The sequence below is a fragment of the Homalodisca vitripennis genome, chromosome 8 (assembly GCF_021130785.1).
Source record: "Homalodisca vitripennis isolate AUS2020 chromosome 8, UT_GWSS_2.1, whole genome shotgun sequence".
Classification (NCBI taxonomy): domain Eukaryota; kingdom Metazoa; phylum Arthropoda; class Insecta; order Hemiptera; family Cicadellidae; genus Homalodisca; species Homalodisca vitripennis.
Window position 1 is genome coordinate 1,763,346 of NC_060214.1, and position 144,179 is coordinate 1,907,524.

The window sequence follows — 144,179 nt, forward strand, 5'->3', positions numbered from 1 at the left end:
TGTCTTTGAACTTGCAGTTAAAATGTTTTAAAACATGCGGAAGTTTGCAATATCCAACGGTTGTACAGGTTTTAGGATTCTTAAAACGTAGTTATTATGCATTTGCGTAAGATGTCTTAGACTTGCAGTTAAAGTGTTTTAAACATGCGGAAGTTTGCAATATCCAACGGTTTTGTACAGGTTTTTAGGATTCTTAAAAACGTAGTTATTATGCATTTGCGTAAGATGTCTTTGAACTTGCAGTTTAAAGTGTTTTAAAACATGCGGACGTTTGCAATATCCAACGGTTGTGTTGTAAATATTCTTAATACATAATTATAATGCCCCAATTTCTAAGATGTATATAAACTTACAGTCGAAGTGCTTTAAATTTAACTCGCTATTATTATGCTATTGCTTAAGATGTCTATAAACATGCAGTCGAAGTGCTTTAAATTAAATATTCTTAACTCGCTGTTATTATGCCAGTGCTTAAGATGTCTATAAATGTACAGTCCCAGGTGCTCTAAATTAAATATTCTTAACTCGCTATTATTATATCAGTGCTTAAGATGTCTATAAACTTATATTCGAAGTGCTTTAAATGTTATTATATCAGTGCTTAAGATGTCTAAAAACTTACAATAGAAGTGCTTTAAATTAAATATTCTTAACTCGCTATTATTATGCTATTGCTTAAGATGTCTATAAACATGCAGTCGAAGTGCTTTAAATTAAATTTTCTTAACTCGCTATTATTATATTAGTGCTTAAGATGTCTAAAAAACTTACAGTCGAAGTGCTTTAAATTAAATATTCTTAACTCGCTGTTACTATCCCAGTGCTTAAGATGTCTAAAAACTTACAGTAGAAGTGCTTTAAATTAAATATTTTTTAACTCGCTATTATTATATCAGTGCTTAAGATGTCTATAAAGGTACAGTCGAAGTGCTTTAAATGAAATGGTCTTAACTCGCCATTACATGTATTATGCCAGTGCTTAAGATGGCAATAAACTTACAGTCGAAGTGCTTTAAATTAAATATTCTTAACTCGCTATTATTATGCTAGCGCGTAAGATTTCTATAAACTTGCAGGCCAAGTGGCAATGTTCCCACCAATACAAACAATTAAATTTTCTCGTCCCGACAAAGACGATATTGGGCTTCATGTGCTCACTGAACACATCCTTTGTCTCCTTCAAAGGCTCAAGAATTATCTGAAAGAGGCGTCAGCTTAACACAGAAATAATGTCTTTTTGTAAGCAATACGGTTACGGCTGGTCACTTGCATGATTCGTTTGTTAAGATCGTGGTTTGTAATTGCACTGTTAGAACAACCATTTAATTAATAATATATACATATTATGGTTGATTTTAAAAATTCTGTTTTTATTTCTGTTTATACTTGCCAAAGTATACATTCTAGGATATTATCAGTGATTCGTGTTTTAATTATGTGTATCGTAGCATTGACAAGTGCACATTAAGCTATGATGTAACACACTCAATGTTTTTACTCCAATACTATCGTGGTAACAAATAAAACTAAAAACAACAGATGATTTAATTTTGAGTTAATTTCTAATTAGTAAATAATTGATATACAACTAAATGTTTTAAGATCGTATCTGCGTGACCGTTTTATGTACAACACTGTCCACAGTATTATATTTAAATTCGAAAATAGTAAAAGTTAAAATCTGAAGCTAAGACTTTGGGTAGCCTACTTGCTGTCCTGTTGATGTCCACTAGTTCACGTAATTAACTATACGTAGTTCTTGTAATTCAATTTGTGTTGTACAAATGTGTTTAGTGAATATTTATATCGTTACCTGTAGGTGACTTTGATGGATGCCAAAACAGTCCATGTTCTTTTGCCAAAATGTGTGCTGAATCATTCTGTAAAAAATCAAAGTTTTCCTTAAACTTATATATGAACAAAAACATTTTTCCATTATTCACAATATTGTAATATATTTTCATCATGCCAGGATGGTTCCTGAACACCATGAGCATTCCTATACTTGTGAATAGCCTGATTGATCCTATTATTGTCTGAATAACTTTTGATCCAAAAAATAATTTGTCTATCACTTTTATCTAGGAATCGTGGAGTGTTCTAGCTGTGATAAGGTTTCACAACTACTGCTGCAATACAAGTATGAAATAAGTTATGAACTGAACAGAAGCTATAGGCTGAGGATATGGAGAAGGTGGAGAAACCGACATCTTGTTGTCAAGTATTAGGTGTAGACTGTCTGTCACCCCGATCAAGATGAGGCTGTACTGGGAAGAAAGCCAACCCAGAAGAAGAATCAGTGTGGAAAAGTTGTCCTCTACCATCCAAATAACAGGAGACTTCATGATTTCTACCAGGCTCTGAAGGCTTCAGAATCATCAGTAGATTAAACGGAGAAGGCCTCATCTCGCCTCAATTTCTAAAAAACCTTAACATTCTTATAGCCTTTAGTCCAAGGAAGTCCTTTTCTTACCCCAGTTTTGTATTTTACTTTTGCGGTGTCTGGTAATTGTGAGACAAGTAATATTACGTTGCTTGCACCCGAAATTTTCCATTTGGAAACTTAAAAACACTGCCAAAATATTATCCAATAATAAACAATGTTACAACCCGAAACTTATAGCCATCTCTGAAGTAAGTTATGATTATTTAGAATCTTCCGTAACTCTGAACTTTGTCCCGCTGCTCCAAAACAGATATGCAAATTTTAGTATCATTACTTTTTATATTTTTTTTACTTAACTATATTCACTTTCAATCGAAACTGAAAGTAAACATCTACTGATGTGTAACCGTGAAATTTAGTGATTTATGATGACTCCGAACAAATCTTCTAATAGCAAAACCCATTTAGGCGCGTACTAGTTATATGTGTTTTAACTGTAGTTGAATTTCCGGTGACGTTTTTAAACTGTAGTTTTTACATTTTTATCGCCAAGGACCTCGGCTAGAAATTGTTTTTTGAGAAACTTGAGCCTTACATCTATTGTGTTCACTTCCCCTACTAAGTATCCAATGATCTGAGGATTTCAATGAGCCACGGAAGAGCTGTTATGATTTTACCATAAACTTCCACACGTACAATTTAAGTAAATTAAGTCTTATGCTGGAAATTAAATAAAGCAAATTGAATCAAATGCTGGAAATATTCACTTCAAATCAGTACACTTAAGTGTACTCGAAATATGTAGCCTACAATAGTTCCAGGAATATAGGAAGAAATCAAAAATCCATCAGGAATTTATAGCACAAACTCTTACTATAAAAGTATGTTTTTAAGCAACTTTGATAGTCGCTCCTCATGGGTAGTCATGTAAAAGGGGGTCTAAAAGAGGATATCTTGGGTGTTTAGATAATAGTTTTGGACATAATGCATGCATTAATGAAGCGAAGCGAAGTGAGGAGTGGCGATAAGAAGGTAAAAAGTGTTATCCTTTTCTTATAGGATTTGAACTCTTAAAAAAGTGCATTACTATGTAAAGGTTTACTCATTGAACAAACCAAAGCAATGTCAAACAACAAATCAAACAGGATATTTTCTACCCTTAAATACTATATTAAGATTTTTAAAATGTATTTTATTAGCACATAAAATGTATGGTTAGTTTCCATTTTATACTATACTACCGTTTTAAAAAACATTCTGTGTGTGGTTTTATTTTTACTAATAAATAAAACCTTAATGTCATTATAATTGAATATGAGATTCTAAATTTTGTTTTTTCTCAAACCAATTTCTGTGGTTTTGGCAATAACCCCGCTATTCCGGCCATGTTTAAGTTCATATCCTGAGGTCAAAGCTTCCGCGGAGTTATTGATGACAGTATCGACCCCAATCCGTCATCCACGTGAAGTCCACTCTTCCACCGACCTTAATTGGACATTTAGATGTCAGCAGAGTCGTCTATTTGAAGCGATACTATCAACAACCTAAGCTTTATAAAGTACACTAGAATAATTATAGTTGTCAGTATTATGTTAGTTGTATTGGCCTTAAAAAATATTTTTTATATACTCTATTCACCGCAAACCCTCTAAATGGTTTAATATTTTAAATAAATGAGCATAAGTGAATTTTTTAACTATACTGGTCGCTTTTCAAGACAATTCTATGACGTGGACATTGTTTCTAATAAATATTGATCATTATAAAGGATCGGTAAAGAATTACAGAAAAGGACGTTTTGAGGACTACCAGTCACTCTCCTATCCTCCACTCTTAGTTCAGCTACCAAGAGTTTGATAATAATAGTGTAACGCGTTTATGGTAATTGTAGTAAAGTTATTTGCCTTTTACCCAAATTTCCGTTTAAATTCTGTACGATTTAAACGCAAATAAGCTTGATCTACTAATTATTGAAAATTACTACAAAGTGAATTTTTCAACCTCACATCATTGACCCTCGGATGTCCTGCAGGATTGTGTAAATACTGTAGAATCCTTCGCTCTAGATTTTTCATCTAATTCTAGACACCCTTAACCCATAGTTTTTAACAGAGCAACGCTTATTTTACATTACTACAGCAGACAACACAATAAAACAGTAACAATATAATGATACATAATATTACGTCTGTAGCAAATTTTTATGTAATATTCACTATTGCGTCAAAAGCTGTGGAGGGGGGGAGGGTTAAAGATTTAATCAAAATGTGAAAGGCAATACATTTAAAATCCACATTGTGGATTTATTATGGTCAAATCAAAGTAAATTTTCTTATTTCAGTTAGTAAAGAGTATTCCTGGTACTTTTTTCAGGAACCAAATCGTCTGTTTCAAACAGTCTCTTAACGCTGTGTTCTTTAAAATTCACAGATATTTGGAGCCTAGAATTTATTTACTAACTGACCTTCCTGGGAAACGCTTGCTCTATGATGCAGATCGTCTACAAGAAAGTCTACCAACAATGCAGTCTGAATGTTCAGCTCTGTATCAACTGTACCCTATATTCCTGTGTTGCAGGGGTCGGCTACGCCATCTGTCTGCTGGACATCTACATGGGCATGTACTAACAACACCATTATCGGCTGGGCTGTTTACTATCTCTTCGCCTCCTTCCGCTCTGAACTGCCCTGGACAAGCTGTGACAACCCCTGGAACACCCTCGACTGTACCCTATATTCCTGTGTTGCAGGGGTCGGCTACGCCATCTGTCTGCTGGACATCTACATGGGCATGTACTACAACACCATTATCGGCTGGGCTGTTTACTATCTCTTCGCCTCCTTCCGCTCTGAGCTGCCCTGGACTAGCTGTGACAAACCCCTGGAACACCCTCGACTGTACCCTATATTTCCTGTGTTGTAGGGGTCGGCTACGCCATCTGTCTGCTGGACATCTACATGGGCATGTACTACAACACCATTATCGGCTGGGCTGTTTACTATCTCTTCGCCTCCTTCCGCTCTGAACTGCCCTGGACTAGTTGTGACCACCCCTGGAACACTCTCGACTGTACCCTATATTCCTGTGTTGCAGGGGTCGGCTACGCCATCTGTCTGCTGGACATCTACATGGGCATGAACTACAACACCATTATCGGCTGGGCTGTTTACTATCTCTTCGCCTCCTTCCGCTCTGAACTGCCCTGGACTAGTTGTGACCACCCCTGGAACACTCTCGACTGTACCCTATATTCCTGTGTTGCAGGGGTCGGCTACGCCATCTGTCTGCTGGACATCTACATGGGCATGTACTAACAACACCATTATCGGCTGGGCTGTTTACTATCTCTTCGCCTCCTTCCGCTCTGAACTGCCCTGGACTAGCTGTGACAACCTCTGGAACACCCTCAACTGTACCCTATATTCCTGTGTTGCAGGGGTCGGCTACGCCATCTGTCTGCTGGACATCTACATGGGCATGTACTAACAACACCATTATCGGCTGGGCTGTTTACTATCTCTTCGCCTCCTTCCGCTCTGAGCTGCCCTGGACTAGCTGTGACAACCTCTGGAACACCCTCAACTGTACCCTATATTACTGTGTTGCAGGGGTCGGCTACGCCATCTGTCTGCTGGACATCTACATGGACATGTACTACAACACCATTATCGGCTGGGCTGTTTACTATCTATTCGCCTCCTTCCGCTCTGAACTGCCCTGGACTAGCTGTGACAACCCCTGGAACACCCTCGACTGTACCCTATATTCCTGTGTTGCAGGGGTCGGCTACGCCATCTGTCTGCTGGACATCTACATGGGCATGTACTAACAACACCATTATCGGCTGGGCTGTTTACTATCTCTTCGCCTCCTTCCGCTCTGAGCTGCCCTGGACTAGCTGTGACAACCTCTGGAACACCCTCAACTGTACCCTATATTCCTGTGTTGCAGGGGTCGGCTACGCCATCTGTCTGCTGGACATCTACATGGGCATGTACTACAACACAATTATCGGCTGGGCTGTTTACTATCTCTTCGCCTCCTTCCGCTCTGAACTGCCCTGGACTAGCTGTGACAACCCCTGGAACACCCTCGACTGTACCCTATATTCCTGTGTTGCAGGGGTCGGCTACGCCATCTGTCTGCTGGACATCTACATGGGCATGTACTACAACACCATTATCGGCTGGGCTGTTTACTATCTCTTCGCCTCCTTCCGCTCTGAACTGCCCTGGACTAGCTGTGACAACCCCTGGAACACCCTCGACTGTACCCTATATTCCTGTGTTGCAGGGTCGGCTACGCCATCTGTCTGCTGGACATCTACATGGGCATGTACTACAACACCATTATCGGCTGGGCTGTTTACTATCTCTTCGCCTCCTTCCGCTCTGAACTGCCCTGGACCAGCTGTGACAACCCCTGGAACACCCTCAACTGCACTCCTGTCCTCGCCCTGGCCGACAACGACACCTCCTCCGTCAGCCCCGCCAAAGAGTTCTTCGAGTAAGTGGCCAGATCTGCATGTACGAGTATAAATATTATATCAATTTTCTTTGAAACCTCTGATATTATTTTGCACAAATACTTTTATTTTTGCGGAAATATTAGAGTTTACAGTAGCATTGGTATAGAGTTTTTGAAAATTGTACGAATTGTTAGTTATATATATATATATATCACTAACAATTCGTACAATTATATATATATATATATATATATAATATATATATATATATCAATATAGGCATACTTCTATCCTGTATATAAATACCACTCTAGCTGCAGTATACTATATTAATAAATTGAAAACTCATCTTAGAATTGTCAATACTCTTGCCGGAACGTTTTAAACGCCTGAGAGATCTCCCCCCTTCCCCCTGCCAATAAAGGGTCGAGTTTAGTCGCGTTTATAAAATAAAAAACTGAAAACTTTACACGAGGATCCAATGGCATTTGAGGTCCTTAAGGGTTTATCCTGTATTTTTATTTTATACATTTTTACAAAGCGAATATTCAGCTGAAATACATTTTTGGAGTGTTTATATTAGAGTTAATAATTGTTATAAACTGCTACAGTATTAATTTTATATAAAATATTTTTGATTCTTATCCAAATTCTTGGTCTTACATTCCTTTTATACAATCTTATCAAATTAGTGGAATTACAGTTTGAAAACGTCCTGACCTAAACGCAAACGTTATCAGAGGGGAAGACTTTAACATTACCCTATATGATAGAACTAACGGTACTTCGTAATCAATATTATCTATCAAGTTAAGTGTATATACGTTATTTGTTTGAGGTTACAATACTGCTACCCATCGTTGATGTAATGTGCAAACTTTAACTTTGCCTGTATGATAGAACTATACGGTACTTCGTAATCAATATTATCTATCAGTTGGTGTATATACAGGGTGAGTTTTAAGTCCCTTCCCCCCTATTTATTTTTTAAACCGTATAAGTTAGGAGGTTTAAACTCCGTACATATTCTTTAGACCGAAATATCTTGTTTTTCATGGGTTCATTGACTCTCCACCTCCAATGGGGGACGGTCCACGAGGAGTAAGCCGAGATTCTTAAATGTAAGCATAGGTTGATATGCACATCAAATTAAAGGTCTCTGTAAGTAAAATACAATGCCGCAAACCGGACCTCAAAAGGTTCATCCTAATGAAAATTACAGGGTGTTAAAATGTACAAAATAGTAATGTGCTATTATCTGCGTTTTATCGCGCAACTTTTTAAAAGTTCATTTCAAAACAATTTTTCTATTGCTGTTTATTCTTTAAAAGAAACTTTATTTTGTTGTGTTTAATGATTTTAAGGGATCACTGGAAGTCCGAGATCTAGGAGTTAACTAAAGGGTTTAATAAGAAGTCGATCATGTGTTGTGTCGCCTTGTAAGTATTTTATTTAAAGAATTGTTGACTTACAAAGGTTTTAGACCCATTTATTTTTATTTCAACAGCGATCCTGGTTCTAATATTGTACGATTCCGATACTAGTAGGTTGTTACTTACCCTTTTATTGTAGTAGATGCTCAAACTGAATTGCCTGTTACTTCCTGACAGTAGTATAGTCTGTTAACAAATTCACTCCTTACACGGGTTAGGATTTCTGGTGTTACCTTCCTGCAGGCCTCAGTAATTCTGTTCCGAAGATCTTCCACACATGCGACTGGTGTACAATAAATCACAGACTTCAAGTGTCCCCACAAAAAAAAATCCAGTGGGTTCAAGTCAGGGGACCGTGCCGGCCATTCTATTGCCCCGCGTCGTCCTATCCACTTCTCACGAAAATGTACATTTAAAGGTAACTACGAACATTAACATCGTAGTGTGGAGGAGCACCGTGCTGCTGGTACCTTACTTCTTCTCGATTAAACTCCCCACCATTAGTGCGAATTGTATTTTCTATTAATGGATGAATATTATTTTGGAGCATATGTAAATAACGTTCTCCATTTAAATTTCCGTCAATAAACAGTGGACCAATCACGTGGTTACCAAAGAGACCTGACCAAACATTTACTTTCTGGGGATACTGGGTATGATGTTCTCTGTGAACATGGGGATTAGAGTTATCCCAGTATCGGCAGTTGTGTCTATTCACTAAACCATTTACGTAAAATGTACTCTCATCACTAAAGCAGATATTATTTACGGTTGTTAGATTTGCTATAATTAGTCTATCCATAGTTTCACAGAACTGCAATCTTCTGTCCGGGTCATCTTCATTTAATGCGTGATGTAGGATAATTTTGTAGGGATGAAATTTGTGCTTCTTCAGGGTAGTTATTGCTTTGCGTTGTGATACCCCGATATTGTCTGCTATTTGTCTCGAAGAGGTTTGAGGATTTTCTACAACTGTACAAAGAACCTCAAAATCAAACTTCTTCTGACAAAGGAGGACGGCTTGAACGTTTTGCATCAGTAACGCTACCAGTCTCTCTAAGTTTTGTTATTAACTGCCTTAAATAGGTTCTGCTAACAGGTCTTTCTGGATGGTTTTCATTAAATCGTCTCATTTTTTCGTGGTAATTATTCCCAGAAGCGCCAAAAATAAACACCATAGAACCGGAAACGCTGTTGAAATAAAAATAAATGGGTCTAAAACCTTTGTAAGACAACAATTCTTTAAATAAAATACTTACAAGGCGACACAACACATGATCGACTTCTTATTAAATCCTTTAGTTAACTCCTAGATCTCGGACTTCCAGTGATCCCTTAAAATCATTAAACACAACAAAATAAAGTTTCTTTTAAAGAATAAACAGCAATAGAAAAATTGTTTTGAAATGAACTTTTAAAAAGTTGCGCGATAAAACGCAGATAATAGCACATTACTATTTTGTACATTTTAACACCCTGTAATTTTCATTAGGATGAACCTTTTGAGGTCCGGTTTGCGGCATTGTATTTTACTTACAGAGACCTTTAATTTGATGTGCATATCAACCTATGCTTACATTTAAGAATCTCGGCTTACTCCTCGTGGACCGTCCCCCATTGGAGGTGGAGAGTCAATGAACCCATGAAAAACAAGATATTTAGGTCTAAAGAATATGTACGGAGTTTAAACCTCCTAACTTATACGGTTTAAAAAAAAGATAGGGGGAAGGGACTTAAAACTCACCCTGTATGTTGCCTGTTTGAGGTTACAATACTGTTACCATCGTTGATGTAATGTGCAAACTTTAACTTTGCCTGTATGATAGAACTATACGGTACTTCGTAATCAATATTATCTATCAGTTGAGTGTATATACGTTGTTAGTTTGAGGTTACAACACTGTTACCATCACTGATGTAATGTGCAAGGTGGGGACGTTAGCAGAACAGATCGTGCGTGCCTGATTATAAACTACCTCATTTGTCCATTATGCCTACCCCCTGTGCATATTTCCGGAACCCTGTGCTTGCTAATGGCTTATTACGATATCAGTCACAATATTCAATGACGACTTCATTTACAACGGTCGATCCTACGAGATGAATAAACGTTGTGCAAATTGCGCTTTGTTTCCTATAAATCTATCACATCACGCTAAAATGTATTTGTACAGGCATGACGTTATTTTTTTGAAATAAAATTGACAACATTTTTTTAGATTAGGTTTAATTTCTTGGCCTTTTATCTTTAAATTAAAACAATTCCGATTGAATGAAATCGAGATTTCCTTCATTTGGAAAAAATACTAATCAATACGGTTTTAAATTAATTCACGATTCTTCCTTGTTTAACATTTGTTATTAACTATGGGTTGAAAGTATAACAGGATAAAAAAGTATAAGTATAAAGTATAAGTATAAGTATTAAGTATAAAGTATAAGGTTTAAGTTATAAAGGTATAACACAATGGAATCTATCCTCGAAACGATGAGTTATACCTTTTTATAAACGTATAACGATGGCAAATATCCGAAATCCTGTTATACTTTCAAGATTATTGTTTTACAATTCTTATAATAGGATTTATCTTTCGTTTATAAACTTATACTATCACTTGAAAGAAAGTACATAAATATTTAATTTTAGAAAGAAAGAAGTGTTCATCAATTTGTGTTACAAGTCTTCATTTATAGTCCGCTGATGGTAGAAATAACGGATTGCAAAAAGAAAACTCTTCTTTCTCGCTAGTGTGTATGTGTTTCACTACGCGCGCGTACTTAAGTACTTAAGGGTAATTAAGTCCCTAAAATACTCGTATTAAAATTGTGCTGACTTATTTGGGTTGGGATTATTTAGCTCTGTTTTTATTTAGAGTGTGCCAATATTAGTAAAAAGTGTTTTAATTTTCCAATAATTTATAACGTTTTTAATATGATTTAATAGTGAGTCACCAGCTTTAAAATACACTCTTTAGAACATTCTTAGTTCAAAAATCATAAAAGAGTATTTTTATTTTATGTCACAATACAAAAAAATTCGTTTAAATTACACGAATAAACTTTGGAAAATCACATAAATATTTTAATGACATTTTTCGTATATATTACATTTGCTGATATTGTAACACTAAATTAATAATTAATTCTAATGATCACAACAGGATACCAAAATGAACAAAAATTATAGATTTTAAATTTGACAAAATTGAGACATCTAATATTTCTGAATAAGTGCAAAAAAGCCCTAATAAAATGCTAATTTTAAAAACAACGGCCTAGTGTTCAATGTATTTTAAAAAAAGAATAAGAAGAAATGACGGTTGGGTAAAATAACGTGACTTATAAACAAATAAAAATATTTTGTGTTAAAATCTAAACTCAATAATTGTCCTTCAGCTTAATTAAGATATTTCTAAGTAACATGTAAGGATAAGGGGTGGGGGAGTAGAGGAAGTTACTCCTCACTGCCTCTGTTAGGCAGCTACTAGCACTGTACATACATAATATTTAAAAATAAAAGAAACGTGTACGAGCCATAGTTAAAACTGTGGTAGTATATTTATTGTTGTTTCACCGCTTCTGAAGTGACAGTAATAATACCGAGGCGCGTGACAGCTGCTCTAGGCGCAGGCACTAAGCGATATGTTGGCCTCTTAGAGCGGTTACAACTAATGACTGAAATGGACAACAAGGTGATCGTGCGCAACGCTATACTTTGTATACCTATTATTTGTATTCATAATTGTGTGGATACTTATTATTTGTATTCATACTTGTGTGCATACCTATTATTTTTATTCATACTTGTGTGCATACCTATTATTTGTATTCATACTTGTGTGCATACCTATTAGTTGAATTCATACATGTGTGCATACTTATTATTTGTATTCATACTTGTGTGCATACCTATTAGTTGAATTCATACATGTATGCATACTTATTATTTGTATTCATACTTGTGTGCATACCTATTAGTTGAATTCATACATGTGTGCATACTTATTATTTGTATTCATACTTGTGTGCATACCTATTAGTTGAATTCATACATGTGTGCATACTTATTATTTGTATTCATACTTGTGTGCATACCTATTAGTTGAATTCATACATGTGTGCATACTTATTATTTGTATTCATACTTGTGTGCATCCTTGTTTTAGTCAGTCTATTTACACAGTTTTAATCTAGCATGGCAGGCCTGAAAAAACCTCATTTCTACTACAGCCATAACAATATGATTTTAATTTATCAGTGCCTATAATTGATACTGCAATTACAACATTTGAAAATAAACGTTCCTAATTACGGCGTAGTTGATAATGATGCTTGTGATGACGTTGTTGATGATAGAGACAGTGGTTATGGCGGAAAATAATAGAAGTGGTGAAAACTATGATGATTATGATGACGACGACCATAAAGGTGGTAGCGGTGGTGTTGGATACGATAGTGGTGATGAAGATGATCACGACTAAAGTAACACTACTAGACATTAGTAATACAGTTGTTGATAATGATGCTGATGATTTGATTGTGTTTTTGACCATAAGCCATATTGTTGGTGATGATGTGCGTGGTAGTGGTGGTGATAATCATGTCTGTTGCAGACGTAGTGTGCTGGAGCAACACAGGTCAGACGGCCTCAACAGGATAGGACCCTTCAAGTGGTCCCTGGCCCTATGTGTGATGATGATGATCATGTCTGTTGCAGACGTAGCGTGCTGGAGCAACACAGGTCAGACGGCCTCAAAAGGATAGGACCCTTCAAGTGGTCCCTGGCCCTGTGTGTGATGATGATGATGATCATGTCTGTTGCAGACGTAGCGTGCTGGAGCAACACAGGTCAGACGGCCTCAACAGGATAGGACCCATCAAGTGGTCCCTGGCCCTGTGTGTGATGATGATGATCATGTCTGTTGCAGACGTAGTGTGCTGGAGCAACACAGGTCAGACGGCCTCAACAGGATAGGACCCTTCAAGTGGTCCCTGGCCCTGTGTGTTATGATGATGATCATGTCTGTTGCAGACGTAGTGAGCTGGAGCAACACAGGTCAGACGGCCTCAACAGGATAGGACCCTTCAAGTGGTCCCTGGCCCTGTGTGTGTGATGATGATGATCATGTCTGTTGCAGACGTAGCGTGCTGGAGCAACACAGGTCAGACGGCCTCAAAAGGATAGGACCCTTCAAGTGGTCCCTGGCCCTGTGTGTGATGATGATGATCATGTCTGTTGCAGACGTAGTGTGCTGGAGCAACACAGGTCAGACGGCCTCAACAGGATAGGACCCTTCAAGTGGTCCCTGGCCCTGTGTGTGATGATGATGATCATGTCTGTTGCAGACGTAGCGTGCTGGAGCAACACAGGTCAGACGGCCTCAACAGGATAGGACCCTTCAAGTGGTCGCTGGCCCTTTGTGCGATGATGATGATCATGTCTGTTGCAGACGTAGTGTGCTGGAGCAACACAGGTCAGACGGCCTCAACAGGATAGGACCCTTCAAGTGGTCCCTGGCCCTGTGTGTGATGATGATGATCATGTCTGTTGCAGACGTAGCGTGCTGGAGCAACACAGGTCAGACGGCCATAACAGGATAGGACCCTTCAAGTGGTCCCTGGCCCTGTGTGTGATGATGATGATCATGTCTGTTGCAGACGTAGCGTGCTGGAGCAACACAGGTCAGACGGCCTCAACAGGATAGGACCCTTCAAGTGGTCCCTGGCCCTGTGTGTGATGATGATGATCATGTCTGTTGCAGACGTAGTGTGCTGGAGCAACACAGGTCAGACGGCCTCAACAGGATAGGACCCTTCAAGTGGTCCCTGGCTCTGTGTGTGATGATGATGATCATGTCTGTTGCAGACGTAGTGTGCTGGAGCAACACAGGTCAGACGGCCTCAACAGGATAGGACCCTTCAAGTGGTCCCTGGCCCTGTGTGTGATGATGATGATGATCATGTCTGTTGCAGACGTAGCGTGCTGGAGCAACACAGGTCAGACGGCCTCAACAGGATAGGACCCTTCAAGTGGTCCCTGGCTCTGTGTGTGATGATGATGATCATGTCTGTTGCAGACGTAGTGTGCTGGAGCAACACAGGTCAGACGGCCTCAACAGGATAGGACCCTTCAAGTGGTCCCTGGCCCTGTGTGTGATGATGATGATCATGTCTGTTGCAGACGTAGCGTGCTGGAGCAACACAGGTCAGACGGCCTCAACAGGATAGGACCCTTCAAGTGGTCCCTGGCTCAGTGTGTAATGATGATGATCATGTCTGTTGCAGACGTAGTGTGCTGGAGCAACACAGGTCAGACGGCCTCAACAGGATAGGACCCTTCAAGTGGTCCCTGGCCCTGTGTGTGATGATGATGATCATGTCTGTTGCAGACGTAGCGTGCTGGAGCAACACAGGTCAGACGGCCTCAACAGGATAGGACCCTTCAAGTGGTCCCTGGCTCAGTGTGTGATGATGATGATCATGTCTGTTGCAGACGTAGCGTGCTGGAGCAACACAGGTCAGACGGCCTCAACAGGATAGGACCCTTCAAGTGGTCCCTGGCCCTGTGTGTGATGATGATGATGATCATGTCTGTTGCAGACGTAGCGTGCTGGAGCAACACAGGTCAGACGGCCTCAACAGGATAGGACTCTTCAAGTGGTCCCTGGCTCAGTGTGTGATGATGATGATCATGTCTGTTGCAGACGTAGTGTGCTGGAGCAACACAGGTCAGACGGCCTCAACAGGATAGGACCCATCAAGTGGTCTCTGGCCCTGTGTGTGATGATGATGATCATGTCTGTTGCAGACGTAGTGTGCTGGAGCAACACAGGTCAGACGGCCTCAACAGGATAGGACCCATCAAGTGGTCCCTGGCCCTGTGTGTGATGATGATGATGATCATGTCTGTTGCAGACGTAGCGTGCTGGAGCAACACAGGTCAGACGGCCTCAACAGGATAGGACCCTTCAAGTGGTCCCTGGCTCAGTGTGTGATGATGATGATCATGTCTGTTGCAGACGTAGTGTGCTGGAGCAACACAGGTCAGACGGCCTCAACAGGATAGGACCCATCAAGTGGTCCCTGGCCCTGTGTGTGATGATGACCATCATGTCTGTTGCAGACGTAGTGTGCTGGAGCAACACAGGTCAGACGGCCTCAACAGGATAGGACCCTTCAAGTGGTCCCTGGCTCAGTGTGTGATGATGACCATCATGTCTGTTGCAGACGTAGTGTGCTGGAGCAACACAGGTCAGACGGCCTCAACAGGATAGGACCCTTCAAGTGGTCCCTGGCTCAGTGTGTGATGATGATGATCATGTCTGTTGCAGACGTAGTGTGCTGGAGCAACACAGGTCAGACGGCCTCAACAGGATAGGACCCATCAAGTGGTCCCTGGCCCTGTGTGTGATGATGATGATGATCATGTCTGTTGCAGACGTAGTTTGCTGGAGCAACACAGGTCAGACGGCCTCAACAGGATAGGACCCATCAAGTGGTCTCTGGCCCTGTGTGATGATGATGATGATCATGTCTGTTGCAGACGTAGTGTGCTGGAGCAACACAGGTCAGACGGCCTCAACAGGATAGGACCCTTCAAGTGGTCCCTGGCCCTGTGTGTGATGATGATGATCATGTCTGTTGCAGACGTAGTGTGCTGGAGCAACACAGGTCAGGCGGCCTCAACAGGATAGGACCCATCAAGTGGTCTCTGGCCCTGTGTGATGATGATGATGATCATGTCTGTTGCAGACGTAGTGTGCTGGAGCAACACAGGTCAGACGGCCTCAACAGGATAGGACCCATCAAGTGGTCTCTGGCCCTGTGTGTGATGATGGTGATCATGTCTGTTGCAGACGTAGTGTGCTGGAGCAACACAGGTCAGACGGCCTCAACAGGATAGGACCCTTCAAGTGGTCCCTGGCCCTGTGTGTGTGATGATGATGATCATGTCTGTTGCAGACGTAGTGTGCTGGAGCAACACAGGTCAGACGGCCTCAACAGGATAGGACTCTTCAAGTGGTCCCTGGCTCAGTGTGTGATGATGATGATCATGTCTGTTGCAGACGTAGCGTGCTGGAGCAACACAGGTCAGACGGCCTCAACAGGATAGGACCCATCAAGTGGTCTCTGGCTCTGTGTGTGATGGCGGTCTTCATCCTGGTTTACTTCTCTCTGTGGAAGGGAGTCCGTAGCACAGGGAAGGTAAGTTGTCCCAATTATTTGGAAACTTTAAGCTCATTAGATGTGAAATCAATCCACACTAGTTAGATTAATATTGAGGTTTTACCTTTCGAATTTGTCATCTATTAGAAATACCTATTAAATGTATGTTTCTGTACAAATAAATTATTTTGCAGAGGTAATAATGAGCCGTGTTACTTAAATTATATGTTGAAACATTATTCACAACCATTAACACAATTTATTACAAACAAATTAAAAGCCAAGATAATCCTGTGTTTCATAATTGTTTTATACACTTTTAATTTGAAAACGGTGAGGTTTAAAATGGTGGCCCTTTCGAAAATATTTGCTTCTTATTATACTCGTAATACTCGTAAGGGCATGATTTAACATTTTTTGTCGCGCACACTATTTTCTCAGCAACAAGATATCGAGATTATCGCCTAAGAAATATAAAAAAGGTAGAGATGTTTTATTTTATCATGCGAAGTTAGGGTTAAGAAGCCCTCTCTAACATATACAGGGTAAATCAAAGGTCAGGATCTCTCTCTATACTTTTTCTAAAGTTTATACAAGAAGATATCCTTTGAATAGTGGATCAGTGTGGAAAGGAAGTTTCATTTTATGATGTCCACATTTTTTGTGTCCCCCAAAAAAGCGGGAATTGGGGGCCCATTCAAACATTTCAAATGTAAACTCATAATTTTGAGGATCATAAGCAATCTTCAAAAACGGTGGAGACCAGAGATCGTTAAATCGATCATAAATAATAGCTAGTGTTATCAGAACAATATATTTAGCAAGTCACCACGTTGCCAAGCCAAATCGAACGTCCAAATTGATTCCTACCATTTGGCAGTGAGACAAGCGTAGGCTGAGCTCCTCTCTCACGTTTTGAAAAGTCTGAATTGGCATTTGGTTGTAGCCTCAACATAACTGTTTCTTAAAATCTTCAAAGTTTTCTACAAGTTTTTTGTAAGTGTTAATGTTAAAGCATTAAACTGTTGATGGTTAATTATATTGCCACTTGAGAGGGGTTTCCATTTGAAATTTTTTATTTGCCCCCTAACTCCCGCATTAAAAAATTTATCAAATGAAACTTTTTTTCATTGCACCACTATCCAAAGGGTATCTCCCTATATAAAGTTTAGAACAAAATATAGTGGGGGGGGTCCTGACTTCTTATTCACCCTGTATAAATACCTAACGTATAATAAGAGTAACCGCAGTATGTTAAGTTACAACGACAATAAATTCAATTTCAAGTCACTGAATTGAAAGACATTATCTTAGTAAAGTAACAGCGCAGCGGTGAAGAGCAAGGAAGTAATAACTACTGAGCTTTATAAATTAAATTGCCGCCAAACACTAAGAAGAGCAGTTACTGAGCTAATGTTGGCCCTGAGTATTGACAGAGAACTGCTCCTTGAGTTGACACGGGTCGGTTATTGCTGGCCTTTCTCTCTTCTTCAACTGGGGTCCCTTCTCTTGGGACGCTTTTCAATGAACTCGCTGTAAAATTTGTTTTTTGCACATTATAAGAATAGAGACTTTAATTGTTATACTTTCTCTAGCATGCCATAATTATAAAATAAATAATAGTTGACTAAATGAATAGTAACATATAAAAAGGGACCAGAGTGAATTCCCAGGGGAAGTCAACCACTGCTCAATGAATTACTTGACCTGGACGAGATGATGATATTTATCAGGATCAATGACAAAACCAACAACATATCTTGTATCACATCTAGCTACCAATTATTGTTGTTGACGGCAATAGAACTATCCTTCAAATAAAATCCCAAATAATTTTTACCATCCCAGTATCTCTTTCTGTTACTACAAAAACATGAAACAGGAATGTTAAACACAGCCTTACCATTTTCCAGTCTTTCTAGATTCTCCTTCATAACTCAGTAAAATAAGGCAAAATAAGGATGCAACCTCGGAATGAAAGATAATAAGCTAAAAATTTGCATACGTCTTTATTTTGATGGATATAAAAATTACCTCAAAAGTCTCATATAATCACGTTACGCGACTTCAGATATTTAAGATCAAAGTTCACGAAAATCAGTTTTTTTGCAAATATCTCGTTTCCCTTACGCTAAATGACTTTGAAGGTGTTAGCAGAAATTGTAGAACGGAACATTCTCTTCAACTTTTGTCTGAAGTAATTTTATGTACGTTCAAACGCTTTTTGAGATACAGCGCAAAGAGTAGGGGACCGCTTACCTGTATATACGATAATGCGAGGTCAGCCAGTAGAATACAATAAATAAATGAGTTATATTGTTAATTATTCACTTAATATTATTATTATTACTTAATACTATTATTATTGTTATTATTGTTATTATTATTATCATTATTATTACTTTTTTTTATTATTATTTATTACTTAATATACCATATTTATAGATATTAATTATTAATTATGTATTATTCTCTAATTAATACTTATTTTATTTTTACCAAAAATACAATATTAAAAGAAATATTTCAAATGAATTTTAATTATATATTTATTTATTGATCCAATAATCAATTTATTTAAAATTATATATATATAAAATTTTTTTAATATTAATGATTAATATTTTTGTTTTAATTTTCTTCTTGTTCATCGTCTTCTTCTTCTTCTTTCGTCCTCTGGCTGTTCAATATCGGATTCATTATCATCATTCTCGTTTACTAAAGTATCAGAATAGAAAGATTCAAGAATATCAGGTGCATATTCTTTTTCTTCATTGAAATCATCTGAAGTTGATGAAGCGTTGAGGCATGATTGTCCATTACACTACACACAAATTAAAGTGCATCGAAATCCTGATTTTCAGAGTAGCAAATAGCATGATATTTAGCCTCAGCAGCTAACAAGTCATGTTTCAAAAAGTAATACAATATTTGACTAATTTTCCTAAAAAGTCGCCTCAAGAGTATTTACTTTACTGATGGTGCGTTTATACTTTTCTTTCTTTTCTACGACTTCATCAGCTAGTTGACCACAAAACAAGCAAGATGTTATGTTTTAAAACCAAATACCTCTTCTCGTTTTTTACGAGGTGGACTTTTTTGCAGTTGGAGTTTCATCGTCTCTGCACGTCGCTTCGATCCAGCAATTGAATGTTTACTTATATACACTTTTCGACAATCAACATGCATCATCACAGAAGTTCAAAAATATATAATAATTTATATGACCGTCATTTCTGTCAATACTTGCAGTTTTTAATGTTTGTAAGCCACGCACAACACGCACATAAGCACTTTCTGATATTTATTTATTACAAATAAACAACAATCAGCCATTGCAATTAAAAGATACAATCACAATCGTACGTCTGTTAATGCTAAGATGTCGTTTTCAACTAACGGATAAAATAAATTTTTATCAGTATAGAAATACTAACACAGAGAAATACCCTACCATTCCCATCATAAAGTAAAATATCTCACCACCACTACTGTACTTATACACTAGAAATTCCAAACTCATTCGTTACGGTGTGGTTTTCATATATAACAATGGAGCAGCATCTGCTACAGCTTATCGCTGAAACAGCAAACGTCGTACAAGAGATTTGTATTTCGAGATATAATATTCATAGTAATATAGTAATATGGACGAAAAGTAATTTCTTTTAATATTGTATGTTTTGGTAAAAAATAAAATAAGTATTATTTAGAGAATATATAATTTATATTTAATATCTATAAATATGGTATATTAAGTAATAAATCATAAAATAAAAAAGTAATAATAATGATAATAATAATAACATAATAATAGTATTAAGTAATAATAATAATATTAAGGAATGAATAATTAACAATACAACTCATTTATTTATTGTATTCTACTGGCTGACCTCGCATTATCGTATATACAGGTAAGCGGTCCCCTACTCTTTGCGCTGTATCTCAAAAAGCGTTGAACGTACATAAAATTACTTCAGATAAAAGTTGAAGAGAATGTTCCGTTCTACAATTTCTCTAACCACCTTCAAAGTCATTTAGCGTAAGAGAAACGAGATATTTGTAAAAAACTGATTTTCGTGAACTTTGACCTTAAATATCTGAAGTCGCGTATACGTGATTATATGAGACTTTTGAGGTAAGTTTTATACCATCAAAAATAAAGACGTATGCAAATTTTTGGCTTATTATCTTTCATTCCGAGGTTGCATCCTTATTTTAACCCGACTATCAGGATATTTTTTGCAGCGTTAAAAGATAAGTTAAATTAAGGCAAAGACATGAAACTTTTTAAAGATACTTAAAGGTCACTTTTATGTTTACGATTTAGTAGCACCCAGTTATCTTCTTGTTGACCTTGTATATTTTAAGGTTTGCATCATTACCTTATCTAATCTAATACCTTAGTCTATGAATGTAAATTAGAATTGAGTAAACTTCTCTCAAAGTAACGTCAGCGGTTCCTCAATTTATATTAAGTTTGTGCTGTGTTTATCTAAGGACATGTTATAAATACTATGTTGTTATGACTGTTCATGTATATAACACCTGTGCAGGATTGCTTACTTCCTACTTTGAGGAACTTCTCAACTTTAAGCACAATGTACAAAAAAAAATAAGTCGCTAGCACAAAAATTTCTTTTTTGGGGATTCCTCCACTAGCACTAGCTCAGCTCTATGTATAAATCGGGGATTCCTGCAAAAGAGCCTGACGTCGTGGGGATACCCTTCCCATACTCGCGACCTTTGACATTTCTGTTGTCACATTTCCCATTGTGTTGTGTTTGGTTGGCGTGAATTTTTAAACGTATATTATTATATAGTGATAGATAATAAAATGAAAAATATATTATATTCACGACCTTTATCTTATGAAATGTATTGCTTTTTACTTTCGATGGATGACACCACCAACTTCCGCACCGGGTGCTACCCAAGGTAGCTACGCCACTGCTTTGAAAGAATAAAATATACAATTCAATCGATACCATACCTTTATGTTGCCTATGATACTTTCTCCGTCATTATAGACATGTTATAATAAATAGTAAGTGCTTGGTTGGAATTAAAGTGATGGATGATGTGACATTTTTAGCAGATATTGATGAAACTATATGGCATGTTCCCTTAAGGCAAAGTGAATATAAACAGAATGTGAATCCCTTGTGGCATGCGGTCTACATTCCACCCCTTTCGTGTCGTAGCTCGCGTACTTAAAGCTTAACACGTGTTTATATAAGCTTGTTTACAGCACGGGCAAATCACTTATTGCTTACTCAATGACAGATAGCTTTCGTTATTCTTATTTACTATTTTAGTAATTATAGCATAAATTGTTGGTGCCATAATACCTCTAAAGAACCCTCTGATATGCCAGTGAGAGATGTTTTTATTTTTTTTTTTATTTTTTTTTTATTAAAGGAGAGACCGATCCCCTTATAAGCCTTATTCTGTCCGTCCTCATGGGCCACTGGCTAGTGCGAGGATCTTATCAAACAGAATAAGGAGGCGAGTCGATACAGTACAAGGTCGATGGTACTGATAAAAAGTGCAACGGTCACAGACAGGATCTGAACCTGCGCTATCTCTAACTCAGACCCAAAGTCCAACTACTTGGAATGCTCGGCCATCGGCACTCCCATGTGTTCTTGCCAAAGGGGCGTGCCTTATTTTTAATGCGTAACATTTAACAAAAAATAAAATATCTAAGTATAAAGTAAGTAATACAGAAATTAATCACTTTGTGTGACAAATTCATTACTTATTCTCTTTAAATTTATTTCAAATAGATAGAAAGGAAATTTACTTTGAGATCATAATTAAGTTATTTATCAAATACAACATTTTAATGGAAAGAACGTAATTTTAGGCTAGCCAGCTTTACGTTCTGGCTTATTGCTTACCTATTCGCACGTTGTATTCAGAACCAATTGCTGATGTATGGGATTCAAACTTTCCATACGAGTATTTTGGCTACCACCGAGGGTGCAGAAAATCTTCTTCTGTTTCTACATCTGTGAGTATGGATTTCCTTCCTGTCCAGGGTATACGAGTATAAAGAACGAAATTAGTTATAGACTAAAATTTTCATTAAGCTTCATTTCTACAAACACAAGATCCAGTAGGATTATGGTCCTTATCCGCCAATGTGATCTGGCTGAGCGTTAGCGAAGCATTTTATTCAACAGTATATGTCGTGCGCGAGTTAAGCTATAGCTTTGATTGTATGGTCATACGTTCATTTCGTATAAAGCAAGATCGAATTGGATGATGGTCTATGTCCGCCAATGGGATCTGGCTGAGCGTTAGCGAAGCATTTCACTGAACAGTATATCTCAAGCGCGAATTAAGCTATAGATTTAATTTTGTGGACATAACTTCATTTCGTATAAGGCAGGATTGAGTTAGATAATGGTCCCGCATGGGACTTGGCTGAGCGTCTAGCACTATAAAAGGTAGCAATGTTGGCTTCAGTAGGTGGAAAGAAATTAACTCCAGAGCTACAGGGGCTACATGAAATCTAGTCGCCTTAGACTTTAGAATTCTTGGAAAAGTTAGACCTTTATCTTTGTTACGCGGAGTAATTCCCCTGGAGTTCTCCGTGGTATTAATATGTACATATTGGTATGATAGTAGTTTTTTAAATCCACAATTGGTATACAAATGAGTTATAATGAAAGTTGCGTTTCTTAAATGTTATTAACTTTATTCAGAACAAAATACCATACTTACAACTATAAGTACTTTGGTTTGTGTTATGACTGTAATCTTCTTTATTACTAAATATTCTTTTTTCTGCTCTCTGAACCTCCCCCCCCTAACCACATGTTGGTTGGCAGGGGACCACATCACCGACGTATATATTACTGTACACGATTTCCGCTAAAAGTGTGCATTTATAACTATTTCTTGTGTGCATGTGTTTTATATCTCAAAATTAATATATTTTTAAAACGAACTACTACAGGTACCAATTTACGAATGCAAAACATCACAAATGTTAAAAAAATTAATTAAACACCCTTATTTTGTCACAACAGTAATATTCGATGGGAATTAATTACACTTAATATCATATAGATCCTTTAGTTTTTTTCCCAAATTCTATTAAAAACCGATGTCTTATTAAAAACGTACTGTCACTAGTAGGGTTAAACTGTTGGGATGAATGGGAGAGTTTTAAATTTTATTAATTTTCCCACATTCCAGGAAGGTTTCCACTCTAGGTGGTCGATAGCTAGTTAAGGTACAAACACAAAGGATGCGGCTTCAAAAATAAATACAAGGCGGATATAGGAATGAGTGGTTTGAATCAGTTTAGTTTGGGTATTTTGGACCTTGTACACGGTTTTTACCACTGATGGCGAATATTTGACTAACAACGCGTTCTTTGAAGTTTGGTTTTGCCAATGGATTGTGAAGGAAACAGGATTTTTTTCCGGACATTTGCCATCGTTCAGTGATAAAAAAATCAATAAATACTACGTTTCGAAATCTGCAATCTAATCTCATCTCCAGGCAATAATTCAAGGTAATAATCTAATACATAACTACTGAGCCATCTTGTTTCTGCCCTGAAGATCGTCATTTGCTATTGGCCTCTGGTCAGTCGTAGGTGGGTGGTCGGCGAATGCAGACCTATTTTAATCTGTATTCTGTAGTTTAATTTTTTATTAAGTGCAAGTTTTAGAGTTAGTGAAGTTGACACACAATAACAACATGGTCGTTGTGATTCCCGACTTAGGCGTGATACAATGCTCTGGTATGATTTATTTATTTTAACCTAGTTTGTAATTATTTGTTATTTACTTATTACCTAAAGAAGAGATCAGATTGCAGATCTCGAAACGTGGTGTGATTGATTTTTTGTATCACTGAACGACAGTAAATGTCAGAAAAAAATCATGTTTCCTTCACAATCCATCGTCGAATGATGGCAAATGTCCAGGAAAATACTGTTTCCTTCACGTGTTCTTAAGGTTCCCTCCAGTATGTCTTCTACTTTCTGGATGCCAAGATAGATTGTTTAAAAAGTTTTCATTTGGTTAAAAACTGGGAATAAATTATTGTATTCGTCATTTTGCCGTTTTCCCTCACACACCTCACTCTCCTACTCTATACGTGTCTATAAGTTGAACAAACAGACATGACATAATATAATCCGTCTTGCTCAGACATGCCGTGTCACCGTGATCGTACCCTTACATGCCGTGCAGCCCGCAGCAGATAGTGTCGTGTACGTTATCAGTGATCGCCCGTGTGTGACCAGATAACGTAATGGACGGTTATTATTAGCGAGGAATGTCAGTGGTATTGGCTTTGATTACATAACAGTCCTTCTGTGAATACTGCACCCAATGCTAAAGTTTGTAGGCACTTGAAGCGTTCTGCTGGCGTCCTACCTAAATGATAGAAACAAGGAATAGAAATATTGCAGAACAGTATTGAGCTTGTTACGAAGTAAACTCTAAAAAGCAATAAAAATACCCAGTTTTAAATTTAATTTACCTTAGCTCATAGCAAGCTACAGCTATTATAATGTCTTCTTCGTCAGAACTTGTATTTGTAACCTCACAACGTAACACGTTTAGTAAACCACGAGTAGAACTAGTAACAGTGACTTCACAACGGTAAATTAACGTAGTGTGAAGTTGGAGAGAGACTACTGATTGCGCTGATGCAGATGGAGTAGATATAAAGGCGTTGACGTAACAAGGGCTGACCGGGCTGGGTCGGGCCGGGCCGGTCGCATTGGGCGCCGTGCTTAAGAGGTTGGTCCCCAGGTTAAGTGTTAGAGAGGGCTTCTTAGCTCTAACTTCACCTGGTAAAATAAGAAATTTTATGACTTTGAAACTATGAGACTGTGCTCCAAAATATTCGTGCCCTAAGAAAAGAGCTGTTGTTATACGTGTTCTGTATATACCCATACGTTGTTACTTGTCTCCTTAAAATGTAGTAAAAATAAAGTTTTTACTTCTGTGAAGGCTTATTATAAGGCGCGATCGTGCTGGTCGGGTTCTGGTGCAGATTTGGCTTTGGCTCTCATAATGTGGAACGCTATTGACCGATACAGTGTAAACTTTGCATTACTAATACAGAAACTTGTGTAGACTGTATTACATTCAGCAATATTGCCTAGCGCGAGATATCCTGTTATTGAGCCTGATTCTGACTCGAAATAAATATGTTGTGGTTCATAGAGCTTTCTTCGCATCTTGCACAAGCACAAGCACAACAGGATCTGATATCTGAAAACGTCAATATTTGTTCAGTTCTAGCAATTTTTATTTAATTTTACACAGAGAATATAAGAGTTCTCGGTTTTGAAGCAACAACTTTTTTAAGAACCTGTAAGAATGTAAGAAAGTAAATATATAAATAAGAAAGTGTTGACATATTTTAATAGCACAAATGAAATATGTATTAGAATTGTTAATCAGTTATACCAACAATTTTTATAGTATTCGTTTTTACCTAAGATGTTGAATTGGCAGTTGTATAACGTTTTGAAAACATAAACATCACATCAGATAGGTCTGTCACACCTCGTCACTGATTGCTACAATCACTAGTGTGACGTAACCCGTATGCCCAGTTTTGACTTTTAACTATAGGCTACCTGCGGTCTAAAGTTTTTTTTTTTTACAACAGAAGTATTGTGAAGAAACCCGGGTTTTCTGGACATTTGACACCGCTCAGTGGTACAAGAAATTGGTAACACTACGTTTCGAGATCTGAAATCTCATCTCTTCATCAGGCAGATAAATAACCTTTCAAACAAGGTTACGATTAGATTGGATGTAGTCGAAACCAATCATCTGCTTTAGTGCTGCTTTAGTTGTCAATTGAGAAAGATTAACTAACAAAGAACCTTAAGTATCAAACAGGTTAGACATGTGAATTCAAAGTATGGTCTGGCATGTTCATATAGAATGAACCAATGATGCTGAATTGAATTGCTTACTCAAGATCATGTGTAGTGCTAATCCGTAGGTGAGCGAGACTTGATCATGGTTTAAATTGTTGAGAAAAATTTGCATGTTGGGTTGCTTGAATGTCATTCAATTATCTGGCTATAGTTGTTATAAATTCTGTTTTATGTCATTTTATTATCGTTAACTGTAGATTTGTTGCTTTATTTATTGTTGAAAACATTATAGTTTTATTTCTTGTTAAATATTGTTATGGTTTGTTTCTATCTGTTCATAGTTTATTTACCTTGTTATCTACCGTCTATAGTTATTCTCTTTGCTATTTCTGTATATAGTCATTCTCCCTGTTACGTACTGATACATAGCTATTCCTTTGTTACGCTGTTACAAATAGTTTATTCCATGATACTTTGTTAGGTATTTAAATTATGTTCAGGTTTTTTATTATTTATTTTTATTTTCTGCGTGAGTAAAACGTTTGAAATGATTATAAATTTGATCGTGTATGCTTAGTGTGAGAGTTATTATTCTATTTGTGTTGCAACTGACTTGCTTTATTATGGTGTGTATCACTTGGTAATATTATTATTTATATTTACAGTTTAGTAAGTGTATTATTCCATTCTTTCTGGTCAGTTGTTTCTATGTCTTATACTGTCAGCTATGCCATCTTATTGTGTGAAATATTGTGTCAAATATGTTGTAAGAATTATAATGGTTTACCGTTGGAAATGAATAAATAAATCAATAAAAATTTGCCTCTTGTTTACGCCATGACAATCGCCATTTACTGTTGGTCTCTGTTCAGTTTTCAATGGTTGGTCGGTCAGTATAGACCTTATGTGTGTCATAACAATCAGGTATGATTTGTTTGCAGTCAAAACGTTGTGTTACCGATTTCTTGTACCACAGAACGATGATGGCAGGTATCTAGAATATTCCTGTTCCTTCATATTGTATTAGTATTTATACATCTCTCGGTTACTACACAATATAGGGTTTCTCCTTAAAACTTTTAGTATGATCAATCTAAAATTGCCAATTGTGTTTATAGAGTCCTCCTTCTTATACAACGCTTTTATCTAAGTCACGCGAATATATAGAGCAAAAATGACTTTTTATTCATTTTTAGAAACATCTTATTAATCAGTGTGGCGAGATTAACGAAACTGAATGTGGTGCGATAGACAAAAGAAGTATGTTTCTGCACTAGAACGAATGATGTTTAAGTAAATGACAAAAGAAGTAGTATACTCCAGTGCTCTAGAACAGATATGTTTAATGTGGATAAAAATAACAAAAGAAGTATGTTTCTGCACTAGAACGAATGATGTTTAAGTAAATGACAAAAGAAGTAGTATACTCCAGTGCTCTAGAACAGATATGTTTAATGTGGATAAAAATAACAAAAGAAGTATGTTTCTGCACTAGAACGAATGATGTTTTAAGTAAATGACAAAAGAAGTAGTATACTCCAGTGCTCTAGAACAGATATGTCTAATGTGGATAAAAATAACAAAAGAAGTATGTTTCTGCACTAGAACGAATGATGTTTAAGTAAATGACAAAAGAAGTAGTATACTCCAGTGCTCTAGAACAGATATGTTTAATGTGGATAAAAATAACAAAAGAAGTATGTTTCTGCACTAGAACGAATGATGTTTAAGTAAATGACAAAAGAAGTAGTTTACTCCAGTGCTCTAGAACAGATATGTTTAATGTGGATAAAAATAACAAAAGAAGTATGTTTCTGCACTAGAACGAATGATGTTTAAGTAAATGACAAAAGGAGTAGTATACTCCAGTGCTCTAGAACAGATATGTTTAATGTGGATAAAAATAACAAAAGAAGTATGTTTCTGCACTAGAACGAATGATGTTTAAGTAAATGACAAAAGAAGTAGTATACTCCAGTGCTCTAGAACAGATATGTTTAATGTGGATAAAAATAACAAAAGAAGTATGTTTCTGCACTAGAACGAATGATGTTTAAGTAAATGACAAAGAAGTAGTATACTCCAGTGCTCTAGAACAGATATGTTTAATGTGGATAAAAATAACAAAAGAAGTATGTTTCTGCACTAGAACGAATGATATTTAAGTAAATGACAAAAGAAGTAGTATACTCCAGTGCTCTAGAACAGATAATGTTTAATGTGGATAAAAATAACAAAAGAAGTATGTTCCTATACACTAGAATAAATTATGTTAATTTTGGATATAAATAACAAAAGAAGGAGTATATTCCAATGATCTAGAACTAATGTTTAATGTAGATATAGATAATAAAAGAAGAAATATCTTCCTATGCACTAGAACAATTTATGGTTAATTTGGATATAAATGACAAAAGTATTCCATATTTCAATATTCTAGAACGCATTTTCAATGTAGATATAAATGATAAAATAAGAAATATGTTCCTGTGCACTAGAACATGTGATGTTTAATGTGGATGTAAATGACGAAAGAAACTGTGTTCCAATGCACTAGAATAATTGGTCTTTAATGTTGATATAAATGACAAATGAAGGAGCATACTCCAATGGTCTAGAACAAATGTTTAATGTAGATATAAATGATAAAAGAAGAAATATGTTTCTATGCACTACAACATATGATGTTTAATATGGATGTAAATGACGAAAGAAGGACTGTGTTCCTATGCACTAGAAAAATAGATGTTTAAATTAGATATAAAGGACAAATGAAGGAGCATATTCCAATAATCTATAACAAATGTTTAATTTGGATATAAATTATAAAAGATGACATATGTTCCTATACACTACATATGATGTTTAATGTGGATGTAAATGAAGAAACTGTGTTCCTATGCACTAGGATAATTGGTGTTTAATGTTGATATAAATGACAAATGAAGGAGCATACTCTAATGGTCTAGAAAAAATTATTAATATAGATATAAATGATAAAAGAAGAAATATGTTTCTATGCACTACAATATATGATGTTTAATGTAGATATAACTAACGAAATGAGTATGTTCCTGTGCACTAAAACGATGGATTTTTAATGTGGATGTAAATGACGAAAGAAGGACTGTGTTCCTATGCACTAGAATAATTGGTGTTTAATGTTGATATAAATGACAAATGAAGGAGCATATTCCAATGCTCTAGAACAAATGATGGAGTGTGACGGTACGGGGCAGGGAATGTAGATGGAATGTAGACCACGTGCCGCAGGGGATTCACATTCTGTTTACATTCTGTCTGGCCCGGGGGGACATGTTTCACAGTGTCACCAATACCGTACCGAAATCAAAATATCAGCCGTCAACAGTTTCAAGACTTCCGCTCACACGTATCACCAAACTGCAAGTTCTGTATTTATTGAAAGTTAAGTTAAGTTATTGATTGCTTACATATATAACTATTTTCTAATAATTTAATTTACAATGCCTGGATAGCATTGAAATTTATAAAGTAAAAATTATTATATTTTACAAGAAATTTGTTCATAAAATTTGACGTTTTATTATTTATTATCATTTAAAGGGTTATAAAGACCAGATATGTAATGCAAAAACTAAGGGGTACGTACGTTTAAAAGGTTGAGGTAATAAATGATGTAGTAATATTTATTTCCGTTCTCAAAATTTCTATCCCAAAAATAATGTTTTTTAACACTGGTGTCTGATTATGAAATCGAAGAAATTTTTACTGAGCATTAATTTTTAAAAACTTGTTTTTTTAAATAAGTGAATTGTTGTTTACTACTAACTATTTTAGTAAGTCAATAGTACTGACGTATTGCAACACTATACTCTTGACCGTTGTAAAGCAGTAAATTCTTCAAGGAGAACATACAGACGGATAGTTGCTAGGTATTTTTTTCTTTTTTTTTAAATTAAATCTAAGTCTTAAAGATATACTTGTCTAGCAAGACATCATATCCTACAACTATCCTAAACTAACTATTGCAATCCTGAACTTGTTACATGAAAGTCCCTAATCTATCCTAACCACTTAACCTAGTTTTTGAACGGTGTTAGTCATGCAGGATAGACGGGATTCTTGGGGAGTGGAAGTTTTGTTGGAGTCAGGCGTGCAAGAGGAAGTGAAGGATTCTACAGGGGAGGGAAGTTGGGTAGGTTAGTAGTGTTAGGTCCTCGGAACGGGGTGTTAGTCTCGCTTGTGCTGTGCACTTCTGGGCCCCCCCACGGATTGGACAAGTCCCGGTGTCGATGATAGGTGCTAGGTACATCGAACAGAACGTAATGCTCCCAGTAGCATGTTTACTTGTTTGTGTGTCTATCAACCTTTTCCGAAGTGTGTCAACATCACTTCGGAACATTTTTTGTTTAAAATATAGTCACTATGATTATTCAGAATTTCATGATTCTAGAGACGCCAAAATCAGTCGACCATTCTTTTGGTTCATCGGAACCCTGATAACACAAGTACAATATAAGAGTGTTGATAATGCAACAGGTGTTAATAACGACTATTTAATATCACAAATATGTTTTTATTTATAATGGTTTAGCTATTTCACATATTTACTATATTGACTTTGTTTATTATATTGACTTTCACAGAAGCCTAGCCTGTGGCGCTCTAGCCACGAATTCACGAGTTCGATACCCGAGGACATTTAGACAGTTTTTTCCTTAAAAACTGTTATGCTTATCAACTAAAATGTCATTGGCTTAGAGTAAAACACCATAAAAACTTCTATTAAAAATAGTATTGCTATCTTCTCTAGTTGTTCCAGCATCGGAAATTACATAACGCAGCAGCATAAAATATCTAGCAAGGCAAGGGAAATTATATACTCCCATAACTACCTCTTGCGGTTTTATGATTGTATTTTGTCACTTAATCCATTTTCCGACCCATAAATTGTACATTTGTCATTCTGGAGTAGTAGGAGAAACTGTTGGAAACTAATAAATTACGTTTCTTCCACAGTGACTGGCATAAGGAATACGATATAATCAGCCAAGTCCAACCATTCTACTCAATAACATAATCTGAGAATGTTCATGTTGAAGCAAACAATTTTACTCTAGTTTTATTTATAGACTTTTGTGCCCTGAAGCTTTTAAAGTAGGCATGCATTGCGTTAGTCAACGAGCGAAAGTCTTCAGAGCAGTTGAAATACTGACATACTCTGAAAAATCTTGACAGAGTCAGGAACGGGTTGTGGTGGTACTGTTTACCCTCCCCCCCCCGTAACCCTTCACCCCTCAAGGATATTTCATCTTCGGCGGTTTAAGTCTCGACTGTGATTACTTCCGATATCTCACCTGCTCTCCCCACCTCTAGCCTCGTCACCGTCACTAAAGCTTCTCAAGTTGATGGAATTATGGACGTTTATAAAATTAAGTTTTAAATTACCCTAATCGGTTTTATAAAGTGCAGTTCAAATCTTTCATTGAAAGATAAACAAGATTAAAAAAATAATTTAACAGTACAGAAGCACTGACAGGATTGGAGCGGAAATCCTGATCATGAAGACATAAATTCTCAAACATGAGGGTCAATCGTGAGAATTGCTAAACATTAAGATCTGCAATAAATTCTAAAACATGGGGATCTATCGTTAAAATCACTAAACGTGAAGATATAACATAAATATTCAAACATGAGGATCAATTGTGAGAATAGCTAAACGTGAAATTCTAACATAAATATTCAAACGTGACGAAAAATCGTGAGAATTGCTAAATATGAAGATCTAACATACATTCTCAAACATGAGGATAAATCGTGATAAGTGCTTAACATGAACATGTAACAAAAATATTCAAACATTAGGATAAATCGTGAGAATTGCTAAACATGACGATTAATCTATTTAAGTTTTTTTTTTTTTTTAATGTACCGTTTCGATCAATCAATTTACCACACATACCAAGATATCTAAGCTAATGCCTGCCCTAAACCGCCGAATTTGAGTTTATAGTTTAGTAAATTAAAAGAAAGTTAAAATTTGAATATTTGTATCAATGTATTCTACATAAATTCTCAAGTGGACGTCACCGACAAGTTTTGTTGAACTTGGTGAGGCCAAGATTATGTAAAACAATTGTTTTATAAAAAATATTATATTTAAAAAATAAATAAAATTACAACTTATCTAAATCTGGTAATAAACTAATCGTCATTTCTGGCTTATTCGAAAGACAGTATATATATCCTGTGATAACATAAATAGTAATAATTTATATCGTATGGCATATAAATAAAGTCAAAATCTTAATCTACACAATAAAATAATGTCACATCTTAAATTACACATTTAAAATGGAAATATAACGCCCATATCCAGTTATAAGAGAGGGTATCGCCAAAAACATTGTGACAATCGACGATAAACGGATTTAAATGTAATTATGGGTTGTAAATATCGACAGGCTGAATGAAATTTCAATCTGGGTGAAATTGACCCTCATGTCGGTCGCTTAGTTATTATATAAATAGAGAAATTTAACTGTAAAAGCTCTCACACTGTTCATGTTCTAGTTTCATGTAATTGAGATAAAACGATGTACCTAAATATTATACACGATCATACAATAACATAACATTAAATGTATGTACTTGTATGTCGGTTATGATGAGCATTGTGTCACCAATAATCTACATACTCATATCGGTCTGTATACACTAACAGAACATAAAATACTCCATACTTGTATGTCGGCTATGGTGAGCATTGTGTCACCAATAATCTACATACTCATATCGGTCTGTATACACTAACAGAACATAAAATACTCCATACTTGTATGTCGGCTATGGTGAGCATTGTGTCACCAATAATCTACATACTCATATCGGTCTGTATACACTAACAGAACATAAAATACTCCATACTTGTATGTCGGCTATGGTGAGCATTGTGTCACCAATAATCTACATACTCATATCGGTCTGTATACACTAACAGAACATAAAATACTCCATACTTGTATGTCGGCTATAGTGAGCATACTCATATCGGCGATTAATTAATTCGACTAATGATTTATTATTTATAATTGATACAATATCAGATGATAAGTTAACTTAATCGTAATTAACATTTCATTCCAATTTTAATAACTTTCACCTTAAATATGGCAAAAAGGGAATTTTTTGTAACTTTATTAGTTATAATGGTACATAAAATAGTACAAAGGTAACTTCCTTACCTGCAATGGTTACAATTATGTCGTAAGTAATTTTCTTTACTCATGCTGGCGACTCATTAATTACACTACGGTTTTATTATTGATAAGTGACATCATTGATTGAATATCAGTTCTTAAATAGTTCACTTAAGTTGTTTCTCTCTATTCGAAATACCGTACACAATAAAGTATTTGGCAAAATGAGAAATTATAAAAACGTTAAATGGCTTATTAAAATTAGCGAATGAGATCATTATTAAAATGTGTTGGATATATAAGTGAGTAAACGCCTGCATGATTCTTTAAAACATTAAAACTGTTTAAAGTGTTAGTTTTTAATTAAATTGGCGATTAAAACAGGGTGTTTATTCAAAAATGTTACGGTTGTCAGCCAATATATAAAATGACAACAAAAACTGTAATATTAAATTATGAATAGACACTGAGAAGTAGGTGAAGTCCCCTGTTTTAATTTCCCTGTAAGAATATATTTAATCGTGTTTAGATATTGGTGGCACTGCAAAGATGGACATCCTGAATGTTCTGAATTGTATAGATTCAGAAACCTACTTTTAAAAGCTTTTATAGTACAGCTAGACAAGAGTTCTGTGTTGTAGCAGTGTCTTGACCTACTGCTGGTGAGATCTATTAGTAGGTACTAGTGTTAGTAGTAGACCGATGTCTCCCGTCAGTGTAGTGTTTGTGGACAGGTAGGGGCAGACAAGAGCCCTGTGTTGTATCAGTGTCTTGACCTACTGCTGATGAGATCTATTAGTAGGCACTAGTGTTAGTAGTAGACCGATGTCTCTCGTCAGTGTAGTGTTTGTAGACAGGTAGAGGCAGACAAGAGCCCTGTGTTGTATCAGTGTCTTGACCTACTGCTGATGAGATCTATTAGTAGGCACTAGTGTTAGTAGTAGACCGATGTCTCCCGTCAGTGTAGTGTTTGTGGACAGGTAGGGGCAGACAAGAGCCCTGTGTTGTATCAGTGTCTTGACCTACTGCTGATGAGATCTATTAGTAGGCACTAGTGTTAGTAGTAGACCGATGTCTCCCGTCAGTGTAGTGTTTGTGGACAGGTAGGGGCGGACAAGAGCCCTGTGTTGTATCAGTGTCTTGACCTACTGCTGATGAGATCTATTAGTAGGCACTAGTGTTAGTAGTAGACCGATGTCTCCCGTCAGTGTAGTGTTTGTGGACAGGTAGGGGCAGACAAGAGCCCTGTGTTGTATCAGTGTCTTGACCTACTGCTGATGAGATCTATTAGTAGGCACTAGTGTTAGTAGTAGACCGATGTCTCCCGTCAGTGTAGTGTTTGTGGACAGGTAGGGGCAGACAAGAGCTCTGTGTTGTATCAGTGTCTTGACCTACTGCTGATGAGATCTATTAGTAGGCACTAGTGTTAGTAGTAGACCGATGTCTCCCGTCAGTGTAGTGTTTGTAGACAGGTAGGGGCGGACAAGAGTCCTGTGTTGTATCAGTGTCTTGACCTACTGCTGATGAGATCTATTAGTAGGCACTAGTGTTAGTAGTAGACCGATGTCTCCCGTCAGTGTAGTGTTTGTGGACAGGGAGGGGCAGACAAGAGCCCTGTGTTGTATCAGTGTCTTGACCTACTGCTGATGAGATCTATTAGTAGGCACTAGTGTTAGTAGTAGACTGATGTCTCCCGTCAGTGTAGTGTTTGTGGACAGGTAGGGGCAGACAAGAGCCCTGTGTTGTATCAGTGTCTTGACCTACTGCTGATGAGATCTATTAGTAGGCACTAGTGTTAGTAGTAGACCGATGTCTCCCGTCAGTGTAGTGTTTGTGGACAGGTAGGGGCGGACAAGAGCCCTGTGTTGTATCAGTGTCTTGACCTACTGCTGATGAGATCTATTAGTAGGCACTAGTGTTAGTAGTAGACCGATGTCTCCCGTCAGTGTAGTGTTTGTGGACAGGGAGAGGTGGACAAGAGCCCTGTGTTGTATCAGTGTCTTGACCTACTGCTGATGAGATCTATTAGTAGGTACTAGTGTTAGTAGTAGACCGATGTCTCCCGTCAGTGTAGTGTTTGTGGACAGGGAGGGGCAGACAAGAGCTCTGTGTTGTATCAGTGTCTTGACCTACTGCTGATGAGATCTATTAGTAGGCACTAGTGTTAGTAGTAGACCGATGTCTCCCGTCAGTGTAGTGTTTGTGGACAGGGAGGGGCAGACAAGAGCTCTGTGTTGTAGCAGTGTCTTGACCTACTGCTGATGAGATCTATTAGTAGGCACTAGTGTTAGTAGTAGACCGATGTCTCCCGTCAGTGTAGTGTTTGTGGACAGGGAGAGGCGGACAAGAGCTCTGTGTTGTAGCAGTGTCTTGACCTACTGCTGATGAGATCTATTAGTAAGTACTAGTGTTAGTAGTAGACCGATGTCTCCCGTCAGTGTAGTGTTTGTGGACAGGGAGGGGCAGACAAGAGCTCTGTGTTGTATCAGTGTCTTGACCTACTGCTGATGAGATCTATTAGTAGGCACTAGTGTTAGTAGTAGACCGATGTCTCCCGTCAGTGTAGTGTTTTGTGGACAGGGAGAGGCAGACAAGAGCTCTGTGTTGTATCAGTGTCTTGACCTACTGCTGATGAGATCTATTAGTAGGCACTAGTGTTAGTAGTAGACCGATGTCTCCCGTCAGTGTAGTGTTTGTGGACAGGGAGGGGCAGACAAGAGCTCTGTGTTGTATCAGTGTCTTGACCTACTGCTGATGAGATCTATTAGTAGGTACTAGTGTTATTAGTAGACCGATGTCTCCCGTCAGTGTAGTGTTTGTGGACAGGGAGAGGCAGACAAGAGCTCTGTGTTGCAGCAGTGTCTTGACCTACTGCTGATGAGATCTATTAGTAGGTACTAGTGTTAGTAGTAGACCGATGTCTCCCGTCAGTGTAGTGTTTGTGGACAGGTAGGGGCAGACAAGAGCTCTGTGTTGTAGCAGTGTCTTTACCTACTGCTGATGAGATCTATTAGTAGGCACTAGTGTTAGTTGTAGACCGATGTCTCCCGTCAGTGTAGTGTTTGTGGACAGGGAGAGGCGGACAAGAGCTCTGTGTTGCAGCAATGTCTTGACCTACTGCTGATGAGATCTATTAGTAGGTACTAGTGTTAGTTGTAGACCGATGTCTCCCGTCAGTGTAGTGTTTGTGGACAGGGAGAGGTGGACAAGAGCTCTGTGTTGCAGCAGTGTCTTGACCTACTGCTGATGAGATCTATTAGTAGGCACTAGTGTTAGTTGTAGACCGATGTCTCCCGTCAGTGTAGTGTTTGTGGACAGGGAGAGGCGGACACACTTTGGCCATTAGAGCTGCAGATGTCATCTACCGAGTGGCCAAAATCTACTTAAGTTCTACTAGTAGACCTAAATATACATTTTACTATAAGTCATGCACTTTATAAGCACATAACCCGTTTAATGGAAAATTAAAAGGTGTTAAACTAATATCTTCCACGAGTTTAAAAGAGTTGTTAGTTTTTTTAAAGTTACTGTCCTCTGAACTTATAAAATAAGTGTATTCTGATTTTAATATAATACATAAATATTAATACCTGTGTACTCTAAGACTTAATTTCTTTATTGTCACAATCTTTAATTATCTCCCATATTACTAGGAAGGTTTTATTGGTTTGAATAATATTTTTATTGAGTAGTTTAGTAGGAAAATTTTTACTATATATTTATCTTTAGATACAATCCAGAAAATCTTAGAATAAGCGTTTTCATGGAATTGATAAAACTTTAAAGTATTTAAGGAGTGGATATTATAGGGTTTTAACTTACAAAACTATGCATTTTTATTGATATATGATACAAAAGTGATAGATTAGGTTCACATTGATGAAGATGGAAGCTATGCTTGGAAATACTAATTATTATTATAGAGTGTTATTTTTCAGAAAGTAAAACATTTGAAAAAAATTACAAATATATAATAAATTTCTAACCTGATATCAAAATAAGATAAAAACATTTTATACTCGTACCTGACATAAAATGCAAATGAGTTTGGTTGCTTATATGATTTAAATTCTGTTTAGACACACCATTAGTGCATTGAATTGTATCGTCAGCATTTGCATAAAACATTTTTGACATTTAAGATTAAACAATTACTAGTTTGACTAGAATATGTAATACATATCTTTTAAAATTAAATGTACACTTTCTGTTATATACGTAAGTTAATCAAGTAAGAAGTACGGCAATTGCGGATGCGGATTTGTGAGGGTCAAAGAGAAATTGAAGTTTTAGCAGGTTAAGGAGGTAGATAACTTGAGAGAATTGAGAGAGAGGGAATATAGAACAACCTTCTCTAAACAAAAAACTGATTTATACAATACTGTAGTCTCCTACAGTCGTTATTATGTTATTTTTGTGATATTTCTTTCCAAACTGACATCATTGTCTGCTTACCACGGTAATTCCCTTACTGCAATCAAATACTTAAAATGTAAACAAATTCTGGAGACTCATTCCCAACCGCAAGCCTTTGTGCGACAATACCTAAATTATTAAAATAAATAATATAGTTATATTTAAATAAAATTAGGTATCAAACATTCGTGTTTAAAATAATTTTTAACATATAATAATGAATAAATAATTTTGATTCGATTCAATATTGTATTTGAAAATTACAGAACTCTCTTCTTGCAGACGGGGATTATATAGTAAGTATAAGAGCTAAAATGGGTTACATGATTTAGATATGCTAGAAAGTGACTACAGCGGACCCAATCACCGGAGTAGGGTTTAGGAACGCTCCGACTGTTTACCTTAGACGCGAGACGGAGGTGAGATATTAAAAGTATTCACTGGCGTGTCTCCACAGCCAGTATTGAGCACCTCCTGGAGGTAATACTGAGCCGCTCTCTTCCGTCGCGACCTGTAGAGAGCTGTTTACCTTAGACGCGAGGCGGAGGTGAGATATTAAAAGTATTCACTGGCGTGTCTCCACAGCCAGTATTGAGCACCTCCTGGAGGTAATACTGAGCCGCTCTCTTCCGCCGCGATCTGTAGAGAGCTGTTTACCTTAGACGCGAGGCGGAGGTGAGATATTAAAAGTATTCACTGGCGTGTCTCCACAGCCAGTATTGAGCACCTCCTGGAGGTAATACTGAGCCGCTCTCTTCCGTCGCGATCTGTAGAGAGCTGTTTACCTTAGACGCGAGGCGGAGGTGAGATATTAAAAGTATTCACTGGCGTGTCTCCACAGCCAGTATTGAGCACCTCCTGGAGGTAATACTGAGCCGCTCTCTTCCGTCGCGATCTGTAGAGAGCTGTTTACCTTAGACGCGAGGCGGAGGTGAGATATTAAAAGTATTCACTGGCGTGTCTCCACAGCCAGTATTGAGCACCTCCTGGAGGTAATACTGAGCCGCTCTCTTCCGTCGCGATCTGTAGAGAGGGGTTTACCTTAGACGCGAGACGGAGGTGAGATATTAAAAGTATTCACTGGCGTGTCTCCACAGCCAGTATTGAGCACCTCCTGGAGGTAATACTGAGCCGCTCTCTTCCGTCGCGATCTGTAGAGAGCTGTTTACCTTAGACGCGAGGCGGAGGTGAGATATTAAAAGTATTCACTGGCGTGTCTCCACAGCCAGTATTGAGCACCTCCTGGAGGTAATACTGAGCCGCTCTCTTCCGCCGCGATCTGTAGAGAGCTGTTTACCTTAGACGCGAGGCGGAGGTGAGATATTAAAAGTATTCACTGGCGTGTCTCCACAGCCAGTATTGAGCACCTCTCGGAGGTAATACAGGATCACGCGTCGTGAAGCAATTTCGGGAATATAATTATATAATTATATTCTTATAATAATTATATATAATTATAATCCTTATATAATTAGCTATATGCTAATTTTCACTACATAAAACTCTTTATACTAGTATTGATAATACCCCAAAACTTCATCGTTCGTCTTTAACAGCCTTCTGTCAGTCAACTGATACGTATTAATACTAAAAATTATGTTATATATTATTAATTCAAATTTAAAATTTATACAAATGTTTCTTTGTATATCGTACTGCTAGTCTATACTAAAGACATTATGCATGAACCCAAGCGTATGCCAGACATATCTCTGATTCCGGTGTAGCAAAGATTATATTACGTGTTGGTACGCTCCTACGTAGCGAGGCAATTGTGGTTGGTCTGTCTCTCTATGCATTCTCGCGTTCTCTTGACCTTCGGTTCAGAAAATACTGGCATATGACCGGTTGGTCGCAATGCCGGGTACAGCCTCTTTATAGAAACTTGGGTTGGTCTGCCGCGCTATGCATTCTCGCGTTCTCTTGATCTTTGGTTCAGAAAGTACTCGCATGTGACCGGTTGGTCGCAATGCCGGGTACAGCCTCTGTATAGAAACTGTGGTTGGTCTGTCTCTCTATGCATTCTCGCGTTCTCTTGACCTTCGGTTCAGAAAATACTCGCATATGACCGGTTGGTCGCAATGCTGGGTACACCCTCTGCATGACAACCAATACCCGCTACGTTCACATGACATATCAGTTGACTATTTAATTTAAAACGTGTTGGGCGTAGAATCTTCAAAGCATGGTTTCGACTATATAAAGTTAATGGACCTTTTCCAAGACCGAAGGCTTCATAAATGTGCCCCAAAGGTGAAGGTTTGCCTGGGAGTCGGACAGAGTTGTACTCTAATAATGTTAGGACACTGTATCAGCTTAACATAGAATTACCCGTGAGTCGACTCTTGAAACTGAGTGCTGAGTCCCTGACTGCTGCTTCAAGCCTGAAGGGGGAGGTGCTCTTGAGAATCTTATCACCGATTTATTCACTTAGTTTCTATTCCAAGGTTAGAATTGAAATTGTGTAACTAAAATCCTATAAATGGAAACTCCTGGTTGTGTATTATAAAATATCCAATGGTAAATATCAGTGAATATTCAATCTGATATAATTGACTAATCAATTAAAAACCATTCTAAAAACTTTTCACTTATTGGGAAACTATATTGCTTACAACACACATCATTTTATATTGACGGTGTATAGACTTTTATTATTTAAACATTAATATGAATTACAATTTAATGAAACAATTTGAATATGCGACATTTTTTGTTAACTTCTTTCTTGTTTTATTGTATTTCTGTCTACCTATCTCTAAAATTAAATGAGTTATAGATTCAAAAGTTTTAATGCAACATAACCGAAACCTGTTACAATATGTGGTGTGGCTCTGTATGGTGTATAAAGGCTTTGGGAAATCAAATCTATAATAGTTTTCAACTTATATGTGAAACTTTGCCAAAAACAAAAAGCTACCAATATAATATTGTAGAGTACCGTCTACGTACAATACTGGATGTAGGGTTTTAATTAATTTATAAATCTTATTTAAAGAATATATCCAAACTTTTATTAATTTTCTTTTCTTAAGTACTTTATTACTAGCAGGCAACTAATTGTGTTAAGTATTTTATTTCGCAATTTTATTTACCAAAATTCTCGCTCGATTCAAAAAAAGGACATGTAATTCGTCCAACTCTGATACCAGCGGAAGTTGACCTCACTACCTGATCCTCTGGTGGTCTGCGCCAACTAACCATTTGAGTGAGGTGGTTTCCAGCGGCTCCATATCAATGGTGAACTGTTTATAACTGACATTTACACATCCGACGGTTGATGTAAGTCCGTTAAAGCTATAAGGTACTCTAAAACAATACATTGTTTTATATTTTTAAACCTTTAGATTCCCTCTCATTTCAACCCTTATCAAAACCAGAGCGGCTAACGATGTATGTTTCTTAGTGGAAAAGAATTTGTCAAAAACTAGGTTTCATTCTTTTACTGTACCATTCATCTCGACTATGAATCCAGATTTCCCAGACCTGCGAAGTGTTCTACCCCAGCAAGTAGTAGTAGTGTGTCTTCACCGTCACAGGCAGAGACACTCCGAACCCAAGTAACTCCCACTAACATACATCGCACTCTTCTATTGCGTGACGTGTAGATGTCAACTGTTATCAAGCCATCGGACTACGAAGAAGAGCACAATATGTATTTATTCCTACCGTTATTTTCCATAGTTTTGTGCACAATCAAAATTTAGCTTGGAATTTCTAGCCGTCGAATCAAGTAGAGATGGCTATCACAAAAAGAAATGGAAAAAACGTCTCTTACAGTCTAAATAAACTTACAACTTGGCGGTCCACTGCAGTGTTCACAACCATATCATGAATACTAATACTAAAATAACTTAACCATAAAACGTTATTACAAACCCAAGAAATTCTACAATACAATTAATATGTTTTTGCGTATAATAAGAATTTAAGACACAGCAGTACAAAATATAAAGAGAAAAGAATAAGTGCATCCAGGTTTCATAAAAAAAACTTCAAACTTCAGTGCAGAATCTACAAAAAAACCTTAGTGTCTTCTTTTTCTAGTTGAAGAGTGGGTTATTCTGAGCTGCTGCCCCGATAATAACTCTTCCTCTTTGTGTACGTTGGATACTCCTGATTTCACCAAGAGAATCGTTTAGTTCGGTAAGTTAATGATCAGTTAATGATCGCTTGTATCAGCATTGTTTCTCGTACTCACATCACTAACTACAATGTCCGTGTGTGTGTGTGTGTGTGTGTGTGAAGGAGTGTTACGCAACATGAAGTACCCGACTACAGCGCGCACCCTACACACGCCAGTGTTACAGTTTACAGCTGTTGTAAATGTTATGAGTAATAACGCTACTTATTTTACAGCAACAATTAGGGCCCGGTGTTCTCCGTCTACATCTCTGAACAGATCTAGCCACAAAAATTACCCTCAACAAATTCAGGAATAAGCTGGAGTAATATAAGAATTCTTGTATGTCTACTAGTAAATGAACAAACTCATAGTATTGTATCTCATACGGCATAACAGTTTTAAAAGTTTTAATGTTAAATAAAAATTAGCAACTTATTAAACGGACTACGTATTTTATTCCTTAGGAACGTAAATAAAACATACATTATGCGTCAATACGAGTATTATTTTATGGATGTTGCAATGCCGTGTACGCCCTTTGCGTACCAACCGCGTCGCACATGCCTGTATGCCTCAGCAGGCATTGCCGTGTACGTCCTCGCTGTGTTGCCATATTTCCTAGCGTTGCCATGCCACGCATACGCCCATTATGCTAGTCTCAAACAGTATTTCTTTCTGAAGGATCGGTTACTATTACTTTAAATAACGAAAGCGAATAATGAATGATGATATCCTCTTATTGTCGAGAGCACATCTTTCACCCATAATTCAATGCATTCACGCCAGGATGAAAGCAGTTACTCCATACTACTATTGTTATCATTCAATTTATTCTCAGTTCAGACACATAGGCTCGTACTTACTTTGACCGCCTACTCACAAGTTTTTTTAAATATTTTTTTACTTCCAATTAAATATAAGATTTTTGTGATTAAGTAATTTTGATGTGATACCTCGTTTGAATGTACAGATCTGTTACTATAAAGCTCCTTACGTTCAATATGATTTCTTATAGGTTCTCATTGTATTGTTTTCTTATTTCAATTACATCACTGATTATTTAAAAGCTATTCTTAAATCAGAGTTTGATATTTTTAACTTGACTTCCTTGTTTTATTTATTTTCTTATTTAGATTTTCGTCAGGTTATAATAATGTAATAACGGAATAAATCAGATAGCCAAATATAACGTATGACGTCACGTCTGAATATTTCTCGCACAGATGAATCGCTGAAGAATGAGCAACAGGTTCTGTTGTGAGTAAGAAGTGTGAGTAGTCCCCCCCTCCCCCGCCCTCCCAACACTACCCTCAAAGCCATCGGGTATTTCATCTGTAGCGGCTAAAGGCATACGAATACTTTTAATATATTGCACCTCTCCTCCCTCCCTCCCTCGCTCCCTCCCCCGTCACTCCCTCCACCCCTCCCTGCGAGTCTCCACGGAATGGTATCATTTGTTCTACATCTTTCCCGTATATATAAACTGTAAACGTGACGTAAGAATTCCAGTTGATCTAGAAGTGACTTTATAAACAAGAGATTCCTCCAATAAAATATAATTATGAGTCATCACACATTCTGTATCTTTGAGTTGCAAAATTAAATAGAAAAATTTAGGGAGATTTTATTTAGATAACAGGCCTGGCTTGAGTGAATCGACATTGAGTTTCACCCCATAAAAACAATGATAAAAACCTACCAATGCTACACCCTTACTTTAGTCGTAGATTTGTGGGAAATTTTAAATATATAATATTAACACGCGTCCAAACGCTTTCAAAATGTTCTTGTAAAATTTGTACTTTTTAAATATATAAACTGTGATTGATAAAACACGTTTGAAATTTTATCTGAGCAACTATAAAAATAAAAAGCTATTTGACTCGCATTAATGGAACACATTGCATATAATTCACGCCGATTAACAATGAAGGCATAAACCAAACCATGCACTTTTCTGTGACTAGTTAGTACTTGCTGTAGATGGAGCTTATATTGGTCACTGTTAAATTACATTAAAAACATAAAACCAATATTTAATACATTTTATTGTTTTGTGATGTGTCTGAAGAAGATATCTTGGATATCGAAAGGCCTCACAAAACAATAAAATGTATTAAATATTGGTTTTATGTTTTTAATGTAATTTAGTTAGTACTTGTTAGTAGTATAATAATCGTCTTCCAAAGACAGAAAATAGTTAAATTTTTTCTCATCCGTAGACTATATTTATTATGTTTTGAACTTGCTCTTCTTGAAAATAACAATAAATACGTTACTTGCAATCGCTGAATAGCTGAATAGTATTACTTGTAATTACTGACTCCCTGTAATGGGTCACGGACATTAATATGTTTAAAAATCATAACATGATCTGTTAGTATGTCGATGCCATGACGATATAACCAATGTATGGTAGCTGTAACTCGATACAGTTAATATCTGCCAGCTCCACTCTTGTTTATCAAGTATGTTGAAATAAAGAGCTTACAGTCACTTATTAGACCTACAGCATAATAGGTGTAGAACGTATTCATTTTGTTTCTATTATTTTCCGTCCAAAATCATGGGTCGGATGTGAAATTAGGCCTAGCTTCTTGATTATACATCTTTTGTATGCCTCATACATCTTTTATAATAACTTTCTGATTAATATTCAATTTTCAGAAGTTGTAAAAGCGGATAGAAAATATACAAAGTATCTCGTATCTCCTGTCAAAAGGTTTACCAAGTTCTTCCATAAGTACAAATAATTTTTGTGTAGTAACTTGAGGTCCTATCTTGCCTATTTTCTGTCTGCCTGACCGTATGCAGATTTTTTAAATAATTTATATCTCAATGACGGTTAGAGATGTAAAACTGAAATTAATATTGTTAATAAAAAAACATAATTTTAAAAACAAGTAATTTCCAAGCGTTTACGAAGAGGTTTAATCAGTGTTAAGTGTAAGTAAGATTATTTATAAATAAAATAATGTCATACTGTATGTGCTAATTATTTTCAAAACTGGTCAAAGGATGGTTATATAATTATTGTTTATTTAAAACAAGTCCTCTAAGAATAATAAATATTTTCACGTAAGTTAAATGGTTTATTTGGATAAGCAATGTTATAAACCTTACTTACTATTGTTTTAATATTATGCTATAACAATAAATGTTTGGTACTAATCAGAGAACAGTTAAAGATTTTTGGTTGTAGTTTAGACAAATTCGATGTATTCAAAATTCATCAACAGACACTTGGAACGAATCAAGATACACGCGCTCGAGATAGTACCAGAATCTTTTCTGACTTCCACTTGTGGGCTCTTGAAAGGAAACCCTGAGTTTCAATATCTTTGGCCAAAAAGAACAAAGCACTTTACAAATGCATTAGAAGCTTCCATTGGGGCATTAGCATTAGATTGATTCCAAAACCAGGCTCTATCTATTGATCCTGCTCTTATAAAGGAATTGGTCAGATGGTTCTTTCATCTATCTGGTGAGGTCGCGTATTTACTATTGGTGGACTAAAGCCTTTACTGTAAAGCGCACGTTTTTATCTTTTTTACTAAGGAACTAGATGGAATAGAATATAAATGATTTCCTAGATCCTAATTTACAACAGCGGTGTCACGAAACTTTTTCCATACTATTCAGAATGTGAACTGAGATAATTCTTTTATTAATGTGACCCGGTATATATTATTTTTGGAAATTTACTCCAACAAACACGCAAATATACATTTTTCTAAAATTAGACGTAGATCAATTTAAAGCAGCTTAATAAACAAACACACGACTGGTAGTGACAGACTCAGTCCCCCCTAGGAGCTTGCTGTTACAACCTTGGTAGACCAGGTTTAAAAACCTCTACGGAAATATATATGTGAGGCTTGCTAGAGTTACACTTGGCATGAAAATATAAAATTAAAAAGTTACATTTTTCGTCATCACTGTTTATACATTTCTTATGGTTTTGGACAAAGGAAACGATGTAATAAAGTGCAAAAGAAAATTTCACTTTTCATCCTTTACGGTTCAACATAGTGTGACTGAAATATGAAAACCATATAATGTTTTGAAATACATAATGTGGTTTCCAATCAAAATATTGTTTTTACCCATAAAATCTCAAAAGTTAAATCCTTATAACATATATCTTTTTTTAATCAATATGCATTTCTTAAAGAATAAACGTACCAAAACCAACGTTCCTGTCTTATAACTTACTAGCAAAAATACAATTTCTTCCAGATATACGTAAACTTTGTTTTATTCCAATGGCATTGAATTGAAAAAAAACGAATTAGAAGGTGAGAGATTGCGGGGGAATTGTTTTTAGAAATTACATGTTGCACATTTTAAAGATTACTCTACTATCAACAATTATATTTTTATTACCATCAACTAATAATATTTCCCTAGTAAGGTTCACTTTTGGCTGGTTTATATCTTCCAGTTAAACGTAGACTAAGTACAACAAAAACCTATATCACAAATCTGGGCAACGTTATGGATGTCCAGAAGCGGCACACCACTAACCAACCACAAATGTTGAGATTCTGGGGTGCAAGGGTAGTTCTATAGATCTAGTCTACTACGGGAGATGACTGTTGAAGTTGGTGGAGCTCCCTAAGTGTTAAGGGCTGTTACTAGCCTAGACAAACGGGCGTGCCACTCCCTGTCTACTTTGACTGGATAGGATGGTGCAGAGCTAGTTTTCCATTCCTCCAAGGAGACATGACTGAGATTAATGCCCAAAATCCTTCCTTATATATCTTGACAGGGGCGGCCTAATGCTCAATCTTACCCATCCAGAATAACCTACCATTCCGGAAGCAGCGTAAATGTCCTTTTTGGACTAAGTGCAATTTTTCAGCCTAACAGAAAAAACAAATAATAATATATCCCTCTTATCAAATAATATTTTTATTCTCTTTCTGAGCAAATATAGTTCCTAACATTTTTGTCCAGAAAGAAAATTGGACCTAATATGAATCCTTGAGGAAGACCATAAAGATTATTTCAAAACAATAAACTAATTGCCGCCTAACAATGACCAGGATCAGTTGTTTAACGTGTGAGGATTGTTGTACTAGTTATACTAAAGTTTTGTTTGGTCTTATGTTATCTAGGCCGTCTGGATCACAGCGCTGGCACCCTACTTTGTGTTGATAATTCTGCTGGTGCGGGGAGTCTCACTGCCAGGTGCTGCTGAAGGTATCCGATATTACCTCACACCTCAGTGGCACAAGCTCAAAAACTCTAAGGTACGTAAGAAATGTCCAGTGAAGAACAACTAATATCGCGGACTAGAATTTTGGAATTATTTTGTGTGGATCAGTCCCAAATTACGGCATAACCGGATAATTTAGTTCTAGTTTCCCTTTGCCTTTTAATGTTTCCTGTCTTCTGAGTAATTTGATTTAAGGTTGAAAGTTTTAGAGTTACGCCTTTTTTAAAATCGTTATTTTTTAGAATGAGAAATATGAATTTCCGATGTAGTATCATGAACTATAAATAAATTTGATTGATGGTATTTAAATTCAGTTCTTAAAGGAGTTAGGACAGCATCTAGCTAACCTACTCTTAGGGCACTGGTTGATAGTGAAGATTTCAAAGAGACCTAAACTCAACGATTAAGTTCATTTTCAATTTGAAACGCTGTATCAATGTTTCCTCCCAGAGACTCCCAAAATGCTGCCCATGGAAGTGGTATGCAGAATGGTGACATGTAGCTTGATTCACAAATCTCTTAAGAGCCATAGTACCTAGACGAGAGGCCTTTATATTTGGGGAGGTCTCCGAAAGTTTCACACGCCAAAATCCGTAAGCTCCATTTTTCCTAACTCAAAATGAGAGAGAGGGTTTCGGGAGTTTCCCCTTGCAAGATGTCGTTGAGAACTTTAAACGTAAATTGAGACATATACTCACAATAAATTACACATTTTAAGGATAATTCAATTTATAATTAGTATTTTCTCATTGTTCGAGAAATAACAATTGTTTTACCTCTTAGTTTAATTTTGATTTTATTTAGATTTTTAGTTGATTTGAATGGCAATTTAAAAGTTGAATTACGCTGGCTAAATAAATGTTTTTTTTTATATATTTGAAATACAAAATACAAAATAGATGCATGCTCTCCCATTTCAGTACCTGGGCTACTTTATATGTTGGACTAGATTGTAATAAACATCCGCCTCACAGCAATACTAAAATAAATGTTTATCTGTTTTGTTCAATGTTTATCAGGTCTGGATCGACGCTGCATCTCAGATCTTCTTCTCCCTAGGTCCCGGGTTCGGAACCCTGCTCGCCCTCTCCAGCTACAATAAATTCAACAACAACTGCTACAGGTATGTGTTACTGACTGGTTAAGGCAAGGTCATAGACCATCAAGTCTATCTAATACATGCAATGTACGCGTGGTTTGGAATACAGTTTATTCTTCTCCTATAATCCTCAAAAATTATATAAAATTACTTTTATGTGCTACGTATAAAGAGCGTAACGTTTTATGTTGGTATCGATATATATTTTATTTGTTGGTTTCAAAGTCTTGCAAATTCAAAAATTTTATTTTTAATGATTAAATATAACTTTTAATTTTATAATTCTGTCGTGGTATCTTAATATGGCAGTACAAATTAACAATAGTTCCGCATAACCTAATTTCCTACGGTTTCTATTCTGAATACTCAATCGGCTTTTAACTGTTCGAATACTCGATTATAAAAGATATCGATTATCCCATCAATGGTCTGGGTCTACACAATGGCCGATCACTATAATAGTGAAGCTTCGACAATCAGGTGGAGGTAATAATTGTGATTCCGTAAAGCAAACTTCTAATAAAATACATGCCACCATAGGGAACAATAATTTTATTTGCTGCAACTCTGGTTTAAAATTTAAACTTTAAATTTACCAACACCATCATACATTTTTAGTATCGATCTTCCATCCTTATCGGATTTCCTTAGAATAAATTCTTATGGCAAAAGTTTTACTTAGAAACAGTCAGATGACAGAGTATTCCAGCTTTTTCTTGTCAATAAATTTCATCTTCGGTTTTATGTGATATCAAAATAATTTTCGTAAACATGGCTGAGAGTTAGCAAAGCCTGTCACTCGTGGGCGTGGAAAATTACAGTCCTGTCTGTCTGTCTGTCTGCACGATATTTCTAAAACGAGCAAACCTATAGACGTGAAAATTTGCATGAAGCTTCACTTCTACACAGGCAACGCTGAGAGAAATGTTCAGTGCACTCTACTTATAGAGCCTCTCCTGAAGGAGGATACCACCAGACTTTTACTATTTGAACACTTTTACCTATGGAACCTAACTTAATGAACGGAATGTGAATGTACCTTGTAGCAAGATGTGTCGAGAAAGATCATATTAGACTTTTTAATTTTGCATAAAATTTCATGTCTAGAGAGATAAGAAAGAGTTGTGTGATGGTGCATGTCCAACCATGGACTTTGGCTGAGCGTCATTGAAGCCTTTCAGATAGACTGACCCAGTTCCGCTTTTGTCCACTGGGAACTTCAAAATTTCTTTTCTTTGCGGTGTATGCCTGTATATCTGTATCCAGTACATCTCGAAAATGAAATTGAAGATGAACTTTACAAATTGATGATGCAGCCTCAGTGAAGCTTGTTACGCAACACATCAGCTTTGAAGCTGCAATTTCTATGATTTGTGTAACTCCCTTCAGAACTCGCCTAAGAGTTTATAGCTAGAGTAAGTACGATAATATAACAGGTGAAGCTTCCATAGCAACTCTATACTGACTCAACTTTGACCGTTTGCCTGTTCCAGAGACGCCATAGTCACCAGCAGTATCAACTGTCTGACCAGCTTCCTGGCGGGGTTTGTCATCTTCTCCGTGCTGGGATATATGGCGCATGTGCAGAACAAAAGCGTGGACCAGGTCGGCCTTGAAGGTAATCTCCGTCACTTATTTTACTACACCTTGATATATGAAATAAACGTTAAGAATCTTTAAGGTTTTTCAAGGGTCTATTTGCTGGGTTCGTAATGTTCTTTCAAGACAACGTGGTTACTGTACGTTTTACGTCTTAACAACGAGGACTACAAATATTTTCAAGTTGTGAACACAAGAGTTTTTACTCTTGTCCACGTGTTTTAACACTGTTGTGTTAGAGTAAAACAACTAGGATTCAGGATTAATCGCAAACATTTCACTAAAACTGACAGCGAAACCACTTTGGATACACAAAATCAGCTCTTAACCGATGTAAGAGCATTATAAAAGCAAATAGTGTACAGTGGGTAACGGTCTTACTCTAGGATACATGACAAGCAATTAAAGGCCCAAGTTTCAATGTACCAATCCCATTTTTTGTATTTTGTGAATCTAAGGGTGAATCTTTTAGTTCTGATCTGTACCCTGATAACACAAGGAGCTGCTGGAGTTGTCTTCTCTAAAGCATATATAATTTCTTGGAAGTCAAAGGAATTATCTTACATCTTAGAATAATTCTCCCATAGATCCAATAAGCCCTTGTTTTTGTCAAAGGGGTCATCTTGGTGGTTACATTAACCATCGTAGAGGTCAAATGAATCTTCTCATAGATCAATGAATTCCTCAAAAAATCGAAGGAGTCCCCTTAAATCTTAAAAAATTCCTCATAGACGTCAAATAAACCCTTGTGTTTATAAAACGAACCTTCTTGGTGGTTACATTAATCATCGTAGAGGTCAAATTAATTTTCGTAAAGGTCAAAGAATCCTCTTAGATGTCAACTAATTCCAAGGAGAAATCACAATATTCCTCGTAGAGGTCGAAGAATCCCTTATACAAGTCAAAGCAATCTTTTAAAGTCGAATGAATCTTCACAAAGGTCTGACTCATGGAGGTCCAGGTTAATCACATTTTAAACTCCAAATTTTGCAGCAATTCAATATTCTGCAAGATCTATTGCCACATCGTTATTACTTCTCGTAAAACTTGATAATTCTGTGATTTTCTTAACTTTTGTCTTTATGTAATTATTATTTTGGTATATGAATAAATTTTAATTATTTTCTAACAATTTAGTTCATTGAGAGTGCTTGGACTTCGCATGTGCACACATTCTAATGAGTAGTTATTGCAACTTTAATGACAAGGTTGACTCTTTCTGATTTTTAGGCTTAAAGCAGATAATTTTTTTTATTTACGAATTTAAAATCTGCACCGGATTATTGTAAAGCTGTGAATAATTTAAAAATGAAGAGACGAGTCCACCTAAGAAGTGATTACTTTCGCTGCGAAGTTTTCACAGTTACTTCATCAGGATCAAATTAAAAGCTGTATCATCTGTTCAGACGGAGTTGTCGCGAACTGTTGACAGATTCTAGACATAACGGAGGCCATTAATTATGAAGTCTGAGACAACCCAACAATTAGTCTCATGCTATTTATGAATTGAAACTTCTTTTCTTGACAGTTTTAACATCAATTATTTTGAAGTCATCGAGTTGGCAGCTTGATTTATTTAACAAGTTCGTAACTGTCACTTCCTAAAAAAATTGATTTACAGTTTAAACATTGTGTGGTGTCATTTAATAACGGAAAGTGTGTCCACCATCCAAGTGGTGAAATTGATCATTGGTTCGGCTATTTTTTTATTTTAAACATAGCACTTTTAAGATAAATTCCCTAAAGAAAATGAAAGAAAAACGTTCTTTTACCAATCCTGGAAATACTGGAGCTAAATTTAAAGTAGAAAATTGAGGCAAATATGTAATGAGAACTAAACTAAAAGCTGTAGATAAAAATGTGAACACTTTACAAATATGTAAAAATAATAAATAAATACATTAATAAAAGTGCCTTTATTCATGAGCGTGTCTCAGCAAAGAACTGTTTTCAAATTAACTCAGGTCAACACAAAATGCAAACTAAAACTACAAAACTACCAAAATCACATCTCAGCAACAAAAAACAAGTTATTTATTAAAAATTCCTTCATCTAAAAATACGAACATGGTTCAGTACTTCGAAGTATGTTCGGGGAGGTCATTGCAAATGCTGGGACCCAAATAAGACAAGCCTCTTCTTCCAAGTTCCAGCCTCACTTTCAGAAATTGATGCCTCCTATCTTGGCGGGTGCTTCGTTGAAAGACCTCCTCCCGATACAAGAGGTACTTTCTTGTTGGAGTACTGTGGTTCTCTAAATTTGAGTACCTTGTGAACCATGCGACACGTCAGCAGCCTGCACACTGCCTCCACGGGAAGTAACTTAACACCATTCCGGAAAGGAGAGATTTGATCAAACCGTCTAAGGTTGAAAATGAACCCGGTGGCTGGGTTCCGTAGCTTTTGGACTCTGCCAGAGTCCTCTCTCGAAATGCTGTTCCCATAAGCAGATAGACAGCAGTACAAGACTGACAAGCCTAACGTCTGCATAAGCCGCAGTTTCACAGTCTCTGGCAATAATGTTCTGAATCTGCAAAAACCCTTCAATCTGCCGATCGCACGTTGGGTGACGTGAGAAATGTTATCGGAAAAAGTGAGACCACGGTCTCACATGACGCCAAGAGTCGCTCTATCTCACACTCGAGCACCACTGCCACCGCACTCTCACTAAGGGTCTGTAACAGATTGTGCGAAGCAATACGCAGGACTCTGCATTTTCTAGTAGTCTGAGTCCATTTAGGATTGACCAAGTTCACACGTGGTATCGGTCAGCATTGATATTACCGATGGTCATTTCTAACATATCTGGCTCATAAGCGAGGTACAGGTGACAGCCATCTGCAAACAAATGGTCGGTAAAACTTTGAACACAAAGCGGAAAGTCTTATTTCACAAGCTGAACAAATTTGGGCCGAGGCAGATGACTTGAGGTACACCATGCAATTTGAAAAAGGGACTGAGATGTCTCAATGCCAAATTTTGTTAACTGCTGTGTTCCTTGCAGATATGACCTTATCTGTGAAATCACACCCTCACCAAAGCCATAATAGTTCATCTTGACCGGAAGCATTTCATGATTTATTGAATCGAAGGCTTATGAATAATCTATCATTGCAAGAGAGCTGCATTTTCCTTTATCTTTGGCTTTTTATAAATCACTAAACAATTTTGTGAGAGCAGTACATGTGCTGTGATTTCTTATAAATCCAGACTGTAATTTTGGTAAAAATTCTTGATCTTGGGCAAGAATTATAATCTGTTTTATTGTTATCTTTTCCACAATTTTTTACATAGCCAGCAATATTGAGATGGATCTTAGTTCCTGCTTAGTTTTGGGGATTGTAACTTTAGGCAGCGGCCGAACAATACTTTTCTTCCATTCTTCTAGGGAAGACGCTAGTTTTTAAACTTTTAATTACTAACAGATTAACAGTCCCAAATGCGTACAGACTCACTAACTTAAAATCATTTGAATGGAAATGTCATCGATTATCACAGCTTACTTAACACTTTTAACTTAATTTATAGCAGACTTAACCTCATCTTAACTCACAGCTACGACTTAAAAATCTTCTATCATTTCATTTGTCTTATTTTACCATAAGAACTCAACAGTATCTAGATCAGTATCATTATTAGAACTCATTTCAACAAAGTACTTATTTACACCATCTATGCTAAACTTTGTGACGTGACTTCATCTTGTTTGTTTCACCTATTATGTCACCCTTTTTTAAGTAATTCCAAAAATCTTTAGGGTTTTCAGATTATGCTAACTTTTCAGAAAAGTAAGTCTTTATTGCTTGTCTTATGATATTTATCAATGGGTTTTGGTCCACTTTGTATTTTTCTCAGTCTTTAATTTTCAAAGATATGCAATAACTCAAGAGGGTTTATTTTTATCAGTTTTCCAATCTCTGGCGGCCTCCAGAGGGCTTATCTGTTACTTATCTCTTTACAGACTTGCACATTCATCATATACATTCTTTAAATCTTAAAAGTAATAAATCTTAAATTAATTTGGTTTAAAAATTTAAAAAATAAATAAAAACCCTTTCGGCACCTTATAATTAATTAAAAAAAAAAACTCCGTAAACACTCATCTCCGTATGAGGTTCTGATCCTGAAATAATAAAATTTTAAATTCAATGTTTTAATTTTACGTTATTAAACTTGTTATTAAAACCAAACTGATATCAATAAATGAAATATCGTAACCAAGTGTTAATAACTATTTTATGACATTATGGGTATTTGAAATATTTTAACAATATTAATGTGTGATATCTATCCAAAATAACTTTATGATCCATTCTGAAACCCATAATGTATTTATTTCCATTATTGTTACTCTTCGGCTCGATCATGTTACTTCCGTTGCTCATGTTTGAGAGCCATGTTTGTGTTTTTAGGCTACTGTTCACTCAGTGTAAGTCACAAAAAATGTGAATACTTAAATAAACTTTCGTCTTGCGCATTTTTTATATCTTTCAACGCTTCAAGATTTTAGCTGATCGAAATTTAGAAAGGAAATTTTAACTTTCTAAATTTAAGTCATCGTAGAGCAAAAATAAAGAGTTTCTAACTGTCAAGGCCATTTAGAAAAACATTGTATTTTTAAGTTTTTACAACAATGTAAGTTACATGTAAGTTTATCTAGGTAAGGATTGGAGGCCGTATTGCCTCGAAAGGATGCCATCATGACAACACGAGTTATTAAATCACTAACATAGCGTAATTGATGATAGCAACCGAACCTAGCGTTATTGTACCTAATACGCCATGTAGACTATCCATGCAATAATGCTTAATTACATTCGGCGGTAGCTATATATTACTTCATGAAACATTGTATTGGTTATTTAAGAAAATAACCATTTTATTTCAATTACCTAATATGGTGAGATGTTACAACTACATAACATTTTTTTATCATCGTGTGACTCATAGAGCTAAACAAAGTGATATAAAAACTACGTATTTATAACTATTTCACTCCTAATGTTTTGAAAATAGTTTATCAAAATTGAGATTTCAAGATGGCAGCCTCACTGAAATTTATGTTTCCTCGGATTCTAATGAAAGTGATATTTAAAATATAAAATATAGAACACAAATATAGCCTTTCCTATCTCATCCTCAAAATAAACATTAATAATTTACCGTATCGTTTAATATTACCAGTGTGTTTGGTGTAGGAATTTATACAGAAATTAAATGATCAAATTTGTAATATTTAACAATTAAGGCACTATTATATTAAAATCAAATTATTATATTTATTTTTACACTTATTATATAATATAGGAATAATTACCGTACACCTAGTTTAATAAAATTGTTTTTTGCGAATATATAAGCAGTACGAGTAATTTAATGTTGTGTTTTGGGCAGGTATATTGCCAGTTACACTGATATGCATTCAAGCGCCAATTTTACAGTTTAAACATAATAATCTCGCTACATTGCTTTCAAAACTGCTTCACATGACAGGATGTAAAAACATTTCAAGCACACTTCCCTTTCAATCCTAAGAACACGAGATAAATCTTTTCATCCTCTCACATGAAAATCAAAAACAATAATTTAATTTTTGTCTTTAGTTTCACTTTCGTATACTACTAGCTTAGTCCCAGAGATATAAATGAATTTGTCATTGGTTCGATTCCCAAGACGGTCAATGAATGTTTACATATGTTTGAATAGGTTCCCTTGTAAAATCGTAAATACACACCTTAAATTTGAATAAATTATAAAACCCCTAAAACCACAGATTACATCTTGTTGTCTTAGTTAGGCTCACGCGCCGATGTATTGGCCATCATCTTAGATTTTCGTTTCACATTGCGTCAAAACGTTGTAAAATCTTATCTCAATAATCTTGAAGTATTCTACCTCGCTGCGGCGAGCCATATCCAAGTCAAATGAACTTTAACCTTAAATCAAGAGATATTCACTTGATACTCTCAATCAAGGACAAAATATCTCAAAGCTGTTTGACATTTCTTCTTATGACAAGAAGTTTCGTAATTGCACTTAGTCATAAAAGAAAATTAATTCCTCTTCTGAATTAATAGGATATTTTGGATAGGTAAGATTAGGGATAGGGGGCACATCCTGTTTAGTTCCATAAAGAAGGATTTAGGGCATTAATGTCAGTCATATCTTCTTGGAAGACGGGAGGCCAGCTCTGTACCAGCATTTCCAGTCAAAGCAGACAGGGAGTGACACACCCTTATGTCTAGGCTAGCAACAGCCTTTAAAACTTAGGGAGCCCAACCAACTCCGAACGTACACTCGAGAGCCATGTCCATCCTACGCAGTAGACTAGACCTATCGAACTACCCTTGCACCATAGAATCTCGACATTTATGGTTAGTGCCACTCCTGGACATCCATAAGGTGCCCATGTTAAGTGACACACCGGTTTTTGCTGAACCCAGTGTAGGTTCTATTGGAAGGTAAATCCAGAAGTGAATCATTTTAGGGATTAGCTGTTTCATTTAAACTAACAGTGTAACTACTTGAGATAAATTCAAGCCAAAATTTCATAGAGTCACTCAGTAGCAGTGCCTAAGGGATGATATCATCCCTTAAATGGTACGGAGTTGTAAAATTATAGGGTGAAACATAATTTGGTGATTACATTACTTTAAAACATCTTATTTGCAGTTTATAACCAAAGGACAAATTGTCGTTTTGAACGTTTCTGCACAAGAACTAGCGAATATTCACGCAATATCATAATGGGATTTCGTCTCAACAAAGAATCCAAAAAAAGGAATTCTACCCTGTAAAGCCTTAGGGTGTTTTGGGTCAAATAAGGACAACAGGAATGCTCTGGTAGGGTATACAGTAAAATATTGTTTATATTTAGCAAAATAGTGCATTGATTAAAGCCGAAGTTAAGTGTTAAATACATATTGTAGATACAAATACGATTTTACACAGGGTCGACGGATATAATACGAGGGGGAAGGGACAACCTGAGGATTCAGTCTCACAGAACGATGGCTTGTGAACAACTTCCATCTCATTTTTGGTGTTAAAGTGATCAACAGACTCCCGCAGTGCATCAAAGAATTGGCAACAAAGAAACGTTTCAAAAGCTCGATTAAGAGATCTTTTAGTGTCGAATACGTTTTCTTTCTCTTGATGATAGAGTTCATGAAAAATCGCTGGGAACGATAAAACTATTTTGTTAACTCTGTTGCCAAAATGAATAAAAGTTTTGTGCTGACGATTGTAAAAAATGTTTTAATTAATGTAACGTTGTTCAAAATTGATGTTTTAAACTTCGACTGATAGAATAATTGTATTAGAATAAGTTGGATGCATGCAATACAGTTGTAAAAAATTGTGTACTGCAATAAAGAAAATTTGAATTTTAATATTAAGGTAAAGTTAAACACGTTAAAGGTACTACAGTAAAAGTTAAAAAGGCTCAGAAAAGAGTTAACTTGTAATGTATGTGTAATTTATATATGACATTTTTATATATGTATGCGCAAGATGAATTTTTTAAGTTTGTCCTTTTTTGTGACTTACACTGATTTGACAGCGATCATTATGACAATTTGAATGTATATGTACTTTCCGACGGAGAAGGTTTATATGCTATATTCATTTATTAAACTCACCATGAGGTGGCGCTGCAAAATATAACAGTTTTCAAAGCGCCTGCACATTATAAACTGCAATTACGAGACAGTTACGTATATTAATTTGCCAAAGACTAGTTGAAGGCACTAAGTTAGAATATATGTTGTGTCTTTATGAGAAATATATGGTTGAACTTAAAGCTTGACTGTTAGACCGCTTTATAATAAAACACAAGTACGTGTATAATGGCTATATATAATAAGCATACACAGATTTTCTTGATCGTGACAACAAGGCAAGACTCTACATCGGTGTTAGAAATATAAAATGCACTTGAAACCAGAAGTGCAAATACATGGCCAAGGCTTACGTAAAGCGTGCGAAGCCGCGGAAACAGCAAGTACTTTTTTATATTTATATTTGTTTTATGTGTTCTATAATATTTTAAATGTCACTTTCGTTAAATAACTTTTCGTCTTTATTTACGCAAGACGAAAATTTATTTGAGTATTCACATTTGTTGTACTACATTGAACATATTAATATAATGTATTCTATTGAAATGTATAATTTATAAATCTATATAAACCTCTGGAATACTCCTAAAATATAACTAGAAGTCATCCCTGGAAATTGAAATATTAATAAAATAACTTTCTAATTAGTTAACTAGTTCAAATAAGACAATCGGATATCCAGGAACATCTGCGAGCTTGGCAGGGAGCGTTGTTTTAGTTACATTGAATCTTCGTTCTACTTCGGTTGTTACAAGTAATTATTAAACTATCACTTATACACTATTTTTATACCATAGCAACATCATTATTTAACGTAGTAACATTACTTTTCTTTTAACTGAATTACATTTAAACACATGAACCAATAACTTACATTAAAACGATGTGTCTGAAGAAGATAGCCTCGCTATCGAAAGGCCTCACAAAAAAATAAAAGTATTAAATATTGGTTTTATGTTTTAATGTAAGTTAACAGTAACCAATATAAGCTCCATCTACAACATAAACCAATATTTCAAACTTTTATTTTTGTGTGATTTGTCTGAGGAAGATAGCCTTGCTATTAAAAGGCGTCACAAAAACAAAAGTTTTTAAATATTTGTTTTTTTGTTTAAATGTAATTAAGTTAACATTAGCCAATACAAGCTCCATCTTCAGCATTAATTTTCTTTGGAACTAACATAAATAATTTATTTAAACTTATTGTACTAAAAAAATAAGTCTATTACAAAAAAAAGCATAAGCTATCTTTTGAAGTTGCGATAGCATTTGGTGACACTTTGTGAACGTTAAAAATTATAAATGAAAAATATTTGTAAAGGCCACGTCAGCAAGTTCCAAAAAAGTGTAAAAAGACATTTTCTAATAAACGTAAATCATGAATCATATCTGACCATTTTACACCAAACCCCCCGCCCTTAGTCTTATAGGGAACAAACATCCTCGCCAATTTTCAAAGCTGTGGCGAAGAGATTTACAATATTTGTACCAGTTATGCGAATATAAGGCAAACAAATATTATTTGTTTTTCTTCCAGATTATTCCGATGGATGCAGGAATAATCTGGAAGATATTGCAATGCTCTACATGGGGTGAAAATAAAAAAGCTATACATACAAAATATTTAGTAGGTACCATACTATTTTAGAACTTTTAACGTTTAAACATCTACAAAGCATAATTTTATCTCAACTTTAAACGGTAACTTTGTCATAATGGGAACAGAGTCGAAAGTGAGATAGCTTGTTGAAAACAACGCCAAACAAACAACAATAGTGATGCCAACCGTCGATAAACAATGGTGGGGCAAGTTGTGCTATCTCTCACACGATTGGTCACACTGCTCAGACGTAGTTTTATCGTACTGCACAAATAACAGCTGTTCGGTGCTCAAGTTGGTCCATACAGTATTGTTTAACATATTATATCAGAACAATCAGCTAGCGCTCAATTCAAGTTTTTTCTATGCGCTGACTTCAAACATTGTTATTGTTTCAGTATAAGTAAATGCACAAAATATTTAACAATACTGTATTACTATTTAGAGTTTTATGTAACAGAAAGCAAATAAAAGGTGCAAGTTTTAATTCTGTTTCCCATATGATAAAAAACCATGGTTCACGTCACTGAAGCAAAAGCAAACACCCAATTTCAAAGAGCATTCAGACTCCAAAATAAAAACAACATTAATTAGAAAAATCGCCAAAATAAAATTCAGAGTGCTGGCAAGCTTTCAAGAAATTGCAGGTGTTGACTTTGCCGTGCCTCTACATTTTAGAAACTGCTTTTTGTTGTATGAGTAAATGTGCCTTAACCAGAGGCCGAGACATACACATGTATGAGACACGTGGAAGAGCTAACTACCGAACTGGGGGACACAGAACGGTGGTTTATGAACACCTGCCCTCCCAAGCGGGTGTGCATTTCCTCAACAGACTGCCCAATTAACTTAAAGATGCTCCAACGTTAAAGACTCGCCTCAAACGCTTCTTCGTATCTCAAGAATTCTATAATGCGGCGGAGTTTTTGGCATTCGACTAGGAGACTGCCAAATTAGAAGACTGACTCTGCTGTACGAAGTGGGTTGCACTGGGAATGAATGAAAGATGAGTGATTGTAAAATTGTATGTATGGATGTCTGGAATTTTAGAAAATTCGTATTGACGTTTGCCATACAATGTACATATTGTCACAGCAATAAAAGATTTTGATTTTGAAGTGTCTTAAGGCGTTTAAACGTACTCCCAACCTCGGCTTGCCAATGGTGCAGTGTAGCGGGTACGGTGGTTATCGCAAGATAACCGGATCAAGCAACGTCGAGCTTGGCTGCTGCTTGGATGGGTGATCGCTGAGCGATCCTGTCCTTGCAAGCAGTCCGCCTGCCCGACCATTTGTGGTGGCCACCATTGTAAGTCGTTGGTCCCCAGACTGAGTGTTAGTAAGGGCTTCTTAGTCCTAACTTCGTCTGGTAACACAACACGATTGCGCATCGAAAACGATTACTTTTGCTCCTAGTTATGGTAACTAATATTTACTGGTAACAGTAACAGTGACAGTGACAGTAACAGTTACACTGTACCGTAGGTCCTGGACTGGTGTTCATCGTTTACCCCGAGGCTATTGCAACTATGACGGGCTCCGTCTTCTGGTCCATCATCTTCTTCCTCATGCTCATCACCTTGGGTGAGTATGCTTAGAGCATAGAAAAGGTAGCGTTATCAAAGTATTGCAAGGTAAATAGTTACTATATTCATCTCATTTCTTCTTACATTGTAAAAGGTACTAAACAGAATGTAATTTGGTGTAGACATATGAATTGATCTGATGAGGATCAATCCTAATGTAACAGGTTTTTATCACTGACTATTATTTTGTACTAGCAGAAACAGCAAAGTATGATTCCCCTTTCACTCCCGTTATATTATATAAAGTGACTACATGTATGCTGGAATTTCAAGTACATTTCTTTATAGTTTTTACATTTGCTGTATCAAATTTCACTTTGACATGTTTAGATTTTGATTACTTGAAAAAGAGAATAGATTCCAGTTCTGGCTACTTAGTGTTCTTTATTTGTATCATACAAAGATGTAAAGTGGTTGAAAATAATAATCATAATTATTTTTCCTCATAGTTTTATCTGTGACTGCGTTTTCAATGGAAACGCTATAAGTTTTAATGTGACAAAATTGTTTAAATCATATTTAACGCATATTTGGTTCACTCAGAAACCTTGCTTTACAAATCTGTTACTTTGAAGATCATTATTAATGTATGTGTTACGTAATTATTGTAACATATGTATGGTCTAGTAAATTAAACAGTTCAAAAACAAATGTCATACATGGTTTTCGTAAAATCTTTCAGAGAATAACTTAATAAAACCCAAACAATCAGGAGTTTAAAGATTTGATTGTTGTGAATCTCAAATACACTATCCTGTAACTTATTTTCATATTTGAACTAAAAATGTATGTCATAGTTTAGCTAGGAATATACATATGAAATATTCAATAATGACAGTCAGTTATGAAAAATGCGATTGTTTTGAAAGCAGTACAACAGATACTAAACCAAGAATATGTAGTAATTTCACTTTTTTACATCATCATAAAAGCTCACAAATTGTTAAATTACCTCGAATTTCGAATTTGCCACAGATTATTTATTTGAAAACTTGAATATGAGTTTCTATAAAAGATGTGTTAAACTGTTATTGGTGCTTATAATATTATAATATTATAATATTCAATTTATGTTAATAATATTTTATAGTGATTTATGTTTTACACATGTTTTCAGTCTAGTCTATCTTACATTTACTTATTCAGTCGATTGTTCTTCAGGCACTTAAAAAAAGGCTGAAAATGATTAAACTGAACACAAATGTTCAAAAAGTATGCTCGTGACTTTTTAGTAAGATTATGAAAATCTCATTTTCCCTGTCACTCACTGTGCTCTTCTCTCCAAGACCTGTGTCACGAATTGCATGATGACGTCATGTACGCATGATCCTCCTTTCATGACGTAGAGAGTCAGATCGGGTGAAAGAGAAATGTATCAAGTAGATTGTGTGCACGCAGTTTAGTCCCCAAGTCCAAAACTTAAAACATGTCAGATATATACATTTTTGAAACAATCTACGACTATGTGCATAATCTGCAAGCAATTTTGAGTTAGATTGTGAAGAAGGTTTTAAACAGGGATGTTTGAAAACAGAAGTTTGCCATTTAAAATCTGCAATGGTCATTATTTGAAAACATGGATTCGATTAATATGGAAGATCGGTATATGGTGAAGAAATATTATTGAGTGGTGAACTCTACATCAGAATATAGGATTCAATTTGTTGTGTATTTATTTTTCTAGGAAAGGTCAATTAATCCATTTTTAAGTTTTATTTTGCTTGTCCACACGGTGTACTGGCCTGTGCGAGGATCTTATCAAACAGATAAGGGGGAGAGTCGATACAGTACAAGGTCGATGGTACTGAAGTGCTTCGGTCACAGACAGGATTTGAACCTGCGTTATCTCTAACTCGGATCCAAAGTCCTTAGACCGCTCGGCCACCACCAAATTACTAGTGTACTGATTAGTTATTTAGTTTTATTAAACAATTTCTTAGCTGCAGACGATATACTCTATTCTTTATCATGCAATACCCGCACTAAAATACATCCTTGAGTATGCGAGAGTATCAAGTTCAGGATGAGTTGTTATCTGTTCTCGATTCTAACTTTGACGATGACGACTTCCAGGGTTGGACAGCACCTTCGGCGGCCTGGAGGCGATGATCACCGCCCTCTGTGACGAGTACCCCCGGGTCCTGGGCAGGAACAGGGAGGTGTTCGTGGCTTGTCTGCTGTGCGGAGTGTACGTCTGCGCTCTGCCTACAACCACCTACGTAAGCCGTTCAACTGTACAATTACCGCATTACAATTACCTCTAGATATATCGTAGCTGTGGTGGGAAGTCTTAATACGATGTGATTGTTGCGTTTAGCCTCATTACATCTTCCGCATAATACAATGTGAATGTTGCTTTTAGCTTCATTACATCTTCCGCTTAATACGATGTGAATGTTAAGTTTAGCTTCATTACATCTTCCGCTTAATACGATGTGAATGTTGCGTTTAGCTTCATTACATCTTCCGCTTAATACAATGTGAATGTTGCGTTTAGCTTCATTACATCTTCCGCTTAATACAATGTGAATGTTGAGTTTAGCTTCATTACATCTTCCGCTTAATACGATGTGAATGTTGCGTTTAGCTTCATTACATCTTCCGCTTAATACAATGTGAATGTTGCGTTTAGCTTCATTACATCTTCCGCATAATACAATGTGAATGTTGCGTTTAGCTTCATTACATCTTCCGCTTAATACGATGTGAATGTTGCGTTTAGCTTCATTACATCTTCCGGTTAATACGATGTGAATGTTGCGTTTAGCTTCATTACATCTTCCGGTTAATACGATGTGAATGTTGCGTTTAGCTTCATTACATCTTCCGGTTAATACAATGTGAATGTTGCGTTTAGCTTCATTACATCTTCCGCTTAATACGATGTGAATGTTGCGTTTAGCTTCATTACATCTTCCGCTTAATACGATGTGAATGTTGCGTTTAGCTTCATTACATCTTCCGGTTAATACAATGTGAATGTTGCTTTTAGCTTCATTACATCTTCCGCTTAATACGATGTGAATGTTGCGTTTAGCTTCATTACATCTTCCGGTTAATACAATGTGAATGTTGCGTTTAGCTTCATTACATCTTCCGCTTAATACGATGTGAATGTTGCGTTTAGCTTCATTACATCTTCCGGTTAATACAATGTGAATGTTGCTTTTAGCTTCATTACATCTTCCGCTTAATACGATGTGAATGTTGCGTTTAGCTTCATTACATCTTCCGCTTAATACAATGTGAATGTTGCGTTTAGCTTCATTACATCTTCCGGTTAATACGATGTGAATGTTGCGTTTGGATTCATTACATCTTCCGCTTAATACAATGTGAATGTTGAGTTTAGCTTCATTACATCTTCCACTTAATACAATGTGAATGTTGCGTTTAGTTTCATTACATCTTCCGGTTAATACGATGTGAATGTTGCGTTTAGCCTCATTACATCTTCCGCTTAGTTCAGCCTCTGAATTCTGACACTGTCGCAGACCTGACTCCTCCAGGAGTCCATGACCGTCTGAAGACTTCCAAAAAAAGTCACTGACGAAGTTCAAAACGAACTGGTTCCAACGTTTCGACATCAGAGGCACCTAGACTACAAAAAAGGTCTGTCTGGTTTACCAGCAACCATCCCGTGTAATCCAGATAAACAGGTGTCCTCATTGTCTCATCAGCTGGACGGTTCCGTAACACTGAAATCGAGCTAAACTCTACATCCACAATAAACATCTATATACTTTGAATTTTGGTTATTCGCGGAGCAGTTTGATGTAACGAATAGTTCGAATAATGGAGAATGCGAAGTTTCACTTACAGAATCATTAAAAACAAGCATGAAAACTACATTGTGCGCCAAAAAATCTTCATATTTAAAATTTTGCCAATCAAATTCAAAGTCAAATCATTTATTCATCATAAACAAATATATTCTATAGAATATCGTCAAAATAAATTCTAAGGTAGTGGATCTAAGTTCCTGTTGACTGTCGAGCAACTAGGAGTACATCTACTCTATCTTCAAAAAAATGTTTAACTAGGAATTGACAGGCTTCTACAACTTGGATAAGTCTGTCAAATATCTTTTGTTAGAGTAAATATGCCTTTAGTAATTCAATTTTTAAAGTTGATCTGAACAAATTAACTATTGCATTACCTTTTTTGGTCCAAGATACTGAATCGATTTTTAGAATATTTTATCCGAACATACCAATTAGGTATAATTAGGAATAATATAATAAGAAATTGGGAATGAAAGGTAAATTACCTTTTACGCCTCTGTGGGTGATAAGTGAAATAAATCATTAAGTTTTTGAAACTGTTCACACAAACTGAATATAGGAATGAAGGCAGAGTCAACAAATTTTGAACCTTTGAAAATTTCATATGAAGGCCAAAATATTTTGCAAAAATAAATTCCAAGTAAGTATCCAAAATACTCATTCAGTATCGAAAATTTAAATCGGTATCAGTTGAAAGTTTCATGAATATTCCTCGCTACTACAACACGATTATCCTTAATCCTTCATCCACATCCTTATCGGATAATGTGCTTGGAGCATTGCACAGAACTATAAAATTATTTATTGTCTTCGTATTTCCAGTCGATGTTTTAATATGTAACAAATCTAGCTTTAATGTTTTCTATATTAAGAGATTGTAAAATCATATCTATACGTGTGTGTGCGTGCGTGCGTGCGTGCGTGTGCGTGTGCGCGTGTGTAAATGAATCTTTGTCTGTATGTCCTTTATAGAATCGTACACTATTTGACTAATCATTATGAACATTTGTATTTATATATATTTTCCAATGGAGAAGGTTTATGCCAATGATATGCCCATTAATGTAACTCACCACCAGGTGGCGCTGCAAAATATAATAGGTATCAAAGCGCCTGCACACTATAAAATGCAATTACGAGACAGTTACGTATATTAAATAACAAAACACTATATGAAGGCGCTAAGTAAAAGGTATATTATTTGTCTTTAAGATACATTTCTGGTTGAATTTAAGGCTTGAGTGTTAGACCACTTTATAATAAAGTACATGTACGTGTACAATGGCTATAAACACATACAGATTGCCCTGATCGAGGCAACAAGGCAAACTCTACATCAATGTTGGAAATATAATTCACTTGAACCAGAAGTTCACGTACTCGAGCAAAGCTTACGAAAAGCGTGCTAAGCCACGGACAACAGCTAGTGTTTAATAAATAGTTACTTGGAGTATAAATAGTTATAAAGGTTAGCAATCGCATATCTCGTAACCACAAATAAAGAACAGTCCCTACCACACGGCGAGGCGTTTTATTACTTAGAAGTTCTAACGTGCCGGTCAATTATTTAGAACCATATTTACCACTCAATTTTTTGTATGGTTAAACTTTTTATGTTTTAAATACTCTGCTTCAGATGATGTTTTGGGAATTTTTTCAATCGATTTCTTTTCTATCGACAAATACATTTTGGAAGTTTGAAATTTAAATTTAACAACGAATTATAAAATCAAAGACAAATCGTATAAGTTATATATTTAAATCATTCATAAACGTATGAAATTATGCCCACAAAACATTAACCACAATATTTGTTATACTGCAAAAAGGTGTAATAAACATTACATTTAATTTCCTGCAATGCGTACTGTAATTGTCTGAGACAACACTGAAATAGTTATAATGGAGCGCTAGGAAAATAACCAAGAACAAAACATTATTTTACTCGCGAGAACATTGACTGTAGCAAGAAAGTTGGATTTCCTTTACCCCATCAATCAGTCAAGAGAGGTTGTTTATTGAACTAACAAGTTTTAAACTGAATCATTCTTTGTCCGTGTAAAGGAAATTTCGCTAGAGTTCCTTGACCTTGAGGATGCGTTCAGTTATTTTTACTGATTTATTCGTCAATTTTAAAATCATATATGATTAAACTTCCGTTTTTAATTCATACATTTCGGCCGTTAAAGATCAAACCGTTTGCTTATTTATGACATAGGACGTGAACAGTGGAAGTTGTTTAAAACTAATGTTGTCAACAACTTATTTTAGGCTTATAAATGTGTTTTATATATTTGCGATTTGCATTTTCTCGTAAATGTCAAATTTCCATTCAAGAACACTGTAAAATATGTTTATCAATGTTAATGTTTATGAAACGTTTTTATGTTTATCAATGGTTTGTTTACTTTTACGAGAGCTATTGTTAGTTCGATTTTATAGGGAGTATAATGATTTCACTATGGAGCCAATAACTACTTTAAAACAGGCATGAGGTTATTTAAAATTCGGCAAAACGTGTCTAAAGATCAACAAAAGCTTAAAAGCTTAATGGCATTTATAAATGATTTTGTTCCAAAAATGTTAAAAGGCTGAAATTTAAAAAAATAAATCCCCAAAAACCCCTTAATCTATTTATATTCGGCCGCTTAACGAACAAATTCAAGTAAGCTAAGAAATGAATGTTGAATGAATGAAATTTGTAGAAAATTAGTAAAAACCACGTGGCCCATACATTGGCCACAAATCAGCGCAATCCTCCTCCCTTCCACATTCGATCTTGATGATAGAAAGTATTGTAAACCTAGAAAATACTGATACGATACGAATTCAGTATAAATGAAATTGAATCAAATCTAGTCTCATATTTGGGACTATGATCCAGAAGTATAGCAATCAAAAATTTGTTCGAAAGTGGTTTACGATATTGGAACATATTTCTACCACAAACCCTAACGTCACACATGCTTGCGATGCACATGACCTCTGTTTTCCCACAAATACTTCGATTTGGAGCCGTGGGTAACAGCTATAACAGGTGAGGGAGAGATTCAAAGTTTCCGGTGACAGAAAAAAAGATTTTAAAAGGCTAAAAGTAAATATTTTATTCATCTTTGAGTATTTTAACTATTTTATGTACTTTAAAGTTATATACATTTAATTTGAGGGGCTTGAGCTTAGAGGGAATTCTTGACAGAGGCGTATTATTACAAGTTTTACTTTAAATTAAGGGGATTTTGTCATTGGGGAGAATTTTACGCTGACTGGACAACTAAAGATGTAACTGAAAATGTTTAAAATGCTGAATTGCTTTTAATACAACGCTTGTCAATCAATGTCACCACTGGAGGTTTAAATTATATTCGTTTTATATTAAAGAGTTTATATGTGGTTATACTTTCCAACGTTTTAAGTGACAAGGTCTAATGCTTATTCTAATAATTGAGAATAATATTTAAATTTATTAATGCTGGTAAAATACGTCAAAAGAAATGTATCTTTTTTAAGGTGGCGTAATCATTTTTTGGTTTTGTCACTATTTCTAACTTTTAAATTCAAACTAATTAAGAAAACTCCTTCCTCTAAAGACAGAAAAAGTAAAGAATTCTTTTTTGGGCAGTCGGCAAGGAATTGCTGATATTCAAATTAGGCAATTTTATAATCAGGCCCAAATTTAAACGGCTAAAGATAAAAATATACAATTTTTACAGTAATTATGTACGTAAACTGTGTTTTCAATCTGATATAACTTTAAAAAAAGAAATATTTTTACAATAATTTTTTCTTAAGAAAGTTTGTTTTAAATAAAACACAAGACATTCCCTCGAAATCTTTCATATAGCCAAGCTGTACATGTGAAAATAATGATTTATTTTTCCATTTTCATACAAGCAAAGTTCATGTTTTTATTTTAGAAATTAAAAACTACCACGTTGTCAATTTAAGTGGCAGATTTTTAGAAAAAAATCAAATAAAAATAATGTTCATACCTTTATCTTAATATTTCTATTGGTCTGATTATAGAATGTCCTAAAATCTTTCTTCAAATTCCTACCACTACTAGTGGAATGATAAAAAGAACCTTTTTTCAATTTTTCCTGTCTTGAGAAATGGCATCTTAAATAGCTGTAACCAAAATTATGATTAGACTGATACTAGTTTATGAGAAGTTTTATTCTAAACCATTAGTGATTATTTCTCGAATATTAAATACGTTTTTAAGAGACCATTTTGCCCTAGCAAACAATGAATGTGCGGACTACCGCAATAGCTATCACTAGCAACTCACTAATGAGCACTTGTAAGATTCGATGTTGTGTGCGAGGAAAGTCTGTATCAGAGAGTAATGTTGCGGTCCATCACGAAGACGGATGCCGCGCTATCTGCAGGTCGAGATCAGCTCATGTTCATGCATGTTAGGTCCGGTCTGTCGGCTCATTCACTTAGCTCGCCGCCATCTACAATTCATGGGCTGTAAACTCCCTTATGGCCACCCCCCTTGTTTGTTAGGGTTAAAAGATTGTCTGACTTGTCAGCTGGCGCTAAATCTCCAGGCGGTTGTTACCGTCAAATTGTTATTTATGATTATTTTTATCCGAGTTCTTGGTGCTGCAAATTTATAGTCTTTTAGTGTATTCTGAATTAATGTCAGTAAACACATAATTATAATTCACTGTTTTAATGGAATTCATAATTGAAATACTCTTTATCTTATATGATCATTTAAATTAAATGATATGCTTAAGTTCCTACCTAAAACGTAACCGGCTGAGGGCGCCACTGGGGTCTTCATCTAAGTACCAAAAGAGCGCAACCCTGTTACAGTGTAAATCTGTTTGCAGAATGACCCAATAGTAAAATATTTAAGGTTACTACTAAGAGGTAATTTGGGTCTAATGGGCAGAAAATAAGGTATAATATAATAGAAAAATAGCAGATTTTGTAAGGGATAGGTCATAGAAATCTTAAAAAAAATTATTTTATAAATAATAAACCACTTTGCTGCATGCCTTTGGATATTATACTGTTTTCAAACCATGATCATTGATTATTTGGAGTTAGTATATTTTTTTTTTTAATTTGAAGGAAAGTTTCTAGTACATTGTCCACTCATGCTTGAGGTACTTCATTTAAATCTCAAATATATAACCATCTAATTGGCCTATGTGTTGAGCAGGGCGGCGTGTACCTGGTGAACCTGCTGAACGTCTACGGGCCGGGCCTGGCCATCCTATTCGTGGTGTTCGTGGAGGCGGCGGGCGTCTGTTGGGTGTACGGCGTCGAAAGGTTCTCCTCTGACATCGAGTGCATGTTGGGCCACCGGCCCGGCCTCTTCTGGAGACTCTGTTGGGCCTACATCAGCCCCGTCTTCCTGTTGGTCAGTATCAGAGGTTGGTGTACCCCAGGGATCGGGTTTAGCACCATTATTTTTCTCCCAACAAGATCGGTCTTATAAACAAACAAACGTCCTGTGGGTCTATGTGCACGTTTAGATTAAGTGAATTTTAATTTAATTTCTTTTTAAAATTATAATTTATATATTCATTGTTAGCGTTAATATAATATCAAGTGATAAATGTAGGTCTATGCGTAATAAGAATAGTTTTAAAGTTCAATTATGGTCTATTACCATGTTCGTGGAATTTTTCTAATATTCTTAGTTGATAATAATCCAAACGTGTTCCATGATTGTAGTAAAATAAAGAAAGGGTTAAGAACTGACTCATTCCAACCACAATGGCTGGAAAACATTTGCCGCATTATATTTTTACAATTCCTTCACAAATTTTGATCAAAACTATTTACCACGAGTCGAGAGGTAATTTCTATTACATACTCACACAGCCTGGTTTGTATGTAAATTTATAGAAGAGAAATTTGTCCTAAAAAAGATAGATCGTCAAAAACACTAGTTTCGTGGGGTTCTAAATAGTAGGGTATCAAAAGAGTTAAGAATATGATACGATACGTTGCCAGCTAACCATATTGTAGATTCTTAAAGTTGAGAAGTTCAGTCTCTAGTTTCCTGATGATTACATAACTATCATTTATGTGTCTGGTGGTCAATTTTAAGTCACTCGATCTAAGAAAAATATGTTATTAGAAATAAAACGTATCATACTTTAACCCATTCGATACTCTCATTACGACATCACAAAACTAGCGTGGCCGATGACCGGCTTCTTCAGTGTTCTCTCTGCTCAGCTATGAAGAGATGCTGGCTGGAGACTATGTCTATCCTGAGTGGAGCATCAACATGGGTTGGCTCCACACAGCATCGTCCATCTCTTGTATTCCTGTTTATATTGTCTGTAAGTTTCCACTCATATCCTGTACTTTATCTGTAGGTGATCTTCGTGTTCTCTCTGCTCAGCTATGAAGAGATGCTGGCTGGAGACTATGTCTATCCTGAGTGGAGCATCAACATGGGTTGGCTCCTGACAGCATCGTCCATCTCTTGTATTCCTGTTTATATCATCTACAAGTTCCTCATCACACCCGGCTCTTGTTTTAAGGTATGCCATTAGTTTTAACTGCCATTTTATTCATTTTCAGAATGTTGGATTTTATATTTCATAGGTAGTTGTATTTATTATTTTTATTTTATTACATATTTTTTATTTTGAAAAAATTAGATCTTCTAAAATAAAAACTAATAATATAATTACAGTATATATTCATTTTGATGAAGTACGTTAAGCTGACTCGGGTTTTTCTTTCGTTTTAACAAACTATATTGCATAACTAATACGCCTATCGGTATAATCTACTGTTACCGATTATTTAATTTCAACAGTTGACTTAAATCATCCGTACCAACGTAAACACATTTTCAGATTGTAAAAGTAATATTTTATAAGTACCTAGATAAAAATGATAGGTAACTTCAAAAAACTTATGAAAGTAGCATTGAAGGACGTTAAGATATATTTTCTTGCTTTTGATATGTTTATTTTGTTGTTACAGTTGTCTATAAATGATTTTCCTGCTAGCTTCCATAGTTATTGTTTGCTTGATGGTTATGGCTCATTTATTATTTATGAGGTCGTGTAATTTACATCCTTTTTTGTAATAGGTCACGGAAAACAATGGTATATTCTTATTTGTGTTGGGATCACTCATAAACTGTAGAATATGCATGAATAAATATATGTCCATGGACACGTGAGTGTTATGAGTGTGTTACACTGAATTAATGAGGGTACGCGGTGCAAGGAAATGAGTGCACAGAATTATAAAACATCAAGCACCATCCTGATTTTTCTAACGGATAATTGAAATTGATATTTCTTGATATATTTTATTGTGACCCAATGAAAATTTTTGAACTAATATAAACGACGTTCATTAAAGAGGGTAGGATGTAGGTTAGTAGATAAAGTGGTGAATCAGCAATTAGAAGTTCGCTGAACATTTGTACGAACAAAAACTGACAACTCTTCTGCAATTGACTTCATTGCTTTAGTTTCGTAAGGCTCTGAGTTCTGATATAATGGTTGGATTGCTGACAATTTGCATACAATCTGAGATTAGGACTGTTACTACCGGCCTAACCACAGTATGTTTACTTTTGTGAACCTTAGTTAATAATGAAAAGGTAGAGACAAAGTTGGCATGGAGTTGTTACTATACCATGTCTCTTTGTGAACAGCCTTCGCTGAGGTTCAAAACACAATAATATATGTATAGCTCATTGTGATATTGACTGATAGAACGGCAGATACTAAAACAAAAAATACATTTTTACAACCCCCAGCAAACAAATAAAAATTGTGCCAGCCTGCAGACTGATAGTCTTCAACAACGCTCAGCCAAATTCCAAGGTTGTACGTGCACCATCACAAAACTGTTCTTTCTTACGTAGAAATGAATATTAATATAAAATTTAACTTTACGGGTGAAATATTGTTCGATATGTCTTGCTAAATGGTATATAATTTGTTCATTAAATTAATTTTTATATCAGTGTTTTAATAATAAAAGTCTACACACCCAGTTACTACAAAATATAGTTGTATACAGTTAGACTACACATTTTTATATATTATATCATGTTAAAATATGCTACAAAGGTACTTTGATTGTTTACAAATTTATTTGTTCTGCTATTTTCTCATTGCCATCATGGTCACCCATAGTACCCATAATGCACCATCGCTGATCTCAGTATTTCTCAAAATAGCTTCATGCTCAATTCCAAGTCTTTAAGTCAGTTCGTTTTCGAAATATCTTGCGGACAAACAGATAGAAAGGATTTTTTTTTCTTTTTGTTTGTCCATTTTGTATCTTATTACCGCCATCATATTGTATTTTATTTATATTGATCTATTTTTATTTTCTTCATCGTCTTTTGGAATTGAAAAATTATATTTTCAAGTTATTCGTTTGCTTTAAATGTGATAATAATATTTTTATGGTTTTAAATGATTTTTGTATGTTTTGATACATTAATCCACTTAGTTCTAATCCAGTTTCTGTTCTAGTGGTTTTAATAGTTAGAAGTCTTTTGCTTTTTTTAAACATGCACTCAAAAACCTATATTTTAATTCGTTCTACATCCATTAAAAACGTTGCTTACATGCTTAAGTTCTTTTAATAATTCTTTTGGCTGAGAGATATCTACATTTTTTTTAAATTAGCGAATAGGACTGCCCGTTTTTCTGCTGGTTACCTTCAGTTTCAATATGTTTACTGCAATTTTAAAGCAATGGAACGTGAATTACCCAAACGAACTGTTTTGAATGATAGCTTTTGAATGATAGATGTCTTTTTTTAATGTACTTGTAAAACTTATTGTATACACCCTTTTTGAAATCGGGCTACTTTACTGATCTTTAAATGTTCTCGGCATACGTTGGACCATACTAGTAATTCAAGTAAAAATGAGTACAACCTGAAAAACGTGTAATAAAGTGTGCAACAGCACCATACTTTAAACCACTATCAAACTATTTCTCTAGCATTACATCGAATTCTCGAGCATAACTGGTGCATTCTGTCCCTCTTAATTCTAGAGCGTGACGTGCAAAGTCGGACTGCATTTGTCACATCCTCTCTTCAAAAGGACGTGCAAAGCAAACAAGTTGGCCATCGACACGTCCTTGGACATTTACATTACATAAAACAGCATACACTCTTGCGATTTCATTCAATCCTTAGCCCAACAGATTTTTTGAATCCCTGACAACCAAAACCACAAGGATACAACGCAGTATCAAAAGATTTGTCTAAACGTAACCACAAGGATACAACGGAGTATCAAAAGATCTGTCTAAACGTAACCACAAGGATACTGTAATGTATTGAATTACAATAATAATTATAATAAATAATTATTATACATATTATAAATTGTTACTGGCAAGTTAAAGCCACAGCCAAAGACCAACTGTATGATCTATGATGCTGTGACGTCATATGGGGTGATTAGTTTTGAATAAATGCCATTGGCTGTTCTCATTCACGCCACCAGATCACACCACCTACCACTTCCAGTGTCCTTGCCCTTGTCTCTCTCTCTGTTACCCTCCAACCTTAACCGAGCACAGTCGATGATGTAAACTAATTCAGTCTTTTATTCCGATTCCCCGTAACCCGTACACAACAATTGGCGACGAGGTATTAATGCGATCCCCCGCGAGTGCAATGCAACCTGTTCGATTGTGCGTAAATAATTTCTCCGAAAATTATAGTGGGAGGAAGTGTGTCTGTAGTTTGGCGTCACGTGGACTCAAAATCGGTACATTTTGATGTTGGGAAGACAAGGTCGTAAATTAGAACATTTCGTCTTTATTTAGTGAAACAGTAAAAATGGACGGAATTATTGGCGGAATTGGTGACTTCGACAACAGTGCAGAAACTTGGAATTCGTATGTTGAACGATTTTGAATTATTCGTTGACTGTAACAGTATTAGTGACGACAAAAAGGTTAGTACGTTACTAACAGTCGTGGGTGTGAAAACGTACAGTTTGTTACGAGATTTATGTACGCCGGAAAAACCTTCAGTGAAAAAGTTTGATGAATTAGTGAAGTTAATTCAGGACCATTTGTACCCGAAGCCATCCATTCATAGCTGAAAGGTACAAATTTCAGCAAAAGGAATCAACAGGAAGGAGAATCATTCGCAGAGTACATCGCCCAGCCTCAAGAAATTGTCTGCATACTGCGAGTTTGGCGCATCCCTCAACGACTATCTCAGAAGGACAGACTGGTGAGCGGCATCAGGAGTGAGTCGACCAAGCAGAGGCTGTTGGAGAGGACCACCCTAACCTTCGACCAGGCTGTGAAAATCGTCTGCTCAGTGGAAGCGGCGGAGAAGAATGCGGCGGCATTGACAGTGAACGGCGGCAGCCGGGTCCAGCGGATGGCAGCGCATCACCACCCACATGTGAGAGTCGGCGGCAGCGGTGGCAGCGCGAGCTACAACGCAAGGCACGAAGTCAGGGTGCAGTGTAACGTGCTGTGGGCAGTGTGGTCACTATAGGAAGCAGTGAAAATTGTTTGGTGTTGTGTGTCACAAATGTGGTAAAAGAAATCACATATCTAAGGTATGTCGATCTACTGAAATTAGTAAGTTACCAGACAATCAGCTTTCGAAAGTTAAGAAAGGTATATCTTATCAGTCTAAATTTTCAAAACAAGAAAAACAAAGATTAATAAGAAACATAATTTTGTAAATGATAGTTCAGAACTGTCAGATTCAAATAATTCTAAGAATTATGTTCAGAGTGATGAAAATCTGAGAGTTATGTTCGAGGACATACAAGAATTTATTTAAAGTAAATGAAACTCACCGTAAAAGAATTAGAGTTGACCCAATTAAGATTAAAGTCCTAATGCAAGGTCGAGAAACCATATTTGAAGTTTTGATACTGGAGCTAGTGTCACAGTGTGTAGTGAGGATTTTTTATGAAAATAATTTTAGTTCTTGTAAATTGTTAGAAAAACGACCTAACTTTGAGTTCGTACACTAATGAACCTATTATACCTGTGGGCAAAGTTAATGTTGATGTTTGCTATGAGAAAATACATAAATGCTTGGATTTGTATGTGATTAGAGGAGGTTCACATCCTTTAATGGGTCGAGATTGGCTTAAAAGTAAACTGGGAGTTGACATTTCGTTTAAAATAACTTGTGTGTTATAATAACAGACCTATAGATAACAAGGCTAATTTCGAGACAATGACGTCCGAGCTAAACTAATCAATTTCCAGAAGTGTTCACTGAGAAACTAGGGTCAGTATACAGGCGAACCAGTAAAACTAAATCTAAAAGAAAATGCTAGACCTAGGTATTTTAAGCCAAGACCGATACCATTCTCATTGAAAAGTAAGGTAGAAAAAGAACTACAACGCTTAGTTGACGAACAAGTGTTAAGTTCCAGTAAGCAGCTCGGAATGGGGAACGCCCATTGTACCAGTATTAAAAAGAACGGTGAAATTAGGCTATGTGGAGACTTTAAAGTTACTCTAAATCAGTATCTAGAAGTAGACAAGTACCCTATACCTAGAATAGAAGATTTATTTGCAAATTTACAGCATGGAGAACGTTTCTCTAAAATAGATCTTAGTCAAGCCTATATGCAATTAAAGTTAGATAGTGAGTCACAAAAATTATGTACAATTAGCACGCATAAGGGTCTTTTCTCATATTGTAGAATGCCTTTATGGAATCACATTCACACATCAGCCCCAGGCATATTTCCAAAGAGTTATTGAACAATATTTGCATAATTTAGAAGGCATCAGTGTTCATGGATGATTATTCTTATCACCGCACCTAATAACGAAACTCATGTAAGTAGGTTGCAAGAGGTTTGTAAACGACTGAGTGAAAAAGGATTTACCGTAAAGAAAGATAAATGTACATTTCTTTGTAGACAAAATCGAGTATCTTGGGTTTTTTAGTATCGATAAAGATGGACTGCAATACCTCTGAATCTAAAATTAAAGCTATAAATCAAGCACCTGTTACCTGAATCTGTCACTCAAGTCAAAGCTTTTATTGGCTTGGTAAATTATTATGGAAAGTTTATCAAAAATTTGTCAACAATCTTGAGTCCGTTGTACAACTTGTTAAAAAAGGACGTGCCATTATGATTTTGATGAAAAATGTCTCTAAATCATTTAGCCATGTCAAGGATGTTTTGACTAAAGCACCAGTTTTGGCGCATTTATGATTCAAAGTTGCCTGTAAAAACTAGCAGTAGACGGCAAAGCTCGACAGGGCTGGGCTGCGTACTTAGTATCATAACCCCTGAAGGCGTTGAGAAAACCTATTGCATACCACTCTCGTACTTTATCACCAGCAGAATGTCAATATTCACAAATAGATAAGGAAAGCTTTAGCAGTAGTATATGGAGTAAGGAAATTTCATCAATATTTGTATGGCCGAAAATTCACATTGTGTACTGATCACAAACCTTTAATTAGCATATTTGGACCGAAAAGGGTTTTACCTGTTTTCGCAGCCAAGCCGATTACAAAGATACGCATTATTTTTAAGTGGATACAATTTTGATGTACAGTATGTAAGGTCAGAAAAGCATGGTAACGCAGACGCATTATCCGCTTACCATTAAGCCACTAAACACGTTGTAAATAATAACAATGAACCAAGGTGGAAAGATACCTATTTTACACTGTATCGCTGAAAGTTCAGTACCTTTAACTTTTGAAGATGTAAAAGCTGAAAACCCAAAATGATCCTATTATAAAACAAATACATAACTATGTGATGTAACGGATGGCCCAAATTTTTTGTCAGGAGAGAATAGGGAATTGTTTACCTTATTTCCAAAGGAAGGACGAGCTAACAGTTGAGCATGGCATTGTTATGTGGGGATATAGAATTGTTGTTCCTAACAAGTTTGCGTAGCTACATATTAAATGAGTTACACGCGAGGTCACTTGGGGAATTGTAAAAATGAAGTCAGTAGCAAGATCCTATATTTGGTGGCCAAATATAGATGAAAACATTGAAAGCCTAGCGAACAATTGCTCTTTCCTGTCTTATGGAACGTTCTAGTCCCTAGTAAGAGTAATCTACATGTTTTGGCACTATCCATCTATGCCATGGAAAGATTGCATATTGATTACTTGGGTCCTTTCAAAGATAAGACCTACTTGGTAGTAATTGATGCTTACACTAAGTGGTTGGAAGTATTTGAAGTAGGCTCTACTTCAGCTAAGCTAGCTATAGAAAAGTTAAGAGAACTATTTTCTAGATTTGGATTACCTGTCACTATCCATAGTGATAATGGACCACCATTTACCTCAGTTGAATTTAAAAATTTCATGCAACTTAATGGTATATAAGACATACATTTTCACCAGCTTATCATCCTCAGTCTAATGGTCAGGCTGAGAACTCAGTTAAGTATGCTAAACGTAAAATAAGATTGGTTTTCAAGAAAATATTGATACTAAAGTAGCCTTGAATAGGATGTTATTTGATTACAGAAACTCCGTTCATAGCACTACTAACGAGACACCTGCCAAATTTAATGTTTAATAGACCACTAAGATGCAGGCTAGATTTACTCCAGACCTAATATAGCCAGAACTGTGCAATTAAAAACAGGACAAAACAAAAAGAATATTTTGGCGGTAGAAAAACGAGAATTCTATTTCCTAATCAATCTGTATTAGTGAGAAGATTATCGCTCTAAAGACAAATGGGATAGAGGGCATTGTAATAAAAACAGTTAAATAATGTAATGTATTCTGTTATGACAAAAACTGGTCTAATATTGGAGTAGGGCATATTGATCAGCTGATAGGACTACAACAGTAGTATTGTTGACAGTGACAGTCAAATTCCACCATCTCAGGACCGTACAGTTGCGGAGCGTGAGACAGGCGCTCAGTGTCCGCCCAAATCCAAGCCCCAGTCCAGAATTAGTAAACACTGACCTCACTAGATCAGTTGGGTCTCTCCCCCTCCTCACCGCATCATACCTCTCCATGTCACATCACTACCCTTCATTCTAGACCACGTCTTTCTCTACCCTCAGCTGTTCCTTCATCCTGTCACTAGAACAGCTGATCATACAAACAGATACCCAACTCGTATTAGGAAAACCTGTAAGAGAAATTAAACTTGTAAATAAACTTACAGTACTTAAGGATGACATTTAATAATGATATGTGTTTATTTATATTTATATGTGTTTATTATTATATTTATTATTACACTTGTATTGTTTAATTTATCTATGACTTGTGTGAATTCAAATTTATTTTGAAATTTGGAAGGGAAATTTTATAATATGTATAAATTATAATAATAATTATTATACATATTATAAATTGTTACTGGCAAGTTAAAGCCACAGCCAAAGACCAACTGTATGATCTATGATGGATGTGACGTCATATGGGGTGATTAGTTTGAATAAATGCCATTGGCTGTTCTCATCACGCCACCAGATCACACCACCTACCACTTCCAGTGTCCTGCCCTTGTCTCTCTCTCTGTTACCCTCCAACCTTAAACCGAGCACAGTCGATGATGTAAACTAATTCAGTCTTTTATTCCGATTCCCCGTAACCCGTACACAACAGATACAAACGGAGTAATCAAAAGATCTGTCTATGCGTAACCACAAGGATACAACGAGAGTACCGGTATCAAAAGATCTGTCTAATACGTAACCACAAGGATACAACGGAGTATCAAAAGATATGTTCTATGCGTACCACAAGGATACAACGGAGTATCAAAAGATCTGTCTATACGTAACCACAAGGATACAACGGAGTATCAAAAGATATGTCTATGCGTAACCACAAGGAATACAACGGAGTATCAAAAGATCTGTCTATGCGTAACCACAAGGATACAACGGTAGTATCAAAAGATCTGTCTATGCGTAACCACAAGGATACAACGGAGTATCAAAAAGATCTGTCTATTGCGTAACCACAAAGGATACAACGGAGTATCAAAAGATATGTCTATGCGTAACCACAAGGATACAACGGAGTATCAAAAGATCTGTCTATGCGTAACCACAAGGATACAACGGAGTACCGGTATCAAAAGATCTGTCTATACGTAACCACAAGGATACAACGGAGTATCAAAAGATATGGTCTATGCGTAACCACAAGGATACAACGGAGTATCAAAAGATCTGTCTATGCGTAACCACAAGGATACAACCGGAGTATCAAAAGATCTGTCTATACGTAACCACAAGGATACAAACGGAGTATCAAAAGATCTGTCTATGCGTAACCACAAGGATACAACGGAGTATCAAAAGATCTGTCTATGCGTAACCACAAGGATACAACGGAGTATCAAAAAGATCTGTCTAAACGTAATCACAAGGATTCAACGGAGTATCAAAAGATCTGTCTAAACGTAACCACAAGGATACAACGGAGTATCAAACGATCTGTGTAAACGTAACCACAAGGATACAATGCAGTAATCAAAAGATCGGTCTAAACGTAACCACAAGGATACAACGGAGTATCAAAAGATTTGTCTAAATGTAACCACAAGGATACAACGGAGTATCAAAAGATCTGTCTATGCGTAACCACAAGGATACAACGGAGTATCAAAAGATCTGTCTATGCGTAACCACAAGGATACAACGGAGTATCAAAAGATATGTCTAAAGTAACCAAAGGATACAACGGAGTATCAAAAGATCTGTCTAAACGTAATCACAAGGATTCAACGGAGTATCAAAAGATCTGTCTAAACGTAACCACAAGGATACAACGGAGTATCAAACGATCTGTGTAAACGTAACCACAAGGATACAATGCAGTATCAAAAGATCGGTCTAAACGAACCACAAGGATACAACGGAGTATCACAATATCTGTCTAAATGTAAACCACAAGGATAAAAACGGAATATCAAAAAGCTCTCTGTATATGTAACAAAACATTTTAAGTCTTGCATAGCTTCGTGAAATGTGATGCCCTTTGACCTCAAAGCAATATAACTCCTTCCTTCAAACCAAGTGGAACTCATCCAAGTTCCAAGTCTCTAGGGATCGCCCTACTAAGAGTTTATCGGACGGAAGGACAGACGACACGATTTTAAGGATAAAAAAGTAACAAAAATTGGAATTTATTTGAACATACGTAGAGCATCTGACAGTCGTAACTTCAACATTCTCACTTCAATATTTATTTCACTATGAGTGTAATAATCTCCCACAGCCTACCTACTTATCAAACACAACCCCTGCCTCACTCACCCGATCCTGCTCAACCCTTGAGGCGATTGCAACAGACCAAGAGACAAGTACGGTACGTTACAATCCCCTTAGTCGTGCTTGATCGTGCTTGAAATGACCGGAGTGAATCTGCTTTGCACCAGTGTTTGATAATATCCATTGAATCGGCTCATTCATTTAATGTTTTTAATATTTGTGTTTTATTCTACAATGTGACTGACCCCAAATATAAAGTTGTTTAAATTAGTTTTCCCTTTGATAATTTATCAATTGTTGATAATATCCAATGTTAAACTTTGTTCCCCACCCCCCCCCCCCCCCACCCCCCCCCCCCCCCACCCCCCCCCCCCCCCACCCCCCCCCCCCCCCACCCCCCCCCCCCCCCACCCCCCCCCCCCCCAGGGAAGAAACCTTGGAAAAAGGGGGTTTTTAATACAAAACCCCCCCTGTTGGTAAAAATGTAAAATTTAAAAAATTTATTTTTTAAAAATTTGGGGGCAAATTTTTTTTAATTTTAAAGTCCATTTTTTTCATACCACAAAAAATTGGGCATTTTTATTAAAAATTTAAAAACCAAAAAAATTTTTCAAAAATTACAAAAAAAAAGGCCCGCAATATAAAAGCTAATTGACTTATACCCTTAAAAGGCAAATTTTTTTAAAAACAATGTTTAAAAAGGTTTTTTGCAATTATTTTTTAAAATTTTTTTTAAAAATTTTTTACATTCCATGGGTGCGATTTTTTTAAAAATTTTTCGAAAAAAACATTACTGATAAAAACCCCCCCAACGTTTCCCCTTTTAAAACCAAAAAAAATTTAAAAAATTTACATAAATTTTTTTTAAAAGCCTAAAATTTAAATTTAAAAGGGGCTTTAACAATAAAAACCCCATGAAACCAAAAAAGGGTTTTTGGAACTTATTAAAATATAAAAAGGGGGTTTAACACAACACACACACACACACACACCCCCTTACCCCCCAAAAATTTTTGTTTCCCAAAAAATTTTTTACCGTTTTGACTTCAAATGAAGGGGGAAGATAGCCCAAATTTAAATAAAAAATTGCCCATAATGCAACTAACACATTATTTTTAAACCCTTTCTAAAAAAGGTAAATATTCCTTTTATTTTTGGTACTGTCGTTCTTAAAAACAGATAAATTTTTTTAAAAAAATTTTAAATACAAAGAATATTCTAATCATCTAATTTTTTGTCAATTAAAAATTATATAGCTCACTTTAGAAACAAAAAGATTTTAGAATCCTTTGAAAAAACGGGGATTTAGAATTTGTCTGTCCTGTAAAAAATTGAAATAAGCAGCCTCATCAAATTTCCCTCAGTCAGATTTCTTTTTCTCTTCCCCCAAAGTGGTTTTCAAAAAATTTTTGAGCTAAGTATGTAAAGTTTTGGTAAACTTTTTATTTTTGGGTGATAATATCAAAAACAAGGGGGAATAAAAAAAATAAAACCTTTTAAAAAATTCGAAAAACTTTAACAAAAACGAAATTTTTTTAATAAAGCACATTTATTTCGATAAAAAACAACAAAAAAGGGGGGTTTTTTAAATTTTTATTTTAAAAACTTTTCCCTAGACAACTTGAAAAATTGATAAAAAGCATTAAACAAAACCGTATAATCATTTTTATGAAATTGATAAAAAAAGTGGGCGATGAGAAGGGGGGGACATTTTGTTGCCCCAAACAGATGGGGTTACAATAGTTTTTTTATATTTAAAAAAAATTTTAAAACATTTCCAAAAAAGTGTAAAGTCTGATAAAATGCTTTAAAAAAACCCCTAAAATTCTAGTTTTATGATTAATAAAAAAAGTCGGCGATGAGAATAAAGCGACATTTGCGGCCCCCCGACAGATTTTTTAAACAAGTTTTTTTTTGTTTATATTACAAAAAATTTCCTAACAACTTTTAAAAACGGTAAAAAACTTTAAAAAAAGATCGTATATTAGGCTTAGGGTTTTACTAGGCCGCGGGGATGAGAAGGGGCGACAGTTTTTTTCACCATGACAGATTTTTAACAAAGTACGTAGCTGGTTTTTACTTTTAAAATTTGTTATTGTCAAAATTTTTTTATCTTTTAAATTTTTTTTTTAAATTTATTTTTTTTTAAAATATTGTTTCCACTTTTTTTTAAATTGTTAAAATTATTTGTTTTTTTGAATATTTCGACGTTTTTTTAATAATTTTCCTTACCCTCATAATATTTAAATTTTTCCCAAAATGACCTAAGATAAAAATTAAAAATGGACGTCAATCTACTACGGACTAGAAGGCAATTTAAAAATTTTAAAATTTAACGAAATTTTGCCTCTTTCTGTTGCAAAAGACTTAACCCCCAAATTCTTCCGTTTTAAATACATTTAAATTTTCCAAATTTCTTGGTCCTTTTTATTTAAATAAATTTCCCCAGGCAAACATACAATTTTGATCTCATTCCCCAAAAAAACGAATTAATTCCCTCGAAATTTTTTTTTATTTTTTTTTTCAAATTTTATCAGGGGCTACCGAAAAAAATTTTGTGGAGTCCGAGCGAGCGGGAGGAGTAGCGAGCGGTGATTGCTTGCAGATTTTAAACCCCGAGGAAAATTATTTTTTTTTAAAAAATGAAATATTTTCGTTTTTTTTTAAATTTAAACCAGATTTAACGACTAAAAAAAACAAAAAAAACTATGTTTTTTTTTAACCCCAAAATTTTGATTCTTTCAAAATAAATGTTAAAGACCGTATCCCGTGCGTAATTTCCCCTTAGAAGTCCAAATTGATCTCTAATTAAAGTGCCCCCGTTTCCGTAAGTATAACTTGTTTTATAAAATTTTTAAAAACCCCAAAAACAGTATTGGGAAAAAAATAAAAAATGTTAAAGTTCTCTTGTTATTTTAATAATTTTTTTTTACTTATAACGGTTTTTCTTAAAAAAAATTTTTTAATAAATAAAAAAAATTTTTATAACAAAAGAGACCCCAAAACAATTTGTGTAATCGATAAAAACCTATTGTGTTTTTGTTTAAAAATTTTTTCATGTTTTTTCCCTTCAAGTACTTACAAACTATGCATCGGCCTCGGGGTTTCAAAGCCGATAAAAGGGGGTACCAACTCTCCCGCAAAATTTTTTTTTTTGTTTCCGAGAGTCCTTTACATAACCTAAAATTCCAAAAAGGGCTATAAGATTTGAAGCCGTTCTAAACTGCAAAAGTATTAATCCCCTTACCCCGATTAAAACATGAAATATATAATTGTGGGCTTGTTTTTAATAAATATACTTAATTATTTGAAGCCCAAAAATTTTAATCATTTTCCTGTCATTACAATAATAGAAAATTTTTAAAAACAATTATGGCTTCTTTTGTTTCCATTCTAAACAGGAAAAATGATTTTTAACCCCATGTTTTTAAAGCATCTTGGTTAAATTTTGGAGTATCTTTCAATACGTGTATGAAGGGGGTTTCTATTTTTGACTCAATTAAAATTTTTTCTAAAAAAAATTTATTAACTTTACAAAATTTTAAAGGGAAAAATTTCGGTTATTTTAATTTTGAAATATTAAAAAATTGAAAAATTTTTTTTGAAACTAAACTTTTCAATAAAAAACTTAAGTTTAACCGGGGACTTTTGAAATAAAAACGATCCATTAATCTTTCCAACCCCAAAATTTCAAAATGTAAAAACTGAAAAGTTACTAACGATCCCCAAGACCTGAGTGGAACAGGATGAGAAATTTTTCCCCCCCGATTAAAAAACCCCCCCAGTACAATCTGTTATATTTTTTAACTCGAAAACCCATATATGGCACTGAATGGATGTATTTTAACTTCCAACAAATTTTTGAAAATTTTATTATTAAGAAATTTTTATGATCCATCCTTATTGTGAAATTTTTTTCTTTGCTTAGCAAATTCCCCGTTTACAATACGGTAAAAAAGTTGTTTAAAGGGAGAACTTTTAAAATGCAAAAATAAACTAAAAATCACAAAATAAAAAAAATCGGTCATAGCAAATAAAAGCTTTTGAAAGACTCTTTTGCTCTTTTTTCGCAACTAAACGTTTTTTTTCCCAAAAAAACTTTTTTGTTTTTTAAAAAATTTTGGGCGGGGTTTTTCTTGAGAATGGTAAAGGGGGAACATTTTTAAATTTTTTTTTCCAGAATTACGAATCTTCAATCGACCAAAAGTAATAAATCACAATTTTAAAACAATCTTTTTTTCCCATCGGGGCCAAAGATATTTTTAAAAAAATTAAACTTTTTTTCATTAAGCAGATAGGAAACTTTTAAGGGATTCTTTGCACAAGTAAAAACTAACTGTGTGATAGAAAGTTGTTTGAGAATTAGACCCACTGTAGCAGATAAACGTATAATATTTAGTTTCTCAGCAATTATCTGAATGTGCTAACTGGTGTGATAGAAAGTTGTTGAGAATTAGACCACTGCAGTCAACGTATATTATTTAAGTTTCTCAGCCAATAACTGAATGTGCTAACTGTGTGATAGAGAGTGGTTTGAGAATTAGACCACTGTAGTAAAACGTCTAATATTTACGTTTCTCAGCAATATCTGAATGTGCTAACTGTGTGATAGAAAGTTGTTTGAGAATTAGACCACTGTAGCAGACGTCTATTATTTAAGTTTCTCAGCAATATCTGAATGTGCTAACTGTGTGATAGAAAGTGGTTTGAGAATTAGACCACTGTAGCAGACGTCTATTATTTTAAGTTTCTCAGCAATAATCTGAATGTGCTAACTGTGTGATAGAGAGTGGTTTGAGAATTAGACCACTGTAGTAAACGTCTAATATTTAAGTTTCTCAGCAATATCTGAATGTGCTAACTGTGTGATAGAAAGTTGTTTGAGAATTAGACCACTGTAGTAAACGTCTAATATTTAAGTTTCTCAGCAATATCTGAATGTGCTAACTGTGTGATAGAAAGTTGTTTGAGAATTAGACCACTGTAGCAGACGTCTATTATTTAAGTTTCTCAGCAATATCTGAATGTGCTAACTGTGTGATAGAGAGTGGTTTGAGAATTAGGCCACTGCAGTAAACGTATATTATTTAAGTTTCTCAGCAATAACTGAATGTGCTAACTGTGTGTTAGAGAGTGGTTTGAGAATTAGACCACTGTAGTAAACGTCTAATATTTACGTTTCTCAGCAAATAACTGAATGTGCTAACTGTGTGATAGAAAGTTGTTTGAGAATTAGACCACTGTAGTAAACGTCTAATATTTAAGTTTTCTCAGCAATATCTGAATGTGCTAACTGTGTGATAGAGAGTGGTTTGAGAATTAGACCACTGTAGTAAACGTCTAATATTTAAGTTTCTCAGCAATATCTGAATGTGCTAACTGTGTGATAGAAAGTTGTTTGAGAATTAGACCACTGTAGTAAACGTCTAATATTTAAGTTTCTCAGCAATATCTGAATGTGCTAACTGTGTGATAGAAAGTTGTTTGAGAATTAGACCACTGTAGCAGAACGTCTATTATTTAAGTTTCTCAGCAATATCTGAATGTGCTAACTGTGTGATAGAGAGTGGTTTGAGAATTAGGCCACTGCAGTAAACGTATATTATTTAAGTTTCTCAGCAATAACTGAATGTGCTAACTGTGTGATAGAGAGTGGTTTGAGAATTAGGCCACTGTAGTAAACGTATATTATTTAAGTTTCTCAGCAATAACTGAATGTGCTAACTGTGTGATAGAGAGTGGTTTGAGAATTAGAACCACTGTAGTAAACGTCTAATATTTAAGTTTCTCAGCAATATCTGAATGTGCTAACTGTGTGATAGAAAGTTGTTTGAGAATTAGACCACTGTAGTAAACGTCTAATATTTAAGTTTTCTCAGCAATATCTGAATGTGCTAACTGTGTGATAGAGAGTGGTTTGAGAATTAGGTCACTGCAGTAAACGTATATTATTTAGTTTCTCAGCAATAACTGAATGTGCTAACTGTGTGATAGAAAGTTGTTTGAGGAATTAGACCACTGTAGTAAACGTCTAATATTTAAGTTTCTCAGCAATATCTGAATGTGCTAACTGTGTGATAGAAAGTTGTTTGAGAATTAGACCACTGTAGGCAGACGTCTATTATTTAAGTTTCTCAGCAAATATCTGAATGTGCTAAACTGTGTGATAGAGAGTGGTTTGAGAATTAGGCCACTGTAGTAAAACGTATATTATTTAAGTTTCTCAGCAATAACTGAATGTGCTAACTGTGTGATAGAGAGTGGTTTGAGAATTAGACCACTGTAGTAAACGTCTAATATTTACGTTTCTCAGCAATATCTGAATGTGCTAACTGTGTGATAGAAAGTTGTTTGAGAATTAGACACTGTAGTAAACGTCTAATATTTAAGTTTCTTCAGCAATAACTGAATGTGCTAAACTGTGTGATAGAAAGTTGTTGAGAATTAGACCACTGTAGTAAACGTCTAATATTTAAGTTTCTCAGCAATATCTGAATGGTGCTAACTGTGTGATAGAAAGTTGTTTGAGAATTAGGACCACTGTAGCAGACGTCTATTATTTACGTTTCTCAGCAATAACTGAATGTGCTAACTGTGTGATAGAAAGTTTGTTTGAGAATTAGACCACTGTAGTAAACGTCTAATATTTAAGTTTCTCAGCAATATCTGAATGTGCTAACTGTGTAATAGAAAGTTTGTTTGGAGAATTAGACCACTGTAGCAGACGTCTATTATTTAAGTTTCTCAGCAATATCTGAATGTGCTAACTGTGTGATAGAGAGTGGTTTGAGAATTAGGCCACTGCAGTAAACGTATATTATTTAAGTTTCTCAGCAATAACTGAATGTGCTAACTGTGTTAGAGAGTGGTTTGAGAATTAGACCACTGTAGTAAACGTCTAATATTTAAGTTTCTCAGCACTATCTGAATGTGCTAACTGTGTGATAGGAGAGTGGTTTGAGAATTAGGTCACTGCAGTAAACGTATATTATTTAAGTTTCTCAGCAATAACTGAATGTGCTAACTGTGTGATAGAGAGTGGTTTGAGAATTAGACCACTGTAGTAAACGTCTAATATTTACGTTTCTCAGCAATAACTGAATGTGCTAACTGTGTGATAGAAAGTTGTTTGAGAAATTAGACCACTGTAGTAAACGTCTAATATTTAAGTTTCTCAGCAATATCTGAATGTGCTAACTGTGTGATAGAAAGTTGTTTGAGAATTAGACCACTGTAGCAGACGTCTATTATTTAAGTTTCTCAGCAATATCTGAATGTGCTAACTGTGTGGATAGAGAGTGGTTTGAGAATTAGGCCACTGCAGTAAACGTATATTATTTAAGTTTTCTCAGCAATAAACTGAATGTGCTAACTGTGTGATAGAGAGTGGTTTGAGAATTAGACCACTGTAGTAAACGTCTAATATTTACGTTTCTCAGCAATATCTGAATGTGCTAACTGTGTGATAGAAAGTTGTTTGAGAATTAGACCACTGTAGCAGACGTCTATTATTTAAGTTTCTCAGCAATATCTGAATGTGCTAAACTGTGTGATAGAAAGTTGTTTGAGAATTAGACCACTGTAGCAGACGTCTAATATTTACGTTTCTCAGCAATATCTGAATGTGCTAAACTGTATGATAGAAAGTTGTTTGAGAATTAGACCACTGTAGCAGACGTCTATTATTTAAGTTTCTCAGCAATAACTGAATGTGCTATCTGTGTGATAGAGAGTGGTTTGAGAATTAGGCCACTGTAGTAAACGTATATTATTTAAGTTTCTCAGCAATAACTGAATGTGCTAACTGTGTGATAGAGAGTGGTTTGAGAATTAGGCCACTGCAGTAAACGTATATTATTTAAGTTTTCTCAGCAATAACTGAATGTGCTGGACTGTGTGATAGAGAGTGGTTTGAGAATTAGACCACTGTAGTAAACGTCTAATATTTACGTTTTCTCAGCAATATCTGAATGTGCTAAACTGTGTGATAGAAAGTTATTTGAGAATTAGACCACTGTAGTAAACGTCTAATATTTAAGTTTCTCAGCAATAACTTGAATGTGCTAACTGTGTGGATAGAAAGTTGTTTGAGAATTAGACCACTGTAGCAGACGTCTATTATTTAAGTTTCTCAGCACTATCTGAATGTGCTAACTGTGTGATAGAGAGTGGTTTTGAGAATTAGGTCACTGCAGTAAACGTATATTATTTTAAGTTTCTCAGCAATAACTGAATGTGCTAACTGTTGTGATAGAGAGTGGTTTGAGAATTAGACCACTGTAGTAAACGTCTAATATTTACGTTTTCTCAGCAATAACTGAATGTGCTAACTGTGTGATAGAAAGTTGTTTGAGAATTAGACCACTGTAGTAAACGTCTAATATTTAAGTTTCTCAGCAATAACTGAATGTGCTAACTGTGTGATAGAAAGTTGTTTGAGAATTAGACCACTGTAGTAAACGTCTAATATTTAAGTTTCTCAGCAATATCTGAATGTGCTAAACTGTGTGATAGAAAGTTGTTTGAGAATTAGACCACTGTAGCAGACGTCTATTATTTAAGTTTTCTCAGCAATATCTGAATGTGCTAACTGTGTGATAGAGAGTGGTTTGAGAATTAGGCCACTTGCAGTAAACGTATATTATTTAAGTTTCTCAGGCAATAACTGAATGTGCTAACTGTGTGATTAGAGAGTGGTTTGAGAATTAGACCACTGTAGTAAACGTCTAATATTTACGTTTTCTCAGCAATATCTGAATGTGCTAACTGTGTGATAGAAAGTTGTTTGAGAATTAGACCACTGTAGTAAACGTCTAATATTTAAGTTTCTCAGCAATAACTTAATGTGCTAACTGTGTGATAGAAAGTTGTTTGAGAATTAGACCACTGTAGTAAACGTCTAATATTTAAGTTTCTCAGCAATAACTGAATGTGATAGAGAGTGGTTTGAGAATTAGACCACTGTAGTAAACGTCTATTATTTAAGTTTCTCAGCAATATCTGAATGTGCTAACTGTGTGATAGAAAGTTGTTTGAGAATTAGACCACTGTAGTAAACGTCTATTATTTAAGTTTCTCAGCAATATCTGAATGTGCTAACTGTGTGATAGAAAGTTGTTTGAGGAATTAGACCACTGTAGTAAACGTCTAATATTTAAGTTTCTCAGCAATTACTGAATGGTGCTAACTGTGTGATAGAGAGTGGTTTGAAAAGTAGGATAGGGTAATTAAAGTACGTTATGAATAAGTGATATCTATAAATGTACATGCTTTCATTTGACTCTATTGGTCCTGAATTTTCATTGGGATTGATCAGATTGCTCCTAAATATTCCTGATCATGTAGCTGACAATTAACATGTAACGCAGTTTTTACGTGCCCTTTTCATCATTGAATCACCCAATTATCCCCATATATAATAATAATCACATTCTTGTCGGTTTTTACATAGTCACATGGGAACACTACCACCTGTGCCTGTTTTACACGCGCTGCCGGGCGGATTGTTTTGTAATCAGTTTGTGATTGGATTAGTGATAAACAATCAATGCTTGGTGTGTAATTGTATTTACACGATAGTACTTCTGATTGCTATCGCACTGAGCCTGTACTAATTCCATGTGCAGTATAATTATCATAATATAGTGAAAAGCAAATGTAACAATTGGTATATGAATATGTGTTTGCTCGTGATGAAACAGAATGACCCTGTCTCTGTTTGTTTTATCTGATGATGCCATATATTTTGTAATGTCTGCGACAATAAATATATTTTATTTTTAAACTATTCTACCCATACATATGTTACAATTATTATCTGTAACTAATAATATAGTTCCTTTTTTAAATTATTTGCCTACAACAAAAGTTAAAGATAGTTTTAAGAAGAATAATGTGGATAAAGTTATTTGTAAGTTATCACGACATATGAGTACAACATACGAAGAGGTTTAAACTTTATTATGAGTTTTACCATCTATTTTTATTACGACTATACTCGTATAATGAGTATAGTCAATGTTACGTTATTCGCTTAAAAGAAAAAAGTGTTCTTAAAATTTACCAACTATGAGTTATTCTTGAATTGAGCAATGTATGAGTGTAAACTCATAATATCTGTTACTATAGTAGAGAAATACGCAGAGCTAAAACACTTACGTATTGTAAAACCTATCTCGGGAATATGATCTCAATTTTTGTTTCAAAAAAATTAAGCTCTATGAAGAATTTTCAAGTTCACAGATTATACAGTGAAAATACTAAGTTGTCATTTCATAATTGTTTTTTCAACAGCTGAACAAAACTTCATTTTGCCTGTCATTGATGGACAACTACATGAGGCAAACGGATAATACTTTTTTTCGTGTCAATGCTGTGGTCATTAAACACATCTACCTTGTTTTTCCCCACTCATTGGAACCAATCCTAACAAATCTTTTACATAAGCATTTGAGGACAGATATTTGACAAACAAAAGCTATCGAGAAGTATCCTAGATGTAATTTCTGTGGATGTGTCAATGGCAAGACTAAATGGCATCAGAGAAGGGCTTCATCTTTTATGCTAGAATTTCAATCACAAGATAAAATGCCTTGACAGTTAGCTCCTTTTTGTCTATTGCACCGAATAGTGTGTTTCGTTCAAAACCAACAGATTTTTTTAAAAGTTTGTAATTATTCTTTTTTGATCTTGGGTTTGGTTTCGGAACGGTATCGGTTCGGGGTTACGTTAGGTTAGTTTAGGTTACGGTAGATTAGGTTAGGTTAGGTTAGGTCCGGTTCGGTTCGGTACGGTTCCGTTAAATTAGGTTGCCGTAGATTAGGTTAGGTAAGGATAGGTTATGTCAGGTTAGGTTAAGTTCGCTGAGTTTCAGTAGGTTAGGTTCGGTTCGTTTCCATTCGGGTCGGTTACGTTAGGTTATTTTAGATTAAGTTAATTTAATTTAGGTTATGTTTGTATAGGTTATTTTAGGTTAGGTTATGTCTGGTTAGATAATGTAGGTTATGTTAGGTCCGGTTACATTACGTTAGGTTAGGTCTGGTTTTGATTGGTTAAGTTAGGTTATGTTAGTTTTAGTTAGACTATTTATCTTTGAAATTTGAATGAATACTATAATAATTTTAAATACTCAAATTGTACACTTTGTATTATTTAACGGTTTTTTCGACCTATTAATTATAAGGCAGACATGTCTTTCTTAAACTTTAACAATGAAAGACTCCATTTCCCTCTCAAGTTGAAATTCACGGCTTTTCTCTTCTACTTTTTGTATTCTGCTCTTTGAAGAATTATCTGCCATATTTTATTATATAATAGTTCTTACTTATAAACTCCGCTTCAAAATATTCATGTTTATTACGTTATATTAAATACATTTTCTCCTGCATCTTAAGTTTACTTATAATCTTTTCTCGGTTATTTTATGTAAAAGAGTGATATGAAGCTGCAGGTATTTCGTAATAGAGCCAGTTGGACGTTACCATACAAGCACAGAATATTTCATCACACGTTGTTTTGTTACGTCTGGGCCCGGTATGGTTGCCGGCAACGCGGCCTGATTTCGTCTGTCTCTTTACTAGCAATTTAGTGCATTAAACCAAAGGCGAAAAATCCTTAGTATTTAAGTGACTTCTACAGCTCTTACAAAAAAAAATAATTCGTACCTGTTAAGTTTTAATGCAGTTTTAAAAAATTTTCAAGTGCTGCATAAAATCATGTTTAGTGTTGTATGCGCGTGGTGAGTAACCGGCTGCTGTAGGATGTAGCAGGGTTACCAACACGACAGAATAAAACATTGTATGAGTTTCCGTTTCGCAGCTTTTGACAAAACTTGCCGAACTCTTCAGCCTTCCCAAAGCTTATGCAGTATACGTTTTTAGAGTGATGTTTGGTACCTGTAACCAAACGACCTGCCAAAATGTAGCCATACGAGTATTTTACGTTTAGTTTGAATCAGTAGACATCAATTTTTGGGTGATTTCTTTGTCACTAAATTAAAATTTATTGAAAAATATGAATTAATTATGTTTATTTGGCCCAGCTCCTACTTTATTCAAAATAAAATTAAAAAAGTGTTGTTGTTGAATAAATAACACTATAACAAACATAGTCAACACAAAGAATCACATTCTATTAATAGACTATAATCTCGAATGTTTTTTTAAATAATTTATAATCATTAAATGAAACGGCGATATTTGGTCTTACTAAATTATAAATAATTAATTAAATGTGGTTTTTTAATTGAGCGATATTCCTTTATAAACATTTTACATTTAATAAGTTAACAATATAGAAGTATAACGATAAAATTAAACGTGGTTTTAGAGATTGAACCAGCAATAAGTAGTTTAGTATTCGTATAGTTTTAATAATAGTTATATAGCCGCGCTGTACGTTCCAACATACGAGTATAATTCAACTTTTCCATAAGTTTAAATTTTAATTACTATTCGTATAATACTACATTTGGTAATGATGCATTGGTAAAATTCCACAATAACTTATTATTAACAACCCGGTTAATACTAATGTTGGCGACATAATGGAGAGTAGAAAGAACAACCCTCTCTCTACATTTATCCTACTTTTATATAATAATAGTTTTACCCATGCAGATCTGGTATCACATACTAACTCTGCAGGGTAAGATCTCTTTACTAAATCTGATCCTCAATTTAAGCAAATCCTGCAACGTCAACCAGCGCACCATCCACTCCCGTAATATTGTAATTTTACAATGTTTCCACATATACATTATTCACTTTGCGTATCTACTGCTATGTTATATCAACATAAGATATACCATAACATTACTTCGTATAGTATTGTAATTATAATATTATTATCTTATATATATAAAAATCTTGAGTCACGATGTATGTTGCCAATAAACTCCAAAACGACTGAACCAATTTTCAATCAAATTTCACATGTATCCGTAATTTAGTCTAACTTAGAAGATAGGATAGTTATTATCTGAATTATTCGCTTATGTCGTGAATATAAACGAATAAAATGTATTAATTAAATGTTTATTAAGCAAGTGTTTATTTACTACTATTTAGTTTTATGAAGTGCTCATAGATGGCGGTTTAATTCATTTATCAATCAAATTCTTCAATATTGTTTGACATCTAAGTTGCAAATACACCCAATAGATAGCGCTGTGTTCTGTTTTTTTAGAATATAAATTCTACAACTTTATTCCACGTAATATTTATTTATATTCACGACATAATCGTACTTATTTTAATTGTTTGTGACTGATATTTTTATAAATATTCTGTGTATTATGTTACAATATTATTATCATTGTTAACAGATAAATTTTTGTACTACTTTTATTAGAGAATTATTAAAGTCTTGGCGCCAAATTCGAATCAAAGTCTCAAAATCTGGCGATCAAATTCTATCGAGTCGCCATCTCTGATTAGAATGTCCAAAGCTTTAGTATCTCATTCGCTCTCGAGATCTGCTCTGAATCTAAATAAAGCTCTCTCTCGAACCTTCGAGAGTCACTATTTCGAACAATCGATCAATCGATTCTTCTCGAAGCATGCGCACTAGAACTTTCGGGAAATTCAAGGCCCAGATATAAATACTGGCGTCGAGTGTCACTGCAGTTCAGTTCCTTTTTAAACGAGTAAATACTATCTCCCGGAAAGATATTTATTTTGATTTTTAATCTGATAATTGTTAATTAATACATTCATTAATTTCGATCTAATTTATTAATTTATTTCAATTATAAATATTTTCAGTTTCAGAATAATGCCGCGGAAGAAATCTAACCTCAACAATCCGTGTAGCAGAAAGGTACGACTCCAGCGGCGAGCTCGAGAATCAGAAGAAGAAACTGCAGCAAGAAATGCAGCTCAACGAATTAGAACAGCAAAAATTCGTAGTCAAGAATCTCAAGAACAGCGTAATAAAACGTCTGCGACAAAATGTATTAAGGGCAAGAACTGCGCGACAACAGAATATAGCCAGATTTAGAGAACTCGAAAGAAACGAGGCAACAAACCAGTCGTGTATTAACACGTGCATCATTCTTTCGCCTTGCGTTTGAGTATGAACCAGACATTAATTACTCGGCACATTCTAAAATTACAATTGGTGCGATGGATCAAATATGTCAATATTGCCACACGTTAAAATTTCGAAATGAAACAACTGGAATGTGTTGTGCATCAGGAAAAATTGTACTGCCACTTCTTCCTACTCCACCAGAACCTTTGAAATCACTTCTTGCTGGCGAATCAGACGATTCGAAATTATTTTTATGTAAGACACACGTAAATTTAATTCTTGCTTTCAAATGACATCTTTTGGTGCAACTAAGATTTGCGATTTAACATCTGATGGACGTAATTTTGAAACGACATTCAAAATCCAAGGCCAAGTGTATCATAAGATTGGGTCACTAATGCCGATGCCTGATGAGGATTCAAAGTTTCTTCAAATTTATTTTATGGGCAGTTGTGAGGATCGTGTGACAACTAGGTGCCTGCATTAATTTCATAGAAGAAGCACAAGAAAGAGCAATTGTGGAATCGTTGGAAGTTTTTTTCGAAATTATAATCATCTTATTCAGCTATTTAAAAGGGTATCACCACAATTAAATAAGTGACAATTGTCAAATTGTCATCAAAGCCGATAAAGTACCATCCGGGGAACATGCTGGCAGGTTCAACGCGCCAACTGTAGATGAAGTTGCTATTATTATGGTTGGTGATCCATCTAACAACAGAGACATTAGAATTACACGTCGAGATTAGAATTGTTAGTGTAATTTCGGATATACATCGTTCATATGACGCACTTCAGTATCCTTTGATATTCTGGCAAGGGCAAGATGAATATCACATCAACATCAAACAGCGTGATCCAGTCACTGGTAATGAAAACAAATAAAAAAAGTTAGTTCAATGAACTACTATGCGCACCGATTGATGATTAGATTTAATCAAGACAATTATACGAGTATCTTACGATATCGTCAGCTGTACCATCAATACGTTGTAGATATGTACGCTAAGATCGAAAGTGAACGTTTACGATTTCATTAGATTCAATCAAGCTAAATTACGATCAGAGGAATACATCCATTTACGAGATGCTATTATCGGAAACGTCGACGAAAACTTAAGCATCAATGATATTGGAACTGTATTTATTTTACCTTCAAGCTACATAGGCAGTCCACGGAATATGCAAGGAATACATGCAAGATGCTATGACTTACGTACGTCATTATGGTCGACCTGATTTGGTTCATTACATTTACGTGTAACCCAAATTGGGGAAGAAATAAAAACTTTGTTATTATCAGGTCAACAATCAATACATCGCCATGATATCGTTGCACGTGTATTTAAACAAAAATTGAAATCTATGATTGATTTAATCGTTAAATATTCTATTTTTGGTAATAACGTGTTGCTGGCTGTATTCTATTGAGTGGCAAAAGAGAGGTTTACCTCATGCTCACATTTTGATTTGGCTTGAAAATAAAATTCGTCCAGAAGAAATAGGATCAAATAATTTCTGCTGAAATTCCGGATTCATCAAACTGACCCAGAGTTGTTTGAGGTTGTTACCAGTCAGATGATCCATGGACCATGTGGGTACTTTTAACATGACGTCGCCATGCATGGAGAATGGAAAATGTAAGAAACGATTTCCCAAAACCATTTACGAATGATACTATTACGGATATCGATGGTTATCCATTGTATCGCCGTAGAGACACTAACCATGGTGGCCGTACATTTAATATGCCAAATGTCAAATTCTACAAATCAAGTTGAAATTGATAATCGGTGGGTAGTTCCATACTCACCACTGCTTTCCAAAACGTATAAGGCTCATATTAATGTCGAGTTTTGTAGTTCCGTGAAAATCCATTAAGTACATTTGCAAATACGTTAATAAAGGAAGTGATCTGGCCGTATTCGAAGTACAAAATATTAACCGAAATGACGAAATAACACGATACCAAATGGGGAGATATATTAGTAGTAACGAGGCTATCTGGCATATTTTTAGTTTTCCCATACACGAAAGAGATCCTCCTGTTCAGCATCTTGCAGTACATCTCGAAAAATGGTCAGCGAGTATATTTTTCTGAAAAAAATATTGTCCAAAAAGCACTTCAGCCACCAAAGACGACTTTAACTGAATTTTTTACTTTGTGTCAAAAATCTGATGTGTTTTGCCAATTCGCAAAAACATTATTGTATACCGAAGTTCCATGCTATTTTTACGTGGAATAATGTAAGCAAAAAATGGGAACCACGTAAAAAAGGAACACCACATCCATCTATGAAAATCTTTATTATATAATAAAATAATCCATAAATAAATACATTTTCTTATTTAAAAATTTTAATAAATATCAGTTTTACAGGATTTATAGAATATATTTCAAATATTTTTACCCTCGGCTTCTGGAAAATAATTTCCCCGAGGCAGCAATTAAAAATTAAAAATTTGTGTAGGGGTTTAAAGTTTTTCAAAATGTTAATATGAAAAATATATGAATTTCAGTACGAGGGCAACCACGATATTTCATATTCGTAATTAGAAGTTGGAGAAAAACAAAGTTTCTAACATATAATGCAGAATGAGATCGTTCTATTGTGAAGAAATAACATTTAAAATATTTAAGCCAGCGCATTAAGATTTTTTCTGTTGTGTGATAATTTAAGGGTAATTTTAAGTGTAATCCAATAAAATATAAAATATTTTATCTATTAAAATAAACATTTCCCTTTGTAGCCATTTATGGATGTGAAATTTAATCTTCACATCCAGATACAACAATTATTACCCAGTGATTTGATGCCTTTTAAATCAATCGATACAGTTGTTGACGAAAACGAAGCCGTAAACTTTCCCACCGAATTTTTAAATTCTCTGGATTTACAAGGAATGCCACCACACACAATCTGCAATTAAAAATTGGTTCACCAATTATTCTTCTCCGTAACTTAAACCCGCCTAAAATTATGCAACGGTACACGTTTAGTTATCAAGAGGATCACTGGAAATATTCTTGAAGCAACAATTTTGACTGGAAAGTTTAAAAGGCGAAATCGTCCTGTTGCCGCGAATTTCCATTAATAGCGTCAGAATGTTCAATACCATTCAAAAGGCTTCAATTTCCCATTCGTTTAGCATTTGCGATGACCATAAACAAATCGCAAGGTCAAACAATATTGACTTGCGGTTTAGATTTAGAAAATACGTGTTTTTGTCATGGACAACTGTATGTGGCCTGTTCACGTGTGGGAAAGTCATCAAATTTGTTTGTATTAGCAAAAGACAGATTAACCAAGAATATTGTGCACAAATTAGTTTTGAGATAATTGTCAATTTTAATAATTTAAGAAAAAAACTTTAAATCAAAACAATTGTTCAAAATCAATGTTATCTACCTCATTTATAGATTTAGATTTAAATTATTCTCAGCTTTATTAGTGAATAATAATTTAATTGTATTTAGATAATGAGTAAAATATTAATTTAATCTATAGTTACTGAGCCACAGCAACGCGTGGCCGGGTCAGCTAGTAATACTATAAAATCTTTTTGTAATCCCCGTACAAAGTAACAGTTACGATGAAACTTCAGATCTTCATGAACTAAAGGTTCAGTTAAAAAGGTTTGCTGCAACACAAACGAGACAGAATACACATTCAGGCCACGTACAATACAAAGTCACTGCCAACTTTACACATGGAGAGTTTTATATTAGAATTATCCTATTGTAATTTTAATACTATGAAATCCTTTTTGTAACAAAATAACAGTTAAGATGAATCTTCAGATCTTCACGGACGAAAGGTAATACTATGAAATCTTTTTGTAATCCTCGTACAAAGTAACAGTTACGATGAAACTTCAGATCTTCATGAACTAAAGGTTCAGTAAAAAGGTTTGCTGCAACACAAACGAGACAGAATACACATTCAGGCCACGTACAGTACAAAGTCACTGCCAACTTTACACATGGAGACTTTTATATTAGAATTATCCTATTGTAATTTTAAATACTATGAAAACATTTTTGTAATCCCCGTACAAAAGAACAGTTACTATGAAACTTCAGATCTTCACAAAATAAACGTTCAGTAAATTGTTTGGTGTAACACAAACGAGACAGAATAATACATTCAGGGCATGTACAGTACAAAGTCACTGCCAACTTTACACTTGGAGAGTTTTCTCTCAGAATTAGTGTAATTCTATAGAAATTTTCCTCCCGGATGTCCTTTAATATAAAAAAGGAATTTCTTTGCTTTCCTAACCTGTATCCTCTCTGTAACTGCAGATTGTTTTATTACAGGAAACTGTTGTTAAATACCTCTCGTCAATTGCAATTTATATGTTATAATTTTTACCATCAAATAATAATATCTTATTATTGTTCTAAAACGTTTCTTGCCTCAAATTATAACATAATAATAGCTGAACTTTGAACGTCCTTACGCAAATACACTCAACATTGACAGTATAAATATGTTTGAGAAGTCGTTTTATTAAAGTACTAAACGTAAAATACTTAAAGAATAAAAATTGCTGTTTATTATGATTCAGAAATTATTTATTTTCATGTAAGTTTAATTATCGAAATATTCCCACATTTTCCATAACTACTTATTTATATTACACCTTGTTTAATGTTTGTGACACTATTACAGAAACTGTGTAACTTCAGAAACCATCTTAAACTACCCGTAGATTGACTCAAATATTGTCCGGAAAGAATTTAATACCGCCCTCTTCCGGGTGGGAAATGACTCAGAGAAATCCTCCATTACTATAGTTATTGCTTTTTGTGCAACGGGAACCGTTCTGGTGGAATCCGTTTATACAGATGTATTTGTAAACTAAATATAATGAATGTGATATATTTAACGGTAGTTTGTGTGATTGTTTATACCGTTTCCTACAGACCACCGATAGCTATAAATATAAAAGTTTATTCGTACCAAACATTCTGATGCCTTCTGAAGGAAGTGTACTAAAGCCACTATGTAGATATTGTTATTTGTATACACTGCAAATATTTAAAACGTTTAGGTTAAATTTTTACGCGAATAAAAAACATTTTAGAGCAAATATTTTATGAATCTCGAATACAAATTTCATATACTTATAATGTACACCATTAAATTGAACATACAATTGGTTATATACAGTTCAAATTTAGCAAATAAAATATTAAACTTCCAGAAATGGCAGAGACTATAATATATAATCGTAACTCCACAATATATATGGACACAAAAGTTAAACAAATCAGCCCTTTGTTTAAGCCTTCGGGTAAATATATATGCATACACATAGTATAACCAATTATACTGTGACCACACCGATGTTTAAAAGAGAATTTTTTTACAACTTTAAAACAAATGGACTTTCTCCCATACCATCGTTCAGTAAAAGTAAACAACAAATACTGTGTTATTTTTATTTTCATGCGGAGTGTAAATTTTGATGTCATGGATTAAAGTACGAGTAGATTTGAGCGGAAGTAGAATATTCCAGAATGCATTAAGGTCAAAATTATTGAACTCAATGAGGAGCGTACCTGATTACGCAATTCCATCCCATGTTCCTCTATACGGCAAAATAATTACGTGTACGCGAAATTAATCTATGTTTTAGTTAGAAAATACTATCGTGTAAATACAATTACACACTAAGCGCTGATTAGTTGTCACTAATCCGACCATAAACTGATTACAAAAACAATCCGCCAGGCAGCGCGTGTAAAAACAGGAACAGCTGGTAGTGTTCCCAGGAGAGATAATGACTGTGTAAAACTTGCCTCTATACGCAACATGTGTAGCCGCTACACTCCGGATATATTTAATGATTGCCATCTGGATTTGATCTCCGGAGCCCAAATATGTTACACTTAAAGGTAATCATCCAACAAATTAGGTACACATGACTTGGATGTGCAAGATGATAGCAAACAGACAATACGGAGTTTGAATGTATCAGACTAAACATGATGTGAGCTAGTTCTATAGATACATGAATATAGTAGCTACATTTCAACCAATTTTTTTTGATTCTTTCTGCCAGTTTATTCTTGTCAGATTAACATGGAACTCTGTTTATAAACTAGCCTGAGAGGTCACACTTAAATTGGTAGAAGTTTTGAATGGCTTCAGTAATCTTAAGGACTGAATAATTTTATCGAATGAGAATCTTTTACGTTCCAGGTCCCTGCTAGCAAACAGAAGTAAAGATTTATTCTAGAGTATAGATTACGATTTCTACAGACGTGAGCGACTGTTTCCTAACAGGTTCTCCATAATTGGTCACGTTAAAATAGGTAAAGTTTGTACGCGTCAATGTATTACATGCCCCTACTGTACTTATTATGCTGTTTATCTGTTCTCGGTAAGAAAATGTTGCTAGGACTGTAAAAAACCAGGTATTTATATTTATATTGTACGAACGAAATAGTGATACATTACTGCAATGGAAAGTAGGATTGATAATGCCACGTCTTACCTACAAATTGACAACGTATATTAAAATTAACAAATTTCTATTCCGAACAGACACAGACTGGTTCTAACGAGGGTGCAGCAGAGAAGACAGTTGAGGACGTGGTTCCTATAGGCCCCTAACTTAGCCTCTGCCAACCAGAGAAATGTGTTGCCAAACTGTCCAGACAGACAGAGACCTTGACTCAGTGACGTTCTCATTCTTAACTTTCATAGGTAAGTTTGACAGATATTGGATACAGATTCTAAGTGATGTGTGATGAGGGGTGGCCTATTTATGTCTGCAGAGACCGTCACAAAGAATGCTTGACATATAGTGGATACAGATTCTACGTGATGTGTGATGAGGGGTGAAACTATTTATGTCTGCATAGACCTTCACAAAGAATGCTTGACAGATAGTGGATACAGATTCCACGTGAGGTGTGATGAGGGGTGAAACTATTTATGTCTGCAGAGACCTTCACAAAGAATGCTTGACAGATAGTGGATACAGATTCCACGTGATGTGTGATGAGGGGTGACCTATTTATGTCTGCAGAGACCGTCACAAAGAATGCTTGACAGAGAGTGAATACAGATTCTACGTGAGGTGTGATGAGGGGTGAACTATTTATGTCAGCAGAGACCGTCACAAAGAATGCTTGACAGATAGTGGATACAGATTCTACGTGAGGTGTGATGAGGGGTGAACTATTTATGTCTGCAGAGACCGTCACAAAGAATGCTTCACATATAGTGAATACAGATTCTACGTGATGCGTGATGAGGGGTGAACTATTTATGTCTGCAGAGACCTTCACAAAGAATGCTTGACAGATAGTGGATACAGATTCCACGTGATGTGTGATGAGGGGTGAACTATTTATGTCTGCAGAGACATTCACAAAGAATGCTTGACATATAATGGATACAGATTCTACGTGATGTGTGATGTAGGGTGAACTATTTATGTCTGCATAGACCTTCACAAAGAATGCTTGACAGATAGTAAATACAGATTCCACGTGATGTGTGATGAGGGGTGACCTATTTATGTCTGCAGAGACCGTCACAAAGAATGCTTGACAGAGAGTGAATACAGATTCTACGTGAGGTGTGACGGAGGGTGTGAACTATTTATGTCAGCAGAGACCGTCACAAAAAATGCTTTACAGATAGTGGATACAGATTCCACGTGATGTGTGATGAGGGGTGAACTATTTATGTCTGCAGAGACCTTCACAAAGAATGCTTGACAGATATTGGATACAGATTCCACGTGATGTGTGATGAGGGGTGAACTATTTATGTCTGCAGAGACCGTCACAAAGAAATGCTTGACAGATAGTGAGTACAGATTCCACGTGGCGTGTGATGAGAGGTGGGCTAATCACGCCTGCAGAGACCGTCACAAAAAATGCTTGACAGATAGTGAATACAGATTCCACGTGACGTGTGATGAGAGTTAAGCTAATCACGCCGGTAGAGACCGTCAAAAAAATGCTTGACACATAGTGAATACAGATTCCACGTGACGTGTGATGAGAGGTAAGCTAATCACGCCTGTAGAGACCGACACAAAAAATGCTTGACAGATAGTGAATACAGATTCCATGTGACGTGTGGTGAGAGGTAAGCTAATCACGCCTGCAGAGACCGTCACAAAAAATGTTTGACAGATAGTGAATACAGATTCCACGTGACGTGTGATTAGAGGTAAGCTAATCATGCCTGCAGAAACCGTTACAAATCATCCTCAAATATGAAAATCTGATTACTGTGGTTCTCAAAGAATGATTGGTGTTATTTAATATACCTCGGCCCAATTTACTTTGATAGCATATTCTGTGTACGTTGCAGTCGTGAATTAACATAGTTTATATAAACCAGAAATGATCACATTACCTCCTCTACGCCAATGTCCTATTTTAACATTCTCCACTTTCCTCACCACATTATTCAATGCCTGCGTTTGTTTATTGGGTTTGGTTTGAAAATTATCCCATGATTTATTGAGTTTTGCACAATAGTTCTAGTTTGGTTACAAGCTTAGACACTTTAATTTTATGTCAAAAGTGTTCATAGTATTGAATCATTTTGTTTTCAATTATTATTTCATTGCCCTCTAACAATATCACCTCTTAAAATTTAATCTGTTAATAGTTTCATTTATTATTATTTTAGTTCAATGAGGATTTTGTTCCTGAAAAGACGTTCAATATTTATTTATTTAAGGGTTAATATTTTAAGCGCTAATGGACAAATTAATATTTTTAGTTTTATTTCAAACATATTAAACATGCTTTAGAGAATTAGTTACCATTAGATTTAGTTAGATATATATATAACTGATTTAGATATCGAATTACCGAATTTTAATTTGAAGAATAAACTTAACTTTACAAATTTACTTAATATATTTGTTGGTAAAAAGAATTAGCAATTTATTTAAAATATATCAGTGCCTCGCTTATGAAGTCCCATCTACTGAAAAATAAACGTTAGTAGAACACCACTTATTTAAAAATGATTAGATTTCGTATTTATAGATATATGGCTTTATTATGATTTTCTATTTGCCAAATTTACTTGGAAATTTAGTTGCCTTCAGTCAAGACCGATTCAAAATTAGTTTCTTGATTTGTAAATTTGCAAAATTATAACACACACATGCGTACATAATGAAAAATATATTCTCTGAAAACAAGACCTCGAGTTGTATCGTTACAATATTTTTACTTCACCTAAAATGTGAGAGTAAATAAAAGGAAAAGATGGATTCCAGCCCTAACGGCGCTGCGAGTTCTTTTGTAACACGAACATGGTGTAAATGGGTTTCCATCGTGGCTACTTTCTAAGGCACAATTGCGTATAATCCACTTTGTAACACGAAAACACGATGTAAATGGGTTTTCATACTTCACCAGGTATCGCGGCTACTTTCTAAGGCACAATTGCGTATATCCACTTTGTAACACGAAACACGATGTAAATGGGTTTTCATACTTCACCAGGTATCGCGGCTACTTTCTAAGGCACATTTGCACATATCGACTTTGCAACTCAAAACGCGGTTAAAACATTAGTTTTCGTAAATCACCAGGTAAGTCTGAGCGATTATGTGCAAAGTATCCGAGTCAATGTCTCAATACATTCTTGAGATATCCTGCAGAAAGTTATGCTTTTGCTGACGCTCAATTAGGTCCTATGAGAGGTTTTACCCAACAATCGAACTCAATGTGCCTATATATAAATAATTTTCATGCAAAATTTAATCATGGAAAATAAGATACGTTAACGCTCAGGTTAGTGATAGTCAGATATTGTTCAACTATTTTCACTTTGTTAATAAACAACATCAATTGAGTACATTTCTGTAATTACATATGTGAACGTTTTGCTCAGCCTATCAGGTAACATTTCGTTACGCGAAGCAAGAAACGTGAAACATGTCATGTGTAGTTGTGGTGAATGTATCTCTGTCTAGTGTTTAATGAACGATGTCGTTAGGGGTGACAGCAAGAAGTTACAAATTTAACTCGACAGTAATGGTCGCATTGCTAGTTGTAGGTATTTTTGTTTTGTTAACATTTAATCTCACAGACTTCTAAATTTGAGATATGTTACTAATTGTCTCTGAAATAAAGGGTTGACTATTTGAATATTAAACTACAGAGGTATGAAAACAGTATTTGCCCAATCTAGTAAGCTACTATCGAGCCATCTTGATACTTTTCAAAAGAAACTAAGCCTTAAGTGGGATTATCATTACGGAAAGGTAGGAATAACCTTGTTGTGCCCGGCCAGTATTAACTACCAGTAACAATCCAGAACGTCAAGTAAGGCCTGACCGTGCCACCACGATAGTTCTAATAAGAAACTAAGCCTAAAGTGGGATTATCATTACGGAAAGGTAGGAATAACCTTGTTGTGCCCGGCCAGTATTAACTACCAGTAACAATCCAGAACGTCAAGTAAGGCCTGACCGTGCCACCACGATAGTTCTAATAAGAAACTAAGCCTAAAGTGGGATTATCATTACGGAAAGGTAGGAATAACCTTGTTGTGCCCGGCCAGTATTAACTACCAGTAACAATCCAGAACGTCAAGTAAGGCCTGACCGTGCCACCACGATAGTTTCTAATAAGAAACTAAGCCTAAAGTGGGATTATCATTACGGAAAGGTAGGAATAACCTTGTTGTGCCCGGCCAGTATTAACTACCAGTAACAATCCAGAACGTCAAGTAAGGCCTGACCGTGCCACCACGATAGTTCTAATAAGAAACTAAGCCTAAAGTGGGATTATCATTACGGAAAGGTAGGAATAACCTTGTTGTGCCCGGCCAGTATTAACTACCAGTAACAATCCAGAACGTCAAGTAAGGCCTGACCGTGCCACCACGATAGTTTCTAATAAGAAACTAAGCCTAAAGTGGGATTATCATTACGGAGAGGTAGGAATAACCTTGTTGTGCCCGGCCAGTATTAACTACCAGTAACAATCCAGAACGTCAAGTAAGGCCTGACCCGTGCCACCACGATAGTTCTAATAAGAAACTAAGCCTAAAGTGGGATTATCATTACGGAAAGGTAGGAATAACCTTATTGTGCCCGGCCAGTAATCATTACCTGTAACAATCCAGAACGTCAAGTAAGGCCTGACCGTGCCACCACGATAGTTCTAATAAGAAACTAAGCCTAAAGTGGGATTAATCATTACGGAAAGGTAGGAATAACCTTGTTGTGCCCGGCCAGTATTAACTACCAGTAACAATCCAGAACGTCAAGTAAGGCCTGACCGTGCCACCACGATAGTTCTAATAAGAAACTAAGCCTAAAGTGGGATTATCATTACGGAAAGGTAGGAATAACCTTGTTGTGCCCGGCCAGTATTAACTACCAGTAACAATCCAGAAACGTCAAGTAAGGCCTGACCGTGCCACCACGATAGTTCTAATAAGAAACTAAGCCTATGAATAACCTTATTGTGCCCGGCCAGTAATCATTACCAGTAACAATCCAGAGCGTCAAGTAAGGCCTGACCGTGCCACCATGATAGTTTTCAAAAGAACTAAGCCTAAAGTGGAATAATAATTACGGAGAGGTAGATATGTATAATCTTGTTTGTGGCCGACCAGTAATCATTACCAGTAACAAGGCAGAACGTTAAGTAAGGCCTGGCCGTGCCACCACGATATGTCTAATAAGACTCTAATCCTAAAGTGGGAGAATAATTACGGAGATGTACGAACCGACTTGCTATGTCAGGTCCTGCTTGCACTAAGTGCCAATGATGTGGCTACTCTCCTCTTTTAGTGTAATCATAATTTTGGCACTGGGACCAATTTTACAATATAAACCATGTCACGTTGTCTCTCACTTTAAACGAATGTTTACTTGACTGAGTGGTTTCAGAGTTTAATCAACCAAACTGATCGCTCAGGTATTGTCTATTATAAATCTCACCTACCTTTAACAGTTGACTACTGTCATTCACAAAATATAGTAAAGGTCATAACAAGCCTTTTCAGTATTTATAAACAATGAGGTGGGTTGTATGTGCGTTAATGTTTTCATCTCCTGTTTGTTTACAGTGAATTAATCTAGAATATCATGAGTGATTCTAAATATCTTCTCCTTCTGTTACTTCTGAAAAAAGGAGGCAAAGAAAGAGAAATATGCGTGTTCCTTTATGCTAGAAAATTTTTGTTAATTACTTTCGGATGTCAAACTCCAGTTTCTTTGAATTATTAGGCCTGATGAAGGACGAAATTACTGGAACTGATACTGCAATAAGGAGATCTATTACATCCTTACAGGAGAATCTTGCGGTCAATACAAGGTACTATTAGTGAAAAAAATTGAAATTGTAAATAGGTATTGTTAACGTTGGCTATAGCCAGTGTGTAGCCAGTGGTGATCGGAGTTTTTGACAGTTCTCGGTAGCCAAAGTGTAGCTACGTCGCTGGCTACCTCATCTAATAGCTTGGCACAAGTATAATATGTCTGCACCGCTGTAACCATATTATTGATTTATTCGTAAAATCGCAAAAATTAAATCAGCATTTTATCAGTCTTTTATTTTATTGCATTCATATTGTTAATATTAAATTGCGAGACTTCCGAAATGCTCGAAACGCCAAATTAAATGAACTAGGCCTTCCTAGTAACGTAGGGGCAAGGTTGCGTCTTTCTAACGGAGAGCTCACGAGGGGAGAGAGGTCAATAGAAAATCTACAGAGAGCTTTGGATCGTCTCCCCTTAACAACTTTAGTGTTATAAATTACAGTTAAAACTCCATTTTAAAGCATAATGAAATCCCACTTATAACTTAAAACAAGGAATCTGAGTTGTGTGAATGCAGACTGTAAGTAAGAATACGTTTTAGATTAAATGTATGTGTTTGACATTTAAGATCCTCTAGTAACAATGTGGTGACACTTACAAAGACTCATTGCGTTGTTTTTAAAAATAAGCTATGATTTATAATATCGAGTATAACGTATCGGTAGAGAAGAATAATACCCAAAGGAACCAATCGATACCAACCACAATACAACTGAGTGTACCATTCTGGTAGGTCAGATTTACCATGTAGGTTGGAATGTTTCCATTGTTGTGATCAAGTATTTTAATGCATACGTGATGACTGGATGGAGAATTAAAGTGATATATTTCGTTAATTAGAAAAGCTATCCAGGAAAAGAAATTTACGGAATTCATTAATTTTAGAAGCATTACTTTGCAAATTTATATCAACCCGAGTCGAAGACTGGGTTTTTACATCGACTTTAAACTCGTAGTACATATCTAAAGGTAATGCATAAACCATAAATGAAGTGATTTTGTTATTCATTAATTGAAGAAAGTCATTATACATCTTCTAAAAGACCCGTACGTTCTTAATTAAGTGCGCCTACTATAAATTACAAAAACAAGGTAACCTTCGGGTTTAATTTATAAACTATGAGTTCAAATCAAACTTTTATACGAGTTAAATAAACTTTGACTTTAAAAAAGTATTATTTTCATGCACTATAAAATAAAACACACAAATAAAAACCGATAGTTAAAAAACTCCAATTCAGTAAATAGCTACTATTTGTAATAGCATTAAAACATGTCCAGTTTTTTGTTTGGTTATACGATAATACTTGTACCTTGTTCTACAAAGCTAGTTCACCCCAATTAGTGATACGACTATATACGATTATTTACGTACTTGTTGGGATTTTAATAGTTTGCACACCTTGTTCTATAAATGTTTTTATCCCACTTAGTGTACGACGATACTTGCACCTTGTTCTACAAATTTATTTCATTCCACTTAGAGTACGACTATACTCGCACCTTGTTCTACAAATTTATTTTATCCCACTTAGTGTACGACGATACTTACACATTGATCTATAAAATTAGTTCGCCCCATTTAGTGTAAGACGATACTTGCACCTTGATCTAAAAATTTAGTTCGCCTCACTTAGGGTACGACGATACTTGCCAACTTGTTCTACAAATTTATTTTATTCCACTTAGAGTACGACGATACTTGCACCTTGATCTATAAATCTAGTTCACCCAACTTAGTCTACGACGATCCTTGCACCTTGATCTAAAAATCTAGTTCGCCCAACTTAGTCTACGACAATATTTGCACCTTGATCAAAAAATCTAGTTCACCCCACTTAGTGTACGACGATACTTTCACCTTGATTTAAAAACTAGTTAGCTCCACTTAGTGCATGACGATACTTGCACCTTGATTTAAAAATCTAGTTCGGCGCACTTAGTGTACGACGATACTTTCACCTTGATTTAAAAACTAGTTAGCTCCACTTAGTGCATGACGATACTTTCACTTTGATTTAAAACTCTAGTTCGACCAACTTAGTGTACGACGATATTTTCACCATGATCTAATAATCTAGTTCGCTCCACTTAGTGTATGACGATACTTGCACCTTGATCTACAAATTTATTTTATCCCACTTATTTTACAACGATACTTGCACCTTGATCTATAAAACTAGTTTGCCCCACTTAGTATACGACAAAACTTGCACCTTGATTTAAAAATCTAGTTCACCCCACTTAGTGTACGACGATACTTTCACCTTGATTTAAAACTAGTTAGCTCCACTTAGTGCATGACGATACTTGCACCTTGATTTAAAAATCTAGTTCGGCGCACTTAGTGTACGACGATACTTACACATTGATCTATAAAATTAGTTTCGCCCTATTTAGTGTAAGACGATACTTGCACCTTGATCTAAAAATTTAGTTCGCCCCACTTAGGGTACGACGATACTTCCAACTTGTTCTACAAATTTATTTTATTCCACTTAGAGTACGACGATAATTGCAACTTTTCTAAAAATTTATTTTATGCCACTGAGTGTAAACGACAATTGCACCTTGATCTATAAATCTAGTTTCACCCAACTTAGTCTACGGACGATCCTTGCACCTTGATCTAAAAAATCTAGTTCGCCCAACTTAGTCTACGACAATATTTGCACCTTGATCAAAAAATCTAGTTCACCCCACTTAGTGTACGACGATACTTTTCACCTTGATTTAAAAACTAGTTAGCTCCACTTAGTACATGACGATACTTGCACCTTGATTTAAAAAATCTAGTTCGACCAACTTAGTGTACGACGATACTTGCACCATGATCTAATAATCTAGTTCGCCCCACTTAGTGTATGACGATACTTGCACCTTGATCTACAAAACTAGTTCGCCCAACTTAGTGTACGACGATACTTGCACCATGATCTAAAAATCTAGTTCGCCCAACTTAGTGTACGAGATACTTGCACCTTGATCTACAAAACTAGTTCACCTACTTAGTGGCACGACGATATACGATTATTCACGTACATTGTTGGGTTTGTAATTCCCCTGGATCAGGATGTACATGAAGTCTGCGACGTTAGCATTGTAGTTTTATGTAAATGGGTCAGACAACTATAACAGCGACAACTGCTTCCTACAGCTGCCCTCCCACCCATCGGATTCTGCTGCGCTCTTCCTATCTTCTCCTTTTCTCTCCTATATTATATTACAAGATATAGAATGTAGACATATTCTTTTTTAAGTAATGCATAATCACGTAAAGCCATTTCGAGACCAACAAGTATAAATAGAGTGAGGACGGGACATTGTTCAGTCTCCATCCAATTGTTATTTAAAAACATTCAAATTTAAACTTTATTAACTATTATTATTTTATATGTTATGGCATTATCTAGCGAACCGTAAAATGAACATAATAAACTATTTGTCCTGCTTTCTTAGTAAATATTTCGTAAATGTCATTTTCAGAAAAAAAACTCTTGCTTCGTTTATTTAGTAGAAACAAAAATTAATAATAGTAAATATTTAAAATGTTTTGTGTGTATACTTGGTAATTATACCAACATTATAGTTGAGCGGTACATATCACTGTAAGCCAGGCCGTAGGCTATATTACTTAGTAATGTAAAGTGATCTCTATTGGTAGTGACAACATTATTGTTATCGCAAGAAAGTAATATTATATTCTCATGAGAATGTGAATAATATGTATCGCGCATACATGCATTGAACAAGAGTTTATTTTCCACAACTCAGATTTGATATGTATCGTACTATAATGTATCGAAAAAAACTAATTCTTTATTCCTATGCCAAGTTAAATAATATGTATTAGACGTACATTCATTAAACAAGAGTTTATGTTCCCTAACCCAGGTTTGCAATTATATGTTTGGCACTATAATGTTATCATAGCCAGATCTCCATCATTAAGTATATTATATCCGTTTAGAATTCGTTGGTCAATGTCGTACACGACAGTTAATTCGTACCATTTTGTTACGATTTAAATGGGTTGAAAAATATATAGATGTCATACAAAAGTGAAGATATAACGTGGATAATCCTACACATTTATAAAATAAAATAAAACATTTTTGATGGGCATTAATAAAATACAATCGCGCACGCTCTGCGTATTAAGGGCAGATACCTTCTTTTCCTTACTCATTGTAAACAGGAAATACGGCAGAATAATACGCGTTCAGGGCACATTTAATATTAAACATATTTATTACGAAGATATATGAAAGGCAGAGCCGCTCGCACGACCATCAATACTCTGCCACCTCTGATAAGTGAATTGGGGAAGACGGCGAATATTTGCACTTCACTTACTTAATTCTGCACGGATACTGAATCCTGTTTCAGATACCATCGTGCTGGGAGATATTTAAATGGTTCAATTTATAAACCATATTTTTATTTTGTAATCAGTTAAGTTGGTGTACCAACTAAAATAACGACTCGTTTAAAATTATTTGTACGCTTTAGAACAAAACAACTACCGTAAAATTTGCTTCAAATTAATAGGATGGTCATACAACCAAATGATTAAGTTTGACTCTAAAACTTTTTAAATATTGTCAATATTGTTAAGGTTAGTTCCAAAGAATGTTATGACACATGTCTTTGACGTATATACAGTTTCAGAAATGTCACGGATTTATTCTAACAGAAACAATTCTTCAGGACGTTAACACAATTGCCAATAGATATCAGGTCGATTTGTATATCCGTGTGCTGACGCGATATTTCTCGTACCATCAATACATCCGTGTTACAACTAATTATAACAGAGACAACTGTTTAGAACGTTTACCTTCTACCAATAAATATCAGGTCAAATCGTATCTCCTTGTGCTGACGCGATATTTCTCGTTCCATCAATACATCCGTGTGACAACTAATTATAACAGAGACAACTGTTTAGAACGTTTACCTTCTACCAATAAATATCAAGTCAAATCGTATCTCCTTGTGACGCGATATTTCTCGTACCATCAATACATCCGTGTCACAACTAATTATAACAGAGACAACTGTTTAGAACGTTTACCTTCTACCAATAAATATCAGGTCAAATCGTATCTCCTTGTGCTGACGCGATATTTCTCGTTCCATCAATACATCCGTGTGACAACTAATTATAACAGAGACAACTGTTTTAGAACGTTTACCTTCTACCAATAAATATCAGGTCAAATCGTATCTCCTTGTGCTGACGCGATATTTTCTCGTACCATCAATACATCCGTGTGACAACTAATTATAATAGAGACAACTGTTTAGAACGTTTACCTTCTACCAATAAATATCAGGTCAAATCGTATCTCCTTGTGCTGACGCGATATTTCTAGTTCCATCAATACATCCGTGTTATAACTAATTATAACAGAGACAACTGTTTAGAACGTTTATAACTTCTACCAATAAATATCAGGTCAAATCGTATCTCCTTGTGCTGACGCGATATTTCTAGTTCCATCAATACATCCGTGTTATAACTAATTATAACAGAGACAACTGTTTAGCACGTTTAACTTCTACCAATAAATATCAGGTCAAATCGTATCTCCTTGTGCTGACGCGATATTTATCGTTCCATCCATACATTCGTGTGACAATTGAACTATCTAAAACTAAAATAAATATATTGTACTATTTATTACAATCTACAAGTGCTTGAATTTGTACGTTTGTGTGGCTGTTGTCAATGACAGGACTTGTTTTTTCATATTATGCATATAACGCATATCTTTTCCACAGAACATAAGTGTAATAAATAGATTAAAAATACATACCAATGTCGTTGTCGACACATTCTTGCATTTTCGAGGTAGTCCCCGACTCACCACATTCCGGGACTACCTACAAAGTAATATAATAATGATCCATACAGTAGTCAGTACATTACTTCCAACGTATAAGTTAATTCACATATAATATGAGTGAGACAGTTGTCAGATAAGACAGACGAAGCATACATTAAGAGTAACAAAAATATTAAGTTTTAAGTGTATAATAAGAAAAGTATTAAATGTGATAAGCAATATAAATAATGTTGATGTTGTTCTGTAACAATATCTTTTATAATAAAATTATAGTGGAGCCGTGTTGCACCGCAATGTTACTCAATATTGGAATTATGTAGTTTTGAGGTAAAAATAGTAACATACTTAGTCAAGAAATTAGTTCTCGTATTTTTAATGTCAAATGAAAAATTACATACTTCTTTTCCTTTTAAATAAAAAATGAGAGACCGATCCTCATTAAAGCCTTATTCTGTCCGTCCTCATGGGTGGGCCACTGGCCTGTGGGAGGATCTTATGAAACAGAATAAGGGGGAGAGTCGATACAGTACAAGGTTAATGTACGGGGCAGAAGTTAAAAATTAATAATCGGAGGACCAATTATGAAAATAAAAATAAAACAATGTGCAGAATGGCGGGAAAAGTGGGCAGGTAACAAGAGGTGAGAGGAGAATACAACACAAGTGATGGAGTTTTTAACAGTACCTTGGAAAACTCGCTGTGTGTAGAGATCCACAGGGGGAAGCAGCAACGACAGGAGTGCTTAGGCGCGACGTAATTGGCGCGTAGCGAACGGGCGTCACCGCTGGCGGCCGCGGTAGAACGACGAAATAATCCGCACTGGACACTGTCTTCTCCACTAATACCCTGAAATTACCTCCAAAGGAGTGTGGGAGGAGGATGGTAATGCACATTAAAGAAAAACACTTGAAAACAAAGTCAATACGAAAGGGTCGAGCACAAAGAGTGACCCACGAACTGTAGAGCTACATGGTCTCCGGCCGATGATTCCACTCAGAATGCCGGGAAGCGGCTCGCTCCAGGGGACGCTATCGCCCTGGTTGGTTAGAGGGGTATCTGCTATTCGCCGAACGGGCAGCAGTCGCAAAGCGGAAGAGCGCCCAGAATACTTCAAGGACAGGACCCTTTAAGATATCAGGGGGTGTGGCGCTGATTGGAACAGCGGACGACTGATTTGGGACCACGCTCCCTCTCTCTCTTATACCTAAATGCGTCTGGGCTAGATTATGCTTATCTATATTAAATTAAATATTGAACATACCGGCGGCTTTGAATCATCAGGATTTAACAAATCAAAGTGGCATGATCGAGAAAGAACATGAGAAATAAAGCTAAAGACTAACATCTTAAACTAGGTCTTAACTATCTATCCTAAAGTGTTGAGATAGACTTAAGCTATTGGTGACAAGAACGGCAGCAGGAACACTTTGACTGCCGGGCGTGTGAAGGTACCTTGGGGGGTCTTGAGTTCTACCACACGCACTACACTGTCACGTCCAGGGAAAAGCTTAGTTATTCTAGCGAGGGGCCAACACAGCGAGGGAGAGTCTTGTTGGACCAATACTAGATCGCCAACTTGTAAATTTCGGGAGGGCCGCTCCCACTTAAGTCTTTGCTGGAGGGAATGGAGGTACTCCCTGCTCCAGCGTTTCCACACTCGCTGGGAGAAAGCCTGCACTAGCTGCCAATGAGCCAGCCTGTTATCCGGCAAATCTGCAAGGTTGCGTTCGGGCACAGCCACTAGCGGCGCTCCAATCAGGAAGTGCCCCGGAGTGAGAGGTTGTAAATCGTTGGGGTCACTGGAGAGCGCAGTAAGCGGGCGGGAATTCAACATTGCTTCCACCTGGCAAGTGAGGGTGGTAAATTGGGCAAGAGTGGGAACATAGGTGCCCAGAACTCTTTTCAAGTGAAATTTGGCGCTCTTAATGGCGCTTTCCCAGAGGCCGCCATGGTGGGGAGCTGCAGGGGGGTTAAAATGAAAGTTAATTTTCTGGCCGAGGGAAAATTGGTGAATTTGGAGCTTGCCAGAGGAAGTGATTAGTTGCTGTAAAGAGTTTCTCGCACTAACAAAGTTTGTACCACAGTCACTATAGATGTCGGTACATAGGCCTCTACGTGAAACAAAACGTGTGAGTGCGGCTATAAATGCGTCCGTGGACAGATCAGTGGCGACTTCTATATGTACAGACTTAGTCACTAGGCACACAAAGAGACAGATGTAAGCTTTAGTGTGTCGGATAGAGCGGAGGTTGTGAATCTTGACGTTGAAGGGACCACCATAGTCAATGCCTGTCGACAAGAAAGGTCGAGCGGGAATTATGCGGGCTTTGGGTAGATCACCCATGAGAGGGAACAAAGGCTTGGGTCTTTGTTTAAAGCAAGGGAGGCATTGAAAAATGCGCGAGCGCACCACACTACGAGCAGAGAGAATCCAGACATGCTGGGCTAAAAGGGACATGGTTTAATTGAACCCCTGAATGTAAGTTTTGTAGGTGAGTGTGGTCTATTAGTAAGTTAACAACATGGTGAGATTTAGGCAAAATACAGGGGTGGCGCACTTCTTCTTCCGTCAAGTCAGCAAGCTTTAGTCGACCACCAACACGGAGGAGTCCTTCAGCATCAATGAAGGGAGCAAGGCGCTGTAGCTTGATGGAGCAGTTCTTGTTGTCTCGAAGGGCTGCCAGGTCATCAGGAAAAGATTCTCGTTGAACTAATTGGAAGAGGCGAAGTTGAGCAGCTCGCACCTCGACGACAGAAAGAGGACCCACATGATGTTCTTGCCGGCGGCTATGAGAGACGAACCGGAGGAGATACGCCAACACATGGAGCAGCTTGGTCCAGGAGGAGAAACGAGTGAGTAGATCCCAAGGAGGCTGGGAGGCTGCAACGAAGGCGGACAGCGGAACGGGCTTCAACTCGTCCAAGGAAGAATCATCGAGCGGAGAAAAACTGGAAGTGGGCCAATCTGGAGGAGGTAGTTGCAGCCCACAAGGGTCCGTGCCACCAAAGAGTGTGATGAACAAGTTCCGAAGGGAGGATCCCACGAGAAGCACAGTCTGCAGGGTTGTCAGCACTAGACACATGACGCCAAGAAGAGGGAGGAATGAGCTCTTGGATTTGAGCTACACGATTCGCTACATACGTTTTTGAGGCGGTAAGGGAGAGTATGTATCCAGGACAGAGTCACAGTCGAATCACACCACAAAGTTGTAGAGTCAATACTTAATACACTGGAATACTGAGACTGTACATAATGAACTAAATTAGCCAGGAGGTGAGCCGCGCACAACTCTAATCGCGGCAAAGTTACTCGTTTTAGCGGGGCAGCACGAGTTTTTGAAATTATTTGGGTCACACTCACTTCACTATCAGTGTTTATGCACCTTATATACACAACAGCGGCGTAACCGGTCTCGGATGCGTCCGAGAAACCATGTAGTTCACATGAGCTAGAGGGGGTGGCCATTATCGGCCGAGGGATCGACACTTCAACAATGTTTTTTTAAGTCGATCACAAAGTCTCGCCATTTTAGCGCGAGGTCCGGAGACAAGGGTTCATCCCAAGATACACCGGAAGTCCACAACACTTGCATGAAGCGCTTTGCTATCATTATGCAAGGGGACAAAAAACCGCACGGGTCGTAAATCCGAGCGATGAGACTTAGCACTTTCCGCTTAGTCGGGGCATCACATGTGAAGTTGAGGTTATATTTAAAACAGTCTGTCACAGGTGACCAATGGATACCTAAGATGGAGAACAGAGGGTCCGACGAAGGTTGAAGAAACACAGGGGATTCTTGATGAGAGGCAGGCAATGGTTGAAGTAATTTTGGGCAATTAGAAACCCATTTCCTCAGTTCAAAGCCGCCTAAGCGGAGAAGCTCGATCAGCTGATGTTGAAGTTGGAGAGCTTCGTCTTCAGTGGACGCTCCGGCTATCAAATCGCCCACATAGCTATGGTGTTTCAGAATGTGAGCTGCCTGAGGGAAATTGGAACCTTCATCTTGTGTCAATTGTCGGAGAGTTTTTATGGCGAGGTAGGGTGAACAGTTCATACCATACGTCACCGTGGTCAGCTGGTAAGTAGAGAGCGGAAGGGAGGGGTTTTCACGCCAAAGGATGAGCTGAAACCTTTGGTCGTCTGGATGAATCTTAATTTGGCGGTACATCTGCCGGATGTCGCACGAAAAAACAAAATTTTTCAGCCGGAAGTGGAGAAGGATATCACAAATATTATTTTGTAACTTTGGACCGGTGAGAAGTACGTCGTTGAGGGATAGGCCTGAGCCGGTCTTGGCACTGGCGTCAAAAACAACACGAAGCTTGGTAGTGCTACTATACTCTTTCACTACCCCATGATGTGGGAGAAAATAATGCGGAGCAGATAAATCAGGATGGGGAAGACATTTCATGTGTCCGAGCGCCTCGTACTCGGTCATGAACTCGATATAGAGCGCCTTCAGGGGGGAGTTATTTCTGGCGTGGATCCGCCTCTCCATAGACTCCAGGCGATGAGCGGCGGTTGACCTTGACGTTCCCAATTTAGTGTGGGCGAGGTTGTCAACAAAGGGAAGCTTGACTACATAGCGACCTTCCGAGTCACGTGTATGCGATGTCTCAAACAGTTTATCACACGCGATTTCTTCTTCCGATTTTTTACTACAGATCGGAAGTTCTTCCTGTGTCCAAAATCGTTGAAGGGAGGAGTGGAGGTCAGTATCTGTGGTCGAGAGGAGAGAGATGGCGAGATTAGAGGTTCTTTGCGCGGTAGAGAGACACGGCGCACTTCCAACAATCACATATCCAAAAATAGTGCCAAGAGCAGAAGGCATATTCGCCCCGAGAGAGTGTCGCTCATTGGTAAGCAGTTGAGGGAAGAGAGAGTTGCCGATGAGGACATCGATTGGACCAGGCTTGCCAAAGGTCGGGTCCGCGAGAACAAAAGATTTTGTTCGCATGAGTACTTCCGGGTTAAGTTCTACCCGCGGAAGTTCGAGAGAGATTTTTTTCCAGTACATTGGAAGGAATGGTTTTGGGCAATTAAGTGTCCCGATAATGTTTCAAGATTGAGATCTAGTGACCCTCTGGTGTTAGTCATGTTTTGGGCTAACCCAATGACAGTGAGGTTAGAAGGCTGGCGACGTGAGCCTAACAGCTGAGCAGCACGCTCAGAAACAAAGTCGGACATACTGCCAGAATCCAATAAGGCGCGGAAAATATATGACTGGCCATTGTGGGCAGTGAGTTTGACCAGTGCTGTACAGAGCAGCACGGTGCTTGTTTCAGTGAGAGAGGTGGAGCGCGCGGCACAAGTCAGTGTTGTGTTGACAGCTAGCGGGGGGGGGGGGGGGGGGGGTGGGGGTAGAGGCGCAGTGGCGGAAGAGCTAGGCCTATCGGCGCTGTTATTAAAGTGCAGAAGCGAATGGTGATTCCTGTGGCAAGTCGAACATGTGTTCTTGGATCTGCACTCTTTAATCGGATGATTTCCCAAGCATGAAATGCACCGCTGGTTACCTTTAACGAGGTTGTACCGCTCATTAGGAGACTTGTCCTTAAACAGAGGACATTGGTAAATGTTTTGTGCCCAGATTTCCGGCAACAAAAACAAAGAGCTTCGTAGTTTGAATTAATTTTAGCGTCAGTAGCTAACAAATTCATTTGCTTGGGGGAGGCGAACTGAACACGCTTTTCAACCCTCGGTCTGGAAGAGGTAGACAGTATTTTCGTCTCAGAGTGGGTGTGAAGGCTAGCGTCTTCAATCTGGGAGCATTCCAGATTTAAAAATTTTATAATCTCCGTGACCTTGGGGAGGGAATGCGGAGCGGCGCCAGGCTCTCTTTGGGACTCACGATACTGTTCCAATTTCTGGACAGTTTTGCTGTCAAGTTTGCGCAACAAGTGAGCTGACAATAGAGGATTATCAGAGGCGATATCACAGTCCAGGGCTTTCAAGGACTCTGAATGTTCATAAAATGTTGTTATGAACGCTCTAAGTTGTTTAGCATTGTTGCTAGCGAGCGACTGCGGGCAATGTCAAGTATATAATTTAGATGGAGAGTAGTGAGGCGGCGTATGTTATGATATCTGTCCCGCAACAACTGATAAGCAATGAGGTAATTGGCGGGGGTGAGATTGAGCGACTTCACTAAGTTCAGAGGTTCGCCTTCCAATATGCTCAGTAAATACTGGAACTTAGCGACGTTAGAGAGTGAAGCACTGCGGTGTACTGTAGTGTCAAACAGGTTGATAAATGAAATCCATTTCATAGGAGAACCATCAAACGTCTGTAAGTTTAATTTAGGCAACTTGACTCCAGTTACCGTCGTGGGGAACAAACGCGGGATGATCAGAATGTGATGAGGACGCGGGAGTTGTGGGTTCAGTGACAAGATGAACCTCGATCAAGCTAGAAATAGCGACATATAGGTCGTTAACCTCATCCTGATCTTTGGAAAGAGTATCTTGATCCGCTGCTTCACTGTCACCTTCGATGACACGTTGAAGGTTAAGTTCAAAGTCCGCGCGTTTCTTCTTTAGTTCCGCGAACACTGTGTTTAATTGTCTGATTTGAACTGGTGTCAAAGGTGGAGCGCTGGTAGTGATTTTCGTGACGGTTTCGTTAAGAGAAGCAAAACGAGATTTGATAAGATCTGTTGATTTACGATAAGTTTCGTATTTGAATTCCTTGGGAGCCATTGTGATATCGAAAGGGGCAAAGCAGTTTTACAAATGAGAATTACCAAAGGTTTCCCGATAGTGCCACAAAACAATAAAATGAGACAATTAACAAAGATAATTTAAAAAAACAATGGAGGGATACCGTAATGTAAACAAATCAATGTAAGCGAAAGGGGGGAACAAGTTAAGTTGAGATAAGACAAAATTAGATTACATTAAGTGCCGGTATGTCCACCTAAGCTACCTTAATAGCTAATCTAAGTACCAATGTTATGTAACCCTAAGGCGAGAAAATATTTTAAATGGAGCAATTATTAGTAAAAATAATATAAGAGAGACAGTGAGTAATTGTTATTAAACAATTAAGTAACCCGTGAGAGATATCCTAAGTTAATCAGGTTGATAAAGAGACACAATGTAGAGAACGGTGAATGAACCTTTTAAAATAAAATTGACAAAATACAATGGAGTGTAGAGAAATAAGTAGCTAATATGTAGGTTAGAGATAAGAAATGTTGCTTTCAATAATTTGGCAAGAGTACACCATAGAATTGACCTACAATCACCAATACTATCGATCAGAGAGTTAATCTAACACTTCTTAACATAATTTACGCTAGAACATGAAACAACAATGATATAATTGAAATGAAAAGGAGAGCAAATCAGTTCAAGTTAAATCTTAAATTGACATGAGAACTTAGAATGGCAATTAATTGGTTGCTTATTTAACAAGTAAATTACAATGGAAACAAAGCGAAATGTTATTCAATAGCAAATTGAATAGTGAGCAATATATTGCTTTAGAAACAATTACAAGGAACAATTAAATTTCCACTAGCACAAAGTTACATTACTGGAATGGAGAATTATTGTGAGTTAATTAATACTATCAAAGAAAGAGTGGTCAATTAACTAAACCAGATATTGCCCTGTTGTTAACTAAATACATTACTAGTATATTACTAATGTGAGAGAGAGTATGGGTGGACTCGTGTCCGAGTCTCTATTCAGAGATATAAACAGAGTTCCGTTACGGCGAGAGAAATGCAGTATCAAAAACCGGTACAGCTGACTGCAGCGGAGGCCGTGCATTCAAGTATCGATCGGGCCATCAGCTGTTGAGGGGCGGTCGTAAAATTAGACTGCCTACGGACAATTACGTAATAGTTGTTTGACGTCAACGATCCAGTTGCGCGAGAGAAGAAACAATGTTTACCAGTACAACACGTTCGCAGCGCCACCATACAAGCCGGTAGCGTCGGTACGGCAGATTCAAAATGGCGTAACGACGCCTGTTACAATTAATTAATTACAACACAAATTACTGTAATCTACAGGACTGATTCACAATAATCCGGCCCGGAGGACCAAAAATGTACGGGGCAGAAGTTAAAAATTAATAATCGGAGGACCAATTATGAAAATAAAAATAAAACAATGTGCAGAATGGCGGGAAAGTGGGCAGGTAACAAGAGGTGAGAGGAGAATACAACACAAGTGATGGAGTTTTAACAGTACCTTGGAAAACTCGCTGTGTGTAGAGATCCACAGGGGGAAGCAGCAACGACAGGAGTGCTTAGGCGCGACGTAATTGGCGCGTAGCGAACGGGCGTCACCGCTGGCGGCCGCGGTAGAACGACGAATAATCCGCACTGGACACTGTCTTCTCCACTAATACCCTGAAATTACCTCCAAAGGAGTGTGGGAGGAGGATGGTAATGCACATTAAAGAAAAACACTTGAAAACAAAGTCAATACGAAAGGGTCGAGCACAAAGAGTGACCCACGAACTGTAGAGCTACATGGTCTCCGGCCGATGATTCCACTCAGAATGCCGGGAAGCGGCTCGCTCCAGGGGACGCTATCGCCCTGGTTGGTTAGAGGGGTATCTGCTATTCGCCGAACGGGCAGCAGTCGCAAAGCGGAAGAGCGCCCAGAATACTTCAAGGACAGGACCCTTTAAGATATCAGGGGGTGTGGCGCTGATTGGAACAGCGGACGACTGATTTGGGACCACGCTCCCTCTCTCTCTTATACCTAAATGCGTCTGGGCTAGATTATGCTTATCTATATTAAATTAAATATTGAACAGTTAATGGTATTGATAAAAAGTGCAACGGTTACAGATAGGATTCGAACCTGCGCTTTATCTAACTCAGACTCAAAGTCCAACTTCTTAGACCACTCGGCCATCGGCACTCCCAACCATACCATAAAAGATTGTAATCAAAAGAAATGTTGTTCAAACCTCATTCACAAAAATACTATCTGATTTCATAATAATTTCTTAGAAATTACATTGAATGTGAGCCGACCTTGAGGTTAATTTCTACCTTAACATTTTTGGAACGATTTCCCGCACAATAGGGCCACATGCAACTGACCGCGATTGAACACTGGTTCAGATAAATATACCGCGGCTCGTTCGATTGTTTGTCCATACGCCTTGTTAATTGTCATGCAGAATTCCACTTTGGTAGAGAATTGTCTTCGCTTTTATGAAAATGGAAAAGTAGTGTCATATGGTCATAAGTCAATGCGATTTAAAAACATACCCGTTTTCAAACCTCTTTACCAGTAGTAATTTCCATTTTATATATATATATATATATATATATATATATATCCAAAATTTAGAAATATATAACCGATCATATGAAGTACTTTAGGAATCATCAGGAGATAATGGGCGAATTCGGTGATAAACCATACCATGGATTCTGCAGGAATAAGGACCATAGTTAGATGGTAAACAACTTTTGCACCAAATGAAACAAATTCCATTGCATTATTATATTGTCAAATATCGCGTCTGACATTTTTTTTCTCTTTCATTATTACCAGAGAACAAACTATTTCATTACTTTAAGTTTAGTAAGAAGTGGAAGTTTAATTTTTACCATCATAACAACAGAGAGTGAACCCTCTAGCTGTATTCTTCTCATATTTTAAATAAAATTCTGAACAATATTGACAAACTAGCTCAAGACCACATACAGAGTAAGGACTCACATCTGGAGTGGTATCAGAAACCGCACACCTTGAAGTAAATTTAAACTTCTTACTACTCCTAAATAATCTGCTATCTCACTCTTTTGGGCTTTGGCCTTTGTCTCACGGCAGCTGGGCAGAGTGGCCTTGCCTTTAGTCCTCTTAATGTCAGATTCAACAACTACAAGATCTTATATCAAGTGTTTCCACATAGGTGTTCTAGAACTATCCTTCAGGACACTATAATGCCCATTATCTCGGCTTCCAGAGAATAGCAATTCATTAACAGTCCCTCGAGAAGCATAATTAGAAATTACGTCACCATTTTCCTGATAAACTCTAAACAAACTATTTGGAAATAGCTCACTGAAGTTCAGCATGTCCTGCATACTGGTCGTTGGCGCTCATTACACGTTTATAATCAGTAAAATGTTTAATACTTTGCATAATTATTTCATCCCAACAATAAACATGTACGTTGCTTCTTAGCAATGAGGTCAACAGCAGTACAATGGGCCTCACGGTGCTAATCTTCAGTTATAAATGAACAATAATATATTTCCCGATACAGTTACCATTACCCATAATGGATATCATTTCAAAAATGTTGATGGTTGAAGAACGACACATCATTAAATTCGGATTAACTGGTGGAGGTACCAGTCGTCTTCTTTCAGAGGAAGAGGAATCAAATATTATCAAATCAGCATCATGAGGGATTTGTCTTTTTCTTGAGGTTAAGGGACCACATAAAATTACATTATTTCTTTCACTCTACAATTCCTTTTTTCACTGAACAGCTGACACTGAATGTAGACGGACCTCTCTTGAGATGCCTAATGTACAGCTGACACTGAATGTAAACAGACCTCTCTTCAGATGCCTAATGTACAGCTAACACTGAATGTAGACGGACCTCACTTGAGATGCCTAATGTACAGCTGACACTGAATGTAAACAGACCTCTCTTCAGATGCCTAATGTACAGCTGACACTGAATGTAAACGGACCTCTCTTGAGATGCCTAATGTACAGCTGACACTGAATGTAAACGGACCTCTCTTGAGATGCCTAATGTACAGTTGACACTGAATGTAAACTGACCTCTCTTGAGATGCCTATGTACAGCTGACACTGAATGTAAACGGACCTCTCTTGAGATGCCTAATGTACAGTTGACACTGAATGTAAACGGACCTCTCTTGAGATGCCTAATGTACAGCTGACACTGAATGTAAACGGACCTCTCTTGAGATGCCTAGTGTACAGCTGACACTGAATGTAAACGAACCTCACCTGAGATGCCTAATGTACAGCTAACACTGAATGTAAACGGACTTCTCTTTAGATGCCTAGTGTACAGCTAACACTGAATGTAAACAGACCTCTCTTGAGATGCCTAGTGTACAGCTAACACTGAATGTAAACGGACCTCTCTTGAGATGCCTAGCGTACAGCTAACACTGAATGTAAACAGACCTCTCTTAAGATGCCTAGTGTACAGCTGACACTGAATGGAAACGGACCTCTCTTGAGATGCCTAGCGTACAGCTAACACTGAATGTAAACAAACCTCTCTTGAGATGCCTAGTGTACAGCTGACACTGAATGGAAACCGATCTACCTTGAGATACCTAATGAACAACTAAACAATAACTTCACGACATAAAAAATCACTTTATACAAACCAAACTTTACATCGAATTTCCGCGCCTAAGTCTCCTCAGTCTCAACCAATATGAGGGCTAAGTAGCTCAAAATAAAACGCACATTTTACTGACTGTTCTTATACAAAGACTAAGTATACAGGTTCATTAACAACGGATAATTCGACAAATAAATGGTATCGGTTCGTTTCAGATCCCCATAAGAAATGTATATAAGGAAAAAATGTTTGAGTAAAGAGTTAAAATACCAAAACTAAGTAACTTTTAATACTTTATGTCTGGTTGATAAACAAATACCTTCCATTTAAAACCAAAAATTAAATAAATTAGTCGAACAGACCTGCCGTACTGACTGCCATTAGTTTTCATAAATTCCTTTAATATATAGATAAATAGTTATTTATTTATAACAACTGATTTTATGACACTAATAATTTTAACTAAGTTTACTGTGTCTGGCTTTAAGAGCTGTTTTCTTACTCGCGTATCCAATTACTCTTCAGCTCTGAATTTCGGCTTTAAATGAAATAGTTAAGTGTGCAAAAAAATCTTCTTCGTAAATTAGGCTATTAGTAATTTTGCAGGTCTTGTCTAAAAGTAATATTTTTAACTTTTACACCCTTTGTGTGACCTTTTTCGAAGGGATATTTCATTATAAATATCTCAAAAGCCCATCCAACACTTTCAGTTTTCTTGTTAAGCACTTAGGCTATATATATATAAATTAAATTTGTATAAATGGCAATAGCCTAATTAATTTGTTTTCAATCAACATTGAAAGGGTAGCATATTCACCCGGCAAGTGAGAGATCCGGGTTCGAGTCCCGGCGGAGCAAGTACTTTTAGTGATTCAATGTACCCACAGTGTTCTGTGTTGGGACATATACTGTTTTTAATTGCAACCAACGACCTTCATTAAAGTGTCACTGGCAAGGTTGTTTCCTGACACCACGCTGTTCTCTTGCCACAGAGATCAACAGTTAGCTTGGTCTGCAGTACATGATTTGTTTAAAGTTTACCTCACAGTGGTTCAAAGGTATAGGATAGTTTTAAATGAAACTAAAACGCAAAAAATTTATTTACCTTAACCAAGGACTGTCAAACTTATGATTCAAATTAAACTAAAACGTAGGAAATAGTATTTACCTTAACCAAGGATTGTCAAACTTATGATTTTCTTAAGTTTCTTTGGTTTTGTCTTGAAGTCTAAGCTAATATGGGATGACCATGTAAACGATATGTGTATGTTGAGAAGACCTACACTTTAATTGCCTCATGTTACTTAAGACAAGATCTCTTTGTTTTTTTAAGAGCCATTTTATGGTATTAGGTTTTGGAGTAATACCTATAATGTCGGTCAAATTCTTTTTGCTGAAGAAAGCTATGAGATTAATATCCAATAATTATAATCCAAAGGCTATAAGGATCACTGTAAACCTCTCTTTGTATATAATCAAGTCCGGACTGTTGTTAATTTACACATATATTAAATATATATGTAAATTGTTATGTTGTTATTATATATATATATATACAGGGTGTATATTATGTCTGGAAACACCCAAATATATCCTTTAATAATTTAAATATAAATTTGAAACCTCTTACAATCGTGATAGAGATTGGGCATCTACTTTTTGGAACAATGTTTTGTTATGTCACACCAACGGGGGACGTCCTGCCGAGGGTATCGTGAATATTCTTAATGGAAGCCTATACCTTGTGATACATAATTTTAAAGGTAATAGCTTACTGAATAGAATGCCACAAACCGCATCTCAAGGGAATTATTCTATCAGAAAATAGAGCATTTTTAGTATTGAAAATTTACTGATGTTCAACAATGTAATTTTAACATGGTTCTTGCCACAAAATGTGTTACACTAATTTTTTTAGCATTTTTTTAAATGTTCAATTAAATAAAACAAAAATTTCATTTTAAGCTGGTTCTATTAGCACAAATTTGCCAGTTTTTATTACAGTACAATTATGGAAATACTTATGTTATTGATTTCTTATTACAAATAAAAAATAATGTATGCTGTTAGAAAAGTCTTACAACAAGATTGTATCCTACCCGACTTTGGAAATCCAAATACTCTCTTACCTGTCTCCCATAATGGGGTGGAGCACCATCCTGCTGAAACCATACATTATCAAAGTATTCTCCTGATGCAATTTGAATAGCTGGGATTATTTCATTTTGGAGCATATTGTAGTAAAGTTCGGCATTTAAATTTCCATTGATGAAAAAGGGTCCAACAATTTTGTTACCTAAAATTCCACACCATTCGTTCAGGTTTTGTGGTTGCTGTGAATGGGACTCAGTAATCCAATGTGGGTTTTCACTAGCCCAGTAACGGCAATTGTGCCTGTTAACATTGCCATTTAGGAAAAAAGTTGGCCTCATCAGAAAATAGTATGTTAGTCAGAAAATCTCTATTGTCATCACATTTGCGCATCACAAGTTCACAAAACTCAACTCTTCTGTCGTAATCATCCTCACTTAACTGTTGGACTAAATGAACTTTAAATGGTTTGTATTTATTAATTTTCAAAATCTTACTCACAGACATAGGGTGCATATCATGTTGCTGTGCAGCTTTTCTGAGCGATGTATGTGGGTCTTCAATAAATGTTTGCAAAACATCTAGTGCATGTTCTTCATCTGTTGCAGATTGTATCCTACCCGACTTTGGCCGATTACGTACACTCCCTGTCATTTCAAAACGCTCAATAGTTTTTGATATTGTTGAAACACTTATGGGATTCCTTTCTGGGAAAGTGTCATTAAACAAATTACAAACTTCCCGATAAGATCTTTGACGATCGCCATATCCTCGCATCATCAACAGAGTAATTCGTTCTTTTTCAGACAATTCCATTAAAATGCCAAATAAAAACTGAACTACTGTAATTAGATAACTTGTTGACAGCAATGCTTCAGAGACACTGATTAACTCGACAGGAATGTTAATAACACAATAATGTTTCTCATAGGCTAGTGACCTTTGTCTCTTTAAACCTTCCTGCTGACTGGAAAACACCAAGTACAGATTCATAAGTAATCAGAGAAAGTGACTCATAAGTTTTATTCATTGTAATAAAAACTGGTAAATTTGTACTAATGAAACCAGCTTAAAAATAAATTGTTTATTTTATTTTAATTGAACATTTAAAAAATGCTAAAAAATTAGTGTAACACATTTTGTGGCAAGAACCATGTTAAAATTACATTGTTGAACATCAGTAAATTTTCAATACTAAAAATGCTCTATTTTCTGATAGAATAATTCCTTTGAGATGCGGTTTGTGGCATTCAATTCAGTAAGCTATTAACTTTAAAATTATGTATCACAAGGTATAGGCTTCCATTAAGAATATTCACGATACCCTCGGCAGGACGTCCCCCGTTGGTGTGACATAACAAAACATTGTTCCAAAAAGTAGATGCCCAATCTCTATCACGATTGTAAGAGGTTTCAAATTTATATTTAAATTATTAAAGGATATATTTGGGTGTTTCCAGACATAATATACACCCTGTATATATATGTGTATATGCTACATCACGTGGCCTGTGAAAATAATATATAAGCCAAAAAAAGTACAAACAAGTTGAAAACTACAGAAATAAATGGGAATTGTGTGTATTACCAACTAGAGAAGTATTCACAGTTACTCAACTAGAAGTAATGCAAATCTGTTTTTCCCTAGGTTAGGCTTGATAAAATCATAAAGTGTTTTCCTGTTACAAGTACCAAGTTTTATAATCGTCTACCTCTTATTGTACGTCTCCAATCCAAAACAAAATTTCGAAGAATTGTTAAAAATTTCTGGTAGTCCTAGGTTCCGTGTAATCCCAGGTTATATGTAGGCCTGGGTTATGTGTAAGCCTAGATTTCGTGTAATCCTGGGTTCCGTGTAGGCAGAGGTTCTGTGTAACCTGGGTTTTGTATAGGCCTGGGTTCCGGGGGGCCCGGGTTCTGTGTAAACCTAGGTTCCGTGTAATAATGGGTTCCGTCTGGGCCTGGGTTCCGTGTATGACGGGGTTCCGTCTAGACCGAGGTTCTGTGTAGGCCTGAGTTTTGTATAGGTTTTGTTCCGAGGGGCCTAGGTTCTGTGTAAACCTAGGTTCCGTGTAATCCTGGGTTCCGTCTGGTCCTGGGTTCCGTCTACGCCTGGGTTCCGTGTATGACGGGGTTCCGTCTAGGCCGGAGTTCTGTGTAGGCCTGGGTTCCGAGGGGGCCTGGGATCTGTGTAAACCTAGGTTCAGTGTAATCCTGGGTTCCGTCTGGGCCTGGGTTCCTTCTAAGGTTGGGATTCCGTGTAGGCCTGGGTTCTGTATAAGCCTAGGTTCTGTGTAATACTGGGTTCCTTGTAGACCGGGGTCAAGTGCAGGCTTGAGTTCTGTATAGGCGTGGGATCCGGGGGGAAGCCTGGGTTCCGAGAAGGCCTGGATTCCAAATTATTTATTTAAAAAAACACGTAAATTTAATTATAAACAGTTTAGTAGGGAGTTTCAAACAGTTTGAGGTACTCTTAAGAAAACTAGTTTAAAGTCCATTATTGTGTAACATGTGAGGAACCCTCTGGATCATATTAACTTAACGATGTCTACGTTGACATGTCTCATACAAATGGCGGTGAAATCCGTGTATATGATGTAATGGAAGAGTATATATTAGTTTAACAGTTCTGGAGCTTTCAGAGTCTTTCCAACATTAACGAGACTATTGGAAGTTGTAAGTTTTTCTGTTTCGCCTCTTTTCTAGGCCCAAGGAAAACTATACATTACCGTTTTAACCCATATGATAGTTTCACCAGTTTATAGCAACTTTGTGTGAATAATAGAATTTTATTAAATTTATAAATAAAAAAATATCGAGGTCCGTTTTCTCTTAAACTTTCCATTTAATCGTCTGAAGTTAAAAGTTTCTAAAATGTTATAATACTTCAGGCCAATACATTACCATGAAAAATCATTATATATAGTGCAGACTCAAACATGTGGGTAGGGTACGATAAGCGGACGGTTTTTTATATCGAAATTTGACAAACGATATTACTTAATCATAACCATCGATATAATCTATTGATACTGATTAATTATTTTGAACAATTAACTTAAATCATCTATATCAACAGCTGTAAACACTTTTAAATAATACACGTAGGGTAATATTTCAATTTTACATAAGTAAGATTTGATTATTAAAAAATGGCAGTCAATTTAGGATAACTACACGACATTGCTTTGAAAGTTGATAAGACATGTTTTCGTGGCTTCAAAATGTTGGAATCGTACCGAAAACCCCATTACGTGAAATTTGTGGGAAAGAAACAGCTGTAACTGTAAGAGGAGCAAGTATGGTCGTCTTCAGCTTGCTTAATTTAGGTTGTAATAATTTGTTTGATCACCGTAAATATTAAATTCATATTTTAATTTAAAACATATGATTGTTATTGAGGACTACAGATACTTTTATATCGATTGATATTCTAGGATTTGATATGCGAATATTAGGTATCGATGGTTACATTCTTCGATATAAAAAACCGGGTCCGTTTATCGTACCCTACCCAAACATGCTTTTAGAATGAAAATGTAGTATTTATTTTAAGTTTAGTTAAAAAGAATATAGAAAATTGTTTAAAAAAATAGGTAATAATCAGGAATGTAGAGGTCTATGCCTGACTTAGTACAATCATCAAGGATTTAGTTCATGGTTTTAATACATTATATTTGTTTGCACAAACACTACAACGAGTAGGTTAGACGTGTACTTACAATATTAGAAATTCAATGTGTAATTGGTCTGGAAGAAGTCAATGTAATAAATATGTCTTAATAGGGCCGATGAAATATACCTCGCAGTTTATCGTCCAGTCTGCTTCTAAATGGTAAAATAAATAACTCGGTCTGCCACAGTGGAACGGAGAGAAATGGAGGAAATCGCTCAAGAGTAAAGAATAACAGCGATTGTCAGTGACAAAGTGTCGAGGGTTGAATAATTCACAGTCTGTAGTCCGTACGGCACTAACCTCACCGCCCTGTCTGAGGACTTATGGATAAATAATGTACACCCTAACAAACGTTCGCACAATAATGACACTATACCGAGTATTGGGAGTATTAATATGGATAACTATGTATTAGTTTACATTCTGACAAACATTTGCCACAGTGATTAGACTACAGCACGTGTTGGGTGTAATATGGATAACTTTGTATTAGTGTACATTCTGACTAACATTTGCCACAGTGATGGGACTGCAGCGCGTGTTGGGTGTAATATGGATAACTTTGTATTAGTGTACATTCTGACTAACATTTGCCACAGTGATTAGACTACAGCACGTGTTGGGTGTAATATGGATAACTTTGTATTAGTGTACATTCTGACTAACATTTGCCACAGTGATGGGACTGCAGCGCGTGTTGGGTGTAATATGGATAACTATGTATTAGTTTACATTCTGACAAACATTTGCCACAGTGATTAGACTACAGCACGTGTTGGGTGTAATATGGATAACTTTGTATTAGTGTACATTCTGACTAACATTTGCCACAGTGATTAGACTACAGCACGTGTTGGGTGTAATATGGATAACTTTGTATTAGTGTACATTCTGACTAACATTTGCCACAGTGATGGGACTGCAGCGCGTGTTGGGTGTAATATGGATAACTTTGTATTAGTGTACATTCTGACTAACATTTGCCACAGTGATTAGACTACAGCACGTGTTGGGTGTAATATGGATAACTTTGTATTAGTGTACATTCTGACTAACATTTGCCACAGTGATGGGACTGCAGCGCGTGTTGGGTGTAATATGGATAACTATGTATTAGTGTACATTCTGACTAACATTTGCCACAGTGATGGGACTGCAGCGCGTGTTGGGTGTAATATGGATAACTATGTATTAGTGTACATTCTGACTAACATTTGCCACAGTGATTAGACTACAGCACGTGTTGGGTGTAATATGGATAACTTTGTATTAGTGTACATTCTGACTAACATTTGCCACAGTGATTAGACTACAGCACGTGTTGGGTGTAATATGGATAACTTTGTATTAGTGTACATTCTGACTAACATTTGCCACAGTGATTAGACTACAGCACGTGTTGGGTGTAATATGGGTAACTTTGTATTAGTGTACATTCTGACTAACATTTGCCACAGTGATGGGACTGCAGCGCGTGTTGGGTGTAATATGGATAACTATGTATTAGTTTACATTCTGACAAACATTTGCCACAGTGATTAGACTACAGCACGTGTTGGGTGTAATATGGATAACTTTGTATTAGTGTACATTCTGACTAACATTTGCCACAGTGATTAGACTACAGCACGTGTTGGGTGTAATATGGATAACTTTGTATTAGTGTACATTCTGACTAACATTTGCCACAGTGATGGGACTGCAGCGCGTGTTGGGTGTAATATGGATAACTATGTATTAGTTTACATTCTGACAAACATTTGCCACAGTGATTAGACTACAGCACGTGTTGGGTGTAATATGGATAACTTTGTATTAGTGTACATTCTGACTAACATTTGCCACAGTGATTAGACTACAGCACGTGTTGGGTGTAATATGGATAACTTTGTATTACTGTACATTCTGACTAACATTTGCCACAGTGATTAGGACTACAGCACGTGTTGGGTGTAATATGGATAACTTTGTATTAGTGTACATTCTGACTAACATTTGCCACAGTGATGGGACTGCAGCGCGTGTTGGGAGTAATATGGATAGTTGTGTATTAGTGTACTTTCTGACAAAAATTTGTCACAGTGATTAGACTACAATGCGTGTTGGGAGTAATATGGATAAATGTGTATTAGTGTACATTCTGACAAACATTTGCCACAGTGATGGGACTGCAGCGCGTGTTGGGAGTAATATGGATAGTTGTGTATTAGTGTACCTTCTGACAAAAATTTGCCACAGTGATTAGACTACAGTACGTGTCGGGAGTAATATGGATAATTGTGTATTAGTGTATATTCTGACAAACATTTGCCACAGTGATGGGACTACAGCGCATGTTGGGAGTAATATGGATAGTTGTGTATTAGTGTACCTTCTGACAAAAATTTGCCACAGTGATTAGACTACAGTACGTGTCGGGAGTAATATGGATAATTGTGTATTAGTGTATATTCTGACAAACATTTGCCACAGTGATGGGACTACAGCGCATGTTGGGAGTAATATGGATAATAATTGTGTATTAGTGTATATTCTGACAAACATTTGCCACAGTGATGGGACTACAGCGCATGTTGGGAGTAATATGGATAATAATTGTGTATTAGTGTATATTCTGACAAACATTTGCCACAGTGATTAGACTACAGCGCGTTTTGGAATTAATATGGATAATTGTGTATTAGTGTATATTCTGACAAACATATGCCACAGTGATGGGACTGCAGCGCGTGTTGGGAGTAATATGGATAGTTTTGTATTAGTGTACATTCCGACATACACTTGCCACAGTGATTAGACTACAGTGCGTGTTGGGAGTAATATGGATAGTTGTGTATTAGTGAACATTCTGACAAACATTCACCACAGTAATGAGACTACAGCGAGTACTATACTTAAATATTAAGCTATAACATATTACCTATCTAAAACTCACAGCATTGGAGGAGAACCAAGTGCTGCCCGAACAGTTGCCAGGGTTTACTAGTTTAATCGAGATTACTGTTGAATATTTATTTCCAAACATTCTAATATTGGATATATTAAATACTATATAGGTAAAACTTGATTCATCCCGTAAAACAGTACTAGTATATTTTGCTTCTTGATGTCTTTTTAATTTTGAATAAACTAACTGATTTTTTGAAGTCTTCATTGACATGTATAAGTGTAAATATAACTGGAATGTAGAGGTTATTTGAGCTTTTTATGGAATATAAATAACAGGGAAGTAACTCTAATGTTATAAAGAGCTGTGCCTAAATTGCATTGTTAAATTAAATATTAGGTAAGATAATAGTCAGTATTCGTAAGTACCAGTACTAAGAAACGTGAAGGAAGGATTTTTAGCCGTAGAGCCTTGCCGCCATAATATTCTCTTGTCTCATTATAAAGTGTCTATACAATCATTTAGTATTATTTCCAGGGAATTATTTCTATATGACCCACAATACGCACCACGAAAATAGAAAGAAGTATTTACATTGTACAAATATACGCAATATGAAAATATACAAACAGTTACTTTTCTTAAACAATGACCCGCTTCTTGATATGACTCACATTACGCACCACCAAAGTAGAAAAAAGTATTTACTTTGATAAAATACATGCAATATGAAAGTATACAGACAGTTGCTCATGTATGTGGAAACTTTGTTTTTATATTGACCTGCTTCTTGATATGACCCACATTACGCACCACCAAAGTAGAAACAAGTATTTACTTTGTTAAAATACATGCAATATGAACGTATACAGACAGTTGCTCATGTATGTGGAAACTTTGTTTTTATATTGACCTGCTTCTTGATATGACCCACATTACGCACCACCAAAGTAGAAACAAGTATTTACTTTTTACAAATATACGCAATATGGAAGTATACAAACAGTTGCTCGTGTCTGTGGAAACTTTGTTTTTATATTGACCTGCTTCTTGATATGACTCACATTACGCACCACCAAAGTAGAAACAAGTATTTACGTTGTATAAATATATGCAATATGGAAGTATACAAACAGTTGCTCGTGTCTGTGGAAACTTTGTTTTTATATTGACCTGCTTCTTGATATGACTCACATTACGCACCACCAAAGTAGAAACAAGTATTTACTTTGTTAAAATACATGCAATATGAACGTATACAGACAGTTGCTCATGTATGTGGAAACTTTGTTTTTATATTGACCTGCTTCTTGATATGACTCACATTACGCACCACCAAAGTAGAAACAAGTATTTACTTTGTATAAATATATGCAATATGGAAGTATACAAACAGTTGCTCGTGTCTGTGGAAACTTTGTTTTTATATTGACCTGCTTCTTGATATGACTCACATTACGCACCACCAAAGTAGAAACAAGTATTTACTTTGTTAAAATACATGCAATATGAACGTATACAGACAGTTGCTCATGTATGTGGAAACTTTGTTTTTATATTGACCTGCTTCTTGATATGACTCACATTACGCACCACCAAAGTAGAAACAAGTATTTACTTTGTTAAAATACATGCAATATGAACGTATACAGACAGTTGCTCATGGATGTGGAAACTTTGTTTTTATATTGACCTGCTTCTTGATATGACTCACATTACGCACCACCAAAGTAGAAACAAGTATTTACTTTTTACAAATATACGCAATATGGAAGTATACAAACAGTTGCTCGTGTCTGTGGAAACTTTGTTTTTATATTGACCTGCTTCTTGATATGACCCACATTACGCACCACCAAAGTAGAAACAAGTATTTACTTTTTACAAATATACGCTATATGGAAGTATACAAACAGTTGCTCGTGTCTGTGGAAACTTTGTTTTTATATTGACCTGCTTCTTGATATGACTCACATTACGCACCACCAAAGTAGAAACAAGTATTTACTTTTTACAAATATACGCAATATGGAAGTATACAAACAGTTGCTCGTGTCTGTGGAAACTTTGTTTTTATATTGACCTGCTTCTTGATATGACTCACATTACGCACCACCAAAGTAGAAACAAGTATTTACGTTGTATAAATATATGCAATATGGAAGTATACAAACAGTTGCTCGTGTCTGTGGAAACTTTGTTTTTATATTGACCTGCTTCTTGATATGACTCACATTACGCACCACCAAAGTAGAAACAAGTATTTACTTTTTACAAATATACGCAATATGGAAGTATACAAACAGTTGCTCGTGTCTGTGGAAACTTTGTTTTTATATTGACCTGCTTCTTGATATGACTCACATTACGCACCACCAAAGTAGAAACAAGTATTTACTTTGTTAAAATACATGCAATATGAACGTATACAGACAGTTGCTCATGTATGTGGAAACTTTGTTTTTATATTGACCTGCTTCTTGATATGACTCACATTACGCACCACCAAAGTAGAAACAAGTATTTACTTTGTTAAAATACATGCAATATGAACGTATACAGACAGTTGCTCATGGATGTGGAAACTTTGTTTTTTATATTGACCTGCTTCTTGATATGACTCACATTACGCACCACCAAAGTAGAAACAAGTATTTACTTTTTACAAATATACGCAATATGGAAGTATACAAACAGTTGCTCGTGTCTGTGGAAACTTTGTTTTTATATTGACCTGCTTCTTGATATGACCCACATTACGCACCACCAAAGTAGAAACAAGTATTTACTTTTTACAAATATACGCTATATGGAAGTATACAAACAGTTGCTCGTGTCTGTGGAAACTTTGTTTTTATATTGACCTGCTTCTTGATATGACTCACATTACGCACCACCAAAGTAGAAACAAGTATTTACTTTTTACAAATATACGCAATATGGAAGTATACAAACAGTTGCTCGTGTCTGTGGAAACTTTGTTTTTATATTGACCTGCTTCTTGATATGACTCACATTACGCACCACCAAAGTAGAAACAAGTATTTACGTTGTATAAATATATGCAATATGGAAGTATACAAACAGTTGCTCATGTCGGTGGAAACTTAAAAAAACATTTACCTGCTTCTTGATATGACTCACATTACGCATCACCAAAGTAGAAACAAGTATTTACTTTGTACAAATATATGCAATATGCGCGTATACGGTTATTTGCTCGGTCGAAGGAAACTTTTTAAACATTATTTCGATATTTTTAATCTAAGTTTTCAGATACGAGCTTTTAACAAAGTATGTTTTGTACTAAATCCTTCAAATATAATTCACTTTTCATTTCTAACCGTGATAAACTCTACCTGTAAGATTATGTGAAAATTTGCATTTGGCACATGTTTTCTATGCATTTTTTCATTAGAATATACACAATTGAGCACATTACTCATAACAGTGAATGCTCTGATTGTATTATTTGCAGTTTTATATTTAAAACAAATTATTGTACTTTTAATAGTATATTTTGGTTTTTTTTTCACAAGGGAAATTACATGAAAGATCTGCTGGGGATCAAAATCCATATCCAAAATTCCTATAATTTATGTACACAGACAAGTTTTAACAACATAGTTGTGAAGCGTAAACAAGTTGGAAACATTACATGATTATTGTGACAAATATAGAATTTTTATATTTAAAAATTAAATATTACTTGTAATCTTTTATAACTTCATTGTAAAATTTTAAATGTCTTACTTTACTAGTTAATTTGTCTATTAGTATTGTTATTATTTAAACAAATATGTTTTGGTTAGGATTATTGTTTTCAATTCCTTGTGTTTTAAATTCCAGCCATTACTATTCCGTCATTATATGTAATGGCCGGGACAAATGGTGAACGCCTCCCCGCTGCCAGAGAAAGTTGACAAGCAATAAATCGACTCGAGCCAGCAAAGCCAGTTAGGAGAGACAATACATTATTTATCGGCCCAACAACTCAGCACAATTTGTCCTGGCCCGGGGATGACGTCATAGATTACGTGTTATTGGCAGCAAACTACTGTAGTTCTGTAGTCCTGACAATAATAGAAGAGGAGATCCTGCGACGTTTGGCTCGTTCCCTTATGGAGTAATTTATCAATAAAACCTTCATCTTATATAAGCAAAGTACCTATTACATGATTTACTGTACAATAACATAACTAATATAGAATTATTGTATTGAATTATTAGATACCCAACTTTGTTCATAGAAGTAAAGAGAACAGTTCAATTGGTTTTAAATATAAAGATGAATATAATAAAACCGTGATGTATACACTATTATAAATACTGCCGATACAAGAATGAGCGCTGATAAAGCAAAGATATGGGTGGTAAAATGTGACCACAATCTCCACTTCCTCCCTTGAGTATCGTTTTATGGTGACACACAGTATAACACATGACCTGTTAATTGCTGATCTCAGATTATTAGCTTGTACTCATAAGTTGTTTTATGGTTATATTATAACAAAACAATGCCGATACAAGAATGAGCTCTGATAAAGCAAAAATATGGGGGGAAATGTGTGACACCACCCTCCACTTCCTCCCTTGAGTATCGTTGATGGCGACACACAGTATAACACATGACTGTTAATTGCTGATCTGAGATTATTAGCTGGTACTCATAAGTTGTTTTATGGTTATATTATAACAAAACAATGCCGATACAAGAATGAGCTCTGATAAAGCAAAAAATATGGGGGGAAATGTGACACCACCTCCACTTCCTCCCTTGAGTATCGTTGTGATGGTGACACACAGTATAACACATGACCTGTTAATTGCTGATCTGAGATTATTAGCTTGTACTCATAAGTTGTTTTATGGTTATATTATAACAAAAACAATGCCGATACAAGAATGAGCTCTGATAAAGCAAAAAAATATGGGGGGAAATGTGACACCACCTCCACTTCCTCCCTTGAGTATCGTTGATGGCGACACACCAGTATAACACATGACCTGTTAATTGCTGATCTGAGATTATTAGCTGGTACTCATAAGTTGTTTTTTATGGTTTATATTATAACAAAACAATGCGATACAAGAATGAGCTCTGATAAAGCAAAAATATGGGGGGAAATGTGACACCACCTCCACTTCCTCCCTTGAGTATCGTTGATGGTGGACACACTGTATAACACATGACCTGTTAATTGCTGATCTGAGATTATTAGCTTGTACTCATAAGTTGTTTTATGGTTATATTATAACAAAACAATGCCGATACAAGAATGAGCTCTGATAAAGCAAAAATATGGGGGGAAAATGTGACACCACCTCCACTTCCTCCCTTGAGTATCATTGATGGCAACACACAGTATAACACATGACCTGTTAATTGCTGATCTGAGATTATTAGCTTGTAAACATGACTTCATTTGTGGTTATATTATAACAAAACCAATGCCGATTACAAGAATGAGCTCTGATAAAGCAAAAATATGGGGGGAAATGTGACACCACCTCCACTTCCTCCCTTGAGTATCGTTGATGGTGACACACAGTATAACACATGACCTGTTAATTGCTGATCTGAGATTATTAGCTTGTAAACATGACTTCATTTGTATGGTTATATTATAAAAAAAACAATGCCGATTAAAGAACGAGCTCTGATAAAGCAAAAATATGGAGGGAAATGTGACACCACCTCCACTTCCTCCCTTGAGTATCATTGATGGCAACACACAGTATAACACATGACCTGTTAATTGCTGATCTGAGATTATTAGCTTGTAAACATGACTTCATTTGTGGTTATATTATAACAAAACATTGCCGATACAAGAACGAGCTGTGATAAAGAAAAAAACAGCTGTAAATAGATTACAGGCAATGAAATAATAATAGTCACACTACAACGCTACAGTTTCGTTATAACCCCATTGCTTAAATATCAGCCGAAGAGTCTGGCGCTTTTGACTGTTTCCAGCTCACGCTTACCGTTGCCGACAACGAAACGAATGAATTCGTTCGGCAACATAATGACAAAACTCCCTGTTATTTTTAACTGGTAGTTTCTCGTAGCACGTTGCGAGGGCAACTGTTTTCGGTTTACGTTAAACAACGCCCATCACTTCCTGGTGCACTGGAGAGAGTTTGAATGCAAATATCTTACTTATACTAATGGCTATCTCAGTTTTAAGCGATATTTGGGAATTGGTTAACACGAGGATAAAGATGCCTGCCATTATAACAATTAGAACCGCAACGGGCGACCATTATGCTAGTTTTTAATTTATGAAAAATTTGTGTTTAAAGCGTTTAAAATTTTATTATATTTAGAAAACTAACAGACTTTTTGTTTTTGCCATGTTATCAGCTTTAAACTGTTTTTCTTCGATTCCGTGGTCGAAACACACTCTACTATTAATACACGTTTACCAAGATTATTATTATGTTGGAGTAAACGTTTAATCTCTTCAAGAAAAACATTTATTGCACATTTTCAAATGAAAACTTTTTCTTGCCTTTGTCGAGTAAGTCTATTGGTATAATTTTAATATTTACCGAATGTCACATATTACGTAAGTTACATATCTTTTGTTATAAAATTTAATGAATAAAAAATTTAAAAGTTTTAAAATGTTTAGTATTTTTACTGGTTTTGTTAAATGATACAGTGGCTGGTCAGAGGCGGGCAAGACAGTTTAGTATGACGTCATGAAAAATATATTATTTTAACAATGTTTACTATCGTAAACTATTCATATTATTATCATTATTAAGGCAGACTATATTATTATTATTTATTACGTTAACTCCTTGGTCAGCCGCTCGGTGGTGAGACGTTTACAGCCCTCAGGCCTACATATCAGAACACACTACGTAATCTTGTTGGAGAATCAGAGAATAATGAAATTAACTGTAGACTTACAACGTTGCATTCAACCTCATCTTAACACTTGGTGTTGTGTGTTTGTAGAACCTCGTTTAAACATATTTTACATTCAATTCAGGAATCAAATTTTATTGATCTTTTTATATAAGAAGCTTAAAATTTAAAAAAATGTATTTATTTAACTCTCAACGGCAATGCATTACATTAGACAAACTTAGGGATGATATCGTACAAAACAAGTAATAATTAATCAGTATTGAACACTAACAATTAGAAAAAAATAAAAAATAACTTAAATAACAACGAAGCATGTTTATATCGGTATAAATTAACGACAATAAATATTTGATCAAAAACCATAAGTAAACCGTAAAGACAGCACCAAAATTACTAAATTTAACAATCTGTATGTGCCACCTGATGAAAAGAATAACATCACAAATGCAATATTCTATCGATATGAAGTCAATAATTTACTTACATTTAATTTAAATAGAAAATAATTTACAATTATACTTAAATGTAACAATAATAACCTAACCATCAACAATGTAACCAGGGGTTTAAAAAACTTAAATAACAAAACAACATTATAAATATTGAAAATACTTGAAAATCAACAAGAGAATCCATTGGTTATTAACAAAAATGGGTAAATACTGCAACTGGGTTAGAATAGGCTTGGATGGAGAATGAGAACAGCTGTGCCGATCTAATGAGACAGCTAAATCTTGTTTTTTACTGTTTCAGGCTGTCGTAAAAGAGATTCTGCTGGGAGTGTGTAAAGTAAGCGGTTGAGTCTGACAATGGAGTCAAATATTAAGTCATTTCTTGGGCGAGATCGATGAACGAATAGTTCAGCAGATCTCATGTGACCAGTTATATCATCTTGGCCAGTAAGTCAGGACAATCAAAAATTCAATTTATGAGTTTATAAAGAAAGGCCATATTAGCACTCTCGAGGCGATGTTCAACGGGAGAAAGATTACGGTGCACCCCAAACCATCCATCCACAGAACCATTCCTAGAGTCGTTCCAGCAAGCCTCACGAATCTTCTTCCCCCTAGTCTTGCCATATGGTAGGAGTAACAAGGCTCCATGCGGCTGAGTCATACTCGAGGTTCAGACGCAGAAGATATTTACAAAGAAATGTAATGGTGTACACAGAAAGTCCACTCTTACGAGCTTTTGATAGAAGGCCAAGTCTGTTTGCTCTGCCACATATGTAATGGCCAAGAGTTAGCAGCGTGTTAATGTACACTCTAAGGTCCTTAATCACAGCGCTTTAGTTGGGTCGCATGAATGCGGTGGTTTGTGTCAACAAAGATATAACCATGCACTGTAAGAGATTGAGTTGTATCATATTGGCATTACAGCAACCGCTTAGACCATCCAGAGAGGCACTGCCCTGTATATCATTTTCCACATAATTTCACGCCATCTGCGAAAATCAGGAGATTGCATTCAATAGCTTCTCTTATATCCGTTCGCAATGCAAAACACACTTTACCACACAACCTAGATACACGAGTAGACCACTGCAATCTACTATCGATGGTTACACCCAGGAAACACGTAGATTGAGATGGTTCTAGTGAAGTTTTATTTATGTTAACCAACAAGTCAGAGGGTTTTTCATTTTTTGTTAGAAACAGAATAAATGTTGTTTTCTTACCATTCAAAATTGGGTTATTTTTCGACAGCCAGCTGTTAATATTTACGAGAGAAGAAGATGCTCGTAGGTCCACGTCACTATCTGAGCCACCAAGAAGAACCGTAGCATCACCCGCGTAACGTACAAAATTGGCGTTCCCTCTGCACACACGAATGTCGTTTATGTAGAGGATAAAATGTAATGGGCCCAGAAAGGAACCCTGCGGCACCCCATCTCTTCTCAATTAAATCTGATTTCGAAAACCCAAGTTGAACGAACTGTGTCCTGTGAGACAAATATGATTGTAGCCATGAAAGAGCTACGCCTGTAAATACATACCCTTCCAGCTTAGAACACAAAATGCCATGGTCTACTCGATCGAACGCCTTTGAAAGGTCGCAAAAGATTCCTAAGGCTGCCTGGCGTTTTTCTAGGTGGTCAATAATTTGGTCAACAAGAGAAATCACTGCGTCAGCTGTTGAATGATTCTGTCTAAATCCAAACTGACTTGGGACCAGTACATTTACAGCGCTGTATAAAGGCAGACAAACGAGAACAAACCAGCCTCTCTAGCACCTTAGATAAAGTAGGCAAGAGAGACACCGCTCTGTAGTTGTCCGCAAATTGCCGATCACCTTTCTTACAAAACTGGCATAACTTTAGCTATTTTGAAACAATTTGGGAAAACACCACCTGCAATTGATTAATTGAACAGAATACACATCGGATTTAGAAAACAACCGTAACATTTCTTCAACAACAGAGCGGGACATATCGTCAACACCCGAAGACTTTATGGTTTTCATTGATATGACGCTTTTTTCTATATCATCCGGTGTGATTGGTGTAAAAAATGAAGATTGAGGGACTACTCTTCCACGTGAACAGGTTTCACTATTCAAAACTCAAGCCATCACTTGATTGAACATCACAGAAGACTGAATTAAATATGTTAGCAACTTCCCCAGGTGAATCAACCACAACTCCTCCATTCAACAAAGCGATATTTTCATACGATCTCGTGTCTCTAGTTTCATGTTTGATAATTTCCCAAACTATCTTTTGTTTTTTTGTCACTATCATAAATCGCTCTAGATGTTAGTAACCGTTTACGGGAGCTGACAAGGTTCCTCAGAATAGTACGACGCCGATCGAGAAGGCGTTTCAAATCTGGATCACCAAAATTTATAGATCTCTGTTTTTGGACGCCATCTCCTGAATTGTATGATCAAACTAAAGAGTTGCCTTGTATATTGTTTTAGGTCTCGACTCTTTAAACGGGAAGGAGTCTTAGAATGCTTTATTAATTAAGCTCATGAATGTTACAAACCTTGAATTTACATCCTATAATGTTGATGAAATGGACCAATCCACTTTAAATAGAGACCTTTTCCACCCTGTGACTTTTGGTGAGATAACAATTTGAGAATGATGGTCGAACAATCCATTAAATGTCACCTCACAGCGGATGTTACTTTGAACATCTGTAAAAACATTATCTAGGAGAGATGCACCGGTTCCGGTTATTCTTGTCGGTTGGTTTAAAATTTCCCTCATGTTAAACGAGGAAATACTTGTCTTAATAATGTGACGTGAGAATCGTTATTTGCTAAAAAGTTCAAATTCCCACATTTTGTAGTTCGTTGATTACGCCTTAATAGCCCAGTCAAAATCTGCTCCGTTTTAAGCAAACAGGAGATGTTATTAACGGGCTAGGTGACAAAAGTCCTCATCTTAACCGGGTGATCGCTAGAATGTTTCTCGTTGCAGAAAGCTTTTATTTTTGTTTTTGTTGAATCCGTTCTCTGCGATGCTCCACATGTACTACCAAGACAACTCCAGTTTATATCACCCTTAGCATATTCCCTCCTTTCCCTGTACTTACGATTCTTAAAAACAATACAATCGTTACCACTTTATGTTTGTTCAAGAATAAAGTCCATGTTACGTACTAAGCTCACTACAATCAATTAATAATAGGGATTATCTAAACACGCTCCAAAAGTTACAAGATTTTAACCTTCAACTTATCTGAAAACATTCTCAACACAGCTACGTAGTGCCGGAATAGTATCTTCTGGATTGCAGGCGAATCTATCTGACTGCGTGAGTTCTTTATTATCGTTACTAAACTGTTAGTTCCGCCGCGCCGGTCATAGATAGCAGAGGCATTCACTCCAAATAAGATAAGAAGGTAGCAGAGCGCGTACGCTTATCTCTGAGTGGTAACGGGATCTCGAGTACGATTTCCAAGAATTGAAACGGCCTTGAGAGGTATCTCATTGATATTTTTCGGTGATATTTTGTACTTACGGTGAAGGATGGTTCAAGCGATTCCACTATTTCACTCGCGATATTATAACGACCGTTTAGACTTCCACTCATGGATGAATATGTTTAAAAAACTGGATAAAAATATTAAATTTGTTAAGACACCATAATCACTGGTACTATTACTGTAGGACAGGCTTATGAACCCTGGTCAAGGACAATCGATTCGCAACTGGCGACTGGATGGTTATTGGTCGGTAATTATTGACTGAATTGCGATCACCATCTTTGAAAATAGGCATTACATAACCTGGTTTTCAATACAATAGGAAATATAACTTGTTGGAGATTAATGTTGAAAAGATGTGCTAATTTCTCACACAGAAGGTCGCTGCAGTGTCTCATTGCTATAGGCGGGATACAGTGCGGTCCACAG

General features: G+C 36.1%; 1 protein-coding gene across 1 annotated transcript; it reads left to right on the top strand.

The window, feature by feature from the left end:
- The first annotated feature begins 6,483 nt into the window (after positions 1 to 6,483).
- Positions 6,484 to 101,399, top strand: LOC124367181 (sodium-dependent serotonin transporter-like). The gene is made up of 11 exons (XM_046823831.1): positions 6,484 to 6,641; positions 6,680 to 6,892; positions 16,354 to 16,492; positions 47,171 to 47,305; positions 48,291 to 48,394; positions 49,864 to 49,988; positions 60,673 to 60,771; positions 62,847 to 62,992; positions 69,735 to 69,935; positions 70,906 to 71,073; positions 101,331 to 101,399. The coding sequence occupies exons 1-11, from the start codon at positions 6,544 to 6,546 to the stop codon at positions 101,397 to 101,399; spliced, it is 1,497 nt and encodes a 498-aa protein (XP_046679787.1). The 5' UTR covers positions 6,484 to 6,543.
- The last annotated feature ends 42,780 nt before the right edge of the window (positions 101,400 to 144,179 follow it).

Bases quoted from the DNA above. Each gene is read 5' to 3' on its own strand.
- LOC124367181 (XM_046823831.1), top strand. From the start codon at position 6,544: ATGGGCATGTACTACAACACCATTATCGGCTGGGCTGTTTACTATCTC. The intron at 60,772-62,846 runs GTGAGTATGCTT...GACGACTTCCAG, and splicing joins CCTCATGCTCATCACCTTGG to GGTTGGACAGCACCTTCGGC. The intron at 69,936-70,905 runs GTCAGTATCAGA...CTTTATCTGTAG, and splicing joins TCAGCCCCGTCTTCCTGTTG to GTGATCTTCGTGTTCTCTCT.